General features: G+C 43.6%; 3 protein-coding genes and 1 long non-coding RNA gene across 5 annotated transcripts; 2 read left to right on the forward strand and 2 right to left on the reverse strand.

Moving 5' to 3' along the window:
• The first annotated feature begins 5811 nt into the window (after positions 1-5811).
• Positions 5812-26121, forward strand: ERICH5 (glutamate rich 5). The gene is made up of 3 exons (XM_027131483.1): positions 5812-6149; positions 21995-22900; positions 24401-26121. Exons 1-3 carry the CDS (start codon positions 6092-6094, stop codon positions 24535-24537), a joined length of 1101 nt encoding a protein of 366 aa, XP_026987284.1. The 5' UTR covers positions 5812-6091; the 3' UTR covers positions 24538-26121.
• LOC113633359 (uncharacterized) lies at positions 17544-33727 on the reverse strand. The gene is made up of 2 exons (XR_003438156.1): positions 33287-33727; positions 17544-18647 (listed from the first exon to the last, which is right to left on the reverse strand). It is a non-coding gene; the product is annotated as an uncharacterized LOC113633359 (long non-coding RNA).
• Positions 33728-36677: 2950 nt separating this feature from the next.
• RIDA (reactive intermediate imine deaminase A) lies at positions 36678-45014 on the reverse strand. The gene is made up of 6 exons (XM_027131486.1): positions 44835-45014; positions 42503-42608; positions 40882-40936; positions 39503-39571; positions 38541-38596; positions 36678-37338 (listed from the first exon to the last, which is right to left on the reverse strand). Exons 1-6 carry the CDS (start codon positions 44897-44899, stop codon positions 37276-37278), a joined length of 414 nt encoding a protein of 137 aa, XP_026987287.1. The 5' UTR covers positions 44900-45014; the 3' UTR covers positions 36678-37275.
• Positions 45015-45097: 83 nt separating this feature from the next.
• On the forward strand, positions 45098-82939 carry POP1 (POP1 ribonuclease P/MRP subunit). 2 transcript variants are annotated; one of them, XM_027131487.1, is made up of 16 exons: positions 45098-45197; positions 49311-49451; positions 50922-51089; positions 52879-53054; positions 54285-54533; positions 57940-58027; positions 58840-59027; positions 59716-59972; positions 60097-60190; positions 62368-62479; positions 63009-63128; positions 70825-70940; positions 72981-73172; positions 74270-74424; positions 80468-80809; positions 81750-82939. In XM_027131487.1, exons 2-16 carry the CDS (start codon positions 49313-49315, stop codon positions 82402-82404), a joined length of 3051 nt encoding a protein of 1016 aa, XP_026987288.1. In that variant the 5' UTR covers positions 45098-45197; positions 49311-49312; the 3' UTR covers positions 82405-82939. The 2 variants fall into 2 exon arrangements, with proteins under 2 accessions (XP_026987288.1, XP_026987289.1); XM_027131488.1 differs by lacking the exon at positions 72981-73172.
• Positions 82940-108507: the final 25568 nt, after the last annotated feature.

The following is a 108507-nucleotide window of genomic DNA, read 5'->3' on the forward strand; positions in this document are numbered from 1 at the left end:
TCCCGTTGCGGAGCACAGGCTCCAGACGCGCAGGCTCAGCGGCCATGGCTCACGGGCCCAGCCGCTCCGCGGCATGTGGGATCTTCCCAGAGCAGGGCACGAACCCGTGTGCCCTGCATCGGCAGGCGGACTCTCAACCACTGCGCCACCAGGGAAGCCCCGTCCTCACTATATTTTAAAGAAAGGCCTTAGGTGCTTTCTCACAGGGATCTTACCATGGTTGTGTACTGGAAGCCGGGGAAGCCCAAAGTACTCATTCATCCGTACATTCATATATATGAACCATGACCACAAAATGTTTGAGAATTCTTCCTAGGGTATCTTAACTGATTTTTGCCATATCTTTTTGGAGATATATTTAGGTTCTTGGTTTTTCTATTTAATACCTGCAGGACTTTGGTCAAATTGTCTAACCTCTCTAAGCTTCAGCTTCCTCATCAAAAAACTGGAATAATAATGTCTACCTCATGGTATTGTTATGAGGATCACAGTAAACATAACGGTGTATGAAGCACCTAGAACAGGGCCGTGTACATAATAAGTGTGCAGTGGATGTTAGTTCTCTTCCTCAGCCCCACTCCTATCTCCCTAACTCCCCACTGCAGCCACCCATCCACAGCTTAAGTTGTGGTTCACCACATTGCAAAACCCAAACGCTAGGGGAAGAAACACTTGCCACGCAAGAACGACAGTCAAATCCTTTGGCTCGTGAAGATTTTGTAAATATTTCCACACTAGTATTTATTAGAGCAGGAGTTGGCAAGCTTTTTCTGTAGAGAGCCAAATAGTAAAGATTTTAGGCTTTTGGGCCATATGGTCTCTTTGGCAACTACTTAACTCTGCTGATGTAGCACAAGAGCAGCCACAGTATGTAAATGAGTGAATTTCATTCATTGAATGAATGAGCACAGCTGTGTTCCAGTCAAACCTTATTTACAAAGTCAGGATTTGGCCTGCAGGCCATACTTTGTTGACCCCTGTGTTAGAAGATTACTATTACTTTCGTTAAAAATAGCTACTTTAAGTCACGTCATTATTCTAAAGAGATGTGTATTGAAGTATTTACAGATGAAGTGTCATAATATCTGCAACTTACTTCCAAATTGCTAAAATAAATGTAAAGAAAATCCTAAAATAAATGTAGATAAACAAGTAGGTAGAGCAAATGCAGCAACATGTTAACAACTCTTGACTTTACAGTGCGGGGGGGCGGGGGGGGCGGTGAGGTGGGACTCCCCTGGTGGTCCAGTGGTTAAGACTCTGCGCTTCCACGGCGGGGGCCTGGGTTTGATTCCTGGTCAGGGAACTAAGATCCTGCATGCCCTACAGCATGGCCAATAAATAAATAAGTAAAACTACAGGAAAAAAAAAAAAAGAATATTTTAAAAAATAAAAATGAAAAACCACATGGGGGGCATACAGGGATTCATCGTACTATTCAACTTTTTGTGAGTTTGAAAATCTTCATACCAAAAAGTCGAGGAATTTATATGTTTCAAGAAAGGACTTTGCCATTCAGACATTATTTTATTTTTTCTGGATGCTAGTCTGTAGCATTTCAGAGTGATTTAGAAAGAATACCAACAGGTAAATGTGACAGGACAGAATTCACACAAGGCTCTCTGGTTTTCCTTCCCCAAAATCACTGCTCTAAATTTCTGAGAATTCTGCAGACACCTGCATTTATTGTGCTTCTGGTTTTTACTTGCTATGAGAATGAAAAGTGACAGGCTGCATTCCCTGTTAGAGCAAATACCAACAAGATCATCTGCTATTCATTGGTTCAGTACACTGGCCCATCCCCTTATTGTTAAGCAGTTAAATATATCATATTCATTGTCATAACTCAGCCTTCATATTCTTAAGGCACCCTGGACATTAAACATGCTCAGAAATAAAGCAGGGAGAGGGAGGGATTGTGAATCCAAGTGAAAAGACCCTGTAAACTCAGTGAATGTTGGTGGCCTTTCAGCTAGCTAAACATACATACACTGAGACATGAATTCTGAACCCATAGAGGACAAGAGGGAATGAATGCCACCTATTCCTCTCCACCCTTTCTGCCTCCACAATAATGAAGAATCCAATGTATTTCTCCTATACCCCTTTCTGTTCAGACTGGGAATGCTCCAGACTGCACTGCGTTAAAAATAGGGCAGAGAAACACCTTCTCCTATTTTCTTAAAAATAATTTTTCCATTCTTCAAAATGGGTATATTTTTATACTCTTGCATACAAAGAACCCAGAGCACTTTATTCACTATTTTACTGTGGAGGAGTGACACTTTTGGAAAGTAGAGTAGTTTTACATTTCTTAGAGTCAGTTTTTGAAATTTTAGTGTTAAATGAGATTCCTGTGTTTCTAAGGGTCCACAAAAGTATGACGTTTTACGTTTTATTTTTAATAATTTGAAAAGTCTAACATATACTATTATTCTTAATAAAGCTATAATGCACAGGCTTCTTTTTTTTCTCTTTTAAGTAAAATTTAATTCCGTAACACTGCATGTCATGCTGATCAGAAAATGTCCCTGATTACTTAATGGAGAAATAGATAATAAATGCAATTTTGTGACAACATCATAACATGGGTATGTCAAAGAAAAGTGATAAAAGGAGTCCTTGAAGGTAAAAAAGATTTATGAACTATGCCTTCAAGATGTAACACATCAGCCTGTAAAATCACAGTATCAGTTATGATTCCGTATTATCAAGATAGGACTAAAGGAATAAGGACTGGTAATTGCTAAGAATGAGTGAGGTCTGGGAGAGGGGAGGGAGAGTAAGCATTATATCTTAGCTTAGATACTTATTTTGTAAGCAATAGAAACAAGTTAGCCAGTTAAGCAGAAAAGGAATTTATTTTGTAGTTCACCAAATGAACAGGAAGCCTGGAGAGCAAGAACTGGATCTGTGTATACTGGTCATGGGGGAGGCACAGCCATTTATTAGTCACTGGTTCAGAGCACACTCTGCAAACCTCAGGACAGCATCCCAACTTTCAAAGGTGCTTCACCTTGTCTGTGCCATAACTGAGTGCCACCCTATCATCCTATAGGTTTGGCTTCTTCTGGATGATGAGGTATATGAGGTCTGTGCCATAACTGAGTGCCACCCTATCATCCTATAGGTTTGGCTTCTTCTGGATGATGAGGTATATGGAAAGACCGGTAAATCACATAGAAATTAACCCATTACCTTGCTTGTCTCATAGTAAAGTGAGTTCTTTGATAAGATATGATGCTGAATGTAATGTCTTGATGGATGTGTAATGGCTTGATAATACCATCCCCTAATTGATGGTGTTGGCAGAGGCATGATGGGCAGGAAAAGCAAATTTAATCCAGTGTGTATTACAGTAAAGATTCTCTACTGTCCCCAAAGAGGTCCAATAAGTCTTCTGCAAGCAAGATCTTCAAAGTAAGGATATCATTTCAGAGGCTTACAGTTGGTTACTCTTGCTGCTGCTGGCAAATCAGGCACTCAGCCAGGAAAACCATGTTAAGTGGTGTGAGCCCGTACATACCTCTATCCTTGTCATTTTATACTTGAGCCCATTGAGCAAGCATTGGGGTGTCTCGTGAGAAAGATCTCCTAACATCCGTGGGGCACCTGATTATTACTGTTCACCTGATTATAAAATGCTTCCTCTGAAAGAAATGGAAGAGACCATGACTTGACTAACAAGTTATCTCTGAGGCAAAGTAAGATACCCAAGTCAACTCCTAAAACATAATTGATGGGGAAAAGGGGGAACTTACCTGGGCTCAATAAGCCCTGGTTTAGCACGAAAGCATTAAGAGGCAGAGAATTCCAAGTCATGTATTTATGTTTAATCTGTGAGTGATTGCATTCCTTTTTGTAACAATGGAGTTTTGAAAATTTTCACTAGCTAAATAAAATGTGGCTTTCACTTAAAAAAAGAAAGAGAATCATCTGAAGTGGGAGCTTGCTATGAGCTGACTTGTGGCCCACCCCAAAGCCCTATGTTGAAGCCCTAACCCGCATAGTGGCTCAATCTGGAGACAGGGTCTTTAGGAGGTAACTCAGGTTAAATGAGGTCATAAGGGTGGAATCCTAATCTGATAGCACTCTGGCTTTACAAGAAGAGGAAGATCTCCCCCCCTCCGCAACCCCCCACGTGAAGACACAGTGAGAAGGTTGCCATCCATAAGCTAGAAAGTAAGCTCTCACCAGAAACCACATCGGCCAGCACCTTGATCTTGGACTTCCTAGGCCCCAGAAGTATGAGAAATAAGCATCTATTGTTTAAGCCACCAAGTTTATGGTGTTTTGTTATGGCAGCCCACACTGACTTCTACAGGGCCTTTGATAACATTTATATGAGAAATATTTCCCAAATCTAGGCTTATTCTGAAAGGTCCATCCACATTCCTCCTTTAAACTTCCTGGCACAAATCCTGTATTCTCAGTTCTTGACTTGGAATCCAGCCAAATCATTAGCCACTTTCAAAGTACTTCTCTTTCCTTGGGGCACAGTAACCCCGGGTAGAAGGTAAGGAGAAGAATCACAGTACATATTTGTAATGTTATGAAGCGTACTTCCTCAAAGATACCCAGTCTCCTCTTCCTACCAAGGGATTTGTGAACCGACTGCTGGATGGCCAAGGCTTCATCAGGCTTGCGCTGCAGAAGGGAGAGGGAGAGGAAGATGGAGAGAGAGAATAGAGACAGCATCGGGAGGGGGAGAAGGGAAGATGGGAATGAAGGGAGGGAGGGAGGGAGAGACCTCTAAGTATATGGTAATGTCCATAGCTGTGTACCCCACGACCCATAGAGGGAAATATGACAAATTTTAGGCAATTTGAGCATCAAAATAAATAATGATGGTGTTATGAGCTGATCGTGTCCCCACCAAATTTGTATGTTGGAGCTCTAACTCCCTATACCTTATAATGTGGCTGTGTTTGAAGCTAGGGCCTTTATAGAGGTAATTAAGGTAAAATGATGTCAATCCAATATGACTGGTGTCCGTATAAGAAAAGGAGATTAGGAGGCTTCCCTGGTGGTGCAGTGGTTGAGAGTCCGCCTGCCGATGCAGGGGACACGGGTTCGTGCCCCGGTCCGGGAAGATCCCACATGCCGCGGAGCGGCTGGGCCCGTGAGCCATGGACGCTGAGCCTGCGCATCTGGAGCCTGTGCTCCGTAACGGGAGAGGCCACAGCAGGGAGAGGCCCGCGTACCGCAAAAAAAAAAAAAAAAAAAAAGAGTAGCCCCTGCTTGCCGCACCTAGAGAAAGCCCACACGCAGCAAAAAGTTACATCACCAATAGTAGGGCAAACTGACATCATGTGCCCCTTTATATGAATCCACAGACAACTAACGTCTGCCCATTCCAGACAAAACTGCATCACCTGAAAACAATCATGAGGAAACATCAGACTCAAACAGAAACTTTCTACAAAATAAATGGCCTGTTCTCAAAACAAAGAAAAAACAAAACAAAACAAGAAACGAAAGACGAAGAAAGACTGATGAACTACTTCAGTTCGTTAAAGCAAACGAGAGGCACGACACCTAAATGCAAAGTGTGGTCCTGAGTTGGACAATTGACCACACCTGAAGAGAGAGTGGATTAAATAGTATGTTATCAACGTTAAACTTCCTTGTGGTAACAATACTGAAGTTATGTAAGAAGACTGTCATCACAAATCTAGTCACCAATCAATACCACTGGCTACAATCGCCTCCTCCCCTCCCCAGAGATTTCGCGATGATTCAGATGAGCCCTCCCAGGCCTTCGCCCTCTTTCTCCCTGACATCATCCCTGTCGCTGCTGAAGCTCTTTTCCTCTCTGCCTTTCCCACCCTCTCCACCTTCTCCCTACCTGGCTCCTTCCTTGTCTCTGTCCTCTTCTGCGTCCTTGCTGTCCCCACCCTGGCTCCTTCCCCCAGAGAGCGGCTCGCTTTCCTTTCCAGGCTTGCGCTCTGCAGCCGCGGGAGCGGCCGCGCGAAGTCGGAGGAACTGGTGCTGAGGCAGCGGTTCGCGCGGGATCCGGACTCGGGGACCCAAGCCCGCGCGGAGCTGGGACGGGGGCCAAGCTCGCCCACCGGGCGCCCTCCTGCCCGCGATGGGCTGCTCCAGCAGCGCCCTCAACAAGGCCGGCGACGGCATCAGGCCCCGCAGCGGTGAGCAGGGGACCCGGCCCCACCCCCGCCCGGGCCTCGGGCTTCGGGTCGTTTGCTCCTCGGGTGTCCGTCAGGTGCGTCTCGTGCCCAGGCGGCCCGGCAGGGGGCAGCTCCTCCCTGAGGATGCGAGTGGAACCCGGAGCGGCGCTGCTGTGCCCCAGGATGCGGCGGTTCCCGCGCGCTCCGCCGCGCACGTTGCCCCGCGCGAGAGTCCAGGCGTGGGAAGGCCCTGCTTGGGGGTGTGAGCGCGGGGAGTTCGCCTTAAATCCCTAACGCGGTCAGCCACAGCGTTCTCTTCAACAGAGGCGGAATTTCCTCAATTGATGATAACTGCTGTTAATCTCTTAAACGTACGAGATTTCAGATTACTCCATCAAATAGGTTCCTGCACTTTTTTTTTTGCGGTACGCGGGCCTCTCACTGTTGTGGCCTCTCCCGTTGCGGAGCACAGGTTCCGGATGCGCAGGCTCAGCGGCCATGGCTCACGGGCCCAGCCGCTCCGCGGCACATGGCATCCTCCCGGACCGGGGCACGAACCCGCGTCTCCTGCATCGGCAGGCGGACTCTCAACCACTGCGCCACTAGGGAAGCCCCGGTTCCTGCACTTTTAAAGAGGTCAGATACATTTTCCTCTATCCTTGACTTAAGTATTTCTTGACGAATATGCATGTGATAAAAAAAAAAGTGGTCTTCACTGAATCCTATATAGAAATTCAACATGTTATCTAAGTGTCTACTGTATAACAGCCAGGTGCTTGGCTAGATGCTGAAGGTATTCAATGTAAGTGACCCTACTCTTGGGGGTTGAGGTTGGAAGAGACAGACAACAAACAAGTTAAACAAATGATTGTAGGGAATGTTACTCTTGGGGAGGGACAGAAGTGTCCAACGGATGGAAGGGTTTTTTAATCCTCTCAGAAAAGAATGAGTAACCTTGTCTTTTTTTTTTTTTTTAGTAACCTTGTTTTAAAAAACATTTTATCGCCAGTATAAATAGCCATCCACATGAGTCACACCGTTTCATTTTTTATTCATGCTTTCATTGCTGTTCTAAGTTTTCGCAGATGTTGTTCTGAAAGAAGTGTTAAAACGAGTAACAACCAGTTGCATAGAAAATCAATTAATACACTGCATAAATTGCTCGATGCACATCTCGAATCCATCAACAGGTGTATTTTGCTTCTGATCCTCAGACAGTACTCTCTTGTAATCGGATACTATTGTATGTTCATTAGCATTTCAACTCCATGGTCTTGGAGACTCCATAAATAATTTATTCCTGTTTCTGTAGCTCACAGCTTCCTTAAATTCCGTATACAACCCTAAGCCTGTGTTTATGTGCTTTTAGATAAAAATAGTCCAAGGTTATTAAATGTCCCCTACATGCATTTACTCACTGTACCCCCAGTGCTTAACGATGCTTTGCACGTGATTGTTGAATGAATTACTTCATTTAATCCTTATAACAATGCTTTGACTAAGTATTATGATCATCCCCATTTTACAGAGAAGAGTAAATAATTTGTCCGAGGTTGCGGGGCTCCTTGAGAGTCAGAGCTGGGCTTTGAACTCAGGTACTGTGATTCTAGAACTTGACCTTTCATCTGTTCTTTTCCTCCTTAAACCAGTTTGTGATAACTAGATTTAAACCTGTTTTTGTCTCAAATCACTCTGGTTCCCCATTAGGTGTGTGGTCATCCACTATGCAAACAACAAAAGAAATATAGTAAAGTATAATAGAGTATTTATTATAATTTAATTAATTTAATTTAATAGTATAATAGAGTTTATTATAGAAATATTATAGTACATGCACATAATATATTCATATGATATAAATATAATAAATATTATCACAAGTAAAATATTTTATCCCTAAGTATGAGTCAGTAAAATATGAAGTTTATATTTGCTTCCAAGTTTAAACTAGGAATATTTGGAGGACACTTAGCCTTAGAGATATTTTCAGCAGCTACATAGATGTAGAGAAGTTTCCTGTGCCCTCCCATAGAGCTACAGATAATCTTCATATCATAAGAGATTCTTTTAAAATTCACAATATCAACCTTAGAACTCCATGAGTTAAAGCTAAAATACATCAACTAGCCTGTAGACTGGATTTCTGTTTGTACAGTTCCGCCTAACAATTTTCTGTAACTGGCTTAAGAACTGTTATACATAGTGCAGTATTAGCCTAGAAGCAAAAGCATCATAAAATAATGGCTTGGACTAGATTACCTCTAAGATCTCTTACAGCTCTAAAATCCTGTAACACTAAAATATGGAGGTATAATACTTATTTTCTGGGCTCCAACGAATCAGATAGTTACTACTGGTCAGGTAGCTGTTAAGCTGAATAGGAATAGTCCATACTATTGATTGCATGCAGACATTTGCTCTGACCCATCAGACACGGAATCCCACTGAGCTGCTTTCCATCACCTCCAAAAGATGACTCACTAGGGAAAGAGATGTGGGGGGGAGGGGACGAGGACAGAGGTAGAGACTGGCCTCTGGTGTAAATAATTATCCAGTGCTACTCAAAGTGCAGAACAGAGCCTGGTAAGTGGTAGTCACACATAGATTTTTACTGAATGCCCTGAAATGTGTGAGGAAAGAGGCTTTTCTTTTCCAAAGGACGACTAGACAGGTTGAATTTGGAATTTCTTGTGTTCATGGAAGCATGTTCTACATATTAGGACAATTTTTATTCCTTTCAGTGCCTTGAGGAGCTGATGAATCTGAACACAGAGATTCTGTTGACTTCATAGACATTAATGGACCCAAAGGTTTCCAGGTCTTTGGCATCTGAACCTTCCTCCCTGTGCTACCAGCCCCCTGCCTCTAGGTGTGATTACTGTTCCACTCTTTCCTAATATAAATGCCATCCGTTTCTGGCAGACTTCTTCCTGAGATTTTATAGCTTAAGCAACAATGTGGACAGAGTAAACAGATGGTAATTATTGACAAATTCTTTGCTAGGTTAACGTGTACATTTCCACTGACAGCTGTAATCATGTGTTTGTTCTTATCTGAACTCTCACTAGCTGCTTGGAGTCCACACTGCCTAGGTAATGGGAAGAGGGTTGAATTTCACAGTTATGTGAATTGATCTTTGTACTGTAGAAATACCTTCAGTCATCAACCAATATTTTCACACAGTGACATTTCAGTCCTAAGTAGACAAACACTTCTTTGTAATTGAAGAACAAACATCATTAGCATTAAAATGAGTTTTATAGGCTTTTCTGGCATACACATATTATATAAATGGGATCACTTTCATTCAAGTGCTAGAAGTCTCTGGACTGAGTCTTGTATGTCTTTGTGTCACCTCTAGAGCTTGGCACAGAGAATGCTCAGTAAGTCTTTGTGGTGGGCCTGATTATTACATACAGCTAATTATAATGGAATATAAGAACTATGTGCGTGGTTCAAAAAATTGAAAACATTTGAAAAACGCGTACAGTGAAAAGTATACCTCCCACCCTAGCCCCACCATCTGCTTAGTTCCAATCACAGCCATGGGTAAATACTTTTATTAGGTTTTCTTTTTTTTTTTGTATATTGTTCCAAAGTTTCTTTATATACTGCAAATATTATTTCCCTCTCCCATCTTTATTCATAAAATATAGTGTATTATACCCATTATTCTTTACCTTGTTCTTTCAGCTAAAAATATGGAGTTCTTTCTATAATCTCTCTATAATACAGAGTACTTCTTTCTCCTTTTTTACCCTCGTTTAAGAATCCGTTGTGTAATTTATTTACCCAGACCGCCAGCAAGGGGCATTTGATTTGTTTCCAGTCTTTTCCATTGCAAACAAGACTGCAGTGAATTCCTTTACACATACATCATTTTGAAAGTATGCAAGCATAACTGTAAGACCATTTCCCAGAGGTGGCATTACTAGGTCAAAGGGTATGCACATTTATAATTTTGAGAGCTAACTGCCTAAATGCTTTCCATAAGGGTTGTACCAAATTACACTCTCATCAACAACATAATACATCTTTTTCTAAAATTGAAGGCTTTTGACATTAGTGCAACCTCATCAAAACATGAACATGGAGCAGAAATCAGGAGACAAGGTAGGAGCACCCAGTTGGTTTCAGATACTTTAGCTCATAATCTCATGTAATCCCCATAAGAGCCTTAGTTTCACCAAGTACAGCTAGAAAACTGCAGCTTAGGGAGGATAGGTAACTTGCCCAAGGTCTCAGAGCTAGTAAGTGATGGACCTGGGGCTTAAGCCCAATGTGTGTGCCTCCAAAGCTCTTGTTCTTTTCACAAACTCCAGTTCCATCTGGGTCCTGTCCTGGTTCTGCTAGAACTCGTCATGTGGCTGTCCACGAAGGAGAAATGCAATCCATATCTCTTGAGGGGGTGGTTGGGTAAATGGATGGACTGATGGAGATGGGGATTCAGGGGGATGAGAGTACTACTGGAAAAAGCAGAGGGAGAGTAGGCATCAGGACCCATGGAATAACAAAGACTGGAAGGTAACATTGGCCGAGATGGACTTGAGAAGACAGGGTTGGGTTGTGAAGAGACTCTCCTAGTCATGCAGGAAAAGATCAACACAGCAAAACAAAGCTTTATTGTGTTCTATGAAATCATTCTTCTGTAAGATTGCCGCACATTCCAGCTCACATGTACACTTTCACTCTTTCCCTTTTGTGTTAATGTTTTACAACATCAAGTTTAAAATAAAAAACGAATACTTGTGAGGGTTCCTGAAAGGCTCACCAAAACTGATTAAAAAAACCATCAAACTTGGCCAGGCTTCGAATCCCGGTGTATATAAGTGTAGGTAGTACAGGTAATGATTTTGTTTTTTTAAAGCGAAATATCAGAATATAGCTCTCCAAGTGAGTGTTAATGTCAGGGAAGTATCATGATGGCCTCAGAAGCTTCCTTACAGTCCCGGAGCTGTTGCTGTCGTTCACATTCCTTAAACCCTTCCTTGGGAATTGCCATCAGGTGCTAGAGATCTTTCTTTTGTGTGTATTCAAGGGTATCAGAGCTTCATCCCTTTAAGGATGAAGATTGCGGGGGGGGGGGGAACCCCAAAAATCCAAACCATAAAGCCTCACATTGTTTTTAGCAGCTAAAACGCCGTAGGCATTACGCTTTATGAAGGTGAGTGAAATAAGCCAGGTGGTGCTAGCGTACTCAGAAACAAGGGTGGTCATTGGAGATGGAGAAAAGAAAGGGCAACCTGTGTCATGGGGTCAAGTTCAGCTGACACCATTTTCTTCTCTGTGGAAGGGCCCAAGGGGCTGTAGGGTCCCCAGGACTACTGGACTGGGCTCTGGTGACGTGGTGACTGTGTGGCCGTAGCCCCACATCCAAGAGAGATGACCCTCTTTTCTCAGACGACACAATCAACAGTCTTTGGGCCTCTCCTCCAGCCTGGCTTTTCTAATAAGACAAAAGCCCCCGAGGCCTGATAACATGCTCTTTATTCCTACCAAACACTTCTCGACTTTCAAATCTGTATGGCTTTACCTGCTTTGAGATGAGCAGATTCATATTAGGCCCGTTTAGATAAGTGACAGGTCCAAATGAACATTAAGTAGGAGAGGCAAGATGTATAAAGATACAAGAAGCATCATGACATCTCTGCCCTATCTATATATTTTCCAGGTCACCGAAAGTCACATTTCATTTATATACAATTTACTCTATGGCCATGACAGTATAATTCAAAGTGGACATCAAAATAGCACCAATTAACATCGCGTAAGACAGATAAGTATAAAATGAACTTGACTTCATAGGCTAAAGATTGAAATGACTCTCAGTCAAGAGGCTGCTCAACAAGGCTTCTCTACGACCTGAGCCCCCAGCCTCGGCCTGCTCCTTTGTGGCTGTTCCAACTTCCTCTCCCCCAGGTCCCCCCATGCCAGGCCCCTGGGGGTCAGTGATAGACCTGCTTCCTCTTCACTAAAAGAAAGGCCCTTGCGATCTGCTTTCTTCCCCTACAGTCATAAGGATGTACCATCAAATCAAGTTTTTTTTTTCCTATCAATTAATTGTCTGCCTCTTTCACCAGGACACTCATTCGGGGACAATACTTTTTCAAGCCTGTAATGTGTTTGTCTTTATACTCAGTGAAAAGGCCCTTTCTGCTTTCTCCAACAAGCAGCTTTTCTTTAAAACCCAGTCCTAAAGGGTCCCTGCAGGATGAGAACATTCCACCCTTTGCAGACCGCCCTGCTTCATCTATCTTCTCAGCCTTGCCCAGCTAATGCTGCTCTAGTCTATTTTTGGTGACAGAAATACATTTGTCCCTGTGCTGTATGTATCAGAGCTTCCCAGCCTGTGAGCATGGGATCCAGTGTGCCAGCCTTCCTCCCAGCCTCTAGGGAGGCAGGGTCGGGATGGTCCGAGCCCTCTGGGTACAGCTTTCTCCATGTGCCCCGTGTGCTGCACAAATACCATATTCTATGTGTGCTTGTGACATTAAAGAGATGGGAAGCCCTGGGCTAGGCCTTCCAACTGCTCTATCGCTTTCACTAGTAGTTTCTCTTACTGAGAGAGAACATTTGCCTTCAGCCATCCCACTGAGGACCTCTGTTGAAATGTCCTCCCCAAACCGCCCTCCTTGCTTCTTTCTCACTGTCATTGGTAATGATAAGGAACTTTTTTCCCCTCCTTATTCTTATCCTTTTCCATTTTCCTAAGACTGATAGGAACTGTATAGTTTCCTTTGGCTAATCTCCTTTTCCTTTGTTTGCCCTGGAGTAGCCTCTACAGACTAGATGGTTTTTTGTTTTTCTTTAATTTATTTTTATTTTTGGTTGCATTGGGTCTTCGTTGCTGCGCTCAGCTTTCTCTAGTTGCGGTGTGCGGGGCCTACTCTTCGTTGTGGTGCGCGGGTTTCTCATTGCGGTGGCTTCTCTTGTTGCGGAGCACGGGCTCTAGGCGTGCCAGCTTCAGTAGTTGTGGCACATGGGCTCAGTAGTTGTGGCTCACGGGCTCTAGAGCGCTGGCTCAGTAGTTGTGGTGCACGGGCTTAGTTGCTCTGCGACGTGTGGGATCTTCCCAGAGTAGGGCTCGAACCCATGTCCCCTGCATTGGCAGGCGGATTCTTAACCACTGTGCCACCAGGGAAGTCCTTTACGGACTAGATGGTTGTGAGAGGCTATAATCACCTGTACACCTTGAATTAGTGTGTGTGTGTTTGTGTGTGTGTGAGAGAGAGAGAAAGAGGTGGGGGGCACACGTGAAAGCGAGAATTTCAACATACTAAGAGACAGTATAGAGTTCCAATTTAAAATGTGGGTCTGGAGTTGACTGTCTGGGTCTAAATCATGGTTCAGGATCATTTATTAGTTGTGTGACTTTGAGCCACTCAACCTCTTTATGCCTCAGTGATGTCATCTGTAAAATAGGATTAACAGTAGTTCCTATTTCATAGAGTTGTTCTGAGGAATAAATGATTTAATACTATAGTGTACCTATAGTACACTAATGGAACTAAATGGAACCTAAATATTGCCTACACCAGGGATTGGCAAACTGGCCTGCTGGCCAAACCAGCCCACCATCTGTTTTTGTAAATAAAGTTTTATTGTAACACAGACATGCCCATTCACTTACACATCGTCTAAGGCTGCTTTCTCACTACAATGACAGATGACAGAGTTGAGTAGTTGCAATAATGACCCTATGCCTGGCAAAGCTGAAAATATTTACCATCTGTCAGTCCCTTGACAGAAAAAAATTTGCTGACCCCTGGCTTAGAATATTGTCTAGTAAGTCCTCAATAAAAATGATCAATTAATATCAATTTTAGTAAATCTCAATTTTTATTGCTTTTCCAATATCAAATTTTGTTTTTTCCCTCAAGATCAAGGTCTAGATCTGAATCTGTTGATTTTCTGAGCTTTTTTTCTTTTTAGTAAATGTGTTAAAGGAAAGTGACAAAAATACTGTCAGTAATAGCACAAGTGGTACAAAAATATTCAAAAATCACAAAAGCGGTTATGTGAATGGCCCAAGTTTTATGAACATTTTTCTAAGGCTTCTAGAGCTTATTTTGCTAGGTTACTTGCTCCTGTACTTTTGCACTGAATTGTTTTAGACTTACAGAAAAATTATGAAGATAGTACAGAAAGTTCCCATATAGTGCACATCCACTTTCCCCTATTATTAACATCTTACATTAGTAGGGTACATTTGTCACAAGAGATTAACCAAGCTTGATACATTATTATGAACCAAAGTCCATACTTTATTTATTTTTAAATTTACTTAATTTATTAATTTGTTTATTTTTTGGCTGCGTTGGGTCTTCCTTGCTGTGCGTGGGCTTTCTCTAGTTGCGGTGAGCAGGCTTCTCATTGCAGTGGCTTCTCTTGTTGTGGCGCACGGGCTTAGTTGCTCCGCAGCATGTGGGATCTTCCCGGACCAGGGCTCGAACCCGTGTCCCTGCATTGGCAGGCGGATTCTTAACCACTGCACCACCAGGGAAGTCCCCCCTCACTTCCCTTAATGTGATCTGTACTAACCATGGCAGCAAAGTCATCTGAATTGCATGTGGATCCCTAACCTGAGAGAGCAGTAGCAGCGGTCAGCTGAAAGACCTGGGCTCACAATCCTACTTGGTCTGCCCGCTGCTTTTTCTGGGGGGCTCTCAGGGTACACTAACCACCCAGACTTGAGGTCCAAATGTCTGGTGTGACTCTGACTGCTCTGTTGCAAAATTTAAGTATTCCATCCCAGCCACAGACTTGCTAACTGCTAATGCGAATACTCCCTTCTTGAGCACAGACACCTGCTCTTGGCCGCAGGCATTTCTGTACTCTGCACCGTGATGGAGTGAGGCACAGACACAGTGGCCTCAGAGACAGAGCCGGGAGAACAGCCACCAATATGAGCACCGGTGGAGCCGCTTGCTCAGAGCCCTTAGAGAGCGAGGCGCAGCGAGTATTAACCTTCATTTCAGATGAGAAATTAGAAGACCTCTTTGTCTTTTAGCCAAGGTGGAGGCTTAGCAAACCCAGCCAGTTCTGGGACATGAGGAAGCTTGAGAAAAATCTTGCTCCCCGGTATGGAGCTCACCTAGATCAGCTCTGGCCCTTGCTTCATTGCTGCAGCAATATACTCACCTCATCTCTTGTGTTGCCATGGCATGCTAGCATGAGGACAGAGACCATACCCAATGTTTAAAGATGGGCAGCACTGCCTGCGGAGAACACGGGACACCCACACCCATCAGTTCTGTGTGTTTGTCATCCACTTTAGTCTCTCCTAACTAATCCCATCATGCCTTTGCCTGATAAACCCAGAGTGCTGCCATAGATAAGCTAACTATCTGGGGATCTTATTAAAAATACTGATTTTGGTTCAGTGGATCTGGGCGTGGGCCTGTGAGTCAACACTAAAACAAAACCCCAAAACCTCCCAGGTAATACTGATGGTGCAGGTTCTGGAACCACAATTTGCTTTAAAGCGCCTAAATCTTCAAAGTAGGATCACACTTCCTTTGGCTCACATCTGAGCTCTGCTACTCCGAACTGTGCACCCTTCCCGGATAAATGTTCCTAATCTTTCTGTGCCGTATTTCCTCAACTATATAATGGAGATAATAATGGACTTACCTTGTGGAGTTGTTGGGAAGATTGAATGAGATAATCCCTGTAAAGCTCTAGGCACAGTGCCTCAATAAATGTTAGCCACTCTTGTTCCTAGTGAAGCATCATGGGCGAGGCCTGTTTAGGTTGGTGAAGTGTCACGATTTATACATATCAGAGACATAATCTTCACTTTCTCTCTCTTTTTCCTTGTTCACTGACGAGTCTTTGATTTTGTAGACTGGATTTCTGCTCAAATGTTGGATTCTCATGTGCCAATAATGACCATCAATCAATGAAACTTGCCTTTTTTACTACAAACGCTGTGGATAATTTTTAAAATGTTTTATGCAATCACTGTAAAATACCTTTTTTGAAATAAGAGTTTATCTGATGGGAGTCTAGAAGAAACCAAAGAAAATGAAACTAGAAAATCATATCTGAAGGCGGTGACTATTTGTTATGTTTGATGACTGGCTCTGTAGCTCTTCAATGTCAGCCTCTCCCTTAGGCAGAAGCCCCCCATCTCCATGTGTACTTATCAAGTATTCCAGAAGTATCTTTCCAACTACATGTTCTTGTTACTCTGTAGTTAAATTTCAAAATTAGATTTACCTTCAAACTTTATTGCATTTACCTTGTGATATCAAAACTAATTTTAGGGACTTCCCTGGTGGCGCAGTGGTTGGGAATCCGCCTGCCAATGCAGGGGACACGGGTTTGATCCTTGGTCCGGGAAGATCCCACATGCCGCAGAGCAGCTAAGCCCGTGTGGCACAACTACTGAGCCTGAGCTCTAGAGCCTGCGAGTCACAACTACTGAGCTTGCGTGCCACAGTTACTGACTCCTCTGTGCGCCTAGAGCCCGTGCTCCACAACAAGAGAAGCCACCGCAACGAGAAGCCCGTGCGCCGCAGCAAAGAGTAACCCATTACCTAGAAATGGTGGCAGCAAGGGAAAATACCAGGATGCCCTTTCTCATTGATCCTCTAGAAAACTCAGCAGACAATCCAGTGAGGTCTTTGGGATGGCTGATATGCCCTAGCCATGGATTAGGAAATATTGACCTCAAGTTTTTCTCCTTGCTGGGTAGAAACTTTTCATTTTTGATTAGGGTAATGAACTGAGTAGAAAAGCTTCCACCATAATGTGAATTTCAGGTATGTTAGTTCTGGTTCTAATCCCTTCTGTAATGTTGCCTAGTATTTAATTTCTTTGTGTGCCTATCACAATGGTGCTTGCAACAAGGGTTCTGTTAGTTCAGCTGTCACAACAAATTTGTGCAGGGATCAATTTACAACAGAATCAAGAGAGATAATGAGCACCGAAGGATTAGGCCCAGAGCAGTGTATGATTTGATAAAATGTAGGGTTCAGAAAACAGTCACATCCTTAAACAACTTCGGGTGTGGAAACAATGCATCTGTCCACAATATTTATTACATAAAAATACAGATTAGGCATAAAATGTCTCCTGTTTTTGAACAAAAGATCTCACTGCTTTTCAAGTTAGAGTGCTAGAAGAAATGGTGTAGAACCTTCTTCCACCTCAAGGAGTTATCCTGGGGATTCACAAAACCACATGGACAGAGTGTGGAGACCCTTGGGTAAGAGGTCGTGCGTAGGTACCAAGCTGTGCTTAATAAGGGAAGTAGCTATTATTTGAAAATCCTTGCAGGCAGTAAAGTCTAGGATGGCGAGGACCAGATCTTCCTTGTTAACTGCTGTAACCCTTGTGCTTAGCCCAGAGCAGGTATATAGTAGGCACTTGATCAATACTTGATGAATAAATGAAATTAAAGCCAACAAACAGAATGAAACATATTTGTTTATATAAAAGCTAACAGCGGCCTTTATTAATGCCAGTCAAATCCGGTCAAATCATGGCTGACATGAATACTACTTCACTCTCTATCAACAATCATGATTTAAAACTTACCATTAGTAACAACAGAATTTTATAGGTCAACAGTGACAACTCTACAGTGTTTAGGGGACTGTTTATCCAAGCTCTTTAATGTTGCAGTTCATTCTTTCTGTTGCTAAATTAGCTATAATTTATTGACTACTACTGGGCTACTGCTAACCCACAGAGGACCTTTATGAAATCAGAAAACGCTGCCCTTCCCACCCCTGATGCATGCAACCTTGCTGGTGCACACAGGCTGGAGTTCATCTCTCCCTTGCCCCTTCAGCGGGACACACCCCCATGCATTGAGAAACCTGCAGAGCCGTTGGTTGCGTCCCTGTTTACTGAGTACCTTCTCATGTCACATACCATGTTGAGTAATCACACACATATCACCTCAGAATTATCAATGATCCTAACAAGCCTGAAAGGCAAAGATAATATCCCCACTTGATAGATAAGGAAACTGAGGTCCAGAGAGTTTTGTAACTTGTCCGTGTTGCACAGTTCAGTAAATGATGGGATGAGGGCTCACACTGAACATCAGAACAGTCTGGAATGCCCTGCTCCAGCTGAAGAGGAAGGAGCCCAGATGGATCCCCAAATTGTACTTCCCTCAGCAGCTGGGGATAAAAACATTCCGAAGCATAAGAAAGGAAGTTTTGTGGTCACTGTAGTCTTTAGTATTGTGTCCTCTGAGAGAGGGTTTGAAACAACCATTTGTTTTCCAACCCTTTTCATGTATTGACTCTGATCTTTCTTTTTTTCTGAATAGGCTCAGAGAAAGGTACCAGTATTAGGATGAATGGAATTACCTTCCCTTTCTGTGTGTCCACCACGGTCTCTTCCTTGCTAGGGCTGGCAGGTGAAGTGTAACGCTCTCCATGGCTAGCTTGCTTGGCGTTCAGGGGGTGCCAGTCGCTGTGCTGGTGTTTTCCAGGTATTAACTCGTGTAATCCTCACAACAGCTCGACCGCTTCTCTTCCCACTCTACAGGTGATGAAACTGAGGCACAAAGAGGCCTAACAAGGCTAGTAAGTGGAAGAATGAGGATTCCAACCTAGTACATTGGAGGTGTCATTTTCAAGATCATAAGATCTCTGTCCTCCCTTTTAGAGCAGATTACTCTCTTCTATCACATAGGAAAAAGAACTACTGAGTGATTAATGAGGAGTTATTAGCTCCAAAATACACTTATTTCAAAATTCAGAGTGCAGTTAATCAACATGAATTACACAATGAGTGTGTCACTACACTTTTCGCATTTTCTCTAATTTTTGGTGATCATTTTAAAGATGTTTTAGCTTTTGGGGCTACCTCGGAAAAATGTTAGAGACAGTGACTTCTTTTGTAATATTTCCCAGCTTGGTTGACTATTTTCAGGTTACAGTATAAGAATATTATATGTTGAGGACATTTCTCTACTTCACGTATGCCAGTAAGATTAGAAAAAGTATATAAGAATGAAAATCGATACTGTGATCATGGGCATCAATGTTCTAGTTATGACAAAAATTGATAGATCCTTTGGAAACTTAAGACACCATTTGTGTATAAATAAATTTTCACAAAGCTTTTGGTTTTAGGGGAAAAAAACTTGACTTAGCCTGATAGCATAATATATTTTTCAAAATATAAAATTGAGTGGCTATGATTTGGGTGTGTCAACACATTTTTTCCTTCAAGCTTTCTGCTCTAGAAGAAAGATGATGATAGAATGCACCCACAGCTGGCACAGCTGGATGAAAATCATTCGTCTCATTTAACTGACAGTACTGATCACTGTAATAACTATTTTACCAGAAAATATAATTTGGCAGACATCTGTGATTAGCATAATAATACATTTCCTTGTCAATTCCCTAACGCAGCCATCGCCTAAACATCCTTTGTGTGGTATCTAAATGAATTATCTTGTCATAATGAATTTCTTTATAGACCTGAGAAATTGCTTCTGTTAAGTTGCCTTCTGTGCTATTAATTTGAAGGCTTCGGGCATAATGAGGCTGGAGGGGGAGGCGAAGGCTAGCCCTCCTCCCAGCTCTGGACCCCAGGCCCACAGCCTGTGTCCTGTGTCTCACAAAATCCTCTCTGAACTCTGCTTCTCCGGCTTCGGGCTCTAATTCCTTTCCACTGGGGGATTCAAACACAGTCGCAGAGGTAGGGTGGGAGACTATTTGATGTGAATAAATGTATTAAAAAGAGAAACAATTGGCAGTGAAATGAAGTAATGAGAATACATAAACTAAGGACGTGAAGCTCCATGACAGTTACTAACTCAGGAAAAACAAACTAAAACTTATTTACACAAGTAATAGTTTACTACATGGCTCAGTTCTTCGTAGCAGACATATTCATTATGTGTACATATAACTGAATATCGATATAACCCAAATTACAACATGATTACTATTGTATTTTATTTTTTTAAAAATATTTATTTATTCATGTATTTGGCTGCATCGGGTCTTAGTTGCGGCATGTGGGATCTTTGTTGCGGCATGCAGGATATTCCATTGCAGCGTGCAGGCTCCAGAGTGTACAGGCTAAGTTGCCCCACGGCACGTGGGATCTTAGTCCCCCGAGCAGGGATCGAACCCGCGTCCCCTGCATTGGAAGGCGGATTTTTAACCACTGGAACACCTGGGAAGTCTCATGATTACTATCTTAAATCATTACTAATATGCAATTACTGAATTGAAAGGAAATGTGAATGTGTAATGGGAGAGGGTGAAGGATGATGGAGATGTGGAAAAAAAGAGCTAAGTCTTTATTTTCCATAGTGGGAGTTAGTTGAAATGCCCAAACTAAAAAATAATGAAGTAGCAATTCACTTAGAGATACAGGAAAAAAAAGTATCCCTCCCAGACAGCTAAATTTGACCCTAGAAAAGGGGAAAAGAGAGAGCAGACCTGAGTCTTAGTTGTATGTCTTAACTTACATTAAATAAGCAGGTAACTCTTTAAACGATATGCATATATAGCTGGGGTCAGGGGTAACTTAGGGAAAAAAAGAACAAGAAAAGATGAAAAATTATCCTTGGGGGAAAAAAGGTAGAAGAGGAAATATATCACCTAGAGGCCCATTTTAACATGCTGGTTTATTTTCTTCCAGTATCTCCCCCTCTGTTTGCTTTTCCTGTCTTTCTCCTTTCCAATGATCAACATTGCTATAATCATACTGTATATAAAATTGATAGCTAACTTATTGAGCACATAGTTGCACAGCAGACCTTGTGCTAATATATACTTTATATCCATTATTTTATTTGATTAACCCAACTGGGAGTGCTGATTTTTTAACTTATTATATAATAATTATTTTATTATTTTAGCATATGGTCTTCATAATCATCTTTTTCATGGCACAATACTATTCCACCCAATGGATTATTGATCTTTCCCCCAAATTATTAGACTTTTAAGTTGTTTTCCAGATTTTGCTGTTATAAAGAATACTGGGATGATATACTTTCCCCCAGAGCATTTCCCTGAAGTTTCTGCTTTTAGGGTAAATTTCCAGAAGTAGGATCACTGGGTCGAAGAGTATAAACATGTTGCCACGTTGCTTTCTTAAATTGTCCAGAGGGCACTTATGCATTCATTGTTTAATGTGATATGATGCCTCTTGCAACTCTGACGTAGGTAAGAGAGACAGATTCACTGCCATTTTGTAGATATGATTATTGGGAGCTAAGTTCCCAAGGTCACACAGTTGCGGGAAGAGCCAGAATTAAAATGCATGTTTCCCAACTTTCTCTTGATTTCTCTTCTAACCAGGACCCCCAAATGAAATGAAACTCAGGCTGGACTGTGCCTGCCACTTTCTCTCCCAGACATCTTAGTTTTGACCTAGTGGGGCTTCTCTGTCATGGGACCCTTTCCTTTCACTGAGGGCCATTCTGCTTTAGGGGGAAGGTAAGACCTCTCTAGCAGCCCAAGGAACACTTCTTGGGCTATAAAATCTTCTACCAAGCCTAAGGAGGAGAAAGGGTGGGGCAGAGGAAAGAGCATGAGGAAACAAACGGTACTAAATTAGAATATGGGACTGGAGTCATGAGAAGGTGCACAAGGAACAAACAGGAAAAAAACCTGTGATTTGGGGGGATCTTCATGCTTAAGACTAGGTATTTGAGCAGAAAACACTAAAGAGATTTGACTTAGGGCATGTTAGGGTCATGGTATGGCCTCTCTGTACTCAACTGTACTGTACCCAGGACTGTCTTGAACTGTTAAATCTACTTCTTGATAGCAATACACTTTCTCAGGATAGAAACTAAACAATAATTTGTATTTTTTTCTTTTCAAATGAATGATAAAAAGTAACTTCAAATATGTATTTTTCAACCACAGAAGAAAGTGAGTCCTGCTTTGTCCAACCAAAACCACGTACACTGGGAAGAGAATCTACTTTATATGGCAAGGTACAAAACGAAAGCCTTCCTCGACTAGAAAAGCTCAAGATTTCAGCTGTGTCTACAGCTAATGGTGTTAAATCCCTCCATGAACAGCCCCTGGTAAAGGATGCTGCAGACCCACCAGGATCCACAGAGGAAACTCAGCCTCTTAAGGGACTGAAGGAGTCTGGGTCACCTCAGCCAGGTGGCAAAGATGATACTCCAGGAGCAGGAGAAAAGAAGAAGGACGTGGAAGCAGTGACAGAGGCTCAGCCTTTTAAAGGAAACGCTGAGACCGAAGCTTTTGGAGCAGAAGCTAAGAGTCAACCTCTGAGGACAGCGGGAGAGAGGGACTCTCCTGGAGCAGTGGAAGGTCCTGAGAATCCACAAGCTGCCGGAGAGATGACACCCCTAGGAACAGCTGAGAAAATTCCACCTCTGGAAGCAGCTAGAGAGCTACAATCTCAAGAAGCTATGGGGACGGATGAACAGTCCCAACTCCCAGAAACAGTTCCCAAGGAGACGGAATCTCCAGAAATATTGGAAGGAAGTCAGCTTGTGGAAACAGCTGAAAAGCAGCAACTTCAAGAAACACTGGGAGAAGATGACCAGTCCCAACTTCTAGAGATGATTCCCAGAGAGAATGGAACACCAGAAGTATCAGACAGAAGCCAGCTTATGGAAACAGCTGTCAAGGATGATTCGCTCCATAAAACTCCTGAAGGTCCAGGAAACATGGAGCAGATCCAACCTGAAAGAATAGTTGGAAACATGGAACACCCAGCAGAAATTCTAGAGACAGGGGCAAATGTGGAAACGGTCAGGAATATTCATGCTAACGAAGAGGACCAACACGTTGAAGGTAAAAGTCATGCTGTCACAGATTCAGGTTGTTTAGGTGTGCTCCATAAAAGATCATCTCTGGGGGACAGGGGTGGCTGACACAGCCCCTCTAGTCTCTGTTTCAGTGGTTGAAGTTCATTTGACCCAAACCAAAAAGGTTCCATACTTGAAAAGCAGGCATTTGACTTTCTGGCACAAATTTTCTAAAGCATAGTCTGTGTCCAGATTTGTAACCTAGAGCTTCATTGTTGAATAAAATGGAATATTGAAGGAATGTTAAATTTCTGAATTTTTCCGAGTTCACTCTTCATCAGGCCCCATGTATGGCATGAGGATACAAATTAAAGATGGTCAGTGGAGGAACTGACTTTTTAATGAAAGAACACACAAATAATGCCTCTTAGAGTGTCACTTTCATCTTTGCACTCTTATCCTTAGAAAATTACTGTCAGCCTGCTCCTGTCCTCCTATAGTCTTTTTATCTTTATTAGAAGACTAGAGAAATGTACTACGTCTTAGCAAATGGTGTTTTTTTTAATGTACTTTACCAGTATAAAGCAAATGGTATCTATACTGTTCTTTATTGGAGTTATAATAAAAAAAAAATCTTCTAGGGCAGGTTTTACGTTTTAGTAAATTTTGGCTTCACCCTACAGTATAATTAAGTGAAACATTCATCTGTTTTTTAATTCTCTCATTAGTTAATGCAGCAGTTTTTGAGTGTCTAATCATCTGCTAGCTGCAGGAATAATGGGTTAGTCCCTGTTCTCAAGGGGCTCACAGTCTAGCAGGGAGAAGGCAGAATTTAAACAAAATACTACAGTCTACTGAGGTAAGTGCTTTAGTGAAGGTATATAAAAGTGCTCTGGGAATAACAAGGGAGAAGCTAGTAAAGGTATATATTTGTTAGATCAGGGTTGGCAAACTCAAGTCTTTAGGGCCTAGGATAATGACAGTGGGTGAAGTGAGGGGCACATGTAATGCTGTGGGAAGCCCCGGGCACCTTGGTTAACAGGAGCACCATCCTATCAAAAGAGGCAGCTGCTTCTGGGCTCCACTCAAAGCACGGGGACCAGTGTTGCCCAAAGTGACTTCTTAGGGAAAAATTTATATGTGCAATGGCCAGGCTTTTAAATGTTTAAACTCTTTAAAAGTTCAATGATTGTTTTCTTTAAACACCAGAATGACCAAACAAGACGCTTTCTGGGCACCCATAGAACACATTTTGAATTAAATATAAATGGAATTTTCTATTTGTAATATGTTCTACTGTCTTTCTTGGGTAATTCTGCATCCTGATTTTATATAAGAAAATGCGAAGACTCGGAAATGGTAAGTGGCATGGGCCACTCCGAGGATCTGAGAGACCCAGGGCAATTGCCTTTCTTGACACCACCAGAGAAACTTACTGTCTAGACCTAAAGAGCAAGAGCTGCCCGCCTTGGAAACCAGCTGCGGGGCACTTTGTTGCTAATGCTAAACAAGTATCTCTTAATATCACCTTTGATTACTTTTCCAGGTGAAACAGGAGAAAAGGTTGAAACAGACGTGGAGAATGAGAAAATAAGTGAAGGGGCTGAAACAAAAGAAGAAGAAACGGGAGAAGCTGTGGGTCTTTCAGCAGCCCCGTATATAGGTATGGTGATGGAAGGGTGAACGGACACAGCGTATTATAACAGAGAAGACAGAAAGCGGCAGTGAAGTTTGTGGTTACAGATCTTATCTTTCAACATCTACGTGTTTTATACAAGGAGTGTGGTTATCATGTTCTTGATTACATTGTTCCATAAAACTGCTAAGCTGTGAACAGTTTTTCTAGCTACTTACAATTCAAAACTACAAAAAAAAAAAAAAAAAGAAGAAGAAAACTACAATAGCTAGAGCCAATACCAACTAGGGTATATGTTCGTTTAAGAGTGTGAGGGTGTTTTCTCCACTGTGGCAATGGGTCCATTCAGTGTAGAAAATGAGACCCCAAAAGAAAGTATAAACCTTTAAGTATAGGTGGCCGGAGAAAGGAGTTAGCAGATTTTAGGGAGCTCATGATAATAAAGTCATACAGTTGGAATTAGGATGGAGTAAGAATGATCAACAATAACCGGGCAAACTATACGTAGTATTTCTTTCCTATCACAGAATTTAGAGCTGGTGGGAACCTGGGAAAGTATGTCATCTAATTACCTTCTCACCTTAAGTCTATCTACTACCATACATGCTTATTGATCGTGGTGTATTAAATATGGTAACAAAATTCTTCGTAAAGGAATGCAGACTCTGGTGCTGTTATAAGATTAGGCATTTTCACAGTGAAAGGTTATACATGTTTTATGTGCCATTTTGAATCGTCTAGTGATTTTATACTTAGGTGAGGTGTTTCAATTGGTGTTATCCTTTTGACTGACATTAAAGGTATTTTAAATTAACTGACTTTTAAATATATTTCAGAGGCAACAAACAGCAAGAATTAAAACCTAGATTTGTTGCCTGTGTGGAGTCTATTCCTTGGGCCCTATTTTTTTTTTTAAGATTACTGATTTAATATTAGGCTTTAGATGTGGAAAAGAGCTGAAAAATCAGGATTTAAAAACCATTTATACTATCTCCTTTGTGTTAAAATGACACACCACAGAAAGTCCCTTTTCAAGTATCCCTCCAAAGTTGCCAAGGGATCTTGGTAAACGATGATATGTGAATAATAATAATGATAGCAATCTTGCCCACCAATGAGTGCCTTGTGTTTATGAATATCAGGATAGAGTTATATTCTGGAAACATTTTATATCTTTATCTTATTTGTACATATGTAGTTTAAAGATAACTGCTCAGATGAATTAACTAGACTATTTTTACTTTAGCTTCTATATTAAACTGACTCTTAAGATGATGTAATTAATTTTAAGAATATAGGATAGAGGGAAGAATTATCATCCTTACTCTGATTTTAATGTTAGTGTATGTTTCTGACTTTAAAGAGTTGAGGTAGCCAACAAGAGGAGTTACTTGAGTAGGTGACTTCATCCTTCCTGCAAAGTAAAGAAGCTGGGTTGTGATTTGATTGAGAACAAGGATTGTTTTATGTGTCTTTGAATTCATGCATTTAGCTCTTTTAATGGAACATGATAGGTGCTTGATAAGTATTTGTCGAATCAATAAATGAATAATAAATACCAAGTGTTCCCATTTACACTTAATTCATTAAAAAAGAATATAGGGCTTCCCTGGTGGCGCAGTGGTTGAGAGTCCGCCTGCCGATGCAGGGGACACGGGTTCGTGCCCCGTTCCGGGAAGATCCCACATGCCGCGGAGCGGCTGGGCTCGTGAGCCATGGCCGCTGAGCCTGCGCGTCCGGAGCCTGTGCTCCGCAATGGGGGAGGCCACAACAGTGAGAGGCCCGCGTACCGCAAAAAAAAAAAAAAAAAAAGGGTGATGTATAAGCCAGGCTATGTGGATATGCTAAAACAGAAGTGTATGCTTACACATCCACATTTTAAAACACAAATGACGGGCTTCCCTGGTGGCATAGTTGTTAAGAATCTGCCTTCCCATGCAGGGGACATGGGTTCGAGCCCTGGTCTAGGAAGATCCCACATGCCGCAGAGCAGCTAAGCCCATGCACCACAACTACTGAAGCCCGCGTGCCACAACTGCTGAAGCCCGCACGCCTGGAGCCCATGCTCCGCAACAAGAGAAGCCACCACAATGAGAAGCCTGCACACTGCAACGACGAGTAACCCCTGCTGGCCACAACTAGAGAAAACTCCCACTCAGCAACAAGACCCAACGTAGCCATAAATAAATTAATTAATTAAGAAAAAAACCCACGAATCACTATTTTGTCCTTACATTGTGAAAAAGTACATGTAAAACCACGAATCCATCCTTTCCACTGCTAGAAGTTTTTTCTTTTGCCTAAAACTGGTATATAGACTTAGCATATCAAAGTGCATTCTAAGTCCCCAGACTCTGAGAGGAGTTTATCAATTTTGCTTCCAGATTCAAAATGCACAAGTTGGATAAGGCTTGAGCTATTTATAATGAATTAATAGAAAAAACTACCATCAGGGCTGGATTTTCCACTGGATTTTCTAATTCCAGTGGCCGTACAACCACTTTGTAACCCAGTTTTGTGATCTATTAAGATGATTGCAGAATTCTCTGTATCTAGCTGGGAAGGAAATGGTGAACGAACGATTCACCAGCTGGTATCCCCATTAGGGCGTGAACGTTGGCGTTTACTGATAGAGGGTGCCAGTTGCAAATCTGGGAAATTCCCAACCCAGACTCCAAAACTCTTGGCCAGATGTGCTCTGTACCATCAATTGATACCAAGCAGGGCCCTGTGGGGCTCCTGGGTACAAAGCCTTTCTGAGTCCCCCATTTCTTTGATTACAGGAAACAGCCTTCATTCAGCCTCCATGACCTTCCCTGAGTTCCAATAGGCAGATTCAAGCAGTTGTTAATTAGGGAAGGAAGGGGATGCCAGACCTGGGAGAAACAAACAGTCAAGAGCAGCCTTGGGGCAAGGCTCTGTTTCCCCATCAAGGGATGCACACAACAATATCTTTGAGCTATTTTGCAGATACCGAAACCCCCTCCAGGTGGGAGAAGTTAACGATTAAGGACGGTATGCTGCCCACAAGCATGTAGACCCCAGACCAGTTGGACCTGAAGGTTGATGATGCCGACTCTTACCTCACCACCAACCCATCAGAACAATGTCCATGAGCTGATCACACTGTCTTTGAACAATTACTATAAAACTTCTCACTATCTTCTCCAAGTGAGGACACACAGTATTTTGAGGCAGGAGCCTGCTGTGTCCGCCTTTGCCTGGCAAAGTAATAAAGCTATCCTTTTCTACTTCACCCAAAACTCTGCCTCCAAGATTTGATTCGGCACCGGTGTACAGAGAAGCTGAGCTTTCTGCATCACTCCTGGGGGACCCACAGGATAGGAGTATGTGGCCAACATGTGACCTCATTGCTTTTTCCATTTCAGCTTTGCAGTAAGAGTCCTAGCATAGCTAATAGCCTTTGAGCAGTCAAAACACCCAAGTCATTATTTAAAAAAAATTTTTTTGGCCATGCGGCATGGCTTGTGGGATCTCAGTTCCCTGACTAGGGATAGAACCCCGGCCCTCAGCAGTGAAAGCACAGAGGCCTAACCACTGGACCACCAGAGAATTCCCCACCATCATTCTTAACAAATGCTTTATTCCACACTTGGCCTTGAGTTAAAAATGGCTTTTAAAGGAAAATGTTTCTTTTCCACATTGAAGTAATCAAAGAGTGTTGGGCGGTCATAGTCAAATAATCTGTGCTCTTTTGGTAAATGCAATAGCTTCTTATAGCATCTAACATTACAAGCATCTCATTTTTATAAAGCTAATCTGGTGACCCAATTCTGAATTGTTTCACAAAAGTCAGCAATGTGAACATCATAAAGCCATTCATGTAGCCTAGTGCATCTGTTGGGTGAAAGGAGAATGATCCTCTAATAACAAGGCATGGCTGTGTCTGAAAAGTTGAAAGCATTTGCTCACAAGGTATCATTTAATCTAAAACTTTGTCAGCTCCTCTTGTCCCCAGAGCGTATAAAGTTAACGAGTGAGATTCGTTGTAATCTCAAGGTTTTAATTGCAGAATCAGTGTAATCTCAGAGAACTGTTGACAGGTGTGGAATTTCTCTTTTCAGTTCTTGTTACTTTCAGCAAAAGTTAAGGAATTCCGTGTCAGTGTTAACCCATATGGAGTCAAACTGGAGACCTTCAGCTTTACTTCAGAAATACCACTCAGCCAATGTGTTGGGCAATAGTTGAGATACTGCAAGCTAACAACCATATCGTTACTTCTGCGCCTAATGAAAGAAGTCTCCAGACATTAGCCAGGCTTTAACAACTTTTGAAGGTCGAAGAGGGGCCAGTCTGTATTATGTTAATCTAAATTACCCTTTCTGTTTAATAATGTGCAACTGACATGAATAAACATATAACTCTATCCACTACTGGGACAGAGATCTGCAAGCCTCACCAGTTTCCAGAAAAAGAGTTCTGAGAAACCAGATAGGGACAATAATTTTGGTTTGAAATCTGCCTCATTTTTTTTTTTCCTTGTAAAATATAGGTAGTTCTCAAACTTTTCTTAACAAAATAAAAGTAACTGTAGCAAAACATAATTCATGCTATCATATAAATTTATGAAAAAAGTAATGCATATTATACTGAATCAATTTATGTGACCCTGATTCCAAACACTTAAAAAAAAATATTCAGTGATAAAGAGAAGAGGCTCTCCACAGCAGCTGTATTGTTGTAGAGGGCTTTGGGCTGGGAGGGAGTTTCAGCCCCAGCACCTCACTAGGAAGACACCAGGCCCAAAGGTGAACTCATAGCAGTCCACTGTGAAAACAAATGAAAAGTTTATTTCAGCTAGTGGTTATTTCGTGGATCAGTATGGATTTGCTTCAAGTTTTCTGGATATCAGAGCTTTGTTAAAAAGTGTTGTTGTTGTTGTTGTTGGTTTTTTTTTGGTAAAAACACTGCTTCTAAGTACTTGTATATGACACAGTGATTATTTAGGTAATAATTGCAAGGAAGAACTCCTTTACTATTAAAATAATAATTTTTTCTTAGTAAAAAATGAATACATGTTCATGGTAGAAACTTCAGAAAATATAAACTTTAAAAAGAGGAAATCTAACATTACACATAATACAATCAGGGATTATTATTTTTTTAGTGTTGCAATAGCAAGTTAGCCAAAGCACAACTATTAATAGAACTTTATGTCTGTTGAACCGCTGAGCATAGCACTTCTGGATTTTCCTCACTGGAATCTATTGGAGATAGCAGGTTACAGAGAATGTTCCAATAATCCTTGCTATATTAGTAAATATTGATTAGTGTTACAGAGAGAGCAACTATGCCCAAGTATATTAGCACTTAGCTGACCACAATTTATGATAACTAATTTTTTGATATCTTAGGAAAAAACACTGAAACTAAAAATTTTATTTGAAATTATTGTTAAAGCTTTCTAACTGTTGACCAAATGTTAGTGAAAAGATTGTAACCTCTTTAGAGAGCAGGAAAAGTGCCCTACAGGGCCTAGTACAAATTTTGCGCTCTAAATGCTTGTTGATGATACATGCTCTTTATTCTTATATAATCATGATAATTTCCTCAGAACTGAATATAATTGGCTATAGGGAAAATATGGTCAACATTTTTATAAAATTATTTTGTACTGCTGGTGCAATATTTACAATTTTGATTGAATGTTATTAGAAATAAAGTGTTTGAAAGCTTTTCTCTGTATTTATGTGAATTTTTGTTATAGAAACATATTACTTTTGACTCATTGTGTCCTTCAGAAAGAAAAGCATTTTTTAAATTACCCACTCCCTCAAAGGTAAGGAGTATGACAACATCAGGGAAATATGGGTGACTCTTTAGACATTTTATGATCACTTATTTAATGATAACACACTTCAAAGAGATTGCTATTTCTTTATGTTTGAAAGGTTAACGTGCAATGTGTTCCTTTTCACATTTAACAAAATCATGATTCTCCTTGTGGCAAGAAGACTCAAAATCCCAACCCAGTCGCTAACAAACCAGCTTGGATATCAGCACTTTATTTCCAGCTTTCTCATGGTAGGGTTAGAATTTGAAGTCATGACCTATCTGTAACTATGCCCCTTAGACCCTGACTGGCCAGAGTAGTATCTGATTTCCTGACTACAGTGACTGGTTTAGGAATGCGTCCCTATCCTGGGCTGGACCAATCAGAGGCTTCTCTGAGACTCTTCTGCCAGAGATATCAGGAAATGATGTCTTTCTGCTGGGTTAGTACCTTGGTGGTCTCTCTCTACCTTGGTGGCCCTGCAGCATCTTCCCCTAAGAGACAGATGGAGCCGGGAGGTTTCTGGAACACACATGCTTAAGCCAGCTGTACTCTGGATTTCTCTGTTACATGAGCCTATGAACTCCTCTTTTTCTCCACTTATACTAGTTGAGTTGGGTTTCTGTCACATCCAAATAAGAGTCTTAATATTAAGTAGAAAGAAGTGTCATAAATGAGCTGAAGAAAATATTAAATATAAGAGCAGAAATTAATGCTAAAGAAAAGAAAGGTAATAGAAAGAATCAAAAGAGCCAAAAAATGGTTCTGTAAATAGATTAATAAAATTGATAAACTTCTGGGCAAGACTGATTAAAAAACAATAGAAGCACAAATAAACTATATTAGATGAAATGAAGGCACTTGAATACAGATGCAAGAGATTAAAAAGGTGAAATTTAGATGAAGTGTGCAAGTTCTACGACAATGTAAATGACCCCAAACTGAAGGAAAGACTAGAAAATCTGAATGTTCCTGTTACCGTGAAACAAACTGAATCAGTAATTTAAAATTTTTTCCCAAAGAAAATACCAAGCCCCAACAGTTTTATAGGTAAACGCCATCAAACATTCAAGGATAGATATTTACAACCATAAACTCTTTTATAAAAGAAAAAAAACAGTCTCACAGCTGAACATAAATGTAAAGATCTTAAACAAAAAAAAAATACATCATTCTGAATTTGAGTGTATAAAACATACATTATAATATATATGTTGACCAAGTTAAATTTATCTAGGAATGAAAGGTTGGTTCTACATTATAAAAAATTCATTACTATAGTTGTATTTTACCATATTAGCAAATTGAATGAAAAAAATCATATCACGACCTCATAGATAACAGGAAAAATTCAACAAATTTCAGCAACCATTTTAAATTCCAATGTCACCTTCTCACTGACCCTGTTAAACCTGCACTCCCCTATACTCTCCAACTCCCCTTGCTTTGCTTTTCCCTATAGCTCTTAACAATCTAACATAATTTTTTGTGTCTGGTTTTTCTTTCTTACTTTAAAAAATTGCGGTAAAATATAGATAACAAAATTTACCATTTTAACTGTTTTTAAGTGTACAATTCAGTGGCACTAAATACATTCACAATGCTGTGCAACCATCCCAATTATTTCCAAAACTCTTCCATCTCTTCCAACAGAAACCGTAACCCATTAAGCAATAGCTCCCCATAGCTTGCTACTCCCAAGCCCTGGTAAGCTCTAATCTATTTTCTGTCCCTATGATATATATTTCCCTAGTATATAATTTACTTGCTTTGTTTGTGTAAATTCCCTGAGGGCAAGAATTTTAGGCTGTTTATTGCGGAAATCACGGCACTCATGACAATATCTGGCTTATTAAGTATTTGTGGAAGGAAGGAAGGAAGGAAAGAAGGAAGGGAGGAAGGGCTTTTAGCAAAGTAGGTCTAGAAGGAAATTTTCTTGATCTAATAAAAGGGATATATAAAAAACAATAGTGGGACTTCCCTGGTGACACAGTGGTTAAGAATCCTCCTGCCAATGCAGGGAACACGGGTTTGAGCCCTGGTTTGGGAAGATCCCACATGCTGAGGAGCAACTAAGCCCTTGAGCCACAACTACTGAAGCCCACGCCCCTAGAGCCCGTGCTCTGCAACAAGAGAAGCCACCGCAATGAGAAGCCTGCGCACTGCAACGAAGAGTAGGCCTCGCTCCCCTCAACTAGAGAAAGGCCGCGCGCAGCAACGAAGACCCAACACAGCCAAAAATAAATAAATAAATTTATTAAAAGAAAACCAATAGGAAGCATCATACTCAATGGTGACATGTCAAAGACATTCCTTTAAAAACAAATAACAACGCAAATATGATTTCTTTTTTCTTTTTCTTTTTTTTTTTTTTGCGGTACGCGGGCCTCTCGCTGTTGTGGCCTCTCCCGTTGTGGAGCACAGGCTCCGGACCCGCAGGCTCAGCGGCCATGGCCCATGGGCCCAGCCGCTCCGCGGCATGTGGCATCTTCCCGGACCGGGGCATGAACCCGCGTCCCCTGCATCGGCAGGCGGACTCTCAACCACTGCGCCACCAGGGAAGCCCTGATTTCACTTTTGTTTCAGCTCAGAGACTTAAAATATTTCAACGATTCAAACATATGATAACAGAAGAAAGAAGAAATGATAAATGCAAAATTCAGGTTTCCTCTGAGATGGGAGGGAAGGGGACATCCGGATTGGAGCATCATATCTGGTCTTATATAGCAGTAAGAGTGTTCTTTTTCTCAAACTGTGTGGTAGGAACGTGGGTGGTCAACATTCTTTTGTATCTGCTTGGTATTAGATGTTTAAAATTTTTTAAAACCATAATATTGAGTGAAAACAAGTCAGACAAATGTATTCTGTATTTTATGAATATAAAATTTAAAATCAGGCAAAACTAAATGATCTTCACTTCTTATTTGAATGCATAACTTCTAAATGGCAAAACTATAAAGACAAGCAAGAACAATTCATATAAAATTTAGGACCGTAGTTACCTTTGGCAGAAATGAGGGTAATGGCTTATGCAGGGCTCCCAGAGTATTGGTGATGTTCCTTCCTTGGGCTGGATTTCGTACGTAGGTGTTCATTTTAGTATTGTTTAAACCATGCATAGGGCTTCCCTGGTGGCGCAGTGGTTGAGAGTCCGCCTGCCGATGCAGGGATGGCCGCTGAGCCTGCGCGTCTGGAGCCTGTGCTCTGCAACGGGAGAGGCCACAACAGTGAGAGGCCCGCGTACCGCAAAAACAAAAACAAAAACCATGCATGTAAATTACATAGCTTCTTTGATAAGTGTGAAGTAGTGGATAATAAACCGGTTTTGATGGGTAACATAAACGCAGATATTGTCCTAGACAAATTTCATCACCTGCCAACATTTATCCAAGCACACTTTGCGGGGGGTGTTTGTCACCTGCTGATTTTCCTAAGCCTTTTTTTTTTTATTATTTTTGGCTTCATTGGGTCTTCGTTGCTGCGCGCGGGCTTTTTCTAGTTCCGGTGAGCCGGGGCTACTCTTCGTTGCGGTACACGGACTTCTCATTGCGGTGGCTTCTCTTGTTGCAGAGCATGGGCTCTAGGTGCGCGGGCCTCAGCAGTTGAGGCACGCGGGCTTCAGCAGTTGTGGCTCGCGGGTTCTAGAGCGCAGGCTCATGTGACGCAAGGGCTTAGCTGCTCCGCGGCATGTGGGATCTTCCCAGACAGGGCTCGAACCCATGTCCCCTGCATTGGCAGGCGGATTCTTAACCACTGTGCTGCCAGGGAAGCTCTTTCCTGAGTCTTTATATTTTTAGGCAATACCAGTTAACTATGAGCAACATTTTTTAACTGAAAGGGAAAAGACCTTTCACTTAACAGTCTACCACAGATTGCATTACTACAGTCCTTAAAAAAAAGGTTTAAATTTTCTAGGGCATTTGTATGTACAAAGAGTACCCAAATACTCCTCCTCCCCACTGCAGTTTCCCCAATTATTAACGTCTTTAATTAGTGTGGTACCTTTGTTTCAATTGATGAACACCGACACATTATTAACTGAAGCCCCTAGTTTACATGAGGGTTCATTCTTTGAGTTTTACATTTTATGGTTGATAAATGCATGATACGTACCTACCATTACAGTATCATACATAGTAGTTTCACTGCCCTAAACATCTCCTGTGCTTCACCTGTTGATCCCTCCCCTACTTCCTCTGCCACCCTGGCAACCTCTGATCTTTTTACTGTCTCCATAGTTTTGCCTTTCCCAGAATGCAACATAGCTGGAATCATACAGTATGTTATCTTCTTAGATTGACTTCTTTCATTTAGTAACGTGCATCTAAGGTTCCCCATGTCTTTTTTGTGGCTTGATAGCTTATTTTTCTTTCTTGGCTGTGCCACACGGCTTATAGGATCTCAGTTCCCCAACCAGGGACTGAACCCAGTCCATGGCAGTGAAAGCGCCAAATCCTAACCACTAGACCGCCAGGGAATTCCCTCATTTCTTTTTATTGCCAAATAACAGAAAGGTTTCTATCATTATCATCATAGCTATGTGCCAGGCATTATTCTAAGTGCTCTATACATATTAACTTATTTAAACCTTACAACTTTATAAGGTAGGTACTAGTAATATCCCCATTTTACAGATGAAACAAAGGAGATATTTTACAGAAGAAACAGAACAGAGAGCTTAAGTAACTAGCCCAAAGCTACAAAGCTAGTAAGTGGTGGAATAGAATTTGAAATCAAGCAGTTTGGCTCCAGAGCCTACACCCTTGACTACTGTACTGTACTGCTTCATGTAAAAATATCTAAAATAATTTTCAGGGCCTAATCTTGTTTATCAACTCATAGTGCTATACTCCCCAACTCTACCTCCTTGAAGGATCCTCATTCTTATCTTTTATGTCAATAAATTTAGGTATGTAAATAGCAGAAACTTTTCCATCTAGCACATTATTCTATATGATAATTATTAAATACTGATGAATAGTGACAGCTTTTTTGATCCTTTGTTGTATGCTAGACACTGCTAAGTACTTTCCATATACATTATCTTATTTAATCCTTACAACATCCCTTTGAGAACGTGCAATTATTATCTCTCAGGAGACTGAGACTTAAAGAGGTTAAATAACTAGCTCAAGATCATACAGCTAATAAGTGGTAGATCTGGGCCTTGAATCCCGTTAGAATTACTCCAAAGTCTGTGCTCTTAAACCCGTTATTGACTGGGCGATTTTTGCAGAAACTAACTCCTATGGCCGGTGATTTGTTATTAAGTGATATTGATATGTCTCTCTGGTCAATAACGTTCGGGTAACAAAAGACATTAATACATTTCTAGTCAATGTGTTATAACTGCTCTTCCCAAGTGCTTCTAATATTATCTTTTGGTTTACCAAACTTTTCAAATTAGCATGACATTTCTAAATTAACCTCAAACAAACAGGTATATGTAAAATGTTACATGTGTATGTAAGAATGTTACAGCAGCATTGATATGACAATTTTGCAAATATGGAATTGTTTGGATCAATGCTTAAACACCTAAGGTATATTTACACAAAAGATGACTCCGCAACCGCTTTAAAAATGAGGGCGATCAATATGTAGTTACATGGAAGACCTTCAAGACAAGAAGAAAGCAATCTGTAGAGTAATATATACAGTAAAGATCCATTTATGTAAACAAGCCAAAACCAAACTAGATGATTAAGTATATAATGAATAGAAAACTATCTGCTGGTTACACTCAAAACTCTTAGCAGTGGTCATCTTTGGGGAGGTAAGTGGAATGGCCAGTGAGTGACGGGGACTTTTACTTTTTTTTTTAAAATTTATTTATATATTTATTTTTCGCTGTGTTGGGTCTTCGTTGCTGCGTGTGGGCTTTCTCTAGTTGCTACGAGCAGGGGCTGCTCTTTGTTGCGGCGTGCGGGCTTCTTATTGCAGTGGCTTCTCTTGCTGTGGAGCGCGGGCTTTAGATGCACGGGCTCCAGTAGTTGTGGCTCGCGGGCTCAGTAGTTCTGGCTCGGGCTCTAGAGCGCAGGCTCAGTAGTTGTGACGCATGGGCTTAGTTGCTCTGCTGCATGTGGGATCTTCCCGGACCAGGGCTTGAACCCGTGTCCCCTGCATTGGAAGGTGGATCCTTAACCACTGTGCCACCAGGGAAGTCCTGGGACTTTTACTTTTTTTTTTTCTTTTGACTTTTACTTTTTAATCTACATAATTCTGTGTTGGAATTTATTCTACAACAAGGAGGTATTCATGTAGTAGTTTCTGAAAATGTTAAAAGACTTCAAAGAACAAACACAAAATGGTTATACATAGCCTTATTACCACAGTGTAAAAATGTAAAGCCAGAAGTAAGCTTTGAGAAAAAAAGTTGGAATTTAAACTTCATAGTTGCCCCACCTTTATTTAGGTAATAGGATTTAGTGTATACATTAAACTTTTAAAAAATAAATGAACAGAATGACACAAAGGAAAATCTGCATGCTATTTTATTTCCATTAGAAAAATATTATCTATATAAAATTTGGTCCAGTTTCTTCTCCTTTACCTCTACCATTCAAACTTAAATGCTTTAATTTTACTCAAGTAAAAGCAGAATCATGTATCTGACACGAGAACTAAATAGTTCACACCATTAAATTAATAGTTTAATTGAATTAGGTGTGCTATTTATTATTTCTCAGGAAGAGTAACTCATCTTTCCTACATGCTATTTCCCTTTACTTTTATTTTTCTGAGTAACTATGTAATGTGTGTCTCTTTTCCCACATCCAGTAATGAGTGTTACAGAAGTGTAATTTATAACATCAGTAACTAGATTCATCATTAATCTTCAACGCATGTTCAATTCCCCTTATTATATGGTATTTCCATAATAACTTCAGATATTTCAGTCAACCTTACACTTTCCAACAAATACTGTAAAAATTAAGATGTTAATTTAAAAACATTATTAAAATTCCAGACTAAATAACACTGGGCCCACTTAGAGCGATGCTGTCACGAGAGGTCCTTGGACAGCTACTGCTTCAATCTCAACACGGCCTCCCTGTCAGGAAAATAATGAATAAATTAAGAGAGCGCCATAATACCTACTAAAAACATATGCAATTTTTAACATATGCATTTTTAACATTAAACTTATCAAAGAAGTAAAGGAGGGGGCACATGCACCAAGAATCTACAGTAGGCCAGGTTATCATGCTCAATGTGTTCGTCTATGTTAGCTCATGTGATTCCCACAGCAGCTCTATTATCAGGGGTTCTCTCAATGCAGAGGATTGATACACTGTAGCTTAGAAAGGTTGTTTAACCCATCCCAGGGCACAAAACCAAACAGCAGGGCTTCCCTGGTGGCGCAGTGGTTGAGAGTCCGCCTGCCGATGCAGGGGACACGGGTTCGTGCCGCGGTCCGGGAGGGTCCCGCGTGCCGCGGAGCGGCTGGGCCCGTGAGCCATGGCCGCTGAGCCTGCGCGTCCGGAGCCTGTGCTCCGCAACGGGAGAGGCCACAACAGCGAGAGGCCCGCGTACCAACCCCCCCCCCCCAAAAAAAAACAAACAAAACTAAACAGCAGAGGTTCAAACCCATGTCTTATAACTCCAAGTTTGGAGCTCCTTCCATCACATTCTATACCTAAATAAATTTGAAGATACTGATCATTCCAAGTAACAAAAAATTAAAGCAACAAAAATACCACTCATAGAAGATAAATTTCTTTAGTGGAAAATTGCCAGAAGTCCATGAGAGCTGCTTCTTTATAGGTAGAAATACTGTGCTGCTAAGGGGCATAGGAAGAGCTTCTAGTTTGACTAGAATACCAAAGTAGGAATGGTGAGAAATCTATGAGCCACTGGTTTTCAGATGACTTTTTCTAATAGAAGGTCTAGTGTTTTTTTGTTTTTTGTTTTTGTTTTTGTTTTGGCCACGCCGCGTGGCTGGCGGGCTTAGTTCCCCAACCAAGGATCAGACCAAGGATCAAACCCGGGCCCTTGGCAGTGAAAGCACAGAGTCCTAACCCCTGGACCGACTGCTAGAGAATACCCTAGATTTTTTATTATATGATAGAAAAGTAAAATATTTACTGCAGAACTCACAGACCTGGCTCAGTTTATAGTCTCTAAGTAACAGTAAAACAATACAGCGCTATTTTAGTTTTTCTCACAATTTAAGTACTCTGATTCTGTTGTGTTCATGTCCATGTATGGCCTTGATTTTTAATTTTCTTAATTTTAAGACAAATGTGTACTTACTTTGGGCAAAGCAGCAACCTGGTAGGCAGCTCTTGCAGGAAAACTACTCTGGAAATCTAAATTTAAAAGAATTTCATTTCAGTTTTCAGATACTATGCTGAAACTCAACACTGCAGGATCAAGAATCTGGTAAGTGCTTCAGCTATGTGTCAGTTCTTAGATATAAGCAACGTGGAAAAGAAGAAGCTCATATTTATATTTGATATTTTGCCATGATTCCCATGATGTTTAATATTTTTAAAAAATCTTAGTTTTCTGGGGAAAAATATGAAAATACTCACATACTCTGACACTTTGATCTTGTTTGACATGAAGGAGGTTGTTTTTAAAGTGATAATTATAAGTAATGATGCCTTTTCCATGTTATACCTTTGTCTTATCTCACCAGGTGGTAGGGATACTCATTTTCCCCACTAGGACAGCAATGTTAATAACAGATAACACTTACTGAGTGCTTACAACGTGCCAGCATCTGTTCTAACATGTTTACATGTTGTATTAACACATTTAAAATTCCAACAACCTTATAAGGTTTTATCCCCATTTTGCATATGAGGAAACCAAGGCACAGAAATATTAACTAACCAGCTAATGATCCTGAGAGAGTAGAACAGAGGTGGTGGCTAGACCTTATCACAGCGATAATAAATACAATCTATGTGTTGAAAAATGATTAGGAGGGCTTAGAAAGCCTGAGGAGGGTATAACAAAATGAAGCTTTAGGGAAATGGATTTGTCCGGTTGTAGTATGTTATTCTAGGGAATGCAATAGAAATATCTTGGATGTTTTCATGGGGGGGACACTGTGTGTTTCTAATCAGGCTATTAATTCTTTTAGGACAGGATCTATGACCATTTCTTTAGCATCTCCCAACATTCCTAATTCATAATGAACACTTATTAAGGTTAATAGATACATTTCTCTTTAAAATGGAAAATAGTAATAAAGCCAAATTACTTACATTGTTTGTAGATGTCATTGACAGTATTGAAGTCGTTTATGTCAGCCAGCAAAACCGTTGTTTTTACCACTAGGAGATATATACATTGTCATTAGGTTTATTTAGTTATTTGGTCTGATCCAAAACATTACTTAGAAAAACAGTACTGATGAAATAAATTTCATATTTTAAGGCAAGACAAGAAAAATTTAAACATAAATTTTTTTTTCTCTGCCCATTTAGTCCTCCTCTGTCCCCTCTAGTGTGCAGTGTGCATCTGCACTGAGCATTAGCCGGACCCCTCCAACAACAGAAATACCTGCCCAACCATGAAGTTCAGTTCTTCTTCTGCTGGTGCCAGCCATGTGACCCCTTAGAACATAACATTTCTTACTTATGACCTTATTAATGGCACTAGCTATATTACTTGTGTTCTGCCTATTTTACAAGATTCTTGTTTCTTGCATGATCAAATGCGACTGAGCCTCCAATAAAAATAATAAGTAGATGACTTGAAATTATTCACCTAAAATATAGTTCTACAGGATCAATGATTATAATAGTGTAACTCTAGATATGGGAAGAAGCAACAAGAGAGAATCATTTCCTGGCTTTTGGCTACTATTAACAGAGCTTTAGTCCACTAATAGGACATTGAGTGGCATAGCAATGAAATCCCCACCTGACCTGGGAATGAGCATTTCTAGCACAGCGGGACAAATTGGTCACGAAATGCCTCCCAAACCTTGGCTGAAATTAAGATTGAAAGAGAGGGGACTGTAAAGTAAGAACGTTGCCCACCATCCAGTTCTACAAGAATCAAGTCATTAGCCACTGCGGTCGCTGACCTACAATATATTGAGAAAGGAATTCAGGTAAGAGATCAGGATAAGGCACTCTGTGCTCTGGGAAAACTGGCAGAACCGGCCCTCAGATATTTTCGGGAGAAAATTTTATGCACCTAGTTTTTCACATGTTCCCATACTAAGAGAAGCACTAAAACCATTAACTAAGATATCTGTTCCTCGCGAACAGCAATAACCTTCTACCAAGATGTGTGCCATTTGGATTGCATGTACCTCTTTGCCAAAATCATATATATTCTGGCCTTTCCCCTTACCTCTTTGGAACAGTCCTCTGATCTTTCTGTAAGTCGGCCAGGTTATAATCCTCAGGTTGGGTCAAATAAAATTTTCCATTTTTTTCTTAGATTGACTAATGATTAACTTTTCATTGATATTATGTATATGGCTCTGGACTGTCTTGATTAAAATGGGACTGAAATTAAACCAACTTCAAATAACAAAGATATGGCATGATATATTACTGGATGCCATGTGTTCTTCAAAAAGACCAAAGAAATATCAAACAGAAATGTGAAATAATACCAAGTTGCTCACCATTTGTGAAGTCACAGCCTGCTGCTTTCAGAATTTCACCCATGTTTGTAAGAGCCTGTGAACCGAGGTAAGAAAAGGCCTAAGGCACTGATGCTACATTGAAGCTTTAATTCAATTCAATTAACCATCTTTACTAATATCTCCTTAAACAGCCTATGTTGCAGAAAAATCTCCCTTTTCTAGGAAATTCTACTCTTTGTAGGCCACCTCTATACAAGTGAATTGCTTCTTGACTTTCTTTAATGGAACGAATCTTTCTGAAATACAGTGAGAAGTTGCCTCCTTTTGTGAGGAAAAAGACTGAAGTCTCTTCCTCAGTGCTAGAATGGTGAAATTCTCAGCCAATGTCCACTAAGCTAAAATAGAATTATTACTGGGGCTCCTAATTCCATATCACTCTGAGGATAAGTATGAGCTAGTAAGCATTAAAACCTGTTTTCTTTAAAGCAATATTTGATTTTAAAAAGGTTCTTTTCCTTTTTCTCAAAAAACAATAGTAGTAAATTGTGTACATGTTTGATATTCTGGGCTTTGGAAAAACATTAGTTTTTCACCCTGTCCTTAATTTATTATTTTTCAATTCATTCTTCCACTTTGATTGGTCACATTATAATAGTTGATGACTTAAAAAAATTAATCTTCTAAATAGGTAATACATAGATATGACAAAAAATTCAAAAGCTATAAAACAGCATGTACAGTGAAAAGATGTCTTCCACCCTTACTCCCCCTCCCCAGTTTCCTTCATCAAAGGTAACCACTGTTTCTAGTTTCTTGTATATCCTTCCAGAGACAGTCAATGCTTGTACCAACATAAATGTATGTATCCTTAGACACACACACAGAGGGTAGCTTATTGTGCACGCTGTTCTGCATCTTGGTTTTATTTTATCATATAATAATTTATCTTGGAGATCTTTCCATATGAATTTAGTTGTACAGATGTAGCATGATTTATTTATCTAGCTCCTCATGGATGGACATTTAGATTGTTTTCTATCTTTGGATATTACAAATGACTCAGTGAAAGTATTAAATTATAATTTAATTCCATTTATTGGATTAGAATTATATCCCCCATTCTTATTTAAAAAAAACGTACTGCATGTAACCTTTGATATTTCTCTTTCTAACAAAATGTTGACTTTTACTTTTGTGGTGGTGGATTTTTTTTTTTTTTTTTGCAGGTCATTGGCCCTGATAAAACAATTTCCCAACCCAGGTGGAAGTGGCAAGATGTTTTCAATAATTCAGGGTTTTTCCCTCCCATTTTACTGAAATATAATTGACATATAACATTTATTAGTTTTAGGTATATAACATGATGATTTGATACATGTATATACTGTGAAATCATTACCACAATAAGTTTAGTTGATATCCAGTAATTCAGGTTTAAGGTCACCTTGGAAAGTAAAATCTTTTTTTTTTTTTGGTTGTTAAATGAGTCATCACATTTCCAACTTTCTACTGACATAAAACTGTCTTTAGTTAACCAGTAACTTAAAAAGTACTTATCTGATTATCTCTATAAAAAACAAACCAGCCAAATGGATTCTTAATACTCCTCAATATTAAAAAGGAGTAGAGAAGGGAACTTCAAATGTGGAAAATGACTCACTTGTTTAGCCTCTTCTGCCACTCCTCCTGGCACAAGCTGTCCACTTGCAGGATCCATGCCTAGCTGTCCTGAAATGTAAATGGTCCTGTCGACTAACACAGCCTGACTGTAATGAACAGAAATCCAGGATATACGTAAAACATAAACATAAAATGTGAAACTCAATGCTAAAAGATTTCTTTGCTAAGACACAAAAAGAACAAAATGTAAAATAAAATAATTGATAATTGGACTTCATTGAAATTAAAACCTTTTGCTTACTGAAAGACATCTTTAAGAAAATGAAAGCCCAAGTCACGGACTGGGAGAAAATATCTGCAAAACACATATTTAACAAAGGACTTGTATTCAGAATATATAAAGAACTCTTACAACTCAATAATATAAAGACAACTCAGTAAAAAATCGGCAAGTGATCTGAACAGACACTTCACTAAAGAAGACATACAAAAGGTGAAGGAGTAATGCAAACCAAAGGCACACTTATGATACCATCACACACAATAAAGCATCACTGATAGTAACAAGTATTGATGAGGATGTGGAGAAACTGGAACCTTCATACTTTATTGGTGCAAATGCAAAATAGTACACATTGGAAAATAGTTTGGCAGTTTCTTAAAAATTTAAGCAGGGAATTCCCTGGTGGTCCACTGGTTAGGACGCGCTTTCACTGCCGAGTCCCTGGTGGGGGAACTAAGATCCCGCAAAGTGCGAGGCGCGGCCAAAAAAAAAAAAAACAAAACACATACACATAACATACAACCCAGCGACTTCTTTCTTAGACAACTACTCAAAAGAAATATGTCCAAAAACTTCACATGGATATTCAGAACAGCATTATTCATGATAGCAAAAAGGAAAAAAATAAAAATAAAAAACACTCACGGATAGATCCAACTAAAGACTACATATTATTTGATTCTACTTATATAAAATTCTAGAAAAAACAAACAAAAAAAGCAGCAGAAAGTAGATTAGTGGCTGCCTGGGGCCAGGGGTAGGGGTGGGAATTGAACACAAACGGGTATGACGGATTGTTTTTGCAAGGGGGGGTGGTTTGCGGGGTTGATGTAAATGTTCAAAAACTTGACTGTGGCAGTAGGTGCATGACTCGATACATTTACCCAAACTCATGGAACTCTGCACTTAAAATGGTGAATTTTGTATGTAACTTAATACCTCAGTAAAGCTGTAAAACAAGCAAAAGAAAGCAATGCCAAGAGCACTTTTAAGAAAATAAGTAATTAGACAAGGTTGATCACTGCTGAAGGGTCAATTAAGGATCCACCTGTGAGGGTACATTTTTCTGCAAAGTGCTTATTTTCGGAACTGATTATTTCTGTAATGAGGATACTAAATATCAGAATTAGGATAAGGTCTCAAGAAAAAGCATAAGCTACACTGAGACCTGAAAGAGAGCCAAACACATCAACTTTAAAGGCAATTTATTTGTTTTTGGATAAAGAAGGCCCCGTCATTGTTTCTCTTAACTGTGATAAAAAAATATACATCAAACATAAAATTTACCATTTTAGGGACTTCCCTGGGGGCGCAGTGGTTAAGAATCCACCTGCCAATGCAGGGGACATAGGTTCGATCCCTGGTCCAGGAAGATTCCCACATGCCGCGGAGCAACTAAGCCCGTGCACCACAACTACTGAGCCTGCGCTCTAGAGCCCGTGAGCCACAACGAGTGAAGCCCGCGCGCCCGTGAGCCCGTGCTCCGCAACAAGAGAAGCCACCGCGATGAGAAGCCCGCGCACCGCAACGAAGAGTAGCCCCTGCTCGCCACAACTAGAGAAAGCCCGCGCGCAGCAACGAAGACCCAACACAGCCATAAATAAATTTATATTAAAAAATTTTTTTACCGCTTTAACCGTTTTAAGGTACACAGTTCAATGGCATTAAATGTTAAAAAAATTTTTTTTGATAAAGAAAACAATATCAATTTAAATTTAGAAGTAAAATTTGTTTTACCCCATTTCACGGTTATTTAGAAAACAAGATATTCTCATTTCTAATTCCCTATAGTTTGTTTTCCAACATGCTCCCAACTTTCCTATCTTTCATTTCATGGCATTTCCCCTGATTTGCAGACCGTTATCTTTCTTCTTTATAATTTTAAATACAAAATTGATAATTTTATAACACGTAGTGGGTCTCTCGGTGGGCTTCCCGCCTTCCCGGGTTCCGTTTCCGGGTTCAGCATGTTGCATGAGGTTGCCCGGTGAACCCCGAAGGCCTGGCGCAGCTCGGACCCGGACTGGCCCAAGCCCCTAAATTCCGACCCCACAACCTCCGACCCCACAGGCCCCACGGCCTCCTGTACCTGTAGGGACCAAGGGCCGCTGGGGCTTTCGCGGTGCTGATCACCTTTCTGATCAAAGCCGACATGGCTAATCCTTTTTCCTTGCCGCCCCTCGGAGACAACTACCACGTATGCTGCTTCTACTCGTGTCTCACGGGTCTGAACAGCTGGGGCTAGAATTCCTGCTTTAAAGAGTGGCTGGTTGGCGGGGAGGGGGGGTTCGCTCGGCATTCTGGGAGTTGTAGTTTCCTTGCGACTCCGGGCCACGTGGAGGACGCAGTCACAGTGGCGCATGCGCTCTCCAGCTCTCTCGCCGCGCACGTCGCGCCGGGGACTGTGGTAGAACATTGTCATTCTGACCTGGGATCACGGAGCGTCTGGCAGGTAGGTCGTGAGGGGCTGGCGTCCGCCAGGGTTCGCAAGTATGGGGGAGTGTGTGTGGCGGTCCCCGGGCTCCCCTCCGATTCTCTCCCTCACACCCAGCTGACCTACTCTTCTTCTCTTGCTGCCTGCGCAGGGGCCCCTCTTCCTGCCCGGCACCTCTTTCTGTTACCCAAGAACTGGGTTCACGTCTTGGTGGATGTCAAGACAAGCAAAACTAAACAAAACCAAAAAAACCAACCAAGACAAAGATCAGGAGAAGGAAGGATTTATTACTTGCTGCAAGTAAGCAGAACACCGGGGATCTTTCCCAAAGCAGTATCTCTCCAACAGAAAAATTGGGGAAGATTTAAGCTAAGGATGCATGCATATTCATGAAGGGGCTCCAGCAGAGGGGAATTCAGCATTGAATTGTGGCAAAGGTCAACAGAGTCCAAGCTTTAGTTGAAACATCCAGGGTCATAAGAAAGGTCAACATCATCTTGGGTTAGGTTCTGTTGATCTGGTGATTGAGTGCTCGAGGGGATTCAGATTCTGCAAAACAGCTCAAGAAAGTGCTTCAGGCTAATCTTGCCATGGAAATAGAAATGGGCGTTTACAACTGATTTTTACTGTTGTTACTTCTCTTGCCTGATAACTGTCGTTTGTTCTTTAGTTCCCTTAAGATCACTATTACTGAGACCTGTTTAAAGACAAACATTGTGGCCAGGCTTAGATCACAAAATGGCTTGGGCCAAAAATGGCTTCTCTTATGTCAAGAAATTCATGCCTGCTTCTCTTTCTCCGGGGACCCCCTACTTCATCTACTTACACTTCAGCCCCTGTGACCGAGCCCACTGTGTCTGTCATTTCTCTGCATTGCACCTCCGGGCAGAGGCCGTCCTGGGAGCTGGCTTGCACATCCTAAAGGAATAAGATGGGTCATTGAGGGGACCACGCTGAGACCTGGCCATTGTTCACCTACCCCCTCCCATGCTCCCTTCTCTGGGAGAGCGCCCCAAGATTTTCAAGGTGTCTCTGCATTCCCTTTCTATCTCAGCAGAAGCCTAGTGACTGGGATCTGATTTCAGGTAGATTATAGGTCTTGGTCCAGCAGATGGCCCCAGAGCTGTTCTCTTGGAAGATATTCGGTCATGCTGTAGCTAAATATTTTTTACTGTTAATATACGCATTATAGGCACGTTTCACTCCATTTATGCGTGCACATGTACATTCAACAAATATATACATTGAGTCCCTGCTTTGTGCAAGGCTAGGTCTTGGAGATGCAACAGTGAAAAAGACTGGCAAAATCCCTGCCCTATCCTGCTTCTGAAACGGAATATAAGAAAATCCTCGTTGTTCCCTGGTGGCACAGGGGTTAAGAATCCACCTGCCAATGCAGGAGACATGGGTTCGAGCCTTTGTCCGGGAACATCCCACGTGCCGTGGAGCAAGTAAGGCCGTGCACCCATTCACTGTTAGTGGGATTGTAAAATGGCACAACCAAAATAGAAAACATATCACCATTCCTCAAAAAATTAAAAACAGAGCTACCATATGATCCATAAATCCCACGTGTAGGTATATATTCAAAAGAATTGAAAGCGGGATCTCAAAGAGATATTTGTACATTCATGTTCATAGCGGCACTATTCACAATAGTCAAGAGGTGGAAGCAACCCAAATATCCGTTGATAGATGAGTAGATAATCAAAGTATGGTATATACATACAATGGAATGCTAATTTTTTGCCCTCGAACCTAAGCTCAGAGATGTGACTTCTGAAGGTCACCCTAACCGTGGTGTCCCACCCAGGGTTCCCAGGTAGTGCTCTGTTTTGCTGGGCAAGTTCTGATGCAAGCAGGTGGAATAAATTGTTTTGTAGGATAATTTTGAATGATTCTTAATACAGACTGATCTGAATCATGTCCTTCACTAGCCAACAAGCTCTGTAGAACTCAATTTACCTCCTACATATTTTTTAGTTTGAAAAATGTTTTGGGGTGTAGATCTGGTTGTCTTTCATTTAGGTCAAAGCAGAATGGAGTGAGAAAGTGAAATGACATAAGTCTCTTATTTCATTTATTATTTAAGAATAAGAGCTACCATAAACTGAGCCCTTAGTTTATGCAAAGCCCCATGATTTGTGTTATGTACATTACCTTATTTAATACTCATAGCAACCTGCTGATTATTCCCATTTATAGAGGGAGAGACCGAAGCTCAAAGAGGGAAAGTAACTTTCCTAAGATTATACAACTAAAAAGTGTTAAGGAAGATAGTGAAGGCTCTTAAACACTATGCCACGTAGGTTACTCTTAATTTTGCATGAAGTCTTGCATTGGAAAGGTGGTAAGTGAATGGAAGGTAGTTAATTCAGTGCTACTTATTGGACGTGGTGCAAATCCGGATGTGGCATTTGAAAGTTTGTGCGGGTGTTTTGGTGGGCATAATGATGGGGGTAACACTGCTGCCATTTACTGGGCAGGGGTCAGAGATGTTAGCCATCCTGCAGTGTGTAGTACCTGACTCTGCTTTGCATAAAAGCATCGGCTTCATGGATTTAATATACACTGAATTTTCCAGGAATACAATAAATGAGGCAAGATTGTATTTTTAAAAAAAATTTTGTACTGTATCAAAGAGTGTTTACCAATTTGGGAAATTATGTCGCCAGTGGTATAACTACCTTCTCTTAGAGGTACTAGTACAACACACCCGTATTACTTTGCCTTTGTAGCTGTTGCAGACATGTAATCCTTTTTTTTTTTAAATTAATTTATTTATTTTTGGCTGCGTTGGGTCTTCATTGCTGCTCACGGGCTTCTCATTGCGGTGGCTTCTCTTGTTGCAGAGCACAGGCTCTAGGCGCGCAGGCTTCAGTAGTTGTGGCTCGCGGGTTCTAGAGCACAGGCTCAGTAGTTGTGGCCCCCAGGCTTAGTTGCTACACGGCACGTGGCATCTTCCCAGACCAGGGCTCGAACCCGTGTCCCCTGCATTGGCAGGCGGATTCTTAACCACTGTGTCACCAGGGAAGCCTCAGACACGTAATTCTATGTTTAGGTATGAGTAAAGACTAGTATTAAAACATTTAAATGCTTGGAGAATAGCTTGGTTCTGCTACTCTGAGCTTCCCAGCCTCCTGGTGTCCCCCTTTTCCTGCAGGACCTTTCCCTGTGTCCGACCTCCCTACAGTCAGCAAGGAAAGAGTTAATGACTGTTGCATGGGAGCTTCGGGACCCTTCTCCAGCTCTACAAATTGTGCCCATGCCTGTGTTGGTGCCTGTGTCAGTGATTATCTCCCTGGGTTAAAAATATCTCTATTTCATAATGCCATCTAGTTATGGTGAAATATTTACATACAGAAAATAGATATTATTTTATTAGAATTACTTTTAGTTCTCCTCTGCATCACAATGAGGACATGTATCGTAGGACATGTTTTGATAAAAGTTATGTGTCTAGTAGGTTATGTAATTAATGAATTTCATTTAAAAATAGAAAACAGGTGTTCAAACTATTCAGTAAAAGAAAGGGGACATTGAGTCTGAGAGTTGAGAACTACTGTGTAATCAGGCTCCGCTAGGTTTTTGTCCTTTGTCCTTCTTACTTCAAATTGTAATCATTTTGCTATTCTAAATTAAAGGTACACCTGGCCTCATCTCAGCAGTAGAAATGAAAACATCAGTAATTTATGTTCAGTTTTTGGTGACGTTACCGTATCTGAATAGTGTGTCCCATATTTCATTAATTCATGTGACTCGTTTCACCTAAGAATTTTGATAAACTGGTTTAGCTAATTTAAGTTTTTTACCACGGCATAGGGATCTTATCTCACAGTTCATTTTTCATTCTTCCAATAGCCTTTATGCAGTGTCAACACTGGTATGTGACTTAATTATTTGACAGCACAAAACAAAATTATTTTTTTCTGTTGAATCGGGTTTTGGGTCCTTGCTGTAGATCAATATCATGATAACGTTTTGATATCGTCAATCCAGCTATAATAAACGGAGATTTATTATATTGAAGAATCAAATTTTGAGTCACATGAACATTTATCCATTAAATTTATTTTTATTTTTGAAAGGAAGTTCCTTCTCCCTGTAGTAAATTTATTACTCTCTTTCCAGAAATGTCTAATGCAAAAGAAAGGAAACATGCTAAGAAAATGAGAAACCAGCCCACCAATGTGACTTTATCCTCTGGCTTTGTGGCTGACAGTGGTGTAAAGTACCATAATGGAGGTAGAAAACCTTTCCAGTCTCCAAAAGGTAAGATAAACATGGTGCTCTCTACACATACTTCCGTTTGGATTGCTTTTGTCAGCTCCTTTTGTTAGTCATAATCTAAATGATAAAGGAGTTGAGTTAAAAATAGATACAGGTGACCCTCATTGTTTGCAAGTTTTGTATTTGCACATTCACCTAGTTGCTAAATTTGTAACCCCAAACTTAATACTCATGGCACTTTGATGGTCATTCGCGGACGTGCAAAGAGTGGGGAAAATTTTGAGTCACCTGACGTGGGTATTCCCAGTGGAGGTTCCCAGTGCCTTCCTGCTTCAGCTTCGTACAGAGATGACCAGAGGAGGGAGACTGGTGGGACAGGGCAGTGTAGTGCAGGAAGCTCCAGCTCTCACCGGGGTTTGAACTGCGATTGTGGGGCAGCTTGAGGCAGGTCAGTTAACACTTCTGAACCTCATTTTCTCTTTGTAAAAGAAAGGAAATAGAATCTACTAGGATGAGTTGTTCTTACGATTTAAGGTCATAATCTCTGTGAGATGTATGTATACATACATACATAGATACATACTTGTTTTCTCTAGGAGCAGTGGTTCAGTGTTCACTAGTTCAGTGTTGGCTGTGACTTTCTAGAACATAACTGCTGGGAATAATGAGAATTGGCTGTAGGTATTTTACAGCTGATATATTTTATCTGTACCTTAACAGTTATTATTAAATGACACTTCTATATTTCCTAAAAGAAATGCAGTGCATTCATCATATCTGCGTTTAACTTGTGTGCTGATTTTAGAACCTTGTAAAGTGATATGGAGGGGATAGCTGTTCATCAGGCAGCAACAGAAAAATGATTCAGATCCAACATTCATGCCCACTGTGCCAAGTGAGAAGCCATAGCACACATTATCTCATTTAAACCTCACAATGACAGACCTTGCAACATGTTTCATGATTATAGGGGCTTAATTATCACTGCCATGGAAATAAACAGGAAGGCTGTAAAATTCTCTACTGATCTTTCCCTGTATTCATAGAGATATTGTGTTAAAGTCAGAATGGTTTGAATGCCTAGACATTTGTATAGAGACTGCTTTTATTTCTTTCTTAGCATAGTGGCTCTCAACTTGAGTGTGCCAGAGAATTATGATTAAAGACTGCATATGCAAAATCATGTGGATTATAGTATTTAAGGGAGCTTAGGTGAAAAAGCCACATTGCACTATTTATATGGAGAAAAGTTCCCTCTGTTATACCCAAGGTTCTTTCATGTGTCACACTGACAAGATTAGCTAGTGTGCTGCCTCCTAGCTATGTGACCTTGGGCAAGTCAACTCACCTCCCTGCCTGAGATCCCTCCTCCTTAAGGGGAGGACAGTAATAGCCACTTACAGGGTGGTTGCAGGATTAAAAACCTGATCAGTTTTCACCCAACACTCTAATCCTTATCTCTGATAAAAGTGACGTTTTTTCTTTTTGTTTTCTTTTTTGAAAATGTACTAGAGCCTCATTCTGGACCTCCACGACAGCGGCAAACCAAAACGAGCCACCATTCGCTGGCTGAGTCTGATGCGAAGGAGCAGCCTTCCTCCAGGGTAACCTTTAAAAAAAAGGGAGGATGGAAAGCAGGTCCCGAGGGCACTTCTCAGGAGATTCCCAAGTATATAACCGGTAGGTATTTGTACAGAAACCAAGTTTGATTGTATCGGGAGCTCTCTGTTTCTCCTGCAGCCAGATTTCTAGTGCCTTCTCTCCGTCCTGGGCCTTGGCCCCGCCTCCCCGTCTCTCTCCTCCCTTCTGTCCACATGGGCGTGTCTCACCTCCAGCCTGGACTCAGACCAGCGCTTCCCTGGGCCTGCTAGCTCTCCCTCCTTTGGGCTCCCTCCTCTCTCTTACTGTCTTCTTAGAGGTTCTGATTTGTGAACTGTTCCTTTTTGTCTTAAAGTCATCTTTGTCACCCCCTCCCCCCTTTCTAAAAAGTATAAAACGCCATCCACACTCCTCAGCACGGCATCTCCAAAGATAAAACCCAATTTAACGCACTCTGACGGCAATCAAGACCTGTAAGTACCTGTCTCCAGGCCCTGTCCAGTCTCATTTCCCAATACCCTCCTTCACCGTCACACCTCACTACCTGGTAACCCTGTATTCCTTGTACACACCTTAAGCGTGCCTTCTGGTGTTTCTTTATGTCTTCTTGGAGGCATTCACTTAAATTTCTCCAGTGCTCTGTTTATTATTCAGAAAAAATAGTCTATTTTTCAATAAAGAAAACTGAAAATAGTTATGGTCACATATTTGTAAAAAAACAGGAAATATTAAGGAAGAAAACCCCTGGAGTCAAAATCATTTAAAATTTTGTTTTTTCTTTGTTTTCTTGTGGGATTATTACACTTAAGAATGGTTGTGGGCTTCCCTGGTGGTGCAGTGGTTGGGAGTCCGCCTGCTGATGCAGGGGACGTGGGTTCGTGCCCCGGTGCGGGAGGATCCCACGTGCTGCAGAGCGGCTGGGCCCGTGGGCCATGGCCGCTGGGCCTGCGCGTCCGGAGCCTGTGCTCCGCAATGGGAGAGGCCACAACAGTGAGAGGCTTGCATACCGCAAAAAAAAAAAAAAGAAGAAAAAAAAGAAAAAAAAAAGAATGGTTGTGATTATATTGCATGTAGCTTTCTGTTTTTTTTATTTTTTTAATAAATTTATTTATTTTATTTATTTATTTTTGGCTGCATTGGGACTTCGTTGCTGCGTGCGGGCTTTCTCTAGTTGTAGTGAGCGGGGGCTACTCTTCGTTGCTTCTTATTGCGGTGGCTTCTCTTGTTGCAGAGCATGGGCTCTAGGCATGTGAGCTTCAGTAGTTGTGGCACATGGGCTCAGTAGTTGTGGCGCACAGGCTCAGTAGTTGTGGTGCATGGGCATAGTTGCTCCACAGCATGTGGGATCTTCCTGGACCAGGGCTCAAACCTGTGTCCCCTGCATTGGCAGGTGGATTCTTAACCACTGTGCCAGCAGGGAAGCCCAGCTCTCTGTTTTAAAAAAACTCTTTTTTTACCTTTTTTTTTTTTTTTTTTTTTGCGGTACGCGGGCCCCTCACTGCCACGGCCCCTCCCGCTGCGGAGCACAGGCTCCGGTCGCGCAGGCTCCACGGCATGTGGAATCCTCCCGGACCGGGGCACGAACCCGCGTCCCCCGCATTGGCAGGCGGAATCCCAACCACTGCGCCACCAGGGAAGCCCTTTACCTTATTTTTTAACTAAATTTCTTCTGATTAGAAAAGTAAAACCGAATCCTTAGTTTCACAATCATGTAACAGAAATAACTACTATTGGTGTTAATCTATTAGGAGTTAGGGTAGTGGGTGAATTGTAAGCTCATGTGCTTCAAATCTGTTTTCCTTCTGAAACCTACCAGGAAAAGTGTCAATTCAAGATGAGTTTTTAATGACGGTGGTGTTCTCTTCGACAGCTTCTACTTTTGCGCAAGCTCGAGCTGCTGAAATCAGTGCCATGTTGAAAGCAGTGGCCCAGAAATCTTCTAATTCACTGGTTTTCCAGACACTGCCACGGCACATGAGACGAAGAGCCATGAGTCACAATGTCAAACGCCTTCCTCGACGGTTACAGGAGATTGCCCAGAAAGAGGTATAAGTGTCCCTTAATGTAAATGTTTAGGTTAGTGGTCCTTAAAGGAAGTTGAGAAGTATTAACCTAACAGAATTTATTAAAATGAAGACTAAAAAACAACATGCTCATTTTGCATATTTTTTGGTTTAATCATTATCTTCCCCACCTCCACCTCCACTCCCCTCCAAAATTAGCAGGCTGTTGGATATTACAGTTACTTTTAGATACAGCATTTGGAACCTCTCTCTATGATGTTAAATAGTTGATGTTCCCCTGCCAGATTTAAAATGAAAATTTGACCTTCTTACCAGATAAGTAATTTTAGCTCTGCACTTTGGGGGTGTGACCAGTTGAGAGTTGGAAGGTTAAAAAAGGCAGCATCAGTGCCTAGTATTTGCCTTTTGTCTTTTTTTAATGTTGAAAACTTGAACTTGGATTTAATTTTTTGTTCATGTCCAGTTGTTTTTGGCTTTACCAAAATTCTTGGCTTGGACATTCTATGATTGTCTAACCACACTATGTCTTTACTAATTGATTCAGAATTTCTTTATCAAGTGCCTTCCGTGTACTGGTATTATGCTGGTGGTGAGGTTAGGGTCCATTAAGGTAAAGTCCTTATTCTTAAGGGGCCCACAAACTAATGGAAAAGAGTTTTTCCCACAGAAGTTTAGCTTAGCTATGGAAGAAGTGAAGAATGAAAACTAAACAGGAATTTTGTTCTCTCTAGATTTAATGTGAAGTCTGTTTCCTAGTGGTAACATTAAACATTTGTCTGTCAGTACCTAAGTGATATGAAATGTGCAGGTTTTCCCCACTTTTATATCTTTGATCCTAAGTTTTGGGTTTAGTTATATTCTTAGATGTTAAAAAACAATAAAAAAAATCAACACAAAGCTAGCGTTTGATTTATTCTTTCTTGCTTTCTAATATTAATAGCCACAAATAAGTTTGAGTTACTGTGTTGAACATTTTATAAATATTCTAATCTTCCCAGTCCCCGAAGCTTGCCCAGTTAGTAAGTGATAGAACTGTGTTTCCTTCCTAGGTTTACCTTTTTCTAAAATCTTCACTCTTTCTGTTGCCTCCTCTACTTTCATTGGAGAAATCACCAAGTTAAAAAATTAAGCAAACTAATGGAGTCTGTAAGGTACTCCACTTCACCTAAAATGAGCTGTTTGAATTCCTAACATTTAACTTTGTTTTGAGATGGTTACAAACTAGGATCTGCCTGTCTTCTTGAAACTCTAGGCAGAGAAAGCGGTTCATCAGAAAAAAGAACACTCAAAAAATAAGTGCCATAAAGCTCGGCGATGTCACATAAACCGGATGCTAGAATTTAACCGGAGACAAAAGAAGAACAAATGGCTAGAAACTCACATCTGGCACGCGAAGCGGTTTCACATGGTCAAGAGGTGGGGCTACTGCCTGGGGGAGAGGCCGACAGTCAAGAGCCACAGAGCCTGCTATCGAGCCATGACGAGCCGCTGCCTCCTTCAGGTATGCTTTTCCGATTGCTTTCCCCTTTACTTTCGTTTAGACCCTTTCTGATTTAGACTTTTAGACCAGTTCATGGTATGCCAAAGCCCTATCTAAGATTATTCATTTTAAAAATAATTACTGGGCAAGAGGCATTTTGCCAGATGCTGGAGATGAAGCAGCCTAAAGTTCTTGGGGCACACTGACATTAATCAAATAATTAGCCAAATATACAGTTGTAAGGGAATACTATACGATACCGTGACCGTTCGTAACAGGAATAGGAGTGCTTCCCCATGGAAGTGATGCTTGAGCGGAGCTCTAAGGGATAAGGAAATGGCAGAGTGGGTGAAGGCAGAGGCAGCCAGATAGGAAGGAAGGATTGAAATAAATTCATTGTGAGAAAGATGAAGAGAGTGAGAGCAGGGCTAACATAGGGCGAGATTAGTTCTGGAGAATAAGTAGGAACCAGATCCTGCAGGATCTTGTCGGTCATGCTCGGGATTCATTCAGCGGTCATTCACCACCACAGATATTTGAGAACCATCTATGCTGGGAAGTTTGTTTTAAACTCTTTAAGAGGACAGTTGGTTTTAGAGCTACATAATAATATTTATTTGACTGTCCTGTCTTCTCCTGTGCATCCCCCCACCCCACCCCGCCCCCGGTCAGTTGCTAATTCAGCAGCTTTCTCTCTTCCAGTACGTGTTTAGAAATTTGTTCTTTGCAGAGGGCCTATCTTTCAATGGCAGGATGACCTTGGCCAACTTTTGAAAGCCGTTAGTATTAGCATCCTCTGCTACCTCTTGAGAGCAATGTAGCAGAGTAATCAATACAAGAACCTTAAAAAAATTGTGGTAAATTAGACATAACAACAACTTTGTCATTTTAACCATTTTTACGTATACAGTTCTGTGGCATTAAGTGTATTCACGTTGTGTAACTGTCATCACCATCCATCTCTAGAGCTTTTTCATCTCCGAGACCAAAGCCCTGCATCCATTAAACACTAACTCCCCATTCTTCTCTCCACCAGTTGCTGTCAGCCACCATTCTACTTTTCGTCTTTATGAATCTGACTACTCTAGGTACCTCGTATAAGCAGACTCACACAGTAAGCCAGCTCCTTTTGAGACTGGCTTATTTCACTTAGCATGATGTCTTCAAGATTAATCCATGTTGTATCATTCGTCAGTTTCCCTCATTTTTTTTTTTTTTTAAATTATATTTATTTACTTATTTATTTTTGGCTGCATTGGGTCTTCCTTGCTGCACATGGGCTTTCTCTAGTTGCGGCGAGCGGGGGCCACTCTTTGTTGCGGTGCGCAGGCTTCTCATTGTGGTGGCTTCTCTTGTGGAGCACGGGCTCTAGGCGCCTGGGCTTCAGTAGCTGTGGCACACGGGCTCAGTAGTTGTGGCTCACGGGCTCCAGAGCACAGGCTCAGTAGTTGTGGCACATGGGCTTAGTTGCTCTGCGGCATGTGGAATCTTCCCGGACCAGGGCTCGAACCCATGTCCCCTGCACTGCAGTTGTATTCTTAACCAGTGTGCCACCAGAGAAGTCCTCCCTCATTTTTAAGGCAGAATAATATTTCATTGTATGTATATACCACATTTTGTTTATTCATTCATCTGTCAGTGGTCACTTGAGCTGCTTCTACCGTTTGGCTATTGTGAGTAATGCTGCTATGAACATGGGTGTACAAATATCTCTTCAGTTCCTTGCTTCCAGTTCTTTTGGGTATATACCCAGGAGAGGAATTGCTGGATTATGTGGTAGATCTATGTTTAATTTTTTTGAGGAACCATCATACTTTTTTCCATAAAGGCTACACTATTTTACATTCCCATCAGCAGTGCACAAGGGCTTCAGTTTCTCCATGTCCTACCAACACATGCTGTTTTCTGTTTTTTTGATAATTGCCATCCTAATGGGTGTAAAGTAAACACAAGAACCTTATAAGAGCCTTTGATTTGAAGACTCAGCAGCAGAAACCATGGATTATAGTCAAATTCTTCATTGTGACTGTTGAGGAGCCTGGGATCCAGAGAGATGAAGTGACTTGCCTAGGGCTGCACAGCTTGTTGGTGGCCTATGTAGCAAGATAGGCCCTCCCCAGTGCTACGTCGGGAGCTGATTCCCCTGGCCTCTGCTTTTTCCACTGTACTCTGTCATCTCTCGAATTTTAAGGCAGACATATAGTTACTTCTCATTTTGGACAGAATTTTTGCTGAGGTTATCAGGTATTTTCTTTACATTTGATTAGTCCTAAGTAATAAAAATAATAGCTAGTAATAACAAATATTTTTGAGTACTTAATTTATGTCTGTTTTAGTACTTTACATGTGTTTACTCACTTAATCCTTACAACAACAGTATGGGGTAAGTTTTACCATTATTTCCATTTTACAAATGAGAAAACTGAGACGTTGGGCAGTTTATCCCCGGCCATACAACTAATGAGTGGTAAAGTTGGGATTTGAGCCCAGGTAGTCTGGTTCCAGAGTTCCACACTCTTAACCATTATTCTCTGCTGTCATCCAGTTGTACACACTCTGGTGGGGTTCCTCTGCCACTGACAGCTGAGAGTGGATCGCTATTGCTGGGAAGATTTCTGTGTGTGAGTGATAGCATTGATTAATGTGAGTTTGTCAGAGCCTTACCTATGACTTTAGTTTCAGTTGCTGCGTGTACTGAAATTGCTTAAAGGAGCCATGGCGGAGGGGTTGGTTGGGGGTCAGTGAGCCTGACTTGAACGCTAGCTTCTCCACTTACTGATGATATGGCTCTGTTCAAGTAACAGTCTCTGTCTCAGTGTCCTCATCTGTCAAATAAGATTACGATAGTACCCGGTTCATCAGGTCTTGGGAAGATTAAATGGCAGTCCATATAAGGAGTTAGCCCATTGCTAGCACTTAAGTAACCTTTCAGTATCCATTAACCATTATTATAGTTCTTTAATGTAATTGATTTTATTAGCTCAGTCTGAGCTCTCTTCATCTTATTTAAGTTGGTATGGCCTTACTCTGATTGCTCTCAGTTTTCCTTGTGCCATTGCTTAGTCAAATTTGGATATCATGGTCAAGACTGAGCAGTGGAGAAATGTGGGATAAACTGCCACATGTGTCTTTAGGCTCAGTGTTTAGTAATCCTGAGGTCCTGAATTAGGTAACCAAAGTGAGCAAGCTTAACGTAATATTGCTGAATTTATTACTGTCTTGCTTATTCTACTCTGATTCTTTTTACTTTAGTTAGGTTTTGGAGAGGAATAATCCGTTACTTAGAGGCAGTAGTTTTTACACCCTACTTGGAACTTATCTGTGAATATGGGATAAAACACATATTTTCTTTCTAAAAAGTAGGACACTGCCACTTACATTTTCAATGGAAATTCAAGCTTTTGATTGTATCTCCCTCTTTTTGCAGGATTTATCCTACTACTGTTGTTTGGAGTTGAAGGGCAAAGAGGAAGAAATACTGAAGGCACTTTCTCCAATGTGTAGCATAGACACAGGTAAACTTGTTTCAGAGCTGAGTCCCATTTTATTTTATTCTAGTTTTTATAAATTTATTTATTTTATTTTTGGCTGCGTTGGGTCTTCGTTGCTGTGTGCGGGCTTTCTCTAGTGGCGGCGAGCGGGGGCTACTCTGCCTTGCAGTGTGCGGGCTTCCCATTGCGGTGGCCTCTCTTGTTGAGGAGCACAGGCCCTAGGTGCATGGGCTTCAGTAGTTGTGGCACGTGGGCTCACTAGTTGTGGCTCTCGGGCTCTAGAGCGCAGGCTCAGTAGTTGTGGCATATGGGCTTAGTTGCTCTGTGGCATGTGAGATCTTCCCGGACCAGGGCTCGAACCCGTGTCCCTGCATTGGCAGGCAGATTCTTAACCACTGCGCCACCAGGGAAGCCCAGAGTCCTATTTTAGTCTTTATATATGTATTCATTTCATGAACAAGTGTCTGCTGTAAGCATTTTGGAATTTAAACACGCTTTACTGAGACAGTTCATGTTACCAATGACTATGTTCATATAAGGAAAGCTTGGGGTGGCTTTACAGCCATTTCAAATATTGTTGAGTGTAAAGTGAGAGAAGCATTATTCTGGTGGAGTGAATTTAGGCAGGAGGAAACTCAAAACTCATTAAATCATTTACTCAGATATTTAACTGAGAACTTCTTGGGTGGTTTTGATCACTTCTTGATCTAAGCAGTGATCGAAACCAACACCTCATCCATCATGGAGTTAGACAATAAATAACAGTATGGCTATCAGGAACTAATAATGCAGTCTCAGCACTTGAAATCTTAGAATTCTGTTTCTGTTTATGTCAGGATTGACTTTTGCAGCAGTTCACTGTTTGTCTGGAAAGTGCCAAGGTAGTCTCATGCTTTACCGGGCAAATAAATATCCTAGAGAAATGCTGGGTCCTGTGACATTTATCTGGAAGGCTGAGAGGACCCCTGGTGACACTTCTGAGAGCAGGCACTTGTGGATATGGCTTCATCCAAGTCTTAAACAGGTATAATCCTTGACAGTATTTCCTCATCACTCTGTCACTGTATTCTTGATGACTGTTAGAAATCAGTGCTATAGAAATTTGAATAGTCTAAAAGTTTGATTGATAGCTTGGTATTTGAATATAGGGAGGATAGTTATGTGAATATTGAGTGGAGCAAATCTTGACCTGACTTTTAGTAAGCCCTAAGTAGAAGGAGAGATGAAAACCAATCTTATTATGCAAAGGGCTTGAAATGGTGCACTGGGACTAATGCTTCCATCAGCCTGAATGGGTTCATTGGTATTCAGGTGCTTGTGAGAGCCTGTTTGATGATGAGAATCTGTTTTGAGTAATTCTGATGATTTTTTAATACTGCATTTAGCTTAGCTTTCCTTTTTTATCATACTCCCTGCTTTTATACAGTAGACTGTAAATTTTCTCCAAATTCCTCTTTAAACTAGTTTTTAAAAAAACTGGTCAGAGTATTCATGTTGTTTTCATTAATCTTTGACATTTCAGAGTTCTTTTTTTGTTCTAAGTGCAGAGGAATCAAAAAACCTTTTTGATGATGATAAATGTAGTTTAATTTGTAAAGAATAAAAATGTACATTTTTAAAGGTAGAAAAAATAACATAAACTAAACCAACTTAAATTCGAAACGTATTTAAATTCCAGAGTTTAAAAGTAAAATGTTTAAACACATCCTTAGGATATCTTAGAGGAAATAAAAGCAGTGTGCCAGTGTGTGGAACCCACCAAGTCGACTGTCTGCCTCCCTGATCCCCTTCTGACACCATCCCAAGAAAAAAGCCAAACTGACCTGCCCACAGAGAAAATTGGCAAGAAAAGAAAATGGAAAGATGATGAGGAAAATACTAAACCAATTAAAAAAGTCATCGGTGATGGAACTAGAGATCCACTTCAGCCGTATTCTTGGATCTCTCCAACCACAGGCATTGTAATCAGGTATGGGTTGAATTTGCTCTGAACCTACTGACCGTTTTCAGTGAAGGTGTGCTCTGTTTTTGCCGGTGAAACAGACATCATATACGGTGGAAGTTTCCATTTTAAGACCTTTTCTTTCTTTCAGTGATTTGACGATGGAGATGAACAGATTCCGGCTGATTGGTCCACTTTCCCACTCCATCCTAACTGAAGCACTCAAAGCTGCTTCTGTCCACACTGTAAGAGTAAACGTGCTTGTCATGTTTTATTCTGGTCACCTCCTTCTTAGCAAATTTGTGAAACCTAGCATAATTTGGTAACATTTTGGGCCATGGCTTATAAATGTTTGTTTCCCTACTTATGCTGATTATCAAAGACTTTTATCTTTCACTTTTCCTAGAAGAGCAAATCTAAGTGAATGTAATAAGTAAACTGACTTGTTCTTATTTAAATACAGGCTGCTCCTGAGCTTCTGAGTCTTGTAGAAGGTTCTTAACTTCTCCATAGGCAGCTAACAGGGAGCCCTAAAATTCTGGAAAGTATATGCTAGTTTTTTTTGTTTGTACTTGTGTGATGCATATTTTCTGGGGCTAGTTTTAAGGGTGATGTCTAACAGGTTGAGAACAGTGTGTTGAGTGCAACTCTGTCCAATAGAATGTTCTGCGAGGGTGATGTTTCTTTGTGCTGTCCATTACGGGGCCACCAGCCACATGTAGCTACCGAGTTGCTAGCGTGACTGAGGAAGTGAATTGGTTCCTTTATTTAATTTTAATTAACTAACAGTTAAATTCAAACTGTTCTCTGTGGCTAGTGGCTGCCATGTTGACAGTGCAGGTCTGGAGAGTAGAGACTAGATTAGGAATCAGACACTTTGGGTTCAGATTCGGTTTGTTTTTCTGTATTTGTGCAATTAACCCTTCAGTGCCTGTGCCTCTTGCAGATTGGACACGTTGAATATGGTGATAGATCTGAACAGAGTTTGAGCTGTTAAAAGACAGATATTTAAAAAAAGAAAAAAAAGACGACTTCTCTCTCCCTCTTCCCTGTTTCCACAGTAGTCTCAACCACTGTTGTCTCTTTCCTGGATCCTGAAGCAGCTTCTTAACTTTCCTTCATTGCTCTCACTTTTCACTCTATTCTCCACGCAGGAGGCAAAGTGATATTTTGAAAATTTATTCACATCGTGCTACTTCCTGATTAAAAGCTTTTGGAAAGCTTCTCATTGTATTTGAGATAAATTCCAAAGCCCTTAATTTGACTGGTAATCTTATACCTTCACGCCTGTCTGGCCTCGTCTCTCCTCGCCCTTGGCACTTCAGCCACCCTGGCCTTCTTCCAGTTCTAGAATATGTCAGATCTCACCTCCCTTAGAGCCTGTCTGAATGTCCCACCTCTATCGCTCTTCTTGGCTAAGCCTCCCTCATTCTTTAAGTTTCAACATCTATATCATTTTCCTCTAGAATCCTTTTCTGATCCCCTAAGTTAAATTATATCCCTCCTGTTGTTTTCATCCCATCTTGCACATTTCCTCTATTTACGTCTAGATTTGTTTGCATATTTGTTCGACGTTCGTGTCTCATAAGAGTCTGAGCTCCGTGATGGCGAGGACAGAGCAGTCCCATTCTTTACTCTGTCCCCTGGGCTTAGCCCAGTGCCTGGTGCAGAGTTGTTACTCCATGCTAGCTCATAAGTTGCAGAGGGAGGATTTGAACCTAGGAAGTTTGGTTCCAGGGCCTGTACTTTGAACCACTAGTTTGTGCCACCTGAGTTTGTGTGAGGTAATGGGCACATGTATTACAGGTTAGAATCTGTAGGGGCACATCCTACTTCAGTGAACTTTGTTATGAATCATAGCTGTACGTTCTCTTCCTGGGCATGCTTATGGTACTTGAAGTGCTGTTTGAAACCTTTCCCAATTCCTAGTTCTGTTCAGAAAAAAGGCAAGTAAAATACTTGTGTAACTTCCTTGAAATTTCTAGAAATACTATAGTAGTAATAAATCCTTTTGCTGAAGATTTCTTCAAATGGTATTGGTTTGGTTTTTCTTTGGCGAGGAAAACTTTATTGCTTCATTCTGTGGTGATGAAGTTGGTAGAGTGGGAGAAGAACACGGCATCTCTTGTTGGCACTGTGCTACAGAGACCACGGGTGTGCAGTCAGTTAGGTAGGTAGTCTCTCAGAAAACCACGAATGTTTTTCTTAGTTTGTGAAATCTTGAGAGAAGTATAGTCCTGTGTCCTTGTCTGTAATTAGAAGAATCATTAGTCTGATGTGACAGTTTCCCTGGTTCCCCTCACAAAAGATTCATTCCCACAAACAGGGAAAAAAGGATGGGGCCAATAGCACAATGATTTTCACCAAAATTATTAAGTCTGATCCATTATTTGTCTGGTGAACAGGAGTTGTTGTTTTCCAGGAGGGAGAGGACACAGAGAAGACACCTCACTGTTGGTGGATTGAAACCTGCAGGAATCCTGATAACGTTTCCCTTCATCACAGACAGGAAACCATCTTTGAATTGTTGGGAGGTATAACAGGGGGGATACTGGGTTGTACTGGGGAAGAAGGGAAGAGTGGGAAATGGGTTAAAAGAGCATCTTGCAGTTGAGCTACCTAAATGTAGTGTGCTTTTTAACTTGTAACTGTTTGTTAAAATACAGCAAGAAAGCACAAATGAGGTGTTAGTATTCTAAATAATTGGCATTCCATTGCTATAGATAAATGCGTGTGCCAGCTACTAAACTAAAATCTTACTTACCTTCACATGATTGCATTTGTGTGTGAAGCTCCTGTAGTTATTGATACGAACATACATGCTCATGTAGTAAAATAACCTGTTATGTTAATTTAATGCTTTTTGTAAGAAACTTCACTCTTTATGAACATTAATTTATTTTCTGAAAGTACCTTCGGGGAAAAAAAGGGGAATACGTGTCTTTACATAATTAGCCCAAGGTGAAAGTTTCATTAGAGAAATTTGAAAATAAAAGCAAATATATATGTATTTGTGAATAACTTTTTGTTTGCTTTTTGTTTTGTTTTGTTTTTTTGCTAAAGGAATAACATCACCAGCAGAAATTCCAGCAGGTACTATTCTGGGACTGACAGTTGGTGATCCACGAATAAATTTGCCTCAAAAGAGGTCCAGAGTTTTGCCCAATCCAGAAAAATGCCAAGGTAAAGTTCCTGAGACAACCTGGTTTTCCTTACTATTTAGAGCAGTCAGTCCCATTAGAAGAGTTCTGCCTGTGACACTTCTGCAGTAACTTTATCTGTAGAAGAATTAGGGCAGTCTTTACCTGCCTACCTTTCAAGGTGATTATGATCAAAGGAGATGTGTATGAGGAAGTATCTTTTAGCTGTAAACATGTAGCCTGATCATTATGTTCATTTTTTCCCCTGAGTTCTCTATTTTTAGTATCTAAGTAAAACCTGTCTCTGCAAACTTGGTTCTCTGAAAATGCCTGGCTTTGCAGAATTTTAATTGTGAGGAAGGGATCTGCACCCGCAGCTGGTCTTGTGCTCTTTGGAAGCCTCTGTCTGACCATACAGATGATCCAGGTTCGAATCCTGGCAAGGCCATCCCAGGTGCTGAAGGGTAAGACGTCTTGGTGTAGACTCAGTAGAGTGGCCTGCAGGAGTTCTTTGGGGTGACACGGTGGGGGATGGGTAGGGGCTGGCTAAAATTTTAGTCTAAAATTGCGATTTGCTGCAATTGTGATCCTGTCTCGTATTTACTGTCATTTAAACACGGTTAATTGGAAGAATGATTAAAATCAGCTTATGAATTTTTGGAGAAAGGATACAGGTGTGTGTAGAAACAACTTCAGAATTTTTTTTTTACCTTCACATGTAGTTAGATAGCTTATTAAGGGGGCAATAAAGTACTCTGCCAGAACTTCACATGAAAGGTGGATTGGATGAGGGAGGAGTTTAAGATATATAGGTAAGTTAGTTAATTACGGAGCCTGACACTTTAATCAATTCATTGTTGCCTCTTTCTTTTTTAATAGCAATATGGTCTGGAACAACCATAAAAGTTAACAGCGTCTACTACACCAATAAATGTTTACTGTCGTAATCATCTCAAAACTGTAGTTAAACTCTGCTTAGTTTCTCTTGCTGCCTCAAACCCTTTTTTGGAATAAGGCAGTATTCAATTCTTCCTAAGCCTTTTGTCTTAATATAAATCAGTTCAAGGAAAATTAAAGTCTATCTTGAAAAACATGATTTAGTTTCTACTATTAAAGCTTACCGTCTTATGTCATTGTGTTTTTTAATAATCAAAGTATAATTGATTTACAATATTATATTAGTTTCAAGTGTATAACATAGTGGTTCAATATTTTTATACATTACCAAATGATCAGGATAAGTCTAGCTACCATCTGTCATCATACAAAGTTATTTCAATATCACTGACCATATTCCCCATGCTGTACATTACATCCCCATGACTTACTTATTTTATAACTGGAAGTTTGTATCTCTTAATCTCCCTCATCTATTTCACTTATCCCCCCCCCCCCACGTCTCCCCTCTCACAGCCTCCAGTTTGTTCTCTGTATCTAGGACTCTGTTTCTGTTTTGTTACGTTTGTTCATTTGTTTTGTCTTTTAGATTCCGCATATTAGTGATATCATGTGCTATTTGTCTTTCTCTGAGTTATTTCACTTAGTGTAATATCCTCCAAGTCCATCCATGTTGTTGGAAATGACAAAGTGTCATATATTCTTTATCCATTCCACATCCACATATTCATATCCACATATTCTTTATCCATTCATCTGTAGATGGACACTTCCATACCTCGGCTGTTATAAATAATGTTGCAGTGAACATAGGGGTGCATGTATCTTTTCGAATTAGTGCTTTCATTTTCTTTGGAAATATACCCAGAAGTGGAATTGCTGGATTGTATGGTAGTTCTATTTTTAGTTTTTTGAGGAACCTCTATTCTGTTTTCCACAGTGGCTGCACCCATTTACATTCCCACCAGCAGTGTATGAGGGTTCCCTTTTCTCCACATCCTCACCAGATCTGTGTCCCCAGGAGGACTCCCAATTGCCTTCTGCCTCTCTGGGAAACTCTCGAAGATCAACAAGTGGCTCTTTTCAAATTACTGCCTCTGTGCTGGGACTTGGAACATGTAGATTTTACGTGTACCCTTTAAGAGTGGAGTCTGTGTTTTCTGTAGCCCTCCAGCTCTCCTGTTCTCAAGCCCAGCTGGCCTTCAAAGCCAGACGTTGTACAGGCTCATCCTCTCTATGCAGCACCCCCAGGCTGGGGTACCTGATGAGGAGCTCGGTCCCCCTGCTCCCTCGGGGAAACTCTGCAGTTATGATTCTCCTCCTGTTTGTGGGTCGCCTACCCAGGGGTGTGTATCTTGACTCTACCATGTCTCCACCTCTCCTATCTGGTTCCTTCTTTATTATCTTTAGTCGTGGAGAGCCTGTTCTGCTAGTCTTCAAGACATTCTCATAGATAGTTGCTCTGTAAACAGTTGTAATTTTGGTGTGCCCATGTGAGGAGGTATGTTCAGGGTCTTACTTCACCATCGTGGCCACCAATCTTATTGTTGTATTTTATTAAAACCTGTTTTAGGGCTTCCCTGGTGGTGCAGTGGTTGAGAGTCCGCCTGCCGATGCAGGGGACACGGGTTCGTGCCCCGGTCCGGGAAGATCCCACATGCCGCAGGAGCGGCTGGGCCCGTGAGCCATGGCCGCTGAGCTTGCGCGTCCGGAGCCTGTGCTCCACAATGGGAGGGGCCGCGGCAGTGAGAGGCCCGCGTACCGCAAAAAAAAAAAAAAAAAAAAAACCTGTTTTAAGTAATTTCTTTGAAGAAGTATCGGCATGTGAGCTATATAAAAAAGTAAACTTTTTAAGGATTTAGTATTACACAAATATTATTAACAAATGTAACATACCATCTGGGATGACAATTCAAAACTAATTTTAGAAATATACCTTGATGAGCTGGATCAATTAATAAAAGGTGAATCCTTAGAAGAATCTTAAGGTCATGATAGTCTTAATTCTCTGACATAACTTCCAGTCTCTCTTTCCATATCTGAAGTCATTCTTTGTTTTGACTTGGACAAAACAGATCAATTCTGGTGCTACTTAAACCATAGGAAGGGTTTGCCTGACTTGCATAACATAAACAATTTATCTTCTTATGTGTGCTGGGAATTATAGAGAGCTTGGAAAAGAGAAGATACAGCAGTATGATACTGTGAGGTAATAAGGAATACATGTTTTGGTGTTTGTCCATGGTTCCTGGCACCTTGCTTCTAAAACTCTTGTAATTTCCTAAGTGACAAGAGCCTTAAAGGCTAAAAGGAGAGACTTTTCTTATTCCTAACAAGCCCCTTTCAACCACACCTGAATTTATGTTAATGAGGTGTCTTTTGGTAAAGTTCCTAAGGTTGGGGGCGGGTTGCCAGGGGAACCAACCAAAATGTTGGAACTTTCAGGCGCCACCCCTTCTCTCCCTGAGAAGGGAGAGGGGCTGGAGATTAAGCTTAATCGCTAATGGCCAATCAATCATACCTACCTGCTGAAACCTCCATAAAAATCCTAGAGTGGAGTTTGGAGAGCTTCCTGTTTGCTGAACCCTTGGAGGTGCTCGGTGGTGGGGTGCCCAGAGAGGGCATGGAAGCGCCACACCCCTTCCCCTTTACCTTGCCCTGTGCATCTCTTGCATCTGGCTGTTTCAGAGCTGTATCCTTTTATTAAAAACTCACCCAGTAATGTAGTAAGTGAACTGTTTTCCTGAGTTCTGGGAGCCATTCTAGCAAACTGTTGGACTTGGCCAATTTATAGCCAGTTGGTCAGGACTTAAAATTGGCATCTGAAGTGGGAGCTGTCTGTGGGACTGAGCCCTTAACCTGTGGGATCTGATGCTATCTCTAGGTAGGTAGCGTCAGGATTGAGTTAAATTGTAGGACACTCAGCTGGTGTCAGAGAATTGTTTGCTATGGGAAAAACAACCACACACTTGAGCGTCAGAAATATTGAGAGTAGAATAGAGTACAGAAATGGAAATGGTTTTCTCTTTCAGTGAAGACCCTGAGGTGATGATGCGTATCCTTAGGTGCTTTGAAAAAGTTTACTTGATCATTTCTTTCTTTTTCTTTTTTAAATAAATTTATTTTCATTTATTTATTTATTTATTTATGGCTGCGTTGGGTCTTTGTTGCTACATGCGGGCTTTCTCTAGTTGTGACGAGCGGGGGGCTACTCTTCGTTGCGTTGTACGGGCTTCTCATTGCAGTGGCTTCTCTTGTTGTGGAGTACGGGCTCTAGGTGCCCGGGCTTCAGTAGTTGTGGCACGCGGGCTCAGTAGTTGTGGCTCGTGGGCTCTAGAGCAGAGGCTCTGTAGTTGTGGTGCACGGGCTTAGTTGCTCCGCGGCATGTGGGATCTTCCCGGACCAGGGATCGAACCCGTGGCCCCTGCATTGACAGGTGGATTCTTAACCACTGCGCCACCAGGGAAGTCCTATCATTCATTTCTTGAGTTTGATAAATATTAACAATATGTTTTTGCGAATCTTTTCAACTTCATTAACACAGCATTTCACTGTGTAAAGAACTGGCTTTCTGGGTGAAATTTAAAAATACAAGTTCTGCTCTACTATCTGTTCTTTTAGTATTTGCTCTCCTTAACATCTGGTTTGCTTTGTTAGATTATTTTAACTAGTCTTTGTCTTCCAGAGATGAATTTGCTTTAGAAAATACTGACCTTACATTGTGCTCATGGGCTCCTTTTAGTCTTTCTCTTTATACCCTCTCTATTACCGTGTACCCCAAACAGTTGACTTTCTCAAGTTCCCAGTTATTGGTCATTATTGCCATGACTTCTCAGTTTCTGCTCTTGGGAGAAAAAATATCTGATAGCTTCAGCTGGGCCTTTTTAACTGTTCTGCAAATTTAATTTAAAATAGAGTGAATTTGAAGGCTGTAACTTTGGTTCATTTGAATCCCAAATGATTAAACCTTTTATTCATTTCCCTTGCTTCTCTAAGAAACACTTAAGGAAATTTTAAAATCTGGTAATCTTCAAATACATTTAAGAAAGGAGAAGATAAGCTATTCAACCTTTAAGTCACAATTCTGGAGTTATGTAGTCAATTAGCTTTGGTCCGAGATGAAAGAGAATGTGCTTTATGTGAGTCTTGGGGGAAGGACTTAGAATTTGCACGGAATTGACAGTCATTCTGGGCACACTGAGGGGCATGCTGACTCAGCTGATAATATTTTTTTCTCAGTAATGAAGACTGTTGACTTAAAAGGCCTCCTTTGCCTTCAGTCATACTCTGCTTTGGCATTATAGTATCACACAGAATAGTTTCACTATCCTAAGTCAGCTGTGCTCTCTCTTTTCATCCCTTTCTCACTGCTTCCAACCCCTGATCCTTCAACAGTCTCTATGGTTTTGCCTTTTCCAGAATGTCACATAGTTGGAATCATACAGCATGTAGCCTTTTCAGATTGGTTTCTTTCACATAGTAATATGCTTTTAAGGTTCTTTCCTGTCTTTTCATGGCTTGATAGCTCATTTATTTTATTTATTTATTTATTTATTTTTTTACATCTTTATTGGAGTATAATTGCTTTACAATGGTGTGTTAGTTTCTGCTTTATAACAAAGTGACTCAGTTATACATATACATATGTTCCCATATCTCTTCCCTCTTGCTTCTCCCTCCCTCCCACCCTCCCTATCCCACCCCTCTAGGTGGTCACAAAGCACCGAGCTGATCTCCCTGTGCCATGCAGCTGCTTCCCACTAGCTATCTATTTTACGTTTGGTAGTGTATATGTCCATGCCATTCTATCACTTTGTCCCAGCTTACCCTTCCCCCTTCCCATATCCTCAAGTCCATTCTCTAGTAGGTCTGTGTCTTTATTCCCATCTTAACCATAGGTTCTTCATGACATTTTTTTTTTCTTAGATTCCATACATATGTGTTAGTATATGGTATTTGTCTTTCTCTTTCTGACTTACTTCACTCTGTATGACAGACTCTACGTCCATCCACGTCACTACAAATAACTCAATTTTGTTTCTTTTTATGGCTGAGTAATATTCCATTGTATATATGTGCCACATCTTTATCCATTCATCCGATGATGGACACTTAGGTTGCTTCCATCTCCTGGCTATTGTAAATAGAGCTGCAATGAACATTTTGGTACATGACTCTTTTTGAATTATGGTTTTCTCAGGGCATATGCCCAGTAGTGGGATTGCTGGGTCATATGGTAGTTCTATTTGTAGTTTTTTAAGGAACCTCCGTACTGTTCTCCATAGTGGCTGTACCAATTCACATTCCCACCAGCAGTGCAAGAGTGTTCCCTTTTCTCCACACCCTCTCCAGCATTTATTGTTTCTAGATTTTTTGATGATGGCCATTCTGACTGGTGTGAGATGATATCTCATTGTAGTTTTGATTTGCATTTCTCTAATGATTAATGATGTTGAGCATCCTTTCATGTGTTTGTTGGCAATCTGTATATCTTCTTGGGAGAAATGTCTATTTAGGTCTTCTGCCCATTTTTGGGTTAGGTTGTTTGATAGCTCATTTCTTTTTAGTGCTGAATAATATTCCATTGTCTGGATGTACCATCTACTTTGTTTCATCTTTTTACTTAGTATTTTTTAGAATATTTGAAGATGAAGTTGTGCTTTCCTATGCCTTTACACCCTACGTATTAGCCATCTCTTTTGTCTGCAGCCAAATCTGAATAAAATCCCAGCTCTGTCACTCAGATCTATGGCAGCACTCCACAGGAAAGCCTTCTCGGCAGACAGCTGTTTGATGGGACTTTTTTGCTCCTAGACAGGCCGTGTGAATTTTTACAGCACACGCCTTGTCACTTGAGATGCTGCTGGTTATTCTCTCCAGCTGCACTAGAAGCAGTTGCTGCTTTTAAGGAGCTTTCATCTCAGATCTTTTCACCAGTTTAGTTTTTTCTAACTTGTTTGTCCCTGATATCTGTCACATTATGGCCAAGTCACTTCCAACTTACTTTTGTCAGCCGTCAGACCCATGCAGGTTGAGTGACCTTTCTGTGTTGGCATTTTAGGACCTTAGCCTAAACTCATGAATTGTCTGACTTTTTACTTTTAATTCTTCAGTCCAACAAAGTAAGATTTGAAAGATTTTTTTCCCCCTAGTGTTTAAGTAAATTGCATGTAGGAAGTCTCTTCTATCAATATATATGTTTATAACTGAAAAAATTCCTCCTCCTTTCCCACTAGAGTACTTTTTGGCATGGTGTAGCTGGTTTAAAGGGATGAAACAACATATTTCACAACAAATATATTCGTTTTAAAGGACTGAGAAAAATACGTTTTACAGAAAGGAATACATTCAATTCAATAAAAAAGGGTTATCAGAGACTTGAAGTAATAGGACAGAAGAAAAGGATGGTATCTGTTGGCTCAAGACCATTGGGTCAGGGATGATATAGAGAGCCCTGAAGCCAATAGTTAAAATATGATTTGTGCTGTCAAGAGCATATAATCAAGAAATGGTTCGCCTCTGCAGTGATGCCTAGAACGTGATTATCTTAAATGTGGAATCAGGCAGATATTTAGAGGCAATTTAATGTAATGTTTGCATCTTACAGACTAAAAATAAATGTCAAAGAAATAAGTTTAGGAGCCTTTGCTGTTTCACAGATTATGAAACCAACTGAAAGAATAACAATTTCTACCCAAGTAAATAAATTCCTCTAGAGAAGTTAGGCTTCTAGAGGAGCCTATAGAATAGTTTCTTGTAAGAAAAGGTCACCTGGCTTTGTTTAGAATTTGACCTCACTGATCTAAGGAATGTGGTTTAAGGCTATTTCTTTTCCCTCTTAGATAATGAGAAAGTTAGACAGCTGCTTCTGGAGGGTGTGCCTGTGGAGTGTTCGCATAGCTTTCTTTGGAACCAAGATATCTGTAAGAGTGTCACAGAGAATAAAATCTCGGATCAGGTAACTAATGGTAAAGTCGTGAAAACAGGCTGAAATTCATCACTCTAGAGACCATGAACGTTATTTCATATTTAATAGAATCCCATAGACTTCCTTTTATTTTCAATTTTTGGATCCCTTACGATATATACAATGCTATTTTCCGTTCTTAGAGAAGAATAATCTCTAGAAAAGGTTAATACAAAGACTTCTTCTTGAAATGATAATCTTATGGTTTAATTTGTTTTTCTTTTACTATTTTTCCCCTTAAATGTTCTCTGTCATTAATTTCACCATGATTGAGCTCCTATCAGCACCAGGTATTGTATTAGATAATGGGGTAGATGACTAGGATTAGGTTGAAGAAGTACAGAGTACAAAGGAAGCCCAAAGAAGGGGTACTGAGCCCAGACTAGGGAAACTGGGGAAAGCTTCCTGGGTGGAGGAGGTGGTATTTGAGCTAACTCTTAGGTGTGTGGTGAGAATTAACCAGGCTTCTTGGCGGCCAGGGGCCAGGAGCCAAGGCTACAGTGGAGGAAGGATTGTTGGAGTTGAGAACGAGGGCAAGGGCCCAGGCCAAAAACAGGATGGCATGTTCAGGAATCTCCAAGTAGATCAGTATCTTGGAGTTAAGGGTGGGGTAGGAGAAGGAACTGAGGAGATAAAAAGGGGCTATAGCATAAAAGACCTTGAGGCATTTTTGGATTTGGACTGAAGATGCAGGGGCCATTGAAGATTTTAAGTTGGGCCATGACGTGATCAGATTTCAGTCTGGGAGTGCTACGGAGACTAGAGACGGGAATAAGGGGCGGAAGAGCTGGAGAGAGGGCTTGTGGTTGGATGGCTTAGAAGAGACCCTTGAAGTAGTCCAGATGGCATGATGGGGGCCTGAAGTGTGGCAGTATGCCTGGAGTGGAGGGGCTGGGGTTTAATACGTATACCTGGAAGGTAAAACTGCCTAGACTCAGTGGTTGATTGGAAGATGGGAAGTGAGAAAGGAGGAGGCCTGTGGGTTAGGTCCTAATGGTCTAGCTTGGTTTTAGGAGCTCAGCTAAAAGAGAGGCAGAGCCAGGTCTGACTTGTCACTGCTGTCTTCCCAAGTTCTAGCTAAGTGCCTGGCATATAACAGGTGCTTAGGAAATATTTGAATGAACAAGTAAATGAATGAAGACTAAACATTTGAAAGGATGAATGAATGAGCTAATGAACTGTGAGAATTGTATGTCGTCCAGCCAGCCGGGGCACACAGGAGGAGAGTGACGCAGCGGGGAAGATGAGTTTAGTCTCAGATAAACTGAGGGGCCTCAGGACGTCCCAGGAGCAGATGTCCAGGAGACAGGTTTCTATCCCAGAAGGAAAAGTTGGGACTAAAGAGATAGATATTTTGGAATTCCCAATATGTAGAAGGTAGTGGAAACTTGACCAAAGGTAAAAAAAGGAGACTCGGGACTTGGTCATGCATGAAGGGCATTCGTGAGTTAGACTGTAGCGTGGAGGTGGTCTCCTGTGTAGTCTTCTCAATTGAGCGTCAGGCCTGTCTCCACCTGGCAAGACTGCAAGGATGTTGTTATCCACTCCCTGCAGTCCACTTAATAGATCATTTATAGCATCTTCTCTTTTAAGACCTGCTGAGAAATTTTCTTAAAAGCTGGAGTATTTTCCCACGTGCCCCTCCTTGAGAAGTTCTTGTTTATAGCCCTTTTACTTCATGACCACCAATCTTAACCAAACTAAATGTAGGGACAGAGTATCACAATGTAAGATTAATCCTGATAGATAAGGAATTAGCAGAATGAATGTATATTATTTTATTACTTTGAATCACTTAGTATATTCTAATTTAAGACAATTTGGCATTTTCTACCAAAGCACTTGTATAGAGGAAAATCATCCTGGGAGAAATACCTTGTACTTAAAATGGCTCACATTTATTTATTGAGAACACCTTTTTCTTGCTTTTTAAAAGAGCCTTGAACTTTGTAAAGCTGCTTATAGGGAGACCCAGTAGGATCTCCCGGAAGACTAGGGTTGTTTGTCTTGAATTATTTTCTTCCACTTCAGGATTTAAACCGGAAGAGGAGTGAATTGCTGGTGCCCGGGTCACAGCTTTTTTTAGGTCCCCATGAATCCAAGGTTCCTATACTTTTGATTCAACAGCCAGGAAAAGTGACTGGTGATGACCAGCGAGGCTGGGGAAGTGGCTGGGATGTCCTCCTCCCAAAGGGCTGGGGCATGGCTTTCTGGATTCCATTTGTAAGTTACTCTTCGATTCTGACCAACAGTTACAACATTTAAAATACATTCCTAGTGAATGCCAAGCACTGAAAATGTTCCTGACTTTACACACGACCTAGAAATTGAGTGCTAGTTTTCTGCCCTTTGAGCTATAATCCTGGATATAAGATACTTCATAGAGTCCCTGGAGCCCGGTTTTCATTACTAAGAGTTGTGCTGACATTTTTTGAATTTTTGAGGTTTTAAAAGTGGCCTGATTTTTGAATAATAGTGGCAACAAAATGTTGAGGTTTCTTTACTTGAAATTTGTTACAGTTTAAAAGCCAAAAGACTTCGTTTTTATAGATGTATAGAATACAGTTTTTTTTTTACGTGCTGTTCCATTTATTCCTCTTTTATTAACTGCAGCGAAAAATTTTATTAAAAATCTAATGTGTGTGTTTTTTTTTCCTGGTTAAATAATTACTTTGAGCTAGAAAGCATAAAGGACATGACATGTAAGACCGTTAGATTCAGGCAGATAATTAATTTTAGTGATTATGCATAGTGCAAAGGACATTCAGTTAATCATTTAGGAGTGGGAATATTTTTAAATCTAACTTTAAAATTATGAACTGTTTTAAGCATACAGAAGGTATACCTGTGTACCTTTCACCTGCCATCCAGCTTAAGAAATAAGACATTACAGGTTCATTGGAAGCGCTCTGTGTATCCCTCTCCAATCCCATTTCCCTCTCTCCTTCTAAAGGAATCACGAGTCCTATTTTTGGTGTTTGTCACTATCATGCATGTTTTTATAGCTTTATTAAGTGTGTGTGTATATCCTAAAATAAAATAGCTATATTTGACATGTTTTTAAACTTTATTCCTTGTATAAATGCTTTTGCAACTTGCAATATTCACTCAACATTGAGATTTTTCCATGTTGATTAGTGAAGCTCTATTTCATTCATTTTTACTATTGTATGGTAACCCATCATGGGGTAGTTCCCCAGTGTATTTATCCATTCTATTTTTGATGGGTATTTAGGTTTCCCATTTTTCTCCATACAAAGAATTTAGCAGTTTCACTTTAAGTTGGTATAGTGACAGGATCTTTCTGGCATTTCTTTTAGATCTATCGAGGTGCAAGAGTTGGAGGATTAAAAGAGACTGTAGTGCATTCTCAGTATAAAAGGTCACCTAATGTCCCAGGTGATTTCCCAGACTGCCCTGCTGGGATTCTCTTTGCTGAAGAGCAAGCTAAGAATCTTCTTGAAAAGTACAAAAGGTAAGAAACTGGCTTCTCTAGTTTGATGTCTTTTTTTTTTTTTTTAATAAATTTATTTATTTTTTGCTGCGTCGGGTCTTCATTGCTGAGTGTGGGCTTTGTCTAGTTGTGGCGAGCAGGGGCTACTCTTCGTTGAGGTGCGCAGTCTTCTTATTGTGGTGGCTTCTCTTGTTACAGAGCATGGGCTCTAGGCACGCGGGCTTCAGTAGTTGTGGCACGCGGGCTTCAGTAGTTGTGGCTCACGGGCTCTAGAGAGCAGGCTCAGTAGTTGTGGCGCACGGGCTTAGTTGCTCCGCAGCATGTGGGATCTTCCTGGACCAGGGCTCGAACCTGTGTCCCCTGCATTGGCAGGCGGATTCTTAACCACTGTGCCACCAGGGAAGCCCGGCAGGCGGGTTCTTAACCACTGCATCACCAGGGAAGTCCCTAGTTTGATGTCTTAAGGGGAAGACACATTGAACAATCATGTTTGTCCTGGCTTCAGGGACTCTTACTATATAATGTGGAGTTCTTAGACTTGTCAACATTCCCAAGACATAATTAAGAAGATGCTACTTAGGTCAGGAGATTGCCCTATATCTAGATTTTATAGCCCATGCAGATTACAAGCCTTTCTCTTTGTTATTTGCTTCACTGATGATGGTGTACACCTAAGCTGTGGACCTGAGTTCCGGGCGCTTGTTAATTGATTCCCGCTACTGAGCCCTGCCTCCTCAAAATGGAAATTGTGTCTTTCATAATGGTTATAGATGGAGTACATACTTATGAATTTTCATGAAAGTATGGAAACATACAAAAATACTTCATAAACTGGTGTATTCCTTTTATCCAGAGAGATAGCACTGTTTTTACATTTTGGTATCTATCCATCTAGACTTTTTTCTTTTCCATTGGAGGAGTTGCCAGTGAGGGGCTTTATTTCCTTTATACTCTGGAAAGGAAACATAGGGCACCTGTATTTCCTACTGAACTGTAGACTTCGGGAAGCACAAAAACTCTTGTTTGTTGTGGCATCTGCAGTATCTAGCCGGTGCCTAGTGCACAGTGGGCCTTAATACCTGTTTTTTTGTTGACTGATGAATGGGTGACTAATTGAATGTTGTATTTCCTTGACTGTGAGCTCCACAGTTGTGCTCTCCTGTGCACGGCTGCAACTCTAGAGACAGGCTTGGCCACAGTTGGCTTGGCTTTCCAGCTATTGTTTGAATGATGGATGAATGAGTGAGTGAGTGAACGGGGATACGTTCCTGGATTGCTGGTTTACAAGCCCTTTGAGGGCAGCCATTGTGTGTTGTACATCCTACGCCTCCCATAGTGTGCAGGGGCTTCTCCATGCTTGTTAAATAATAATTGACAGTAATACTTATCTCTCACCCTTTCGATTTTTTTATGTATGTAAATTTTTCGTAGACACAAACTTTTTTTAAGGCATTGTATTACATCTACTATTTTGAAACCTGCTTTTTTCATTTAGCTGTGTATTATGGAAAGTTTTCCCATATCAATAAATATGACTCTAAACCAAAAGTTGGCAAACTCTTTCTGTAAAGGGCCAGATGATAACTATTTCTGGCTTTGTGGGCCCTTTGGTCTCCATGGCAGCTGCTCAACTCTGCCATGTGGCATGAAAGCAGCCTCAGAGGACGCATAAATGAGTGAGCACGGCTGTGTTCCAGGCTCACGCTATGGACAATCCTATTTGAATTTCATAGCATTTTCATGTGCCACACGATATTATTCTCTTGTGTTTTTTTCTTTCCTTTTTTCTTTTTTTTGGCCGCACCGCGCAGCTTGTGGGATCTTAGTTCCCCAACCAGGAATGAAACCCGGGCCCCCTGCTGTGGAAGCGCGGAGTCCTAACCACTGGACCTTCAGGGAATTCCCTCTTGTGTTTTTTTTCAACCATTGAAAAATGTAAAAACCATTCTTAGCTTGCGGGTCATACAAAAAACAGGCAGTGGGCCAGGTTTGCCCAGTGAGGTGTCGTTTGCCAATGCAGTATGGCTGTCCTGTGATCTATCAGTGGCCCTTTAGTTTCTTTCTGAATTTCTGCTCTGTGCTTCTGTGAACAGCTTTCCATTTGTATCTCTACGTATTTGTCTGATCTATTCGTTTAGCACATGTTGACTTAGAACTTGCCATGTGTCAGAAACCTTTCTAGGCACTGAGGCTGCAGCAGGGGACAGGACGGGCAAAGTCTGCTGTGCCCTTGTGGGGCTTATTCTTGATGGAAGTACGTGTTTCTACACTAGTGGGAGGAATCCAGGCAAGGGGAGGGAGGGTAAAATGGCCAGAGCAAAGCCCTTGAGTGAGGAAGACGGGGTGGCATCCAGGGCATAAGGGGAGGAGTGGCATTCCTTAGGGTCAGGCTTAGCTGTCTTATTTTTAGTAAGGCTGGAAGGCTGACTCTGAAAATGTGAATACAGATTTCGGTAGGCTAGACTCTGCGCAGAGGTTGGGTAGTAGTCTGACTGTGACCGTCTTCTCTGAAAAATAGGCAAGGTTATCATCTAGGAATAAGGGGCAGAGAGGCTGTTGGAGATTTGAGGAGAGAGGAATTGATATAAACAGTGTTCTGGGAGAGTGGAAGATAGAATCGACTGGAGAAACGTATCAGATTTGTAAGAAGTGTAGGAGTCCACTTAAGTTGTGTTGATAGTGAGACCCTTCGGGACTACTGCATGTTCTTCCCCAGCCATGTTCCGCCAACGAGGTGCTGGCGTGGGGTAGTGGAGGGTTGAATGTAACCAGCAGGGGCTTTGCCGGAGGAGGGACTTGGGGGTATGTGTAAAGGGAGTGACTCTCTTAGGAACTGTGGCATCTAGGCTTCCAAGGAGAGAGACGTGAGGACGGTAGTGAGCAGGGATGAAGTGGTAAACGAATACCGTAAGTCTCCTACATACGAACCTTCAAGTTGCGAACTTTCAACGATGTGAACGTGTGTTCCATCAGCGTCAGGCGTGAGTGAGATTGCAGCCTGCCCTCCGTCTCCTATTGCTGAGGATCCTTCAGCTCTACCATCTCCCACCTCCTCTCCCTCCTCCAGTCAGTAACTCTTCTTGCCTGTTCACTCGATGCCCCTGTACGCCAGCTGTTGTACTGTACTACTGTACTTTTCAAGGTACCGTACTGTAAGATTAAAAATGTTTTCTTTATTTTTTGTGTTTGTTTTCTATGTATTATTTGTGTGAAAAGTATTGATATTATAAACCTATTATAGCACTATATAGCCGATTGTGTTAGTTGGGTACCTAGGCTAACTTTGTTGGACTTACGAACAAATTGGACTTATGAATTCGCTCTTGGAACGGAACTCATTCGTATGTAGGGGACTTACCGTAGGAAGTTCCAGTGGTTGAGGAATTGTTGCCGTGGAGAGGTAAATGGGCAGGCAACATAGGAGGCGTCATTCTGAGTGAAGGATACTTGAAATTGAGATTTTAAGGTGGAGCAAGTGTTGGCAGTGACCAAAAGGTAAGGTGTGACCAGGAGAGTGGGTGGTTGAGATGGGGGGAAGTAAAAGGTGTGAGAAGTTTCTGGTGGGCCAGGGTACTAGAAGGATGAATGGGTTGGGATGGAGGAGAAGGCAGAGTGGCGGGGAATGGGGTGCCTGGGGAGTTGACCGAGGCCTTGGCTGAGCAGGGAGAGCCAGGTTTATCTGATGGCTTGTGCCTCAGGGGAGCGGGAAGGAGAAGAAAAGCGGTCTGGGGGCATCAGGAGGAATGTGCCCACCCCTAGGCCTGTGGGGTGTGAAAAAGAAAGAGCTATCACTTGAGAGGAGCTGTAGCGGAAAGAAGGCAAAGAAGGACCTTAGGCTCAATCTCATAAATAAGATTTCTAGTTAAAAAGAAAAAAAAGCTGCATGCTTTGAGGATTTGACATACCATTGGCAAATGGCTATTTGTATTAGTGTAGAATTTTACCGCTAGTTCCGAGGGTGCCTGTTTTCCCTCACGTCTCGATAACGTGGGCTATTACCAATCTTTTATTTTATTTTTTTAATTAATCAAAAAAATTATTTATTTATTTATTTTTGGCTGCAATGGGTCTTTGTTGCTGCATGCGGGCTTTCTCTAGTTGTCGTGGCTTCTCTTTGTTGTGGAGCACAGGCTCTAGGTGCACGGGCTTCAGTAGTTGTGGCTCGCGAGCCCTAGAGCGCAGGCTCAGTAGTTGTGACACATGGGCTCTGTTGCTCCGCAGCATGTGGGATCTTCCCGGACCAGGGCTCAAACCCGTGTCCCCTGCATTGGCAGGCGGATTCTTAACCACTGCGCCACCAGGGAAGTTCTTACCAATCTTAATACTGACAAAACATACATGAAAAAATGGCATCTTACCGTTCTCAGTTTTTGTTTGTTTGCTTACAAGTGAGGTTGGGTACTCTTAAGTGTTTTCACCATTTTTTGTCTCTCTTTTTATAAACTGCCCGTCTCTCTTTTTAAAAGTTTCTGGGTGAAGCAAGTACCCTGAGAGGGTTTTTCACCAGCTGCCCCTCTCAGGAGGCCAGAACACATTTGGTTCAGTCTCCAGAACATAGGCTCAAACTGAACCTCTGATTAAGTGTACAGGTTCATTTCCATTTGAGGTCCTAGGGCATAGCACACAGTAAGAAACAGAGGGGGGAAGGAATGTCTGGGCCTGTCCCCGAGGAGACCATCAGCCTGAGGGTGCAGGCTGGGACTCCCACAGAGTACCCCAGCCCGGAAGGGCCCATGGCCAGGCTGCTCCCTACCTCTTGGGGTCATTACATACCAGAGCAGGCCCTGGTTCCCACTAGTTAGTGGTTTTTTGAAGGTTCTCCCTCACTTACATGTTGCTGGAAAAGTCATTTGGTATCACCCATGTGGAGGGCAGTTTGGAATATCTGTCAGAATTGCAAGTGCTAATAATACTCGTTGCCTTAGCACTTCCACTCCCAGGACTTTATCCTGTGGATATACTTGTACTTGTACAACATGTTCAAGGTCATTCATGGCAGCATCGTTTGTAGAAGCAAAAGCTTGAAAATAACCAAAATGTCCTCGAGGAGAGGACTGTCTAAATAAGGTATAAACCATCCAGTGGGATAAGACTTGTGCTAAAGAATGAGGGATGTCTTGATGTGCTAATATAAAATGACCTCCAAGATATTTTGTTAAATGAATAAAGTTAAGCAAAAGAGTACAGGATCGGTTTGCCACCATTTGTGTAAAATGGGTAAAAAAAGAAATATGTATATATCTGCTTGTAAGTTTATAAAATGTCTCTAGAAGGATATATAAGAAACAGATGATGATATTGTCTCTGTGGAGGACAGCTGGGTCACCAGAGGTCAAGGGTGAGAGAGAAACTTCACCGTCACCCCTTTTGTACCTTTTTAAAAAAAATTTTTTTTTATTTTTGGCTGCATCGGGTCTTAGTTGCAGCACGTGGGATCTTGTGTTGCAGCGCGTGGGCTTCTCTCTAGTTGTGGTGCGCTCTCTAGTTGTGGTGTGCGGGCTTCTCTCTAGTTGTGGTGCACAGGCTCAGTAGTTGTGGCACGCAGGCTCTCTAGTTGCGGTGCATAGGCTTTCTAGTTGGGTTACGAGGGCTCCAGAGTGTGTGGGCTCAGAGTTGCTTAGTTGTTCCATGGCATGTGGGATCTTAGTTTCCTGACCAGGGATCGAACCTGCGTCCCCTGCATTGGAAGGCAGATTCTTAACCACTGGACCACCAGGGAGGTCCCCCTTCTGCACCTTTTGAACTTCAAACCCTGTGAGTATTCAGGGGCATCACTGCACAGCTCCAGGAGCACCCTTTACCTGCAGCTCTTCAGGAGTGGCGCTCCCCGGAGTGATGCACGTAGGGCGACTTCGTGGGTGCATCATCTATTACAGTAAAAACCGAAGAAAACAAAAACGCTCAGCCACTAGAGTTGGTTATTATTATTTTTTAAAATCGTATTTCTTAGAAGACTTTTTTGTATGTTTGTTTTTAAAATAGAGATGGAGTACGGTGGCCATGGTTATTTTCATTGTCCATCCTAAATTGTTCAAAATTGGTTCTCCTCTTTGATTTCCTTTAGACGCCCTCCGGCAAAACGGCCCAACTACGTTAAGCTTGGCACCCTGGCACCTTTCTGCTGTCCCTGGGAGCAGTTAACTCGAGACTGGGAATCAAGAGTCCAGGCCCAAGACAAATCGTCTGCAGCTTCCTCTCCTGGTGGTGAGGAGAGTAGCCTGAGGAGAGATGTGGTGCCTTGTGCTCCCATGCCTGGAAGGACTCGACAGCTGTCTGATGACGAGGGCACACCCCTAAACGACTCCAGCGAGCCCAAGGGAGTGATGGACACAGATGGTCCAGCCCGGGCGGGGACTGAGGGGGTAGTGGGCCAGGGTGCCACCGGCAGTCTCCTCTGCGTTCTGAGGTAAGTGCACACGACTTCCGGGTACGTTTTTGGATTGTCTGTTTTTTTGATACTGACCAGGAAGTAAAAGTTATCATTGCTCCTTTACACAAAGCCCAAGTGAATTTATGGACCTTCTGGAAGGGAAAGCCAGTGAATCATAGAGGGCCCAGGGAAAAGGCTAAATCACATACATTTGCTTTGGGGCGTGATGCTAACTGACGAAATGATTTAAAATATCGCATCAATAGACCTAAACCAGGGCAGTTTATGACCTATTTTATTTAGTCTTTGCTCACAAAGCAGTCCCCTCACGATTGTGATCTTAAGTAATGAAGAACCCCTGCAAGCATTCTTTAAATCATTGAATTAGATTTCTTCCCATTGCTTTTGAATGACCTGCATTTGTGGCCGACTAGATCCCCATTCATTGTGATATTGTCATATCACAGAGGTTACTGTGTAAAATGTGTTCTTCTCTCAGTGCTGCTGCAGGCTATCCGATTCTGCTTATCATTAACCCTTTATTCTGTGCTCTGATTTTAAAAGAGTGCCACCCCTTTGCTTTATACTTATTTTTCTGTACAGTAATTTCATATCCTTCCTTCTTACTTTTCAGATAAGTGTCCCTTAGAGTTTCTTTTTTCATCAAAACATCAGTTCCTTTTTACTCGAATCCTCTCACTGTGAATATAGCCATAGATTCTACTCCACTGTCTTACTTTTCTCTGCCTTCAACTTGAAACCTTTAATCCTTGAGTCTCAGAGTAGTAGACACATAAAAAGAAAAGTATCATCACACAAATGTGTATTTTTGATTTTTAAAAAATCGAAGTTTTGATCCTTTCCCCCCATAGAGTATCAGAAAATCAAATGAACTCCAGCAACGTCCAGTCTTCTAACTGCATATTTTCCCCTTGAACAAAATATCCTCAAAACGTGTGTCTCCCACTTCACGCAGGAGTAGAAAATTACTGAGGCAGCTGTCAGCCTGGTGTGGACCCAGTTCTGGGAACAGTCGGGCAGCCCCACGAGCTCCTGGCACAGGGCAGCAAGAATTGAGCAGAGAGGCCTGCCTGTCCATCCTGGACCGCTTCCCCAAGGCCCTGGTGTGGGTCAGGCTGTCCCTGCTGAGGAAGGGCAGCCCCGAGCCGCACACCATGATCTGTGTTCCAGCTGAGGAGGACCTCCTCCAGCTCAGCCAGGATCGGCTGTACTGTGGGCCCCAGGAGCCCAAGCATAGTGACCCATTCAAGAGCCAGATCCGGAAACAGAAGGAGAAGAAGAAACTAGAGAAGAGGCAGAAGCGAGGCTGTGCTGCATCTGAGGGCCTGGCAGAGGGGGACTCTGCAGCTGGACAGCAGCCTCTGACCCTGGGCTTGTGGTCAGGCCCTCTCCCGGTTGTGACTTCTCACTGCTCCAGAGTTCTCCTTGGCTTTGTCACACAGGGAGATTTTTCCATGGCTGTCGGCTGTGGGGAAGCCCTGGGGTTTGTTAGTTTGACGGGCTTGCTGGATATGCTGTCCAGCCAGCCAGGAGTGGAGAGGGGTCTCGTGTTGCTGAGGCCGCCTGCCTCTCTGCAGTATCGATTTGCGAGAATCGTTATTGAGGTGTGAGGTCGGTTTACATCCTGGCACAGATAATAACTGTGTTTGCCAAGTCCCACAACTGGAGAGTTGTTTTTGCTGTCTTCCGTTTCAATATATCATGTTAAATTCCTTGGAAATGAGAATTTAAAAAATTATGTATTTATGCAAATGGATGAAATGTTTACCTCATTCCAGTAATGTCCTTGATTTCCATCTTTCCCTGTCCTTGCTGTAATACTTTAAAAGTTTTTGGCATATATAGCCAAAAGCTTTCGTATTTTGATTTCTTGGTCTGTGTAATTCTTGCTGAAAATAATTAGAAGCCCTATTGTTTTCTTGTGTCCTTTCAAGAACAAAGGGCTGTCAAGTCTATTTGAAAAATCTTGTAGTCATGTGATAAGCGACGACGGTTGTTTAATGATTTGATTGTTACAGAAGTGGGAAAGACTAGAAACATCTGGTCTCTGTGCATGAAGTATGGGGCCCTGGGGGCCACGTTAAATTCTGTACTGTGATCAGCATGCCCAACGCTTTACACCATAAAGAAGGAAATCGTGGAAAACGTATTGTTGCCTCTTTTCAGGCAGGCTCAGTTTATGGCAAAAGTGTTGAGATGGAACTAGAGTGGTGGTCTGTGGTTTTATGACCACTCGTCCTCTGTGGTGTTGACCAGCGCATGATTCCAGGAGTTACTTAATTTTTCTGTGCTTTGTTTCTGCAAAGAATTTTTCAAAGCCATAGAGGAGCATTTCTCAAAATATGTTCTATGAAGTATGTTACCTAAGGAAAAGAGTCCAAGGACAGAGTGGGAAATTCTGGGTTAAATACAGTTAAGCGGGACTTCCTTGGTGACACAGTGGTTAAGAATCCACCTGCCAATGCAGGGGACATGGGTTTGAGCCCTGGTCCGGGAAGATCCCACATGCCGCAGAACAACTAAGCCTGTGCGCCACAAACTACTGAGCCTGCGCTCTAGAGCCCGTGAGCCACAACTACTGAGCCCGCATGCCACAAGTGCTGAGGCCTGCGCGCCTAGAGCCCATGCTCGGCAACAAGAGAAGCCACCGTAATGAGAAGCCTGCGCACCGCAATGAAGAGTAGCCCCTGCTGCCAGGGCAGCCCAAAATAAATAAATAAATAAATACAGTTAAGCACTTCTTTTTAAAGGACTTCTAGAACCTTCCATGTGATAATGTATATTGTGATTCTCCAAGAAGTGGATGATAGTCTATAGTATCTTTTTTTTTAATAGTATTTTATAAATCTTTTTGAGCCCCAAATTCTGTTTTCAAGGACCAGTGTTCTTAGGGACATACTTTGGGAAGTGCGGCCGTGCAGTGCAGCGATGACCTCTGCAAGGTGATAGCTAAAATGTCGAGCTGCTTTTAAACGTGCGTGCAGTCCCATTGTCCACCTGACATTTGAGCAGGGTATAAAAGAGGGGTCTCATCCTGCCCCATATGGAAGAGTGGCGTCATCACTGCTTTTTTTCACTTGCAGGGAAGCTAGGTGCTCATCAGCTTTTGGTGGCTGCGCACTCTCACTCATACTCTTACTCCGTCGTTTTCTGCCATACATTGCTAGCAGAGCTTAGGTGGGATTAGTATTAATTTTTTATTTAAATGTACAGTTAGGTGTTATTGACGTAAATGCATTGTGTTTCTGCAATAGCGTTTGGCAGTGACTGTCTTTGGGAGTGACAGGCTGGGAAGAGATACAGCAGTATTACAGTAGCCAGTGAAACGTCTGTCATTTTCCCTCTCACTCTGCCTCTGAAAGTATTTGTGTCCAACGCAGATGAGAGTGAAAAAAATAGTATAATTCTTTTTTGGTTTCTGTAAGCAGAATAAATTAAAATGGCACCTGGTGCTTGGTTGTTAATATTTGATGGGCCATCCCTCATTTATTTTCTAGGCTCTAAGCCACTTCTGTGGCTTAGCTCGCTTGATGACAGAAATCTGAGCTAGCTGTGTCACTGTCTCATTCCGTACAGCACCCCGCGTGGGCCCTGCTGCCCTGCCCTCATCACGGGGGACAGGGCACAATTGCTCTGCTTTGTGGTGGCAGGTCAAAGAACTATGCGCTAAGAGGATAGACTAGCATTTCCCGAAATACATTCCTGGGAGCACTGGTCCCTGGAGATGTTTCCTGGGAAAAAAGTGTTTCATGGCTACATAAATTTGGGGAAGGCCATATACTGTACCCTCCTATTGCACATCCACAATGAATATTTGTATAGTTGAGGCTCTGCAAATACCGATAGGAAGGACATCTGTCTTTCACAGACCACCACTTTTTTTTTTGCATACCTATTGTCCGAAGAATGCTAGTTTCGTGAAATATACCTTGCAAAACAGTGTGACAGAATTTGCATAAGTAGATAAACAGGAAAGTGTCCATTTCTGTTGTGAAAAAGACTGATAGGAATGGTCTTATTCTCTATAGCAATGAAATGAATGGACGTGTTTATGGTGATCCTACTGGGTGTCTGCCGAGCAACCGAATAAGGACAGTGTGGCTCCCGCCCTCCGGTTGAGCAGCAGAGATATCACTCGGTCAGGAAGTGTCCTGAGCAGCCAGGTTGTGAGCTGAGCACCCGGGACCAGCTACACGCCTGAATTGTGCATGAAACAGAATTCTGTCTGTGTGATTATGCTCTGCTTTTTAAAAATAGTACATAAGTAATGTTTTTATATTAATAATCCACATTCATCATAAAAACCTAGAGAATGCAGATAAGCAACAACCATCACAAAACTTAAGTCACCTGGATTTTCACCATCCAGGTTGTAGGCCCAGTTACCTTTCTGGTGCATATCCTTCTAGGCATTGAGATGTATGGCGGCAGTTTTCTTTTAAGGAAAATAGCATCAGCAATATATAGTGTATAAAAAACCCATGCAGGACATGCGCCGCCTAAGTGCATGTTGTCAGTTCCTATGGAGCTTATCGTGACCCTAATGTTCATTCTCCTTTTATCGGAAGTTAGTACTCGATGTTGCATTGCTGTCTTGGCTGCCACCTGCCCAGGGTGAGTTCTTTCTTCCCGGCCAGTGGCAGGTGATGTTGCCAAAATCTCGGCTTCTCTGTGCACCGTTGCCGAACAGAAATAGGGAGACAGAGGTTTTGGAGGATGAGAGAGATGGCTTTATTTTTCTGCCAGGCAGAAGGGAAGACACAGCAGGCTAGAGCCTCAAGAACTGCGCCTCCCTCCTCGGAGAATCGGAGAAGATTTTATACGTGGGGCTTGCAGTCCGGGGTATGTGATAAGGATCAGAGTAGTGAAGGCCTTGTATTCTTTTTCCTTTGCATTATTTCAAAACAGTCATAGCTGGCATCAGGTAGCCCGGTAACTTGGGTCTGGTATTCTGGTAATTGGGTCCGTTTGTCTCTGGTTTATCGGCCAGCAACCTTTTCTCTGAAGTGGTGACCCTACAGGGGGTGATTTGTTAGAAGGGGGTCATTTATTAGAAGGGGGCATAGGGAATGTAAGCACCAGGGTGTAATAAGGTTAGGGAGTGATAGGCACAGGATGTAACTCACACAGAGTTAGGGGTGATAGGTGCAGAGTGTAATTTACATAGTGTCAGGGAGTGAGGTTAGCTTTGTGAAGTACAAATCTAGTTACAGACACGATGGATTAGTAACAGTCCGCCTGCCAATGCAGGGGACACAGGTTCGAGCCCTGGTCCGGGAAGATTGCACATACCGCGGAGCAACTAAGCCCGTGCACCACAACTACTGAGCCTGCGCTCTAGAGCACGTGCTCCGCAACAAGAGAAGCCACCGCGATGAGAAGCCCGCGCACCGCAACGAAGAGTAGCCCCCGCTTGCCACAACTAGAGAAAGCCTGCGCGCAGCAACAAAGACCTAACTCAGCCACAAATAAATAAATTTATTAAAAAACAAAACAAAACAAAACTAGGAGTGATTAACTCTTTCAGGCCAGGTTATATTTCTCCTCTGGTCTGTTTGCTGTTCCCTTTTTTTCCCTTGCTCCTAGGAAAAGGAAAATTCATTTCTATTTCTGCTGCAAGAAATTCCCCACTGCTAGTTCATTCCCTCCATATTAATGAAGGAAGGGAAACGGGTGTCATTCTCGTCTGGCTGAGGACAAAACTTCACTTTTGCTCCATTTGACAAACACCAGCTGTCTGGTCCAGGGGCCTATCTCCTACTTCAGGCCCACCCCCAGGGATGCCGACTTCACGAGTCAGGGGTGTGGCCTGACTTTAGGATTCTTATGAGTTCCAGGTGACTTGCAGCCAGGATTGAGAACCCGTGGTCTAGACTTTAATATGAGGTTCAATGCAATTAGCCAAGGACACAGAAGCTTATCAGCTTATCATGCAGGGCAGGAGCAGATAGATGTAGGCTGTCTTCAGCAGGGCATGCAGCTGTCACTGATGTCCCCGGATGGGGTCCTGCTGCATTGGAGCAAACGGCCAAGTTCACATAATGGCATTTTCCTTCTTCTTTTTCTAAAATTAAAATTCAACCAGGTACTGTTCTGGAAGAACCCACCCTAACCACCCGTGTGCTTTCGCTTAAGGAAGTGTTTACAAACGTGGACCACTCCTAGGTCCTTGCCCCAGCCTCATTGCACCCCGCTTTGTCCTCTTCACTTTGCACTGAACACACTGATCTTTAGGCTCCTTGACCAGCCAGGCTCTTGATGCCACCAGACGTGTGCTGTGCTTTGCCTTCACGGAATGTTGTCACCCCTCCCCCATGCTTTCTGCACCCCTGTCCCTCTCATCCCATCCTGCTGAGCTTGGCCTGATGTTTCTCAGGGAGACCCGCTCCTGCCTACGTTATCACACAATGGATTTATTTCCTGATGACAGCACGATGTGTAATGATTATTTTGTTGTTTACTTGTTTGTTGTCTTTCCATTAGGCTGTGAGCTTCACGAAGGGGAGACCATGTCTTATTTGGTTGCCTTTGCACCTCAGATTCTAGCACAGTCCCTCACCCATATCTTCTTTTAAAAATTCATTCATTCATTTATTTTTGGCTGCATTGGGTCATTGTTGCGGTGAGCTGTGGCTTCTCTTGTTGTGGAGCACAGGCTGTAGGTGCGCGGGCTTCAGCACGCGAGCTCAGTAGTAGTGGCTCGCGGGCTCTAGAGCGCAGGCTCAGTAGTTGTGGTGCACGGGCTTAGTTGCTCCGCGGCACGTGGGATCTTCCTGGACCAGGGATCGAACCCGTGTCCCCTGCATTGGCAGGCGGATTCTTAACCACTGCACCATCAGGGAATTCCTCACCCATATCTTGTATTTAATATATTTTTGTTGAATCGATGTCTTAATCAAACAGGGTGTTTGTGTTCAAACTACAAAACCATCTATCCCCAGTATATGTTGTAATGGACTAAGGAGCCACTAGGTGGTGCCAAGACCTCATGAGAAAACCGCCTGCTGTGGAATAACATCAGAAGTGGAATACAATTCAGTCGTGTGTGTGTGTGTGTGTGTGTGTGTGTGTGTGTGTGCGCGCGTGTGTGTGCGTGTGTTGTTGGACTGGGAGAGTTTATGAGGTTACAGATCAAGCAATGTTCTCTCTTCTGGGGCAGACCCCTACTCCCAAGATCCTACTTTGAAAAGGCTCTGTGATTCTTAAAGAGGGGCCTAGAGAAGAAACAACTTGAAAAGCTCTCATCTAAAAAATAAATCCCATACACATTATCGCCAATAAGTTTGCTGAATGCCTCCCATGACGGGGAGCTCATTACTTCACCTGAAGATGCCATCTCCCCCTTGGCAGCATGCTGATGGGAGACCTAGCCCTTTAGCCCCAGCTTCAGCCTGTCTCCCCTCCTCCCTGCTTCCGTGGGCTAACATTGAGAACAAGCAGTTTACTTTTAGGAAGTCAGTTATTAACCTTTTTGCTTTCTCTTCTCCAGTCTAAACAAGCCTCATTTCTTTTAGCTTCCCTTCTCTTGTTTCCAGCATCTCACAGAGGACCTTAAATTATTTTTTGGACAAGACATAATTTGTTCTCAGAACACCCCTGCACTGTTGCACGAGCCTCAGGCAGGGGCTGCTGGCTTTAGGGAGCACCTCGAACATTCTGGCTCACTGTGGGTCCTCTCTGAAGTCTCCAGCCTTCTCCTCCCTTGCCCTGCAGGATTTAGCCGCTACTGCTTGAGGCGTGTGTGAGCGTGGTTTTCCTCAAAAGCAGAGCCTGGATGGCTTACGGGCAGGTAGTTTGTTTTAGGAAGTGACCTAAGGGAACGGGAACGCAGAGCCGGGGCAAAGGGAACTGGAGAAGGAGTGAGAGCCGATGAAGCCTGCATTATTCAGCTGGTCACCCGTGGAGACATGCCCTTACAGCTGGACAGTAAGGGCACCCCGCACGGTCCACATGAGGCCCAGGAGAGGGGAATCTCTGCATCAGCTCTCATTCCTCCTGGGCAAGGGCTACCCCAGGGAGTCTTCATTTCCTTGCACCTCCAGGTTTGCACAGGGGCTAGAACGGCAGAATCTGCTCGTGGGCATCCCAGGAAGGCCTGTGCAAAGCCCCGAGGCAGAAGAGGTGCAGCTAAGGCAGGGCTGCAGCAAGCGCTGAACAAAAGCTGTGCCCCGGGGGTAGAGCCCTCGGAATAGGTGACTCTCTCATGGTGCACTTTTGAGAAGCCAAGGTGTGTGTGTGTGTGTGTGTGTGTGTGTGTGTGGGCGCACGCATGTGCACGCTTGTATGGGGAGGTGCTTGATGAGTTTTCTGGAATAAGTGCCAGCAGTTGGCGTGTAGACTCTGAAGCTGATCTTGCCAAAGTGGGGACAGCTATGGTCCAGCCGCTGCCAACTGTCCTTCCGGGGGTGGGGTGTCTCTGCGGAGAGCCTTTCTCCTTCGGTGAGCCCCGCCTGGCATGGTTCTGAATATTCCCCATTGTACGCCTGCAGCCATCGTTAGGAAACAAGTCCCAGGACTCCTGTCTGGTAAGGAAATCCCCCAGTGGAGATGTTCTGCTGGCTCTAGGGCTGACTATCCCGTCGTTTTTGCCCAACTAGCTTCCAGCTCCCTTTGGCTCGTCCCCACCCACCTCATTGTTTTCCTCCGAACTCAGGGGTTCCTCTCTCAGCCTCCCCCATGCCTGCAGCTCAGTGTATCTGTTTCCTCGGTAATATTGATAGGGACAGAGAAAAGGGTCAAAGTAGGTGATTAAATAATTAATCCCATGGGGGATTGCGAGTAGACAAAACAAGTATGGGAGTCCCCTGTAAATGAATGATCACTCAAGAAAGCAGGCTTGCTTAGCAACAAAACATGCAACAGAAGCATGAGACATGCCCCCAAACAACAAAACAAGGGTAACGTGAGACCCACATCCTGCCCAGTGAGGTCAGTAAGTTAATGAATCCTGGGACATGCTCTTCTGTGTACACTAAAAACAAAAATACAAGGAAAAGATGAAATTAGACTGAAACCTGAGATGGTTTATCATATTTTAGTGTACTACGTTACTTGTCTTTTTGCTTATTTCCGTTGTGCCATGACAGTCCCAGCTTGACCATGTAGGGACCAAGAAAACTCCCCTGCCCGACATGCGGGAGGAACCGATGATGAAACGGTGACGTCTACTCAAGAATGAGGAAGAAGGTGGTCTTCTCCTCCCCCCAACTTTTCCTTTGATTATAAAACTGTAGCCCACTAAGTTCTCAGGGCACCACTCCTTTGCCCGCCTGCTTGTATCTCTCACAAGCATCCTGTACTAATAAATTCTTTCCTTACCCGTGAATAGTTGAAAGGTACATTTCTGCCTCGACATGTCTTTTCTGTCTGAGAAATACACACATTTTATCCAGCCTTGCTACTTAGAATGTGGTCCTGAGACCAGCAGCATCAACATTAGAAATGCAGGGTCTCAGGCCGTACCCCAGACCTCCTGAAACGAGTTTGCATTTGAAGAAAGTCGCTAGGGGATTCACGGCCACAGGAAAGTTGCAGGTGCAGCAGATCGATTCAGTGGTTTCTAAACCTGGTTGTTATCAGAAGCACCTGGGGAGTTGATAAAAACACAAATTTCTGAGCATCGGTGGCCCTGAAATCTGTAATTTTTATTAAGCTCCCTTTGTGATTCCAACACAGGCCGTTCGTGGGATCATGTCTGAGAATCACCAGAACAGGCATCTTTTGGTTTTTTTCCACTTCTAAGATTCTGACATTTTTGCCGCTCACTGACTTTTCACAAATTTGAATGTCGCTCTTTTTGGGTGTTATGAATTAGCAGGACCTAAGGTTTTTGTGTGTATGTGTGTTTGTGTGTGTGTTTTAAACAGGCCTGGTTTCTAATTTCTGAATATTCTGGTCAGGAACTTGTCTTTCTTCCAAGATCTAATGGCCCTGGAGTCCCAGTGTCCTGATGTCCCTTTAAGTAACTCATGGGTACTTTGCCAAGCCCTGCAAGCTCCCACTGGAGACGCTCCAGTGGCGCCTGGGATGGCGTTTTGCCTCAGCCCCTTAGGCGTTAAGTGCTGGATGCCGTGCCTGAGATGCCCGGGCCGGACTCCCTGGTTATGCTATTGAGAGATGGAGCCCAAAGCGTCTACCGAGAGAAGTCAGTGTCTGATTGCATTTGGTCTCATCAGGCGTCTCGGATGCCCCGAGTTGGTCCTGTCCACCGACTTCACGCCCACGCAAGCCTGAGCAGCCTTTGAGAAGCAGCTACAATCCTTCGCCGTGGGCGCCTTGGCGGGGGCATCTGTGGTAGCACCTCATGTGGAGAGGAGCTTGGCTGGCTTGGCACTAACTGGCCCCAGAGCGCAGGGCACTGAAGCGGCTGAAGACCTCCGGGCGCCCCAGCCGGGTGGCAGGAGGCACCAAACCGAAAGAAAGATTTCCTTCGAAGGTGCTCCTGGAACTTGGGCTCTCATGCAAAGCCTAATATCTCACCCCATTAAATTCCTTGATGGTTTTCATGGTTTTCTGCCTCTCTGTGGCAGGCAGAGCTATCCCTTTGGAACAGAGAGGAGAGAAGGTAGGAATTGTTTTTTCCTAAGGGCAGAGCTTGGCTCCCCCAAAAGCTTGCCATTCGTTTAGCTGAACACACTGGGGACGGGGTACCCTGGACGGGGAAGGAAGTGGTAGCCAAGGGGAAGCTGGCCTTCAGCCTGGGGTCAATGCAGGTTTGGGGTCTGGGGTTTGTTTTTCCTGGGCCAGCATCATCACAGACAGCTCTGCCCACCCCACCCTCCCAGAGGCCAGAGTTGAGGGGGGCCATGGGCTGCGTGTCTGCCACGTTTGCAGCCTGAATCAGCGGACACCTCCCCGAGTCTGAGGGGGAGTGCAGAGAGGAAAGAGGGGAACAGGGGTGGCTAGGGAGCCCCAAACCCCAGCATAACACCTCCCTCATCATCGTCACCAGTGCTTCCTCAGCCTGTATCTCCCTGTGGTATGAAAAAACTTAATTATACCAGCGTGGCACGTGGGATGGATTTTCAGTTTCCAGCTACTTCCTTCAGTCATTAGCAGTAACAAAGAGGCACTGACACTGTGCTCACTGTACACTAGGCTTTGTGTGCAATATTCTAGTTACTATTTACAATCACACTCTTATTACTGTCTCCATTTTACAGATGAGGAAACTGAGGTTTAGAGAAATTCAGTAATCTGCTAGAAAGATACAGATTCGGGGTCTGGTCGCCAGGCTTTGCTGCCCCCCATCCTTCACCCATTTGGACCATCAGAGTGTGTTCTGTGCCAGGCACCGGAGGGTCAGACACAAGCGTGCATCAGACGTGGGCATGTCCTGAAGCCATTCAAGGTCAACAACTTGCTCCTGTGGTGCCACGTGAAGAGTGTTCAGAATTTTGGCGCTCGGTCTGGCATGGGAATCAAGCCTTTCTCATCCTGATGTTTTCCTAGGAAAGATGGCCCTGGAGTCCCAATAGATTTATTTCACTTGCTTTTCTCTCTCTTCCTTTTGCCCCGATATGCTGCTGTTATTTATGATTCGAGCACCGCCCAAACCATTCATCTTGCCATTGATAGGCATGTATGAAAGGCCCGTGATTACATCTCCCAGTTGGCCTGCTCGTGTTTGAAACATCAGCCAAAAAGCAAAGCAATAAAAAAAAAACAGCCACTCTTCCTCCCAGAGAGGACTGGGTACACAGCACAGCATGGTCTTTCTGAGCCCAGAGAGGTGGTGTCCCAGCACTTGTCTCTCCTCCCGCTCTGCCCAGTGCTGGTCTTCGAAGCCTCAGCTCATCTGATTCTTTTCATCTTGCCCCCCAGTCAGTGGGCCCGGCTCCCCCGCCTGCATCCCTCCAAGCATTGCTCCTCCCCCGGCCGCTTGTGTGGGCCTCTTCGGGCCCAGCCCTGCAGTCCCAACGAGGATTAATGTTAATCTCCTGTTATGAGAGTGAGTTGAGTTATTCTTTCCATCTGTCACCCCCCAGGCCAGAGCTCTGTGTCCTCCTTTCCTTCCATCCGAGGTCTCTGAGGGCCAACGGTGATGACCCCCGACCCTGGACACATACAGGGTCTCTGCAAGGCAGGCTGTCGAGGGACAGGTTGGGAGCTGAAAGTCCCTGAGAGACGTCTTGGCCAACCCCCTCGCTCATTTTGCCGAGGAGGGGACGTCGCACTGTCACCCAGTCACAGCTGGGACCAGAGCCCAGGTGTCCTGACAGGGCCAGGTGCTTCTCGGGACCATCTCTTAAACTAAAACTTTTTCCAGAAAGAGTCTAACATCCACAAGAGAGTGGAGCAGGTCTATGCTGCACTCAAGCTCTGCAGCTACTCTTTCTTCCTCTCCTGTGTTGCCCCCAACTTTTCTTTGGCAGCTCTGCCCTCTGCATCTCTTCTTTCAGAAGCTGCCTGGAAAGCTGGCGAGAACAACAAGGCTTGGGTTCAAGTCCTGGCCTTCCCTTTGCTGAAAGGCCCCGGGCAGGTCCCTTAAGCGGTTGGATCCACCATTTCCATTTTATTTCCGTTCAAATGGAAATAATATCAACGTCCACCTCACCGTCTCGCAGCAAGACTCAAGTGGAGTTATAGGAGCACAAACGCTTGTGTTTATATTTGTCGAGCACTTGCCACGTGCCATTCACAGATCCTTGGCCTCATTTACACGGCTTATGTCCTGTAATCCTCACAGCAATTCTGTGAGTTATATAATCCGCATTCTATAGAGAGGCACACTGAGGCTCCGTGAGGTGAGGCAAGGCCCAGGGTCACACAGCTAATTGGGATCAAACCCACATCTGTCCACGTCCTTAACTGGGTTGTCACAGTGACCTCCCTTTAATAGGCCCTTAGCAAACAGGGGCTTAAGGGATCAAGGACCAAAACAATGGAGGTCAAAGCATTGCCTGTCCTTTCTCAGAGCCTTCATAGGGGGAAGGAGGTGGGGTTGAGGCTGACCAGCTCAGGATTCCTATTTCCCTCAAAACCGTGGGAATGAGGAGGATCCTACTGGCAAGGTGGTGGTGGTGGGGGGTGGTGGTGGGGGGTGGGCTCCCACAGTCCGAGACGATGAAGTTCCCGGGTCTGGCCGCGGGGTGGCGCCGTGGACCGACACAGGCGCTCCCCCAGGTCCCCGGGAGAGGAACCTCAGTTCCGCCTCTGACACGTCCGCGGATGGAGATTCAGGAAAGCAGGCCCCGGAGGGGCCTTCAGTTTTGTTGTCCAGTGCTGCAGCCCGGGAACCAGGTGAGCTTTACGCTCCTTTGGATTCAACAGGGTTTGAGGAGCTCTGGCCACAGACTAGGACCTGGGCTTTGGGAACCCGGGGGCATACATGACCAGGTCTGTCCCTGTCCCCTAGGAATTCACAGTCCACCTGGGGAGGCAGACACGGATACCGCTGGTCCCTTCAAAGTGAATACAAAAAAAAAAAACAGGACAGTTTTTTATGGCCTTAAAAAAAAAAATTAAAAGTTGTATTTTCTTTACCGCCAGCAAATGAGAACTTCATGCTTTCCCAGACCTCCGCCAGTCCTGCCTGCTCACTGGGAGTGACCCATCCCCATAGGGAGTGGAATCTGGGAATCCCAGGGCTTAGATGAATGTTCTAAAGACCAGTAATGGGCCTTCCTTACTAAGCACATCCCACCATTCATGACCAAACCCATCTCACCTGGGGCAGGCCTCTGCCTCTTCTAACCTGGCAAGCTCTGGTTCTTCCTCAGATAGCTACCCATCTACCCTTTTGGTGTCACTTTTCCTGAATCCTCCAGAATGAACCACTCCCTCCTGTGTATTGTGTGCCCTCCAATGACTGGACATTTGCCACGTATAGTAATCTGTCTGTTTACAGGTCTGCCCTGCTCGACTAAAACGTCCCTGAGGGCAGGCTTTTGGGGCTTGAATCTCTAGCATCCAGCACAGTTCCAGGTAGGTAGAATGTGCAATTTAGGCACTTGTTGAATTTGAGTTACTTGAGTGAGACCACACACAGGATTTCTTTTAACAGTGATTATCTCATCCAGTCCTAACAACACCCTGTACGCTTGGTATTATCTGCATTATTTTAGAAGTGAGGTGATGCGAGTTGCTGCAACAGGTCAACCCTGAAATCTAAATACGTAACACGCCAGAAGTTATACTTCACATCACAGCCATGGCCTTCTTCTACCTCAAAGCTATTTCATCTAGAATACATCTTTCCAAGACTGCTGCTCTGGCTGCTGTAATAAAACATCGCAGACCGAGTGGCTTTAACCGTAGACATTTATTTCTCACAGTTCTGGAGGAATGGAAGTCCAGGATCAGGGTGCCAGGAGATTTGGTTCCTGGTGAGGACTCTCTTCCTGACTTGCAGACGGCCACTTTTTGCTTGTGTCCTCACTAGGAGAGAGAGAGAGAGAGAGAGAGGGAGAGAATGAGATGTGCTGGTCTCTCTTCCTCTTCTTAGAAGGACACTAATCCCATCATGCGGGCCCCACTCTCATGACCTCATCTAAGCCTAATCACCTCCCAAAGGCCCCACCACCAAATACCATCACACTGGGAGTTTGGGCTTCAACATAGGAATGTTGGGGGAACACAAACCTTCATTTAGTAACAGCTTCCACTACACAGACACAGGGGCTGCCCTGGACCAGAAGTGTACCCACCTATGAACTGTGCTCTGATACAAGTCCTAAATATGAAACCACCTCTATAGACACAGAGAGTCTGCAGAACATTGTGTGTCCCAAAAGAAAGGACTTGTGTAAAAGAATCTGCATGTTGGGAAATTAAAAGGGCTGCATTTCTTAAAGAAGCTATTTTTCCCCATTGTTATTTAGCGAAGTGTTATGCTTACGACAGAAGACAAAAATGAGGTTTTGGGAGAAAATTTGCAGAGCAGCAGACAAGCAGGTGAAAGCAAGGATGACACAGAGAGACGAGGATGTTCTCTCTGTTTCTGAAGATAACAGAGTTCTGGAGACAAGCCATTCCTGGGCGGTTTACAGAGGGAGCAGCAATACATCATCTCTGCAAGATTTAGCTTGAGCACCAGAGACAAAGGTTTTATTTCTGATAATTCTTTTGCATATATATAGAAACAGGAGAGGCAGGAAGAGGGGGTGACTATACCTGCCCTCCTCGCGGCTTTGTGCTGCGCCTGCCTTGTGGGTGTTGATGGCTGACGCAGAGGTTAAAAGCGACATCTGGGAGGTTACCTGACGACATTTTGACGTTACAGAGACTGGAGGTGACGCGTCTTTGTGGGAATTAAGATACTGGGGCCAATTATAAAAATAAACCTGCCTGAAAGGGAAAAAAAAAAGAAAAGCCAAGGTTTTAAACCCTCGGTGTTGATTGATCCCCTGTTCCCTCTCTCAGGAGAGGCCTGAAATTAGTGTCTGGGACACAGAGACATTCCTTCACCCTGGCGTTTCTGGCCCGGATCAGGCGATAATGAGATTCCCTGGGAGCTCTGGATTTCACTCCAACAACTCAATCCAGTTTGCTAAACATTCCTGGAGCGAGTGCTGGGGGCCTGGCACGTGTCTGGACACTCAGAACACAATGTTCTCTTGGTTTCTGCCTGCAGGGAGCATGCAGTTTGGTGAGAGAGAGAACGCATGTACTGTAATAACTGGAAGACAAAGAGGGGTGAGACCTTGTGGAAGGGTGTATGCGTGTGTGTCTGTGCGTGTGTGTAGAGGGTGCGTGGGGAGTGATGTGGGGAGTCTTCACACCAGCCCTTGGAACATGGTACCACTTAGCTCTGACGGGGAGGAGCACAGACTAAGGCACACGGGAGCTCGCTCAGCATTGCCCGAGCAGCTGATCCCTGATGGGAAGTGCACAGAAAGGTTGGGAAGGAGGCTGGAACCACGGCCAAGGCCACCCTGCATCAGCAACACCTGACTGCCCTTGGCCACCAGAAGCCCCCCATAAGCACCAGCTGAGGAAGCTGCATCTTGCAGTTGGGCCATGGCTGATGGGAGTGGGAGAGGGTGGAAGGCGACACAACAGTTTGCAGTGGTGGGCGTGGCTCAGGGATGGGGGCTTGGCCCTGCGGGGTCTCCCACAGCACCCAGGCAACAGTGGCCGGGCAGCTGCCTGAGGGAGAAGGAAACCACGGTCATCAGCAGCGGCTGCACTACTGTTCGCTCTCCCGTCCAATATCTCTCTGCCTTGTGCTGGAATCACACCAAGTGCTTTCCATGTGGAGCCTAGAGTTGGGGAGCCCAGACTGACAGCCCAGCTCACCCCTCTGGCAAGTTTCTTGTCTTCTTTCATCTCAGTTTCCTTATCCAGAAAGTAAAGCAAATAATGACAAATACTGGTTGGCACATTCTGTATGTCAGGTGGGTAGTTTCTGAGCTGGGCTGTTAGCCATGAAGCTGTCCTGCCTCATGCCACCCTGCTGGGGTGTAAGGAGGGTAGAAGGAGGTCACGAGGGCCAGGGAATTAGCACCTGGCACACAGGGACTCCTCAGTGTACGTTACTGTTATGGACTGAAAGTTTTTGTCCCTGCCCGCCACCCTCCCATTTGTATGTTGAAGCCCTAACCCCCAATGTGATGGTATTTGAAGATGGGGCTTTTGGGAGTTAATTAGGGTTAGATGAGATCATGAGGGTGGGGCCCTTATGATGGGATTAGTGCCCTTCTAAGGAGAGACACCAGAGTGCTTGCTGGCACTCTCTCCACGCTCACACAAAGAGGAGGTCATGTGAGCACACAGCAAGATGGTGCCACCTACACACCAAGAGAAGAGGACTCAGAATGAAACCTACCTCACTGACATCCTGATCTTGAACTTCCAAGCCTCTAGAACTATGAGAAATAAGTATATGTTGTTTAAGCAGCCCAGTCAATGATATTTTGTGAGGGCAGCCCAAGCCAACAAAGACAGTTACCTAACTTAATCTTGAATCCCCAGGTCAATATCATTAGACCCACATCCCAGATGAAAAACAGAGGCAAAGGAATTTTAAGTAATGAGATCTGGGCAACACAGCTACACAAGCTCAAGTTCTAACTCAGGCTTGGAACCAGAGACCCATGTACCCCAACTCGGGGAGATGACTTGATGTCACAAAACATAATGTGCTAATTGGCTTCCAAGAGAGCTTCCAGTGACCTTTATTCCCAGGTATTCATACCTTGTGTAGCCCCTCTCCACACTGAATCAGGGCTGGCCTGTGTGGTGAATAGACAGTGGTAGAAGTGACGATGGATGACTTCCAAGGCTATGTCAAAGAGGCATTGCAGCTTCTGCTTTGGTCCTTGGATCACCTGCTCTGGAGGAGGCCAGATTCCATGCCAGGAGGAGACTCATGCAGTCCTGTGGAGAGGCCTACATGGGCGGGAAGAGACCCCAGACCAACAGCCTAGCACCCATTTGCCAGTCATGTGTGTGAACTACTTTGGAAGTGGACCCTCCAATCCCAGCCAAGCCTTCAGATAGTTACAGCCTTGCCTGGAACCCAACTGTAACTTCATGAGAGAGTCTGAGCCAGAATTGTCCAGCCAAGTGGCTCCTAAATTCCCTACGCACAGAAATGATGAGAGAGAATGGATGGCTCCTGGTGTTTAAGTGTCTAAGTTTTAGAGTGATTTGTTATGCAACATTAGCTAACTAATACAGACAGGACTCAAAGGGTAGAATTTCAGACATTAAGACCCTTCCTAGAACTGAGCTGCCCACTCTTGGAGCAAGGCTGATGCCATGCGGTCTGGGAGCATTTTAAAATCACCTTGCGGGCTTCCCTGGTGGCGCAGTGGTTGAGAGTCTGCCCGCTGATGCAGGGGACACGGGTTCGTGCCCCGGTCCGGGAAGATCCCACATGCTGCTGAGCGGCTGGGCCCGTGAGCCATGGCCGCCGAGCCTGTGCGTCCGGAGCCTGTGCTCTGCAACGGGAGAGGCCACAACAGTGAGTGGCCCGCGTACCACAAAATAAATAATAAATAAATAAATAAAAAATAAAATAAATAAAATCACCTTGCTGCCACATGTGCTCCATATTGTTGCCCCACTGCTAGCCCTCCCCTTCGTGGCCTCGGTGCTGCTCTGTGCTCCCCACGCCTGGGTGTTGCCAACATTCCTTAGCGGCTGCTCCAGTGCTCAGCACTGCTAGCACAGGCGGCTCTGCTTGCTGTCAGCGTTCTGCCCCCGCCCCCAGGCCAGCTGGTTTGGGTGAGGAACACAAGGCAGCAGATGACTTTCCTCCTAAGTCCCTCAGAGTCTCCATCATGGGCCACGACTCTTCTGGAATAAAGGACTGAGATCAACGGGATTTTCTGCCTGGAATCTGGAGGGCAGGGCTGCAAATGTTGACACATTTTTAAACATCTTACAAGAGAAATGAGTTTGTGCTCCTCCTAAGATGTTCTAAGCAAAAGAACCTACCCAAGCAGACAGCCAGGGCCTTGGGGCAGGGACCCTGTGACATTTCTCCCTTTCTCTCTTTTGTTCATTTGTTCATTCATTCCTTCCACAATGACTTGTAAGTCCTAAGCACTCCTGAGCTGGCAGGAACAAAACAGTAATCCCTGCCCTCAGGGGAGCTTACATTCTGGTTGGGGAAGTGGACAATTACCCAAATAAGTAAAATAGATTCTGTTGAATATTTGCTAGCAAGAGGTTCTGTGAGGGAAACGCGAGAAGAGAAGGGGAGAGCAAATCAGGAGGTGGCTACAGTTTCAGCCGGCAAAGCCAGGAAGGCGTCACTGAGCAGGTGACACCGGGTAAAGGCCTGTGGGAGGCGAGGGCTGAGTCCGGTGATTCCAAGGGGAGGAATGTCCTAGGCAGAGGAGCAGTCAGTGCAGGGGCCCTGAGGTGCAAGTGTCAGGAGTTTTCAAGAGACAGCAAGTGGCCTGTATGGCTGGAGCAGCGTGAACAAGCAGGGGAGTCGTGGGGACAGGCCACGGGGGCAGGGGGAGGGCACGCACTGCAGCTCTTGGGCATAGGTGTGTACACTTCTGGTCCTGAGCAGCCCGCGGAGGGGGAGGGGGGCGGGCTGGGGCCTCGAGCACCGGAGCTTTTTATTGCAGAGGCCCCCTGCCTGAGTTTGCTTCTCCTCATGTTCCTGGTGGCTCTAAAGCTCCAGTTCCCATCCACTCAGGCAGGGCCTTCAACTCCTCCCTCCCAAGGGGACATCAGGTGACTACATACACCAGGCCCTTAGCCAGGGTCACAGGTCACAGGTCCTGTCCCGGACATGCACTCCCTGAGGGCCACTTGGAGGAGCCTCACCGCTGCTCTGTTGCTGCAGCCCCACGTGGGAGCATCATGTGGCAGCCGCTGAGTCCGTGTAACCCTGGGAGCTGGAGCGACACGGGATCCATGCAGGCGAGGGAGAGAGGCCCCCTGCCTTTGTCAGTGACAACTTTGGCAACTCTGTGCAGAAGCCACGCTGCCGTGGGACCCAGGTAACCTAGTCTCCCGACCCAGCAGCATTCCCGGGGCTTGGTGCTCACCTATCTGAGCATCAGAGCCAGAAGCCAGGACCTGCTCACGCTTATCCTTCTTTTGCCCAACGTGGACTCCGTCCTCCTTTTCAATACAAAAAGTCCTGGATTCTGGTGGGGTTGGAGGTGATGGAGTGCTGTCAACACCCGCAGCGTCCGAGGGCCAGCTGGCCAGATGCCCCGGGATCTCTCCCTTGGCCATTGGCGTTACTGCCCTCTGAGATCCTGTCCATCCTCTTTCCTCTTGTCACACTGCATGTCCCTATGACTGGTTTGCACCTCTTGGAAGGTGGCTACTGGGTCCTGTTCTCCTCTGTAGGTCCTTCTTGTTTCTTCAGCGCCTACCAGTGTTTTGGGCCCCGGTGGACCTTCAATTTAATATTTAATCTTGGAGTCACGTAATAGGTGCTTGGTCACTTCTGGATATAGCCGGAGACAAATTTGTCGGATCGTCTTCGACACACTGGGTGTTCTCTTTGTGTGCTGGTGGTTTGCACATTATACACGTCGTGTGGATGCCGATGACAGCGTGGTCTCCGCGTCCCTTTCCTAAGCAATTTCCAAGCTGGGCTGTTATCCTTGTGGCTCTGGTCTCCTTGCTGTTGTTTTCTTCTTTATTCCTCAGATCTCAACTGAGATAAATCTTCAAACCCTCCACCCATCCCAGAGCTGGTCTATGACTCACCAAGTCCCATCCTTGAGAACAAACAGGCTGTCCCAGCTCTCCCGTCTCCGCCCTCCATGACCCAGCGCTCTCTCTCCAGCGATGATGGACCTTTACTGCAGCGATGGGTCGGGGTTTGGTCTTGAGTTGGCGACGTTATTAAAAACAGATTTAGTAATGTTCAAAACAGTGAGTCCCCCTGTCCAGTAATGGTTCATCATAGTCATAAAGCTAAACGGGACGATTAGGCGTCAACTGATCTCTGCTTTTAAAAGGCATGACCACACCTACGTCATTCCAGAGAGAAGGAATTATCTTTTACTTGTTATTTTTTAAAGACCTCCAGAGAGAGCTCAGCCTCCCGCAGAAAAGCACTCCGGTGATACAGTGTTCCCTGGACCACGCTGAGCTGAGTGTGCAAGCGATGTGCACACTCCGGGGTTTCTGCGACCGTTCCTGTCCCCACCACTCACCCTCCGCCCCCTTCTGCAGGCACAGGGTCTGAGACAAGGCAGCAGCCGATAGCAGAGAACAGAGAAGGGCGGGGAACAGCTGGGCGTGTGAAAAGGCTGCAGGCTTTGGTGCCTGGATTCAATACCACCTACCACTGACTTGCTCTGTGACCTGAGGCGAGGCTGGTTAGAATCCCTGAGACTCAGTCCCCTCGTCTGTGACAGGGGGGAGTAATAACTGGTACTTTGCAATGCTGGAGGCTGGAAGTAATATATGTAAAGTGCCTCCTCCCATAGTTAGCTGCTCCACAAATGCCTACTAGTACTGGGGATAGAGAAAAACGATGCCTGGGTGAGGCCGTGGAGACATTTGGAATTTGCGGTCTGCACGGACACATTTCAGTCAGGGGTGAATCCTCCTGTGAGCCTCCACTGCTCACAGCCTGGGGCTCCCAGGGAAATCCTGAGGCCGTCTGCTGAGCTGGAAGGGGTGCTGGTCCCATGGGCATCCTGGGTACTTCCAGCTGACTGGCCAGTGCATCCTCACCCCAGGTTGTGGAGGTCACGGGCCCACATCTGTGGGTACTGTGGGGGGTGATACACGTTGCCTGACTTGACAAGAAGCAACCTGTCCCTGGGCTGTTGGTTTCCATGGCAGCACAGGGGAGAGCAGCCAAGCAACCAGGCAGTTATGCTTGAAAAAAAAAAAAAAAAAAAAGCATGATTTGGGAACCTAGTGACTGTCATTGCTCTGTGTATGCAAAATACAGAGATTCGATTATGAAACAAATGTTTATTCAGAATCTACCACATACCAGGCACATGGGATATATCTGTGAGCATAACAGAGATCCCTGTTCTTAAGGAGCTCACAATGTAGCAGGTAGGGGTGGAGAGGCAGATAATGAACAATAAGCGTGAGAAATACATACGTTGTAGAGTGTTTTAGGAGGTGAGCCATGATATGAAGAGAAAGAGGTATGGGAACTAAGAGTGCTGGGTGGAGGCGGGGTGGGTTGCAATATGAAATAAGGTGGTCTGAGTAGGCCTCCTTAAGGAGGTAACATTTGAGCAAAGACTTAGGTTTCAGGATTAGCCTGGCAGAGAGACAGCAGCATGTGCAAAGGCCCTGAGGCAGGAGTGTGCAGGGGGGGATCAAGGAGTAGGGAGGACGCAGGAGGGGGCTCTCGGGGCAGAGAGGTTGTGGACATCAGACCACATCAGGTCATCTGACTTGGGCTTTTCTACTGAATGGCCAGTTAGAAGTCTATGGTGATGATCTAGTGGGAGATGATGGTGGAGGCAGTGGAGGTAGAGATGAGTCCAGTGAATAAAGAACTGTAGTTGAATACGAGAAATGGGACGGTGCACAGATGACTGTGACTCAAAGTGGAATAACCCGAGAGTTGCACACACACACAAATCAACATCAAATCAAATCAAATATAAAAGGGATTCTAAGGAGGGAAGGAGCACATCTGGCTGATAAAATCATAAAAGTCTTCAAGTATTAAGGATGGGCTTTGAAGGATGGATAGATTCCATCTGGGAGCAGGACCCGGAGGGCAATGAGGGCAGGCGTTGCATCTGGGCAAAGCCTGAAGGTGGGAAAGGTAGGGACAGAATCAGGCCTTTTTCCATCTATGCTTCCTCTCCTGCCTTCCCCGGCGCACTCCAGAGCAAGCACAGAGCATGCAGGGCAGCAGAGAGAGTGGAGACAACCGGGCTGACTAGTGGGGAAGCTGGGGCGGTATTTCAGGTGGGAAGTAGGGGGATCCAAAGCAAGGGTTGCAGCTGGGGGTCTGGGGAGACGGGAAAGGTGGGATGCTGACTGTCGAGTGACTCGCTGTCGGCCAAGGTTGGAGTCGGAGGTGGCCCTGAGGCCCAGCCGGGAGTGGGCAGCACAGGGGTGCCACTCAAAGGAGTAGTTGGTGGAGAAAAGAGGAGACGAGAGAGGCAAAGGCTTTGCATTTGAACACACTGACAGCAAGAGGTCTCGGGGGCAGTGGTCAGGCAGGGGCTGAAATGTCAGTCAAGGAGTTTGTGACCACACTTGGCTCTCCGTTGATTTGCACTGATCTGTTTGTCGGGGGCTCCCAGGATCAGTGGAGAGACTGCAGGATCAGGTTGGGAAAAGAGGCGGCGTCCAAGTGAAACCAAATGGCTGGACCTACGGCCAAGGTCAGGCTTCTGGCAAACGCTGGATGGCGTCGCTGGCGCCTTTACAACTAGATGTTGGATGCCGCCCCTGCTGGTGGCGAAAGAATACACTTTAAACAGGCCCGTGCTCCAGACTCAACGTCCTGGGAGGAAGTGTCAACTGCCAGGGCTTGGGGACAAGGGGTCTTGCCTTTCAGCTTCCAGGGTGGATGTGTGGGAAGGGTCTGCTTCCCCGCAAGGTTCTCACCATGGTCGATTCCCCAGTCACAGCACACGGGGCACATGCTGGGGGCTGAGGGAGACAAGAGTCCCTGTGTCAGTTTGCTAGGGCTGCTGTAACAAAGGACCACTGGGGGCATTAAGTCAGAAATGTATTGTCTCATAGTTCTGGAGTCTAGAAGTCCGAGGTCAAGGTGTGGGCAGAGTTGGCTGACTCTGAGGGCTGTGAGGGAGCCCTGTTGCAGGGCTCTGTTGCAGGCCTCTCGCCCAGCTCCTGGTAGCCTCAGGCGTTCATTCCTAGACTTGGAGATGGCTGTCTTCTCCCTGTGTCTTCACACTGTCTTCCCTCCGTGTGTCTCAATTTCCTGTTTTTATAAGGACACCAGTCATACTGGATCAGGGCCCATGCTAATAACCTCATTTTTAACTTGACTACCTCTGTCAAGACCCTATTTCCAAATAAAGTCCCATTCTGGGGTAGCGGGGCTTAGGACGTGCATGTATCTTTTGGGGGGGGGGCACAAAATTCAGCCCATGACAGTCCCCTGCAGTAGCATGTGGGTTTGGCTTTTTGTAACGTCAATTCACTTCTCAAGAACAGGATGGTTTTCATCCTGATGGTTTTAGGAAGATATTTGTGTAGTTGTCAATTTTTAAATTATGGAAATTAAATAAATCTGCTTTGCTGTTTCAATCATTCATAAGAATCAGTTAACAAGCTTCGGTTTGCTCTCAGCAATTTCTGTTGATAGGTTGGAGATTCAATGCGCTGCTTGCGGAGTGTCCCTGGCCGTGGGATAAATGTTTTTTCCATTATTAACTTTACTGTTGCGGTGCAAAACTCAGTCGGGACAGTGGGGCTGCCCTCACTGCTTTTGGACGGAGAAAACATTTTCAGCAAGTGGGCTGCGTCAAGGGGCCAAATACCAATTCACAGCAGAGACCCGTCACCCCAGGCCCACCCGGGGGTGACTGCTTCACCAGTCAGACCTTCTCCCCACACGTATTTGATGTCCCCGTGGTTTCCAGAAAAGACTCAAGTCGCACGTGTGTTCGGCCTGACGTCTGGGCGCTTCTGCTCCAGCCAGCTGCGTTAGCTTTTCCCGTCGGGTCACCTGCGCCTTCGCTGTTGACTCCGCTGTCTCGGGAGCATTCTTCTGAAGGAGGAGGTAGGGCCTTGGTGGTACCGGATCTCAGATCCCCTTTTTCCGCTGTCCCTTTACATGTGTCATCTGCTCTTTCTTCCACATCTTCCCTCTGGGCCCAGCAGGCCAGGGAGAAAGAGCTCTGCTCTATAAACAGGAAACTGGGGCATCAGAGGCAGACAAGCACCCAGCAATTGGCATCCCTCTAAACAGGGAGAGAAAAGGGAGATTTGGCAATGGACCGGGCAACCCCCCAAAATAAACATACGTGCAACTAAAGGAAGGGAAATGGCAACAGGGGAGGAAAAAACTCCTCACTTTCAGCGCCCAGATGTCCAGCGGGGCCCCTGGCCCGGGCTGAGAGCAGCAGTGCTGAGTAAACAGGAAACGCCAGGAATCTATTTTTATTTGGTGCTGTCTTTACTTTCCCTCGTTTCAGTGGAAAATGAGTCTGCATTCCACAGACTTCTGAGTGCCCAACAAATAGAAGCGGAGACAGTGCCAAGGCTAAGGTTCCTCTGCGCTGGTTTGGACCCGGTTCTCCTTTGCGGCGACCTTGGAAGGCTCGGCCTGGCAGGAAGCAGGTGGTTTCCTTTAGAGAAGACCCGCGGGAGGCAGCGGAGAGCGCCTGCGCCCGCGACAGATTTCTGTCCTCTCGGCAGCAGCCTGCTTCCCATCAGCCGCCGCCAAGGGTCAGCCCCGCTCCTGGCCAGACACCATCTCCGGGGCTGACAGCGGAGGAGGCCACGCCACAGGGAGAGGATGGCCGTGGCCGCGAGGTCTGTGAGGACACCCAAACTGTTCCTGGAGGCAGAGCGAACTTGGCCTAGGGGTGCGGCCAGATATGGGGCTGGTGGTGGTGGTGGTGGGGGGCTGGGTGGGGGGCGGGTGGTGCATTGCGGAGTTTTGCCCTAAGGCCCACCTGCTCAGATCTGCAGACAGAGTCTGGAGACAGAGTCGAGGAATGAGGTATTTAAAGGGCTCTTTCGTGGTTGAGCTCCCTGGTTTTTTCCCTGTCTGTGTGACTGGGGGTGACTGATCTGTCTCCAGCTCCCCACGGCATCTCTTTCTTCAGCCCCTCTCTCACTCAGCAGATGCCTCGGACATCCTTAAATCACCACATTTCAGGATTACTACACCTTTAAAAAAACAAGGGGAGCTTCCCTGTGGCGCAGTGGTTAAGAATCCGCCTGCCAATGCAGGGGACACTGGTTCGATCCCTGGTCCGGGAAGATCCCACATGCCACGGAACAGCTAAGCCCGTGCGTCACAACTCCTGAGCCTGCGCTCTAGAGCCTGCGAGCCGCAACTACTGAGCCCATGTGCCACAACTACTGAAGCCCATGTGCCTAGAGCCCGTGCTCTGCAACAAGAGAAGCCACCGCAGTGAGGAGCCCGCGCACCGCAACGAACAGTCCCCGCTCTCCGCAACTAGAGAAAAGCTCACGCGCAGCAACGACGACCCAACGCAGCCAAAAATAGATAAATAAAAACAAAAAACAAAGTTATTATGTCATCAAGCCTGGGATCTACCAGGGACTTCAGGTCATTTTCTTGGGCCCACCTTCTTCTGCCTCCTGTCTGAAGACTCCCATTGAACGGGTCTACATTATAATTTGAATAATCGAAAGAATGTCCTCTTGGTTTTCACGAAGCGTTTCTCCAGTGGGCTCATCCTTTCCCTTTCTGTGCCAGCAGCTCCATCTAACGCATGTCTTTTGGAAACTCAATGAGCCCTGGGAAAGTCAGGTTCTGGTGGTGGCCGGGCACAGATATGCTCTGCAGCCAGCTGGGAAGGGCTTAGCTGGTGTGTAAGTGTGCTCATGAGTGGAGGTGAGCCTCAACACACCTGGGTCTTCCCGACACAGGCCTGGGCCTTGGCTTTCTCTTGGTCAGCCCCTCTTGAGTCTCTGCTTCTCTTGCAGAATCTGCTTACTTGCCTTCCTCTGCTAGCAGATTTGGCTTTTAGCTCTTTACTCCACGATTCCCTCTCCCCTATAACTTTAATTTACTAATAACCGGGGCTTGCTCATGGCCCTTAGCTGTCATTCTACCTTCACACCTTTCTAGGGAGCCTTCCAGCTTCAGCTCCCACTCCTAACTCCTTGGCTTTCTCCGCGTCTCCCAATTCAGGTTCTGGAGGGCGCAGCTCTGGTTGACCCAGCTCACCCTCCTCTGGGCACAGCTTTTGTGCCCACAGGCCGTCTCAGTGGTCACCGTCTAGCCTGCGACCCTGCTGCACCTGGTCATTTCTCATAGGACCTGATGTGCCACAGATGCAAAACTTGAATTCCATCATTATTTCTTGAATGTTTATCATGCCATCTGATAACACTCGTGAATGACTAAGAAAGATACAGGGGAAACGTCTTTAAATTCCGATAGATGAGCTTTTGAAAAGACACCGATGATGTCCTTAGGTCCCCCCCACACCCCCAGATATGAAGTTAGTGCCATCAATTTACTTCCCAAATCAAGTCCAAATTCTCGAGTCTCTATCAGAGCTGGCCGCTCAAGGCCTTCTTAGCTGCCTTTCTAGTCCTATCAATCTGTCTTCCTCTTCATGTGACCCGCGTTCCAGATGTTTCCCAAGCTTGCTTTGAGCTATTCAGCTTCTCTTTTGCTCACAGGTTTCCTCTAACGTCCAAATTCTACATGTGCTTCAAAGGCCAGCTCAATACCTGTGTTCCTTTCCTGTGGTTGTCCCAACAAATTACCAGTGTGTGGCTTAAAACAACAGAAGTATATTCTCTCACAGTTCTAGAGGCCAGAGCTGAAGTCAAGGTGTCAGCAGGGCTGCGCTCCCTTCAAAGGCTCCAGGGGAGAATACTTCCTCACCTCTTCCGGTTTCTGGAGGCTCCGAGCGTTCCTCGGCTTGCGGCTTCAGGCTGAACGCTCTGTCTCTGTCTTCACGTGGCCTTCTCCCTCGGGTGTTTTTGTCTTTTCTGTTTCTTACAAGGATCCTCGTCTTTAGAGTTAGGGACCACCCAGGTAATCTGGGATGATATCATCTCAAAATTCTTAATTGAATTACATCTGCAAAGATCCTTTTCCCAGATAAGCTCACATTCATAGGTTCTAGGAGTTAGGAGGTGGACATATCTTTTCGGGGTTGGGGGCCCCATTTGATCCACTATAATCCCCAATTCCCTTGAAGACTGTCACCTAGCCAAAAGTGACCCTTCCCCCTTTTGGGCTCCCATGCCCTGTATTCGAGACTCTTAAGGCCCTTTGACATTCTACTGTGCAGTTTAGATATTTTGGTACTAGTGGTAAGCGTGTGGGTTGCGGAGGCGTCCCGGGTTCAAATCCCAGCTCTGCCACCTACCAGCTGAACGGCACTTGTCAAGTTATCTAACTCCTCTCGCCAGGGTCAGGACGCAGTGAGGCGCCTGGGGTACACAATTTAAAGGGGCCCTTATCCACAGGGCCTGCAAGTGCAGGGTTGGCCCTCTCTCTACCCTGAGGGTGAGATTCCCATGAGCTTCCTTACATTTTGTGCCCTAGGTGCCTCTCTTATCTTACCCTAGTCCCTGCCCTGCCTCTTGCCCTGGTTTTTAAATCTGTAAAGTAGAGATAGTGACCTCCCTGAGAGAGAGAGAGAGAGAGAGAGAGAGAGAGAGAGAGA

The sequence above is a fragment of the Aethalodelphis obliquidens genome, unplaced genomic scaffold (genome assembly GCF_003676395.1).
Source record: "Aethalodelphis obliquidens isolate GAN/ISIS:26980383/991018 unplaced genomic scaffold, ASM367639v1 scaffold39, whole genome shotgun sequence".
NCBI classification, from domain to species: domain Eukaryota; kingdom Metazoa; phylum Chordata; class Mammalia; order Artiodactyla; family Delphinidae; genus Aethalodelphis; species Aethalodelphis obliquidens.

Excerpts from the sequence above, each read along its gene's own strand:
- ERICH5 (XM_027131483.1), top strand. The coding sequence starts at position 6,092 with ATGGGCTGCTCCAGCAGCGCCCTCAACAAGGCCGGCGACGGCATCAGG. Across the intron at positions 6,150-21,994 it reads CGGCATCAGGCCCCGCAGCG|AAGAAAGTGAGTCCTGCTTT; the intron begins GTGAGCAGGGGA and ends TTTCAACCACAG. Across the intron at positions 22,901-24,400 it reads AGAGGACCAACACGTTGAAG|GTGAAACAGGAGAAAAGGTT; the intron begins GTAAAAGTCATG and ends TTACTTTTCCAG.
- RIDA (XM_027131486.1), bottom strand. The coding sequence starts at position 44,899 with ATGTCGGCTTTGATCAGAAAGGTGATCAGCACCGCGAAAGCCCCAGCG. Across the intron at positions 38,597-39,502 it reads CAATGACATCTACAAACAAT|ATTTCCAGAGTAGTTTTCCT; the intron begins GTAAGTAATTTG and ends TTTTAAATTTAG. Across the intron at positions 37,339-38,540 it reads AGGTTGCTGCTTTGCCCAAA|GGAGGCCGTGTTGAGATTGA; the intron begins GTAAGTACACAT and ends TTTTCCTGACAG.
- POP1 (XM_027131487.1), top strand. The coding sequence starts at position 49,313 with ATGTCTAATGCAAAAGAAAGGAAACATGCTAAGAAAATGAGAAACCAG. Across the intron at positions 51,090-52,878 it reads GATTCCCAAGTATATAACCG|CTTCTACTTTTGCGCAAGCT; the intron begins GTAGGTATTTGT and ends TCTCTTCGACAG. Across the intron at positions 59,028-59,715 it reads TTCATCCAAGTCTTAAACAG|GATATCTTAGAGGAAATAAA; the intron begins GTATAATCCTTG and ends ACACATCCTTAG.